At 44.0% G+C, this 121,538-nt stretch overlaps 4 protein-coding genes across 5 annotated transcripts; 3 read left to right on the forward strand and 1 right to left on the reverse strand.

Moving 5' to 3' along the window:
• Positions 1 to 24,678: 24,678 nt before the first annotated feature.
• On the reverse strand, positions 24,679 to 28,581 carry LOC119174919 (uncharacterized). The gene is made up of 8 exons (XM_037426051.2): positions 28,395 to 28,581; positions 27,712 to 27,809; positions 27,288 to 27,624; positions 26,897 to 27,033; positions 26,165 to 26,303; positions 26,013 to 26,087; positions 25,136 to 25,256; positions 24,679 to 24,789 (listed from the first exon to the last, which is right to left on the reverse strand). Exons 1-8 carry the CDS (start codon positions 28,579 to 28,581, stop codon positions 24,756 to 24,758), a joined length of 1,128 nt encoding a protein of 375 aa, XP_037281948.2. The 3' UTR covers positions 24,679 to 24,755.
• A 346-nt stretch (positions 28,582 to 28,927) lies between these two features.
• Positions 28,928 to 30,104, forward strand: LOC119174920 (uncharacterized). Its single transcript, XM_075879094.1, has 4 exons — positions 28,928 to 29,061; positions 29,356 to 29,526; positions 29,616 to 29,792; positions 29,866 to 30,104. The coding sequence occupies exons 1-3, from the start codon at positions 28,954 to 28,956 to the stop codon at positions 29,787 to 29,789; spliced, it is 453 nt and encodes a 150-aa protein (XP_075735209.1). The 5' UTR covers positions 28,928 to 28,953; the 3' UTR covers positions 29,790 to 29,792; positions 29,866 to 30,104.
• Positions 29,879 to 34,827, forward strand: LOC142761762 (uncharacterized). Its single transcript, XM_075879093.1, has 3 exons — positions 29,879 to 29,940; positions 30,241 to 30,312; positions 30,660 to 34,827. The coding sequence occupies exons 2-3, from the start codon at positions 30,310 to 30,312 to the stop codon at positions 32,844 to 32,846; spliced, it is 2,190 nt and encodes a 729-aa protein (XP_075735208.1). The 5' UTR covers positions 29,879 to 29,940; positions 30,241 to 30,309; the 3' UTR covers positions 32,847 to 34,827.
• A 5,018-nt stretch (positions 34,828 to 39,845) lies between these two features.
• Atf6 (bZIP_ATF6 domain-containing protein ATf6) lies at positions 39,846 to 113,855 on the forward strand. Of its 2 annotated transcripts, XM_037414045.2 has the most exons (14): positions 39,846 to 40,091; positions 53,827 to 53,873; positions 56,239 to 56,382; positions 57,046 to 57,298; positions 60,000 to 60,310; positions 65,307 to 65,384; positions 73,061 to 73,168; positions 75,417 to 75,511; positions 81,187 to 81,474; positions 87,800 to 87,928; positions 97,343 to 97,519; positions 97,926 to 98,004; positions 103,204 to 103,288; positions 113,197 to 113,855. In XM_037414045.2, exons 1-14 carry the CDS (start codon positions 39,980 to 39,982, stop codon positions 113,472 to 113,474), a joined length of 2,184 nt encoding a protein of 727 aa, XP_037269942.2. In that variant the 5' UTR covers positions 39,846 to 39,979; the 3' UTR covers positions 113,475 to 113,855. The 2 variants fall into 2 exon arrangements, with proteins under 2 accessions (XP_037269942.2, XP_037269943.2); XM_037414046.2 differs by lacking the exon at positions 87,800 to 87,928.
• Positions 113,856 to 121,538: the final 7,683 nt, after the last annotated feature.

Below are 121,538 nucleotides of genomic sequence, written 5' to 3' on the forward strand. Positions count from 1 at the left end.
CGACGTGATTGCCGTTGTACTTTGGTCCTGCATTTCACACATAATTAGGTGATCCCTACAACTCAAACTCACAAAAGGTAATATCCCTAATTCACACACAATCCAGCTTCTAATAAACTCACACAATTGAAGCCTGGAAAGTCAAAGCAAAGACCAAGCACTCACCACAGCACAGCACCACGTCGTGAAGTTCATCTCACCACTGCCAACCAGTTGTTAAGGTTGACGAAGGAGGAAGCAGGACGTTGGAGGATACGAGAAACAAAACACAGGGTTTATGACATTATTTACGCATATTTACAGAAAAGATGGGATGGTGGTTTCACAAACCACGAGCGTGGTGGTTGAACGTTACATAGTTCAGAGCAAGGTTCAGAGCGACGTCCAGCACTCTGCCGCGTCGTTTTATGCCCTGTCGGGCTCCTCCTCTCCGAGTGGAGCACCAATCACACACACACAGGTGAGGGGGGCGAGCATGCACGGTCCACGTGAACACTGCACTGTGGTGGCGCCAGCAGGGCTCTTCCTCGTCGTGTGTGTGCCGTTAGTCGAGAGTTCCCACGATCCTGGCCGCATACTTCAAAGGGTCCACTGCACAGCTCGCCCAATTAGCGGGGTGATCTGCGTGCGGTGTCCGTCGCGGTCTCTTTCAGGAAGACGCCGTCTTTGTTGGCCTCTCTCGAACGGCTAACGGCGTCTTGGCGACACGACGTCTCCTCCTGCGGCCAGCAGGGACAATGCCTGGCGGGCATAGGCTGTCGGCTGGTCGGCTTGGTGATTGGGGATCAAAAGGGAGCGCCGCTCCTCTGTCAGCTCCGGCGCCGGCCACGCCAGCCCTCCTGTCGCCCGACGAGTCGACGAGTCCATCAGTCACGCTGCTGCTCGAAGGGACGACCAAAGGGTCCGCACTTGAAGGACGGGACTCGCCTCTGCCCGCCGCCTGGTCTGGATAATCACTCAAATACTTGACAGCGTCCGTCAGACTGGGCGCCGAAGGGATTGAGAGACGAAACCCCAGGCCAAACCTAACAGCCGTCAGTTGGCGCGCTAAAATGAGATGTTCGCTGTGCGAAGTTGCCTTTTCGCGAATGAAGAAGCGGCCCCACAAAAGCGCCAGCGAGGTCCGAAGTATTGTTGTGTTTTGGGCTGCTGCAACAATGCAGAACACACCAAGGGACGCTCTCCACGTGTAAAGCTGTGGCCAAGTGGCTTTGAAAGAAGAAAAAGGAAGAAAAAAGCGCAGTCCCGTTACTGCCTCTCTTAAACGAGGGCACCTCCACAGTTAAGCGCAGGGAAGGGGGGTGGGAATGAAAGAGACAGAAGAGAAGAGGTAAGAGTAGAGTGGTGAAAAGCATTCGCACCGCATCACATTTGTGGGTCCGAAACCGCTGCGATGATCCGCAACTATCAGGAAAAGTCGCCGGGAAGGCCGGAGAAGTAATTCACCAAAAAAGAAGACAATGAGCCTAAGAGGCGCATAAAATGATGAGCGAGCACACTCGCGTGACCTCAAAGCGCAAGCACGAGAGAGGGGGGGGGGAAAAGGCCGAATGATTTCGGTTCAAATTAACGAGAAAAAAAAACAGTTAAACGCAATGATGGGAGAATGCGCGTGGGCACATAGCAAGGGTACGAAAGAGGGGAAAAAAGGAAACATTGTTCCAGTTTCAACAATAAGGAAGGGAGAAAAAAATAATTAGTGTCCTTTTGACCTTGCTGAAATAATCCAGTGGGGCACAGAACACTGCTTTAGTTGAAGTTTAGTTGAAGTTTATTTCAGGCAAAAGCAAAAAAAAAGAAGAAAGGTACAATTTGCCTAGGGGACCAGCGAAACGGCATAAAAGCCTGACAAAGTGCCTGCCCCCTGTAAACCCAAAACCCACCAAAATAACACAGTGCTCAGTGTAAAGTAAAGAGTCAATAATAAATTAAGCATAAATAAGTTTCTACATGCAAAACATGTACAGGAAAACATAAATGAGCGAAAATTTGCGCAGGCAATGAAATCAATAAAGCATATGCGTGTCCGACAAATGAAGCAAACTGTAGAGGACATAAACAAACACTAACGTAAGACATGTAAAATACCTGAAGAAACTCTAAATTTGAATACAAGGTTTCAACAATCAAAAGACAACAACATCAATAAGGAATATGTTTGTCCGATAAATGAAACACAGTTTGGGTAGCATAAGCAAACGTTAATGTGATTTACACAAGAAAATACTTCAGGGAATATGAAACAAAAATGGTGACGGTGATTACGTTTGTGTAAATAGGAAGTGTTCCTGTATCTCCTTTTTAAAAATTCCATATGAGACTGTATTGTCAATTAGAGAAGCTACAATCGGTTGTTCGTTCAGGAAATGCGAAATTTGATACAATAGTTTTTGTGTACCGTAATTTGTACGTGGTTTCTCATATGTATACACCCTGTGCCGTAGGTTTTGACTGTAATCTCTCGGGAGATGCCTCTGATAAAACCCTGAGCGATCAGTTCATACCTGTTTATAAATAAGCATTGCCAATTTTTGTTTCATGACGTTGGTTACCGTGAGTATTTTATGTTCCTTAAAGAGAAGTGCGGTATGATGCCTGAAAGACACCCCCGATATTAGTCGAATAGCTTTTTTTTGCAAGGTGTGATTTTTGTCAGTGTTTGCTTTAGTCGTATCTCCCATACAAGAAAACAATAATGGAGATGTGAGTGAACAATGGAATAATATAGTTGTTTTTTCAACCACAGAGGGAGGAGTTGTCGCAATTTGCAGATTATACCCGTGGATCTGGAAATCTTGGTACGAACGTGGTTGGTGCGTAAGGACCAGTCTAAGTGTTCTTGAAAAAGTATCCCAAGAAATTTATGCGCTGTGACACGTTCAATTTTCTGCCCTTCAAATATTATTGTAGGCTCGCTTGTGATAGCCTTATTGCGTGGGCGGAATAAAACATATTTTGTTTTTTTTTTGGTGTTTAATTCTAATCTATTACACTTAAGCCAGTCAGATAGATGTGTCAGCCACAGTTTTGCTTGTTGTTCAAGGTGATTGAGGGAATTACCGGCGAAGAATATATTGGTGTCGTCCGCGTAGAGAACAACATCGGGTGTTAGCGGTATGTTAGGTAGATCATTGATATGAATTAAGAATAGCAAAGGCCCTAAGACTGATCCTTGTGGAACGCCACAAATGATATTACCTACGTTTAATTTAGTGTCGCGGAGACTGGTGTACTGTTGCCGATTGCTTAGATAACTTTTTATAAGTTCTAGATCCTCTAATTCCATATGAAGGGAGTTTCCGTAATAAAATATGGTGCTTAACCGAATCGAACGCTTTTTTGAAATCGAGAAAAATCCCTATGGTAAGTATTTTATGTTCAAAGTTGTCAAGCATTTTTTCTTTAATATCCAGTAGTGCTGTTTCAGTAGATTTTTTTCTTTTGAAAGCCATACTGTTATTCTATTATCTTATTTTCTTGCAATAAGTAATTTGAAAGTCGTAGGTTGATAACTTGCTCAAATATTTTAGAGAATATAGGTAATAAAGAGATAGGCCTATAGTTATTAAGGTCATTTTTATTACCGCATTTAAAGATGACAGATACTTTCGCAATCTTTAGCTCATCAGGAAAAATACCTGAACTAAGAATTGTGTTAGCGATATGTGAAAGCGGCTTACTTATGGTATGAGTAACTGCTTGAATAGGCTGGGGTTTTAAGTCATCCACGCCACATGCACAATTATTTTTTAATTTTTGCAACAGTTTGTATATTTCGGATTCGGATGTGGGAAACAAGAAAACAGAGGATGAAATGTTGCTAGTTACATAAGTATGATTGCTTATCTCCCCAGCAGTAGTCCCACAATCGCCAACTCTAAGGAAGTGTTCATTGAACCTATCTGCAAGTGGCGGACCTGAGCATGATTCACCGTCTATCACGAGCTCCGATATAACCGATTTATCATCTTTGCACATAAGGTCATTGACCTTTTTCCAAACTTTCTCGAGTCATTCGACATACCAGCAAACATATTTTCGTATATACGCGAAACGCGCTTGTTTAATATCAGTGCCAAGTTCATTTCTAGTTTTTTTGTATGTAGCTAATGTGTCCAAGTTTTTTGTTCTGATAATTACACTAAACAGACTATCACGCACTTTTATTCTTTTTAAAAGGTGTGAATATATCCATGGTTTTCTAGACCTACGGGTTTTTCTAATCGTTGTCTTAGAAAATGCAATGTCATAGAGACCGTTGATAGTGTTTAGAAAGAGGCGGTATGAAGCAACGGGATCTTTGATCTCTGTCACAGAGTTCCAATCTGTACCTTCAACTAAGTGTTGAAAAATCGCAATCTTATCCGCAGATATTATTCTGCATTTAATGGTTGTATTCTGAATAGTTTGGTTATGTCTGGACAAGTATGACTTGAAGAAAATAAAGAAGGGCAAGTGGTCGCTTAAGTCTGCTATCAGTACACCTGCGTCGCATTCACATGGCTGATAGTTTGTAAAACATAAGTCGAGTAGCGTTTCAGATATGTCTGTAATTCTTGTTGGCATGTTAATTACATTTTGATACCCAAAAGAGCAGAAAATATCAACGAGGTTTTGCCTATTGGATGTTGTTGCCAATAAGTCGATATTAAAGTCACCACAAAAAATCGCAGGAAATCCAGATTGACAACAGTATTCTAGAACACTTTCAAGATAATTAAGAAACACAGTAACAAAACCAGAAGGGGGTCTGTACATGAGGACAACAATTGTGCCCATGCATTTGATCATTAAACACTCATAGTCAAGTTTAATATGGGAGTATTCCAAAGAATTTTCATATTGGAGGGAGTTTTTAATATAAATCGCTAGACCACCTCCTCTTCTGTTCTCTCGCGATATTTGAATACATTTGTATCCAGCGAAATGTACATCAGGGTTATCACCACAAAACCGGGTTTCTGTGAATGTCAAGATATCGAAATTATGTTCAAGTGTATCGAAAAAAAGGCTTACAGATTCTTGTTTGTGCCTTAGACTACGGGCATTTAGATTTAACAAGGATAGGTGTTTGACGTTTCGTGTAGCTTTTAATTGCCGAAAAGAAAAGGCATCATAATAATTCTGCGACTGTGTGAAAAAAGCCATGAATTAAGTCGGCCAGAAAAGGAACTTTCTAGTTTTTTTTTTTTTTTACCGCAGCCCTTCTAGATCTTCAGCAGTTCTTATGTTAACAATTTGATGACGTGGGCTTCGTCGCATGAACATTTTCCCATTTTTAACTAAAAAAAACTGATAATGCAGCTCACGGGCTTTACACCTCATCAGCCGGAACAGCTTTTTGTTCTGTGCAGTTGAGTTTTCATTGAAAAAGATCTTGGACTTTGATTTCCTTATTTCTTGTCGCTGTTTGAGCCAGATGTCTCGCGTCAGTCGAGATGTGAAGCGTCCCAATATAAGGGTGGGCTTATCAGCCTTGTCTTGCCCTGCTCTTTTCGGAAGCCTATGGGCGGCTTCTACATCCGATTCTGACAGCCTAGGCAGCTTCAAGTCATTTGCCAGTATGTTCAATTTTTCGAGAACATTTTCATTCATTTGTTGCGGAAGCCCGTGAATTTTAAGGTTTAGTCTTCTGCCGTATTGGTCTAGGTCGTTCATTTCTTGCTTGAGTTTGTCAATTTTCTGCTCTTCCGCGCGTTCATCAAGCTTTTTCACTCGTGTCTTTAGGCAGTATATATCTGCACCTTGTTTTTTCATTTGTGCTATTACTTCATCGTACTTATCGGACATTGTTTGTACGGACTTTTCAATGGTATCAACGGTGGCAATAATGCCTTCTAGTGCGACCACTTTCTCTTTGATTGTCAGTAGTATGTTCAGTTTACCGTGTATTTCAGCAATTTCATTAGCAAGGTCTATTTCACGGTCAATTTTTTTCTTTTGCATTACTCGGGCCGCCTCGAACATTCGAGGTTCTGCAAGTCGGACATTTCCAAGAAGTTCTGGCCTCAGACGATTTCTTTTTGTATGCGCTTTCGGTAACGCCTGAGCATGAACCGAGATGATACTCATAATTGCACTCTGAACATGATGAATACACAGAATCAGTTGGGATACACTTGTGACAGGCAACGCAGTTTTTTGCCATTTCATTCAGCAGCAGCGACAACCAGGTCTCTCGCTAACGTTTAAAACAGTGTAAACGAATAAGGTCGAGCACCAACCTGCAAGTTGGAATACGGTCACGTTAGGGATACCACGAATAGGCCTTTCGGTGCCACTGCTGCTGAGCGTGTGTGCTATTGCGCTCAATGTTCACTGCTTTTGAAGATGGTCCTTGATGACGTAGCCAGCACGTGGTCCTTTGGTCGTCGCGTGTTCATTCGTATCCTGCTCCAGTGAAGCTGCTGCGCGTCAATTCCTGCAAGTTGGAAGACGGTCACGTTAGGGATACCGCGAACAGGCCGTTCGGTGCCACTGCTGCTGAGCGTGTGTGCTATTGCGCTCAATGTTCACTCCTTTTGAAGATGGTCCTTGATGACGTAGCCAGCACGTGGTCCTTTGGTCGTCGCGTGTTCATTCGTATCCTGCTCCAGTGAAGCTGCTGCGCGTCAATTCCTGCAAGTTGGAAGACGGTCACGTTAGGGATACCGCGAACAGGCCTTTCGGTGCCACTGCTGCTGAGTGTGTGCCAAGGGCGGATAGCCCGAAGACGAGAGAGAAGGGAAAAAAAGGAGTTCAGTTCAGACAAAAGAAAGGAGGGGGAAAAAGAAGAAAAAGGAAATAATGTTTAGCCGAACACACAGGTGAGAGTTCCGAGGAACTCGATGTGTGAATCCCGTAGCTCTAGTTCGCCGGGACGATTGCCTCATGTGCAGCGATAGCCGCCACACACAGGCCACGAACCGGAGAATCAGGGGGCAGGAACACCATCACTGCGCGGATAGCTGCTACAAGTGCGGAGATCACCGCGTCCATCGGGTCCTCTCCGGAGTCGGGGCAATTCAGAGGAGGGGGCGAAGGGGCACTTGTGGTTGCAGCAGGCGCACTGGTAGGAGGGCGAGGAGCAGGCACCGACACCGATGGACGACCGGAGGCAACAGCATCCCGAAAGGAGCGGCCATGGACGACTTCTGCGCTGCCTCGCTTGTCGACGATGTTGACAGCGGTTCTGGCTTTTTCCAGCGCTTGGCGGCGCGTCACGGGGCCATCCGAGGAGGCGATGATGACGGCGGCCTTGCGCTGAATTCGCCAGGAAGGGCAGCGCGGTTCGTTAGCCGGATGCGTGCCACTGCAGTTAATGCAGCGACGGCGCTCCGCGGGACAAGGCGCGCTGGCGTGGCTTCCGCCGCAGCGGAGGCAGCGTTGGTCCCGCGAACAGGTCGCGGTAGCGTGGCTGAAACGGCCGCAGCGGGCGCACTGGAAGGGCCGCGGCAGGCGAGGGCGGACAGGCCGGCGGAGCTTGAAAAGGGCCACAACCGGCGGCACCGTGGTGCCCTGAAATGTTATCGTGAAGCACCTGCCTCGTCGGACGCAGGAGATGACCGGGACAGCTGAGTCGAGGCTGGCCACGATTTCCTCCAAGTCAAGGGTTGCGTCGACGCCATAGACGGTGCCGACGCAGCTGTTTACCGCGAGGAGCTTCCCCGTGACTTGGGTGTCGCAGATCTGGCTCACCTGGAGCAGGGGTGTGGGATCCGCGAGGGGCTGAATGTCCACAGCGACCACGTTTCGCCGAAAATTGACCCGGACGCGTCGAGTGGCCGAGAAGCCGGAGAGGAAGGCTCCGATGGCTTCGCGGGTCGTGGCGAGGTAGTTGGCCTTCTTGCCAACTGGGCGGTAAATGATGGTGCCGCCGTGGTCTCCCACTGCTGCAGGAAAGGCCGGGGGCTGTGTGACGGGCTCAGGAGCTGGGTCGGTGTCCAACTGAGCTGGGGGGCGAGTTGGTGAGCTTAAGCGGAAGCTGGGGGCGCCAGTTTCCTCCCATGTCGTGTCGTGACTATTTGGTGACGACGACGGTGGTGTTCGGTGTTCCCATGAAGAACTAGAGGCGGACGATTCGTCCGTCTCCGAGGGATTTGCCCGAGTCGGCGCGGCTTCGATGGAGCGCTATTCCTCGTGCGCGCCCGAAGGCGAGCTTCGCGATGTTGCTGCCGACGGCCATGGTCGTCGGTCGCGAAGCGTCGGTGTTGAAGACGCATCCTGAAGCTTTTGCTGCTTCGGGTAGAAGTCAGCCTTAAGGTTCTGGTTGGCCAGGGCCCGGTACCGAAGTACAGGCGGGCCCAGGACTAGGGGTAGCCCTAAGAAGGGCTGTGCGCCCGAAGGCGTGAAGCGGGCGTCGAAAATAACCCACGGGAGGAGCGAAAAATTGCGACCGTCCCGGAGAAAAACTCGCGAAAACCCGTAAAGCTGCGGCCGTATAACGAACTGCTATTCCGTGTTCCTTATTCCGTTTTCGCCCCCACTGGCACTCCCTGATTGGTCGTTCAACTTGCCAATCAAGTGACAATTCGGAAGCCCAAATCGTGGTGACGTCAAAATGACAAGTATGCGCTTATTATGGACGGAATCGGTTCCGCGCTACGGCGGAACAGCCAGCGAGTGGGCCCGTCGCAAACGGAATAAGAAAAATTGTGGTGCTGGCTGAGCCAGCGACCTTCGCTGTAACATTTGGTTACATGAACGTGGCCTACAACAAGCGCCGGAGGGATGTTGAGGTCACGTTTGACATGCCAGACGAACAGTTTGGGCGTCATTTTCGCCTGAGTAAAGCAACAGTGTTGTGATTGCGCGACAAAGGGCCTCGCGGGCTGCGCTCTCGGTGGAGCGGCAAAGGTGTGGGGTCCCGCGTTTCTTCGCCACAGCATCCTTGCAGTCGTCGGTGGAAGGCGAGTAGACTGTAGCGGGGACGCAGCCCGCGGTCAGCATCAGTGTGCGACGTGTCGCTCGAGCGATCGTCAACGCCGGGACCCGCAACAAGTGGGTCCACTTCCCGAGAACTGCGGAGGAGAAGGCAGCCGTGAAAGAGGAATTCCTTTGGTTTGGACCCCTACCCGGCGCGATCGGATGCGTTGACGGCAGCTTCGTCGCATTGAGGAGTGAGCAGAAGACGCCCTTCTGGCACCGCGAAGGTTATTTTGCCCTCAAGGTCATGTTCGTAAGTAGTGCGCTGGTACTATTTTCTCGTGCGTATTTTCTTGTTTGTTTGTTGCAGTGTAACGTGGTTCCCACTGCTCTTGGTTTTCCCAGATTTGCATCGCGGACATGTCGATCCTCACCGTGGACCCGCTCCGACCGGGATTGGGCGACGACAGCCACATCTGCGTGGGTCCACGAATCTGACTGGCGAGTACCTTCTCAGTGAGAACGTGGTGTCCCCATTGCGCAGAGGCTCGCGTGGAAGTTCGTGGTGATTGTGCGGAGTGGCTGTGATGTGATTTTTCAGTGGGTGCCTTCGCATATTGGACTACGTGGCAACGAGCCCGCGGAGGCCCTGGCCAAGGAGGCCCACCACCCGTCCACCCCCGTCACTACGTTAGTCCGCGCGGGTGGTGTAGCGCACTTTCGTATTGCGCGCTATGTGCGCACCTTACATCCCGAAGTGTGGCTGCTTGGGCTAGTTGGTATGGCATGACGTTAGTTATAGCACGAGAACAAAACGACGACACAGAGACAAGAAGGATCTTTCGTGTCCTTCTTGCCTCTGTGTCGTCGTTTTGTTCTCGCGCTATAACTATCGTCGTTACATCCCGACTCACGTGTGGCTTCGAAGTGTGGCAGCTTGGGTTAGTTGGTATGGCATGACGATAGTTATAGCGCGAGAATAAAACGATGACACAAAAACAAGAAGGACACGAGCGCTAGCGCTCGTGTCCTTCTTGATAAGAAGAAGACCACACGTAATAAGAAAGACACGAGCGCTAGCGCTCGTGTTCTTCTTATCACGTGTGGCCACGGGGAACCCCCCTCGACCGCCGCCGAGGAACGGCATCGGCAGGCGTGCTCGTGCCTTCCTTCTCTGTCTGCGCACGGACTGCAGCCGCACCGGTGAGCTGTAATTTCGCCGCACCAACAGCCCGAGCACGGCGTGTGCGTTATGCCCGGCGGATGAGACTATCGAGCATGTTCTGCTGCAGTGCCCCGGCTACGCAGACCAACGCTGGCGGCTCTTCGATGCATACGGCCGATTGGGACTGCCACACGTGAGTCTCGACCACCTACGGTTTCGCCGCGCGCGTCGTATAACGCTCCTTAGGGCCTTCGAGGCCATGCTGAACTTTTTCAACGATGTCGACCTTTTCACGCGCCTGTAAAGAGGCCCGTTACACACGTGTCGGGGTTTGTTGACATCGCGCCACGCCGCATTCCTCCTCGGAGTCCCGCGTGACTTTGTTTACGTTCGCCGCCCCGAGCTAGAGTGTACTAGAAGCGTTGAGTGGCGTGACCCCGTCTTACCGCCTGCTCCCTTCCGCGTTGCCCGCAGCGGCGGCGCTGCAGTCGAATAGTACTAAAAGAGCCGTGCGGCACGTGCAGAAACTGCTATGCGCTTCGGCTCCTCCGGCGTGCTTTCTTGATGAAGATCTCTTCATACCTGCCCATAATTGATGTCTAACACATGATGCCATAGCCCTTGAAGTATGACACGCCAATCTACTGAATTTGAGCTCCATAAAAGCCCTTGTGAGATATCGAAAATAATTTAGAAAGGGTGTGTCTCACACTGATTTCTTCTCTATATAATCTTTCTTCGTTAGTTAGGCGTCTACAATATTCAGAATAACTAAGCCGATTTATTGAAAGTTAGCTGTGCTCAGAAATCTGTGAGATTAAGAAACAAATACTGTGTCACACCCACGCAGAACCAGAAAGCCATTAGTAAACAGAGGAAAGAAACCGAATCTGAACCCCCTACACCACGAAATGTTTTCGTAGTTTAACTTTTCAGGGAAACTAAAATATTTACACGCATTCACAGCGACCACTAAGTGCCAAAATTAGGCGTGATGCTGCACACACAATCCCCCCCCCCCTCCCCCAGAAAAAAAAAGAAATCTGCCATGGATAACCCTGCGCCTATAGTTTACAGTTGGCGAAGCTGAATATAGCGTGTCTCTACAAATGGGCACTGCAGATTTCACCTCCTTTTGGACAGTATGAGGTTCGCAACAAAACTAGCTCAAGTCTAACGTAGTCGGACGAGAAATGCACCGCCTAAAATAGTAGTTGTGCACACTGTGCTCTGGATATCGTAGAGACTGCCGACAAAAAAGCGTATGATTTAATCACAATTTTGATACTTCTCTTTTTGTAGTTCGCCAGTAGCCACTTAATATGTAAGGCAGCTCAAATCGCTGATTGAGTAAGAAGCTAGGCGAATGCGTGCAAATTCAGATCGACTTTTTTGTGTGGGGGGGGGGGGGGGGAGGCTCTTTACACAGTGAATGTATCGACGGAATTTTGGCGCGCCTGCATATAACTCGTGAACCATGACGCGTAGCTGGTGTGTCCACTGATAAAGGCTCAAAAATGCAATAAATTCGCTAAAAACGAGAAAATACACGCTTTCGCAGGCTCGGGCGCGCGCACTCCCTATGCAGACGCTCCCGAGATCTTCAGTACCATGGGACTAGAGCGCCGCCGCTACTGTCACCCGCCGGAGAATCAGCCGAGATACGGCACAGCCACCTCGTTCACTCCGCTGCCCCCTTTTAATACACTGTACCCGAGCTGTCTGAGCGCGTTTTTTTTTTTTTACTCTTCCCCGCGTTGACGAAGAAGACTCTCTCTCTCCTCTCTTACAGGGAGAGTGCCCTAACCTTTTCTACTACTTTTCCAGTGTTTTTCTTTTTTTCTTTCTTTTGGCGGGCGCATTGCTGCACCTTCGGCTTCTCGGCGGTTTTTCGGTAGGTCGCGTGTGCTGCGTTTAGTTTCTTGCGCACGTGCGTGATGCGAGCGATCCAAAGCTGTTCACTTCTCTTACCCTTTTCTTCTGTCTATTCCCTATTCCCCCATTCCCTGCGCTAAACTGTGGAGGTGCCCTCATTGAGAGAGGCAATAACGGAAGTGCGCCTATTTCTTCATTTTGGCTCGTTTCAAAGTCGCTTCGAAGTAAATACACTCTTTTCAATTTACGTTTGATGCCAGTTTTTTGTACATCAAAAGATTACCTCGCGGTATTGATAAAACTTCAGCGCACTGACAAGTGGCATTATGGCGCATGCTACCAGTGCACAATCTATGAGCTGTTGCTCAACTGCTGCAGTATAGTTAAATGATGCACTATGTCGTGACAAACTCATCGTAGTAGCCATGTTTTGCATAATACGGGGTCAATGTCAGGCTAGGCAGGTACCACGGATTCAGTTGTTTGTATCCTAGGGTCAAGGAGCCTCAAGAGATCACGGTTAATTTAGCAGTATTTACAACACAATTCATATTTCTGCAGGCGACGATGGCTACCCCCTCGAGCCTTGGCTTGCGGTCCTGGTGAATGGTCGTCCTCCCATGGATAGTGCATAAATCAAGTACAACTCTGCACATGCTTCATTGCGTTCCATAGTGGAGCATTTTAATGGGTTACTGAAGAGCGTTTTCGCTGCATTCAGCGGCATTGTACTACCCCCCACTACTCACCTGAACGTTCTTCCAGTACTGTTGCTGCATGTGCAGTGTTACACAACCTTTGTTTCGAAGGTGACATAGGCTTTGACAGTCTCAGCGATGACAGCGGTGACGAGAACAGTGAGCACGGCAGCTCTCTCGATGATGACCTCCAACCTCGACTTAGACAGGGAAAGTCAGTCCACTGAGTGTACTTGCGTGGGCAAGCTCTCCACAACTGTGTTATTAGCTTGTTTGGAACGGCAAGGCAGCAACACCTGCAGTACCTAAGAAGAATGCCCCGGGGACTGCACCGCCTGAAGCAGCAACCACAGTGTTAAAATATTTGTGCTGTATTGCAAGAGTTTGACCATCCGTGGTTCTTTAACGTCCACCTAATATGGAGTAAACCAATGTTTCTGCATTTCCCCCTCAGGTGCTCTCACAACCACTGCTGTCAGCAGTAATGGGACAGATGTCCCCAAGTCTAGTAGTGTGACATTTTATGTGATCAGCTGCCATGGTGTTTCCAGAAACTTAGCAAGCAATTATGAAGCTGCAATAGAGCCTAGCCCACTCGCTGGGAAGGAATCATTTTGGTAAAGCTTTTTGTAATTAAAATGATTGCGTGGGTTCTATGAGCTAAAACAACAATATGATTACGAGGCACACTTCACTTCAGGTCTTTGGAAAAATCGAACACCTCAAGTTTTTTAATGTGCACGTAAATGCTATGCAGGCCTCTTGAATTCCACCTTCATCAAAGTACACCTCAGAAACTTTGATCATGCCCGTGTGATCCGGGTCCACCGTCAAGCACTGTAGCCACAGTGCACCAGTATCATTTTTGTCGCTGCTGCTGTCCCGCAGCTGCCAACAATTGTTACAGTGGTCTGCACCATGCCTGCACACTGTCTTCTCGCTTCCTGTCTAAACAACGCACACCAACTACACTCGGTGACCATCTGTGGCACATTCACAACACGGTTCCTTTGGATTGGGACAACCCATACTGAAACAGATAGTCTAGCTTTTCAAGTACATTTTTCTCATTTGTAAATGCTGAAATGCTGAAGTAGTGTGAAATAATAAGTACACAACCTTTTTTTTCAATTTGGAACTTTGTAAAAAAATTATTTTTTTCATGCTCATGTCAATGCTGATATGACATACACGTTTTGTAAATAAATGCACGTTGCGAAACCACGGTGTCGTTTTCAAAGCAAAGATTCATAACGTTGCACGCAATACAAGAAACATCATGCTGAATGAAACACTGCATCAAATGGGGTAATTATTACTGGAACACTATATATATACATAATGCCAGGCTTGTCTGATGAAACGAAGCCACGTGATGTCTGTTGTGTGCATCATTTCACAAGGCTGATGAGCACACCTAAAAGTAATGTGTGGAGATACCCTCCCATGACTGTGAAAAGGTGAATAATTGAACACTGTTATGCACCACACTTGTTGTATTGAGAAGCTCACTTGCACGTAAAACATTACTAAAGAAAGAAAAGTTAAAGTTGAAAAAACAATGATGCCCATGGTCGTTACTGTGGTAGTAACAGCAAAGGCTGAGGAGTTCCAGGCACAATGACAGCCAGGGTAGCCGAACGCGAGCCCCTCACTTCATTGACAAGCTTCAGATCATGTAGACGAATCTCGTAATGTATTGTAAACCCTGTAATGCAAAAAGATACAGGAAACACAAGTCTTGCTCCACCTGTTCGAGTTGGATGGGCAGCAAAACGTGGCATTCATCGATTGAATTGGAAAAGAACGTTAATTATCAAGGTAGAAAAAGCCAACCTTTTTTGCCTATTTATAACACAGCCCAACTACAAGAAGTCAAACAGAGTGGCTTCCCTTGGCTTCTTCCAAACCTTTGCACAAGCACCTAAATGTAGCATTGTTAAGTGTGACCTTGCACTTTAGCCTCATCTACAAAGTAGAAGGATTGCAGAACTTCTTAGATGTACATCATGAATCCATAAGCATGTTGTGAATCAATGCATCAATAGCAGCAGTAAACACGGCAAAGCTGTGGGGAGTATGTAACCCGTGTCGTTCGGACGTTGCACCAATTTCAGCACACCAACGAGGTTTTTTTGTTTGTTCATTAGAAAGTATGCTCCACCTGTCAATGGCGGGCATTATTTCACTCAGCAGTCATCAAGAGCAGCCATAAATTCCTAATGGTTGTCCAGTAACCATGCAAAAGTTTTGTGCCTAGTAAATTTAGAGACACCACACAATAGTAAGTGTTTCAAATGCAGGCTGCAATGTGCGACATGCATTGCAATGACCACTGCAAATCTGATTTTTTTAATTCTGTGATCACCACTATTTTTATGCCAAAAACATTGCCCCTTTGCTTACACATTTAATATATATTGCTACCTAGAGTTGTGAGCCGGCAAGCCCTAGCGAGCCAAAAAGGGCAAAGAGAACGAAGAAGTGTGTGTCAGCGCTTTGTTTGAAGATACACGCTCGTGTCTTTCTGCCCCGTTGTTCCTGTCTTGTCTTTACGGGTCTTGGTGCGTGACAAACTGGTGGACGTGTTGGGTAATCTATGCACCGTACCCCTCCACATAGCAAGAACTGAAGCGTCGTACCGGTGGTCACTCCTCAGCACCGTGCAAGCAGAAGAATCCGAGAGCAATCCGCTGAGTTTGGACTGCTCGCAAACAACATGGCAGCTCCAACCAGCCTTACTGACACCAACCCAATCGGTACGAACGTCACAACGCCGCTTCACTGCACCTTACTCACACCGCGAACGCCAAATCCCTTTCATGAAACTGCACTTGAGCATGTCGAAGATTGGCTTGTTCGTTACGAGTTTGTTGCCGTGCACAACCAGTGGGCCGACGCAGACAAACTGCGGCACGTCTATTTCATTCTTTTGGACGGTGCACTTGTATGGTATGAGAATTGGGGAGGTATTCTTACATCATGGGAAGACTTCAAATGCCGAATTCTTGGGACATATGCCAGCCCTGACCGTTGGGAGAAAGCTGAGCGCAATCTGCAGTCCTGCATACAACTGCCGAACTAAGGGGTCGCGATGTATGTCGACGACATGACGTGTCTTTTCCACCGAGCCGACCGCGGCATGCCAGAAGAAAAGAAGGTACGGAACCTCATGCGCGAGTGAAAGAGCAGCTTTTCAGTGAGCTCGAGAGCAGTCCGCCCAAGACTGTGTCAGAATTTCTCACAGAAACCGTCACCATCGAAAGCACTCTTAGGCACCGGGCCTCGTCATACGAACGGTACGTACAGCTTCAACTACGGACTACTCGGGAGCTTTCGGTGGCCAAATGGATTTCTTCCGAGACCTCATACGTTCAGTTTTCCGCGAAGAACTCCAGAATTAAGCTGTCAGTGCCCTCGCAGCCTACTATCTCTTCGTTGTCCAGTGTTGTCTGACATGAAGTCCAGCATGCCTTAAGAAACCGCCCTTTATGAGAATTATCAACCACCCAGTGACTTCCCCCACATGTCGTATCCTCAAGCTTTGCAGAAACCTGTTACACTTGCAATTCCGCATCCCACCGGCGCCCCAGCCATGCTGCAAACAGTCCAAGCGGCACCATATTACAGCGAACCTCGCCTGATCTCGCGGAAATCAGACGTATGGTGTGCGCCAGATTGACGTCCTCTCTGCTTCTTCTGTGGCGAGGTTGGGCATTTGTACCGACAGTGTGCTTACGGACAACTAGGACTACGCGGATTTTCGACGAACTCATCGCCACCCAGGTTCAGTCAGCGGCCCCCTGAAATTCAAGTGTATGTGGCTCAGCAGTGCGGAACTTTGTCATCCTTGCACCAGTCACGCTCCCTGTCACCGTGGCAATTTTCTCGTAATCGCCGTACCAATTCGAGCATGGTGCAGGGTCAGTCACCCAGTCCATGCCGGGAAAACTAACCACAGCGACCTTCGGGGGCGAGGCTGTTCATACTGGACAAGCTCAAGGCCACCTACCGACACTTCCGCAAACTGACGATTCCTCAACGACGACGACAGCAGCTGGTTCCGCAAAGACTTCATTAGACATTCCAGTGCTGCTTGACGGTCGCAAAGTCAGTGCTTTAGTTGACACGAGTGCGGATTTTTCTATAATAAGTGAAAAACAGGCTGCTCTCCTGAAGAAAGTGACGATGCCTTGGAACCTCAGGCCAATTCGTACTGCTGGTGGGCATATCGTCACGCCACTCGGTGTTCACACAGCACGAATACAAATTCGTGGTTCTACCTTCGTTATCAGCTTGAGTGTTCTCCGTCAGTGTTCTCGAGACCTGATCAATGGCATGGACTTCCTAAGGAAGCACGCTGCTATCATCGGCATTAGACAACGCCTCGTCACGTTACCAACAAAAAGCGCCACACCAGAGCATAATCCCAGCCACGATCGAGTATACCTGCGCGTAATTGACGATGCTGTGACAATACCACCGCGCTCAAGTGTTGTGGTTCAAGTTGCGTGTAACAAATCAGCACACGGTGAAATGATGGCGGAGAGCAATCGATTCCTTCTCTTTTCCCAAGGTGTCTGCATAGCACGAAGCCTTGTAAGCCTCCAGGCTGGCCACTGCGAGGTTCTTGTTACAAACTTTGGCTACGAGCCCCGACACCTTTTCCCTGGTACTGTCATCACCTGTGTCTACCCAGTAACCAATGTGACTGAGTGTTTTGCTTCCGAGCCAACTGATAATACCGAAGCACCTCTCCAGAGTGTCGACATAAATCCAACGCTTTCTGATGAAAACAAACGAAGGCTTAACGACCTGTTGATAGAATTCCACGCCTGTTTTACACGTTCATCGAGAATCCGTCAGACATTGATTACCTAACACCGTATTATGACCTATGGCGACGCGCACCCTATACGGCAACAGCCTTATCACGTTTCACCAATCAAACGACGCGCGATTCAAAAGCAAGTGAAGGAAATGCTTCAAGACGGTGCAATACAGCCATCAAGCAGCCCATGGTCATCACCAGTGGTCCTTGTAAAGAAGAAGGATGGTACACTTCGCTTTCGTGTCAATTATAGGAAGCTGAATAACGTCACAGAGAAAGACGTGTACCCGTTGCCTTGAGTGGACAATTTTCTTGACAGGCTGAGGCGAGCAAAGTACTTTTCCTCAATCGACCTCAAAAGTGGTTATTGGCATATTGAAGTCGATGAACGTGACCACGAAAAAACGGCTTTTGTAACTCCTGACGGTCTGTATGAATGAGTGCTCCCACTCGGCCTCTGTTCCGCTCCAGCCACATTCCAACAAATGATGGATACCATTCTCGCTGACCTCAAGTAGAAAAGTTGGTTCATCTATCTAGATGATGTTGTTATTTTTTCAAGAACGTTTGACGAGCATGTTCTTCACCTTCGGAGTGTTCTTGAAGCTATACGGTCCACTGACCTTACCCTCAAGCCTGAGAACTGCTATTTCGGCTACAAAGAACTGAAGTTCCTGGGTCACGTTGTGAGCGCTGCAGGCGTTCGGCCCGATCCCGAGAAGACTGCCGCTGTGACCGCTCTTCCAGCTCCGACAGACAAGAACAGTCTTCGACAATTTCTGGGGTTCTGCACATACTATCGCCGCTTTATAGAAAACTTCTCTAAGATTGCGGAGCTGCTCATCAGACTTACACGTGACGACACCCCATTTCTGTGGACTGACGAACAAGCGACTGCTTTTGCAGAACTGCAACATCGATTGTTTTTCCCTCCTGTACTTGGTCATTTCGATGAGGACGCTGACACAGAGGTGCACACTGATGCAAGCAACATTGGTCTCGGAGCTATCTTGGTGCAAACACAAGATGGGACCGAACGTGTGATCTTACGCGAGCCGCACTTTATCATGTGTCGAAACCAACTATTCAACGCCAGAGAAAGAATCTCTGGCGGCAATATGGGTGATTACAAACTTCAGGCCTTATCTCTATGGACGCCCATTTAAAGTTGTGACTGATCACCACGCTTTATGTTGGTTGGCTAGCCTTTGAGACCCCTCTGGGCGATTAGCACGATGGAGTCTGCGGCTTCAGGAGTTCGATGTCACCATTCTATACAAGTCGGGTAGAAAGCATGAAGACGCCGACACTCTATCACGAGCACCTCTGAAATCCGACCATACAGCTGTAGAAGACGACAGTGCCTTCCTGGGGACTCTCAGTGGGGCGGACCTCCTCAGTAAGCAACGAGCGGACCCCGAGTTAAGGCCCATCATCGATCATTTAGAAGGCAGCACCCTATCTGTTCCTCGTCCACTTTCCCGTGCGTTGCCGTCATTTTGCTTACGACACGGCATATTATACAAGAAAAACACCGGTGTCGGCAGCAGATCTTATCTTCTAGTTGTTCCTCAAGACCCTCGTGATGACATCCTATTAGCCTGCCACGATGAGCCGACATCCGGCCATCTGGAATACTCACGAACGCTCAACCGGGTACCACAGCTATATTTCTGGCCGAAACTCGCAGCTTGTGTCAAACACTACGTGAAAGGATGCCGCGAGTGTCAGTGTCACAAGTCACCATTTGTAAAGCCTGCAGGCCTCCTACAACCCATCAACCCACCGCGTACGCCGTTTAACCAAGTTGGGATAGACCTCCTTGGACCGTTTCCTATGTCTCGCTCCGGAAACAAGTGGATCATCGTCGCAACTGATTACTTGACGTGTTACGCTGAGATGAAGCCACTGCCACGCGGTACAGCATCTGAAGTCGCCCAGTTTTTCGTGCACCACATTGTGCTTTGTCACGGCGCCCCATCATTCATCATCACTGACCGAGGGACAGCATTACGACAAAACTGTTGGATGACATCTTCAAGCTCAGTTACACGAACCACCGTAAGACAACCACATACCACCCCAGAGTAACGGCTTGACAGAAAGGCTAAACAAAACGCTGGCGGACATGATTTCTATGTACGTGGATGTGCAGCATAGAACATGGGACGAGATCCTGCCGTACGTAACATTTGCGCACAACACCGCAACCCAGGGAACGACAAGGTTCACACCCTTCTGCCTCAATTACGGTCGAGACGTGCAAACCATGCTAGACGCCCTGATTCCTTGTGACGTTGAACAGCACGAGCTGCTAACTCCTGATGTCGAGGATTACATTCAGCGTGCAGAGGAAGCACGTCAACTAGCTCGTGTGCACATAAGATCGCAGCAATGTGAAGACACCCGAAGGTACAATATCCACCATCGACAAGTCACCTATCAACCTGGCGACCAAGTGTGGGTTTGGACTCCTGTTAGACGGCGAGGTCCCGGTGAGAAACTCCTGAGCAAGTACTTCGGACCCTACAAAGTATTACGGCGGTTGAACGAGGTCAACTATGAAGTTATTCCAGACGGAGGCTCGGTAACGATCCGGCACCACTCATCACGAACAGAGATGGTGCATGTCGTCCGCCTAAAACCTTATTTTACGCGGTGATACACGCCTTATTTTGATCGGGCAGCAAACATTTCCTTTTTTTATGTTGTCCGTTGGGTCTCTAACGAACTTTGAACTGTGTTAGTGTTTTTGTTTCTTATGACCACTCACAGACATTTTTTTTATTTTGCACATGCATATGCCCTATAAGTATCATTTCTTCTTTTTTTTTCCTTATGGGCCCTGCTGTCCTCTTGTGTATGAGAATTGTGTCGATGCTCTAATGGGAGGGGGAATAATGCCAGCTAGAGTTGTGAGCCGGCAAGCCCTAGCGAGCCAAAAAGGGCAAAGAGAACGAAGATGTGTGTGTTAGCACCTCGTTTGAAAATACACGCTCGTGTCTTTCTGCCCCGCTGTTCCTGTCTTGTCTTTATGGCTCTTGGAGCACGACGATAAGTAAGAAGCCGGGCTTTGACAATGTTCTACTCAGTATAGTAACAGTGGTCATTATTTGTTATCTGTTTTTACTTAGCATTAGTTTGCTGTCTGCCTGAAAATTATCTTTTCATGCTAATAATTTAAGCCAAATAGATAATCAAGTGATTTCTGAGGTATGCTAAGTAGGCACATCGTATACTTGTCTTTTCGATCGACCTCCTGGATAACCAAAGTGTACCAAGAATAGACCAACTAGCTAAGTAATGTCCACTTCAAAAACACAGTGCATCGAACATGATGACAACTCTACGTAGTGCTGCTTTGTCAACAGCACTCGTAACCTTGCCAACGCAGTCATAGCCCTTCTGCTCGATAAGCACAAAAAACAGGCCCGCCGCTGCTAGGAGACCCTACAAGGTGGTTTCTTAAATGCTTTCCCCTTTTTTCTTCCCAGTTCTTTCCGCAACGCGGTAAAAAAAAAAAAAAAACCATGGGAAGCATATATCATACAAATCATTTGCCGGCTAAAACAATTATGCTCATCAAATATGATTAGGTGATCGCAAATGAAACACCATGGTCTGCAGATAAACATAAATGTTTTACGCAACAACTTTCCTCTGCGAGAGTTCTATTAAGCAAATATGTACTTTCGTGAGCAATATGAGTTCGAACGCGCGAGAGCGTGGCCAAGAGCCTCAAAATACAGATAACGTGATACGAGGATGGCGCTGCCGAAACTGGAGAGAAAAAGAGGGCGCTCTTCCGCTGACTGTTTGCACTCGCATAACCATACCCGCATGATCGTTGCTGTGAAACTGCAGTTTATCGCGTGCCTTCAGCCGCTAGCAATGATAACATGAAAATAAAAAAATCACCGAAAGCAAGGATGCGTATCAAAATGCTGAGCGAATATCGTCTAGATGTAATAAAAGCGTGGCCTGTGCATCGCTGCCGGCTACGTCACAGCCGACGTTTTTGTAGCTTGATAGCCTGCTAGGTCAACTGGTTGTGGCAGTGCACGTTCATATGAATTCGTATGACAGACAGCAGCCACTAGCAGCTCACACGCTACAAGCCGAGTTTTGCAGCAACAATATCGAGGAGGGGGTGTCATCAGCTGGCATAAAAACGTTGCCTGTAAGAGCAAAAGCGAAGTAAATATATCGCGATCGCAGCATGTTGGCTTCGTTTACTCACCTTACGACAAGAATTTCACAATCTACCCTTGTTTTTCGCAGCTTGCCATATCCTTCAGAAACAAAAATACTACCCAGTAGTCGCAATCACATTGTTCTCGCAGACTTATATGCCACAGAACGCAAAATACGGCTCGCAGAGATAATCGGCTGCTTTTTTACACACAACGGCCATTATGTGACTTGGTTTGAATGCGAAAACAACTAACATGTGGCTCCAACTTTCAAAACACAAAAGTTTATCAATTACTTTTAGCAATATAACTCATTCATGTCAGCAATAGAAGCCTGTAAATCGAATTTCTTCTAATTTTTGGGGTTGTTTTTTGTTACATGCTTGCGAATAACGTAAATAGAATATATTACCCCTTTGCGGCTCTCAGCCAGAAAGTAGTTTTACTTTTAAAGAGCCATTCAACAGGTTCCGACTTTTTTTTTACACCCCTCATACAAGCTTGGCAATTTGTAGATTAGACCGCAGCGATCACGTTTTCTGAATATTACAACGCTGCCGAAGTGGGCAGAGTCACGACGATGGGCTACGCTTTTCCCTTTATGGAAGGAAGAAAGGGGGTCAGGCCGCGCAAAAATTTGAAACCAGCTTACACTGATGTTCTAACCCCTGTAAGTTCCTTAATATTGAACGTATTTGCAAAATTTTTGCGGCAGCATGTTGGCAAAAAAAAACTGCACATATATCTTCTTAAAAATTTTTGGACCTTAGGGCTGTTTACTGGCCCTTTAACAGGTTCAGAAGAACTTGGCCACAGAGCACACTATCTTAATACTTCTTTAATAGTCAATTAGCCTTAATAATGACATTTAAATTATAATCTAGAGATTTTTCTTTCAATCTGGTGATTTTTCGAGGGTCAATCTAGGGATAAAATGTCTCCATAGATTGGCATCACTGTCAGGCGGTGAGGCGCAGCCATGCCACTCAACGCTTCTAGTACACTCTAGCCGCGGCAAAAGGGTGGCCCGCCAAACGCCACAGATATCTGCTGATATCGGTAGTGAATATATGTCGATAGAAGCCACACAGGCGGTATTATGCAAGCAATAAGAAGATCCTCTCAATATGTTATACGATTATGAAGCTTGTCGCAATTAGGGACTGTGAATGAATTTTGAACACCTTGGATACACTGGCATTTTTGGCATTAATTCCAACCAGCCTCGCCATTCTGGCCTCTGATCATGCTTACATGGACATAAAAACAATATACATGTGTAGCGTGGAATGGGGAGGGGGGGGGGGGGGGCTTTTGTGGAGGGAGTAGTCTGTAACGTTATCATCATCGCCATATATAATCGCAATTTCACTATTAAATTCCATGAGAAATCATCCAGCGTTTTTCCATGTGAAATCATCCAGAAACATGCAAAAAGATTTGCATGTTTCTCGCTATGCGGTACTCGTCCTGCTCGTTTGTTTTCGTTTCTAAACATTTTCCTCCCTGTTGATGAGAGTCTGTAGTTTTCCCAGTCAAAAATATTCAATGGGTCCAACTGGAAAATTTCCATTTAAAATCAATGGGTGTTGGACCAGTAGGATTTTCGCCACCCATTGAACATTATCCCGTTCGAATCAATGGGTAAACCCTTATATTCCAAAGGGGGATCCAAGTGGCTCACCACTTCAATGCAACTGGTTCAACAGGGGACCCCATTGGCTACCAGTTAAGTGTGGCTGGTGCTGAGCAATTGCCAGTTAGTTGCAATGGTGCGCACCATTTGAAATTGGTTGGTGACAAACTGGTAGCCCCTTTGGCCTCACATGGCCAGCCCATGAAAACGAAATGGTACGCTGGTGGTTGTCCAATTGGTGTGAATTGGCTAACCCGTTGAATCTAACTGGTGGTCAATTAAATATCCCGTTGATTTCAAATGGTCAACCCATTAAGACTAAATGGTACGCAGGTGGTTGTCCACCTGGTGTGAATTGGCTGACCTGTTGAAGCTAACTGGTGGTCAATTGGAAACCCCATTGACCTCAAATGGTCAACCCATTAATACTAAATGGTATGCAGGTGGTTGTCCACCTGGTGTGAATTGGCTGACCTGTTGAAGCTAACTGGTGGTCAATAGGAAACCCCATTGACCTAAAATGGTCAACCCATTTATACTAAATGGTATACTGGTGGTTGTCCACTTGGTGTGAATAGGCTGACCTGTTGAAGCCAACTGGTGGTGAATAGAAAACCCGTTGACCTGAAATGGTCAACCCATTGAAAATTAATGGTAGGCACGTGGTTGCCCGGCAGGTCTCAGTAGACTAACCCGTTGAAGCTAACTGGTAATCCTGTGGTTCCAGATGTTTGGCCCACTGATCGTAACTGGCATTCCAAACAGCCCCCAATTCATTCTAGTTGGTAAGCAAATTCAATGTGGCTGGTAACCACATGACTTCCCACATTGTTGCAAATGGTCAGCACTTTGATGGTAATTGAGACTCCAATGATTCCATATGTTTCAATAAAAGGTTGAGTTGGGCTAGTTGATACATACTTGGATACATGCAGCGCGAACTTAGACAAAGAACACAGACAAGCGCTCGTCTGCGTTGTGACTCTCTGGTCTTCGACCAAGCTGCACTGCATGTATCCAGATGATTGGCCCAGTGACAAAAGCTGGTGTTTAGCCAGTCACCATTCTACCTGGTAAGCCAATTTAATATGGCTGGCCATTAGTTTCTGGTAAGCACTTGGTTGACGCTAAATTGCTAACTGCATTTCAGCCAGCCAGTGGTTGGTATACAGAGAGAGCCAACTGAAGCTAAGTAGTAGTGTAGTAATTGCAGTCTCTTGGCTGACCTATAAACATGATTATCACATTTCTGCGGATGCAAGTAGAAAATGACAATCCTGTAGAAGGCTGGCTGTCATCACACTGCACTTCATTAATTGCAATTTCACAACACAGTGGAAACAGCACAGGCTGGATTACCTAGTGTGAATGTGACATTAATGCACACTCAAATGCATGCACATACAAGATAAAAACAATGGTAGAGAAAAAAAAAATATGAAAGAATGAAAATTTATTCACACATTCCATAATATTTACACTATTTAGAAAATGCACCAATGGTCCTCCTCTGTTAAACTTCCGCAACGCCCTGGTTGTCCTTCGCCCTGCAAATGTTTTGCAGAATTTATACATTTAGTCAGCCACACAATGGCTTACATTCTTCCAAGTCTAGATGTGATTTAACATAAAAACATTAACATAAAAATAGCTATGCATGTTGAAGGGGTACAACAGCTGTGCCAATTACGCGAATTTGATACAATTCCCCGCTTTTGCGCCGAGCTGCCAAAACCATATTGCGCCACGCTGCGCCAAAATGCCAGACGAGCCTCCAAATTTTCTCAGTCTCTTTCTGTACATGCATGTTGCAAGCAGATGAATATGGCCAAGTTTCTCTTAAAAAAAGGGGGGGGGGGGAGTCCTTTGACACAAAGAACACACTTATCTTACCGCTTGGCAAGCTTCTCAATATCTGAAAGCTTCTCAACAATGAAGTGGTTCATCTGTTTGACTGCCAACGGCAGTACTCCTGCAGGCACGCCTTGATGCTCCAGACGTGCTCTGTAGCAGTCTGAAACAACAAAAATTATCAATAAATAGCCTTGAAGAAACCAGCTGCTTAAAGAACTAATAGCATCGATATTACTTTAAGAACACAAAAGTTCAAAATTGAACTTTTAGTCATATTTCTTGATGCAATGAAGTGTTATATGCTGAATGGCCTAGAATATGCCTTAGCAGCACAGGCTTGAACAATACAGAAAGCATTCTCCAGTTAGCAAAAGTGTTCCGTTCCAGCATTTATTAGAAAAAGGAAACTGCGAACTTAGCGTGCACATGCACAAAAATAATCTAAAAAAGTAACATTTCACAGCTCTCCACTCGCACCATGTAACTGTGTGGATTTATATAGTGCAGGAAGAAAGCAGAGAACACTATTTCTTTTTTTGTCATTTTTTATGAAAGAGATATAAGTTATGATGAAAAAAATGCTGGCAGTCTACACACTAGCTCTATTGTTGGCTTTTCTTTTTTTCGACTATCTTTTTGAACTACCAGTGCATTTAAGAGACTTAAGACTTTCACCTGCCTGCACTCCTGACTAAAACAAATGAATTTAATAGTAAGTAAGAGGCAAGGTGTTGGGTCACATTTTTACAACTACATAGTTTATGTAAAATTGTGTTCATAACTGAAGTCAAAGCAGACAGTAAAGTTTGTAGTGGCTTCAAAATAGACTCAATTGCAACCGAGCTTTGCTGTGATTTCATGTACTAAGAATAAGATTGGTTCAATATGCATTCCAAGAGACTGTCTGCACACTTACCACGCATTACGTCCAACTTCCACGGTGTTAGGGGAGCCTTGCGTGGACGGTTAGGGTACCGTGGACAATGTTTTCCTGCATAACAGATATCCACAACAACGAATTCCCCCGTTACCAACTGACACACACTATGCTTTTGTATTATAACCAACCATGCAGGGAGCGCTCCTTAAGGTTGTCTTTCGACCAGATGGTGACTAGCAGGTCCTTGACAAATAAGGAATCCTTATGATGGGACTGCACATGTTCCCATGCACCTTTCTTGACCATAAGCCCTCGTCCAATGTCCACCTGCACGGAACATATGCATTCTGAAGGCATCCATGTGCAGTGCAACCTGTATTGCATATCATAAACAACAAAGGTCTATTCATTTCACCAGCACTTTGTCAGCCAGTTTTGTGGTGCTGCACTCTAGCATTCTTTCTATGAACTGCACATGGTGGTGTCAGCACCACAGTATTCATTGAGAGAAAGTGCAGCCTTTGTGCAAGACCAGTTTACAAAGTGCCTGCACCTTCTCAGTGAGGTTGTGCTGAATCCGCGCAGCACGAGATGGCTAAAACAGCAGCAGACAAGGCCAAGTGTATTCCTTAATATTTCTGTCCAACAAGTACGTTAGTGAAGTTGTTTTAGTAAGTTGTGTTGCTGACAACGAAATTCATTTTTTTTGGTTGTTCATAAGTTCTGCTTAAAATTTACACATATCTATAATGATCACTGAACTCTTTTTGGAATGTCTTGCTCAGCTGTGCAGAGACAAACTTCTATGACAAGTAATCTATAATGCTCAATCTTGCTTTATATTATTTTAACATGCTTTCAAAAGAACAGTTGTTTGTAATTTGGACAGCTGCACATTATTGACATTCCAGATAGAATACCATTGTTTCACTGTCATTCGGTTGCGGATTGGATGAACCTGGGCGAAGGGCTCGCTCTGTCAAGGTGTCTTGTAGATCCTCAGACACGGAGGGGCTCGACTGGCTGCCATCCATGATCCTTTTCATAATTCTGCAGCCTGCATTTATACATGAGGTGCCGTGCTGTTTGCATTGCCCAGAGAGGAAAAAGAGCTGACAAAATATTTTCATTAAATTTCATCAAACAGCTGTAAACAATAGCCATTTGCAGTCTAAACTCGAAATATCTTCACTTAAAGACTGCCGAACGTTTTATGGTAACAAGCTGTACACACTGCTAAATGTCAGAAGAATGGCATTAATGCTTTCACAGCACAAAATCAGTACAATGAAGACATTTTCTGCTTCATACCTTTCATGTCTTCCAGTGCAGAAATAACCTTGTCCTGAAGCTCCATGTTCAGTCTTCTGAGTTGAGCCATCTCCCTGTCTTTTTCTTCATTTTGTTTTCGCAGTTGGCGAATGATGGTAGATTTTTTCTCTACCTGCTCTTCAAGGTTATCAATGGTTTCATGAGCCCCCTGAAGGCGCCCACTGTCCATTGCTTCTTTGTGGTGCTTTTTAGAATGTGGCCCATCTTGATTTTTCGCCTGCCTCTTCATATTTTCTTTCTTGCTTTTTAAAAGCTGAAGCAGGCGTGCCTCTGCACCACTTGTTGTTTTGTTTTTCGTTTTTTCTTTGATAGGGCTCTGGGCGAAAATAGAAAATAACTTGTTACACACTGTTTACACAAGTGTTGACAGGACCTTTTGTAGGAGGTTTAGATAATAATTTACCTCCGCTTCATTCTCGTAGTCCGAAGACGCCGGCGAATAAACCCTCTTCGGAATACGCGTTCTCTCTCTGGCCTCTGTCTCCGCGAAGTCCTCCGATTCTGGAAAACGTGAGGGCGGATTGCAACATTAACATTTACTGAGTTAGTGTCACATCATCCTCTGACGCGTGCACATTTCACGATCTCTAGCATGCACTTTTATTAGTTTTATTGCATTGTAAATTAACCATCGAACCTCGTGTGAATGCTTAAGTACCGTTGTAACACAACGTCATATGCCGCGAGCGAAATAGTAGCGTATAGACCTTGTCATTAGGTATAAAAGCTGCAGTGCCACAAACAAAGGCGCGTCCTACCGCAAAAGGGCCTTATATACTCCAGGCTGATATACCCGACGCTGTTGGTATCTCTCTGCGGCCAGGTAAATACCAGCGTCATCTCCGTAGAGTTTTCAGGTATATGCATAAATTAATAATGACACCATGGTGTCATTATTAATCGCAATCGCAAATAAGTATGCATACTTATTTGCGATTGCACGCGGTAAATTAACAAAATGAACTATGCTAGTGGAGATTATCGATAAAATACTTTGTAGTTACTAACGGTGAACAGTGCTTAGCAGTCAGCCAGGCCAAAGAGAATGCATTTCGCCGGCAACATATCAAACAAAAGCAGGCTTACCTCCCAGTGCCAGAATCCGGGCCCTATAGTAATCGCTGTCTCCACTGTCGTCCGTCCATTTGACTAAATAGAGGGATTTGGACTTGAAGTCTTGCTGGTGACGGGGGAAGAAATCTTTAACGTCTTCTATTGGCACCGTTCCAATTTTTTTATCATCTTCGTACCGGACTCGAACGTGGGTAATCATCTTGCAATGCTGAAGAAAACATCTACACACGTGCGCTACAGCTGGTCAAACGCTGGTCGCACACAGCAAGCAACAAGGGTCGACCGCAGCTGCGGATCTGATAGTTTGTCAATGAAAATGTTATTCTTCATTATAAGTAAACAAAAAATCAGAATAATTTTAAAAGTATTTTTTTACTTTTATAATGTTTGTTTAACGCTACGCTGTTTCAATCAATTCACATGCAGACTGCTGGCTGCAGGGTGTCTATGCAATATGGCAGCCGCTGTGGCCGCAGGCAGCCGGTGCACATTGTCCTATCGCTTACATCGCCGTTTCTGTACTTCGTGTCCCGGAGTGAAATAAGCCGTCTTGTTGCTTCAAGACCTCGCGATGGAGCGCGGTCCGAAGAAAAGAAAGAGAGGACCCTACAAGACTTATTTAAATCCCAAGTCTCAGTTCCAGCTACCAAGGAGCACCGCACGCGCTTGCCCGCCGACCGTAAGTTCTGATCATTTTCAACATGGATGGGCACTTTCGATCGGGGTTTTAGCTTGATCCGGGCCCTGCTGGTATCAGATCAGCGGTTGTCCACAACATTAATCTGCATGTTGCTCAACGACTTCGATCGTTGCGCCGTGTTTTACGGTCTTCCTTTTTACCACCCTTTATAGTTCTGCCCGCGAATGATCGAATGTGCTCGGCCGTGTTAAATTGCTATTTTTTATCAGTGCATTTTCTTTTTCATTAATTTAGCGCAGCAATTTAAGTCCAAATCTCATTATTTTCTTCTAGGGTGCCAGCCCTAGCATGCCTTCTTCGAGTGATGAGGCAGACAGCGACACTGAAAGGGCAGATCCACCAAGTCGAACAACATCACTGAAGAGCCGGAATAGTCACATAGCTAGTCCGGGCTCCGAACGTCCGGAAAGTGAAGAAGATTTCCCCGAGTCCGATAATGAGCCGGTAAATTGAGCTGGTAGTAGAATGCTACGAGAACTATTGTTTCTATACGATAAACCGTTTACTATATCGGCGCACTTGTTCTATCACAGGTAACGTCAAGTGGAGGCCGGTTAGGCTCGTCAGCTGGCAGTGCTATGGAAGCTCCTGCTGCAGCCCCTGAAGCACAAGAGCAGAGGAACAGCGCTGATCCGTCACAGAAATTTCCTGCACGCGAGCCTCACGCCCCAGCAGATGAAGTTATTTTACTAAGGCTTATCAGTTAATTAGTAAGCATACACATGCTATTTTATGCTTATGTATTACGATGGGAAATTATAAATTTTGGTTGGTTTTTTTTAGGACTCTCCACTTCAAGACGGCATTGCAAGCCTTTCTGACGCAGATGATTCGTCACTGTTTGATAAGGATGAAGAGGTAACTTTTACACACTAGTTGCACTCTACAAATATGTGCAGCTGGAAGATTCACATCCACTAGAATAGCCTTGAGCAAGTGCATTGGCACTGTGGTTTTCTCTTGCATAATCAGTTCAAGACGAGTTATCACTTGGGACAATAAACTCTGGGAACAACCTGCAACAGGTTTTCAGACCATGTTCTTAACACTGTCTGTTGTCATGTAATTTACGTGCTATGAGTGAACTAGCACAGCTAACTAGAATAGGCAGATTGGGTTACTGTGGCACTAAATGCTTCTTTTTTTTTTTCTTCACAGGAAGCTTTTTCAAGTGACCATGCTTCACAGCAAGGTTTCCCTGGAGATTTTCTCACATTAGATGATGACATGGTGTGTTTGTTTTCACTGGAAATAACTAGATTTATGGTCAGGTTTTAAGGGCACTACTTTCACAGGCTCTTTTATGTACTGGAAAATGTCTGTGTAAATTGGGCACTGTTAAGAGGGACACGTAGCGGTGATTTGGTGAATGATTCATTTCAAGATCACTGGCTCTTTCATTTTAAAGAATATCTCACCAGTTGGTCTGTAAAAAGTTATCAGCCTAGCAGGCATGATATTTTGTACTGATCAATAACAGAGTTGTTTGCTCATATTCATTGGGCTTATCACGGTTCACTATAACTGAATTCTGTGATAGCTTCATTGACGAAAGCTTTTTTTTTTTTTACTTTCAGCAGCCTGCTGCAGATCCAGTGACAGAGCCTGATCCATCTTGCAAGGCACGCTTTGGAGACCTTTTTACACAACTTGTCACTGAGAAAGTGGTTCTTTCGAAGGGAGATATTCTCCTAATGGCACTAAAGCATGCTGTGAAGAATAATTTGACTCTTTTGGGTTTAACTAGCTTAATAGATTTAATTAACAGAATTTTTGATAAACCTATATTACCTCACTCACAGTATCACCTACATAAACTTTTTAGCGAAACTGGCACCACTATGACTTTTTTCTTTTTTTGTCCGAGATGCTTTTCGCATATTGGCAGTCTTGAGACAAATTCTTACTTGAAATGCTCGAAGTGCAGTCACACAACTTTTGTGTCTTCCCTTTCGGATGCCCCCTTTTTTGTCACTCTCGATGTGGAGTCGCAACTTCAAAGGCTACTTAAGGACTGTGATCTTCTTGATTTAACAAAGCCCCTTCCGACGAATGGGACATTTTCAGACATCTGGGATGGTACAATGTATCGTACTTTTGTAGCCGAATCTCAACACTGTGGACCAAGAATCAGTTTCTCGTTGAATGCAGATGGGACCCCGCTTTTCAAATCAAGTGGGACATCAATTTGGCCCATCCAGCTAATTGTTAATGAGCTCCCTCCACAGCAAAGAATGTCCAAATTGGTCCTGGCCGCATTGTGGTTCTGGAAAGAAAAGCCAAACATGGCACTTTTCCAAGGTACTTTTGTTGAGAAAATGAACGAGCTGTGTGAGAATGGCGTTGAATTACAACGTCAAGGAAGGGTTGAAAAATATAAGGTCTATTGTATCTGTTCAAGTGTAGATTCTGTTGCTAGGGCACCGATGCAAGGTGTAACCCAATTTAATGGGTATTTTGGATGTAATTGGTGTCTCCAAAGAGGTGAGAGAGCTGGCGGGGCAACTAAATACCCAGTTGAGGAAGTTGAACCCACAGAAAGAAGTGAGCTCCAAATGCTAAATGACATGGAGATTGCTTTGAAAGGGGGGGTGCCTGTGCAAGGAGTCAAAACAGTGTCACCGTTGATAAACCTGCCCCATTTTAACATAGTGTGGAGCTTTGTGCCAGACTATATGCACTGTGTCTTGCTGGGGGTAGCGCGCCAGTTCCTAGAATTGTGGTTCAATTCTGATAGTGCCTGTTCAATAAGCCGACATCAGCACATAGTGGACCGCAGGCTTATGTCTATTAAGCCACCAATGGATGTGAAGCGATTGCCGAGGCCGACAAAAGAGCGGAAATGGTGGAAGGCCAAGGAACTTGAGAGCTGGCTACTTTGTTACAGTGTCCCTGTTTTGCATGGCATTCTTGAGAAGCCATACATGCAACACTGGGCTTGCCTAGTTGAAGCCTTGCACATAATGTTGCAGCGTGCAATCAGCCCAACTGAGCTCACCATTGCCGAGGGGCTATTGTTGGAGTTTCATGTGCGTGCAGAACTGCTGTTTGGCAAGTCAGTCATGACATTCAACATGCACCAACTGACTCATATAGCAAAGAGTGTGCGCCACTGGGGACCACTTTGGGCACACAGTGCGTTCCCATTTGAAGCTGGGAACGGCAGCCTAAAAAAAGCTGTAAAAGCAGCTAACGGAATTCCCCATCAAGTCTGCCGAGTCCTACAGATGGAAAGCATGGTAGTAGAACTTCAACGGCAGGCTATCAGTCCAAGTGTAGCAGAGTACTGCTCGTCTTTTGATGGCACAAAAACTCAAAAAAGCGTACTTAGTAGTGGTGGCTACCGTTTTTTCGGACACGGTTCCCGACGTGCATCAGCAGGTTTGCAGCCATCTTTACATGACACTACCCTTGAGTTCACCAAATACAGAAGAATGTTGGCGAAGGGATCAATTATCACTGATAGCATGTATGCATCTAACAAGAGGACCAATAGCTCTGTTGTTGAACTTCAAAATGGGCATTTTGTTATTGTTGAAGAAATATACCATGGCAGCGACAACAAAGCATATATATCTGCAAGGAAATTAAGCTGCAGTCCAGTGATGTACAACTTGGTGGCCATGTCACATGTGCTGAAAGTAAATCACAAGGCAGCGAATACATCACTGGTCGAATGCTCTGAAATCAGAAAGGTGGTTGTGTTTGTGGAACTCGAAAGAGCTTCCTATGTATGCTTCCCTCCAAGTTCCTTTACATTGTAATGTATTTGAAGTGAAGAACCTATGCTGTGTAAGTTTTAAAGGAACCCTGTTTAGTGCACACTATGCCTCAAAACATGAGCGTTTTTTTATGTGAGTGGCCCTTGAAATGCCTTGAGGCGATCGACGTGAAATCGCCACCCGTGACTAGTTAGCTCTTCTAGTAGGCAAGATGTTTGTCATGATGACTCATACCATTGAAACAATTCCGTTTGAGTATATATAATGTATATAGTTCATCAAAAAGTATATAGTGAATCCAAATGTAAATTAATAAACATTGAGTATGTTATGTATATATAACATTGCCACGTCTATATATGGTAATAGAAGATTTGTACGGAGGATTCGCGGGTGACCTGATCATCTCCAAGCAAGCTCACCTAACATCATTCACTTTCTGGATATGGTGATGATTTTTTGTTTCACGATTATGTTTCAATGCATGGTGACAACATGGTGTACCTCATAAAAATTGTTCTTTAGAGCAGTCATGCCTGTGTAGCTCATGAACATACCAAGAAAATGTTTTTAAATGTGCAGTGAAAATGGTTATGTGTGGGCCCGCACATGAGAGCCTCCCCGGCTGCATATTTGAGACCACTGATATAGAGGGATTTATCGTGCTGTGCAGATTAAATTGATTGACCACATGGCTGTGACAAATTGTGAAATATCTGTCTGTAAGCCAGCTTGCTCTCTAGGTTTGATTGTTTTTGGAAATATTTTTTTTTCGTTAAAGTCTAGTGTTTTGCATATTGTATTAGGTATCTGAATATTACCGAAAAGAGATCGGTGGGTCTGAATTTCTTTAAATTTATTATGTCTCTTTTTGTGTGTATTAATGTTTTATATTTGCATTGTGTACTGAATGTTTTCCTATATTTATTCAGTGGGTGCTGTATTTTTTTTATTCTTACTGCTATTGTATTCTTTATTTTAGTGTGTGTGTCGGGGTACTGCAATATTACATGACGCTTTTTATTCTTTTTCATACAAGTTCAGTCTTGTACACTATGCATAGAATGTGTGCTTGTCATTCATACATAATTCATTGTGCCACTGTGAGCATCCTTAAAGGCCAACTCCAGCGATTTTTCGACCATGTCAAGGTAATGGTGTTTCTGTGTTCCTGAGACACTCTTGTCACGAGCCCAATAGCTGAAATGCTCAGGAAATTCGAAAACAATTTTTAATAAGCAAAAAGGTGCAAAACCGAAACCCGACCGGGCGCCCGGTCTGCATATGATGTACTATTTGTTAAGAACTGGAGGCCGTATACTGGTTCTGCCGGCACGTAGTATGAAAACTGTGAAAGCCAGACCAGCGAAGCACCGGCAAAACACCACAGAGGAAGGAAGAAAGCTCTCCCGTGCTATGGTCGTGCCAAACACCACCGCTGTCGTCTTGGGGCCAGCACAATAAACAATGTAGGGGCCAAAGTAGCGATGCCATCGCCTGCGTCACTTTCGTTGACATGACAAACTTGACATCGCACTGACAGTGTTGCCAATAATTCTGGCAAGCGAGGCGAGTTTTTCGAGGCAATCTTTAAAATTCATTTGCAAATAATCTGCGCATCTCTCAAGCCTGTAATTGGCATAAATGACAGGAATGTGCGTAAGAGTGTACCCAGCGAATTTGATTGAGATTCGTTGACCTCGAAAAACCACCGGAGTTGACCTTTAAGCATCCTTAAATAAGTAAAGACATGCTGTTCACGTGTAAACTGTTAACCTGTATGAAACCTGTTTCTCAGTGCTTTACTGAAATGCCAGTTGTATGGCAATGCCTTTTTCCTCCTTTGGAACTAAAATTCCTTTTATTGTGATTCAATTTACTGTTATAAGTATTTGTAATATTTGAAGTATCTTGTACGCCTTGTGTTGCAGCACTGGCCAAGAAATTTTTTTACACCAAAATATGTTCTGTGCTATTTAAATCCTGTTTGCCTTGAAATAAAATTCTTTTTTTTTCAATGTTATTGTTGCCTTTCATACCTTCTTTCGGATATCTTGTTAGTGAGAACATCTAATTGTTTTCTCTTAGTTGCATAACCTTTTCTATCGTATGAATATTAAAAAAATTCAGTCATATCCTGCAGCAGCATTATATGCAGTGACAGGTAGCCCATAAACACGTGACATCAGGTGCTCACTGGTAGTTAGCCATATTCCCTAGTTTGGGAATAAGACATCGTTGGTACATTGTGATGCTGCAAACAGTAGAAGGTGCGGTTCCAATGTGTACTAGTACTTTAACTGCTGCATTTTCATGATGCATATATGGAAAGCTTAATCAGATGCCCTGATACAGTGGTTGTTTGTAAACCAGGCAAGTGTTGTAAACAAGCTTAATTTAATCCAAGGTTTAAGTAAGTGACCGAGCTCAGGGATTCCAAGCTGAAGCACTAGCTCGAATTCTGTTTGGGTAACACACATAAATGAATTGCTTTATATGGAGGGTTGGATGCATCACCGTAGATTTCCATTTATGACTTTCAATACTGCTCAGGTAGAGAATTGTAAAAAATAAACTTCAAAGTTATGCATGTACTGCAATTGGGGTGTCCTATTGGACTCTCCCATTGCAGCTTGGGTCCCATTGACGTCCATTTGAGTCCCATTGCAACCAACTGGAACCACCTATCATGACAGCAGGTCATCCTGTTAGAACTTCAAATATGCAGAGTTGGTTAAAATGTTAGAAGCCACTACATGGGAAGTCCAATTGGACAGTCCCATTGCAGCATGCACTTCCAATTGGGCACCAGTTAGACACCATTTGAACCCCACTTAGCCCCCTTTGCCACCCATTGCTCCTAACTGGAACATCCAGTTGGACCCATTAACTATTTTTGACTGGGTTGCGCCAACTGAGCTAGAGGGCGTCAAACAATTTTTTCTTCAAAAGACGTTTTTAGAATGCACTAAATAAAACGATATTTGTAGCAAGCCAACGAAGTGATCTAACAGAAAAAATATAATGACCTATGTATATGAATTCTCTCGGGGCTTTTCCCAAGAGCAATATTGAATAAAGTAGCCAAATTTAACATTTTTTTTTTCGGGTACATGGCAAGCTCAAAGACACAAATATGTGCTGGTGGCCGGTTTGACAGGCTACAAATTGAATATAATTTGGGTACTGAAGATATATAGAAGATAGACTAAAAAAACGCGAATTTCACTTTTTTGAGGAAAAGTTTTGTATTCAGCGTTAAAAAAATCGCCTTGGTGGTCCGACTGAAAATATGCACAATATATCATTTGATAGCCCCAAGTATCATCTAAAGATACGTGAAGTTACTGGACGGTATTATGCTTTAAATTTGAGAAACATTTTTTCTGAACTTATGCGTTTCCACCAGGTTTTCGCCTACGTAACTCAAGCGGCATGATGCACTCGCACGGTAATCTTCAGCAGAAGTTTACTGACCTGGGATGCAGACAGCAAACTTGGTGCTCTTTACAGAGCAATCGAGATGGGAATGAGGTTATCATCCACGTTCCGTACTCCACAAAAGTGCACTATAAACAAGGAATAGGGTCATTGTGGTGACGTCCAAATGGGCCAGGCAGCCTTAGAGATTTAAAGTCAGAAATTATACTTCCCTGGGGAGTTTTGCGAATGCCGAAGCTGTGTTTATACGCTTTATAAAATATTTAATAATATTCAGAACATAAATCTTATAGCATGCTAGTAGCACTGACGCAGTACGTACACTGATAAACGCTATCGCAATTCGAATGTTTTATGTTTTTTTCGGCTTTCGGGAGATAACTCACGTCCCCGAGGCCCAAAGCCTGTCATATGACTACACAAGTGAAAAACAACAAAAAAGACTGCAGTGGTAGCCGAGCCGACAGTCTCGTTTATGTTGTGCGCGTAATACATTATTGTTAGCGCTGTAATTTTTAACGGCTTGATAACTCATCTGGGAGTCATCACTAGCTATAGCGGCGTATCCAAGAAGGGAAGACGAGCTGCGTAACCCCCCCCCCCCCTCCTGACCACAGTCCAGATATTTTTCAGATGTGCATGTGCATACATACGCTAACGCATACAAACAGACGTGCGAACGTACATAAAAGTATGATCGAAATCACCTCCCCACCTCATACATTACCCCCATCCGAAAAATATTTGTTTGCTATGCTACTGGACTCCAAACTCTGGCCACATTCATTGTAGTGCACCTCTGTTGGCAATAGAATGCAGATGATAACCCAATTCCCGTTTCTATTGGTCAGTAGAGGGCACCATGTGTCTGTATCCCAGGTCAGTAGCCTTGGGCTGAATATTGTTCTTGTGAGTACGTCATGCCGCTTGATTTACGTAAACGAAAAGCTGGTGGAAATGCATAATTAAAATATTTCTAAAAAATTAATACCTTCGAGTAACTTCACGTATATTTAGCTGATACACGGGGCTTTTAAAGGAGATATTGTGCATATTTTCAGTCCGACCACCAAGGCGAGTTTTTTGACGCAGAATAAACAGCTTTCCACATAAAGTGAAGTTCGCAGTTTTTTTTTTTCAGTATATCTGCTATATTTTCAGCGTCTAAATTACTTTTAATTTTAGCGTGTCAAACAGGTCACCAGCACATATTTTATGTGTGTCTTTTGAGCTTGGCATGTACCCGGAAAAAATGCCAAAATCGTAAACTTTATTCAATATTGCTCGTGGGAAAAGCCCTCGAGGAATCGATTTACATAAGTCATTATTTTTACTATTTGATCACTTTGTTACCTTGCCGCAAATACCATTTTATTGAGTGCATTCCAAAAACGTCTCTTGAAAAAAAAAATGCTTGATGCCCTTTGGCTTAGTCGGTGCAAAACCACATATATTCTCATAAATAAGATGGAAGATTTTCTGCAACGGCAATAGACCAGCAGGACGAGTTTCACACATGGAGAAACATGTGGAAATTTTTTCAGCCATATATTCGTGATGGCCGGAAAAACGCTGGATGATTTTGCACGCGCCGCACGTCTCGCGCACTTCATGCTTGAGCTCGAGGCGCGAGCAGAAAAAGAACGAGCCCACGCTCCTGGCGAACTGAACGCCGGCAGCCGAATCGACACGGGCACGTCGGCCACCTTTCCGTCTCTAACGTTCCTCGCCACATGTGCATATGTTCAAGCCCGGTACGTCTCAGTTGCATGAACTGATTGTTGCCCACGCGCAATACAAGCCGAAACAAACTTGCGTTTTTAACGCATAGTATATATTCGAATATCTATATAAAACAAAGTTGTACAGAAGACCCCCCCCCCCCCCAACCCACACACACATCACACACACGCGCGCGAAGCTGCTGCTTTGACTTATAGGCATCAGAGACCCCTCACAATTAGCGCTCCGCATGATTGAAAGGTGGAGCGGAGACCATCAGCTTATATATTTGAAGAACAGCTCCTTGGTGTATACGATTCAGCCTATACAATGTCAGACAAAAACGAAAAATAATTTGAAGAATATTGCAACACAGATATAACACCTGCAGCTGAAGCGAATTTCATTATTATTCACAAATGCAGATCTTCAGATTTGTTTGAATACGAAGAATGAATGGGTGGTGGTTAGCGTAGCAGCTCACGGGCGTTTATGGTAAAACACTTGTGACCACTTATCAATTTTCGCTTGAAGTCAACGGTCTAACTAAGCCTACACAACACCATCGCATGGGCATGTTACAGCAACCAACGTTACTAGATAGAATGCAAGCATTTTTATTTACAAATCAACTCCACATCTTTTTTGCTTACGGTGAATATGGCTACAAAATACGAAATCATGTTGACAGAAAAAAAGTAATGAATAGATACATGTATGCAAGTTTTTTTTTTTTTTTCATTTACAACAAACTCTACAACTTTGCCAGCGTGCTTACAGCAGCTTAGCGCGTTTGCGCGCCGACTTGACCTGCACATTCAAGGCACGCTCTCGCTGAAGGAATCTGGAATAGAAATGCATGCGTGTCACCAAAAAAAAAAAAAAAAAAAAAGCTCATTATCCGGTGAAAGCTCCTTATCCGCACGCGGGATGGCCTTATTCCAAAGCGAGCGAAGCGTCGCATCTTTGGAAGCCGAGAAGAAGTGCCTGTCCGTGTTGTTCTTGTTGCTGCTGTAGCCACTAGTACACCCGGGAACGAAGCAGGTCGGCATTGTCGGCCTCAGCCTCACATGCAGAGGCCCACAGCAATGAAATACAGTCGCTGGAAAATCACTAAATGTGCCACTCGAACGGCATCGCTCATTCAGCACTTCTGAAAACGACCGCGCGAACAAGAAACGCCGGAGACCGGGGCACCGAATGCGCCGGCTACTGCGGCGCATAAGCGAAACCGCCTGCGAGCGCCCCGGCAACCGAGCCGGTTGCGACTGCAGCGCCACAGAGAGAAATATCGGTGGCGGTTCCGGGCAGCGCCGGCCAGTTTTACAACTGAAAATAATCTAGTAACGTTGACAGCAACTGCGAAGCTGGTACGCCGTGTCAAATATAAAATACCACCAAATGGCGTTGCAGGTGAGCACAACGCAAGTGGCCCACCCTACCCACGCCTTGTCGTCTGCTGCGATGGCCATCATTCTCAGCACTGCGAGCGTTTCTCGCCGTTGCCAGGGTGGCTAGAAATGGCCTACCGTTGCGCTAGAGGGTTGCTAGTGCTGCTAGCTAACACATCCTCTTTGAGTCGCACAACGTCGTCTGTACTCACTGTTGATTAGCACTGAAAGCTCAGTTTTAAGCATACTTTGAGTGATAAAATCAAATTCGCTCTAAACGTTGTGATGATGATGATACGTGTTAGAAGTAAAGTGTTTATATTAATGCTTTCAATTACAATTTCAAGTTGCTGATAATAATAATAATATTAATAATAAAGTATTCTAAAAGGTACGTTTTATTTTTTGAAACATCTGAAGTTTATTGATCATAGTTTTAGCGACTTGCGATTTTAGCGTCATTGGGCGCGGTGCTCTCATGCGAAAAACATTGTAGCAGAACTTCAGAACAGCGTCGTGTTCTGTGGCGTCGTCCTTGTTACGAACGTTTTGCTGTTTATGCCTACCGGTGTTCATACGTCGGTAGCATAATCTATGAATGATCGATCTGACTGAAGATTAATGATGGACTCTGAACTGGTAGCCTTAACGGGCAATTTGGGGGAACTGAAACAGGAGCTAGACCGAGGTTTCCTCGCGGACAACATGCTTTCTCAAGAGGACTACAATTATAGTAAGTCACACCCACTGTGTTTTTGTTCCCCGAACTTCCTCCGTGGTTTTTTTGAAATAAGCTTTCGGGAGCCGAAACAATTCATCCCATAGCTACAGCCTTTATTTCAACTTCGTGCCAAACGATGAGCCGTTCTAACCGGCGTCTCGTTCGTCACGCCGCCGCTGTTACCCACCACGTTGCTAAGATACGCGCACCTTTCTTGCTGGCGTAGTGGGTTTTGGTTTTTGTGTTTCCCCTTCTGAAAAGCAGCACCACGCTTTTTTGTGAAGGTTTGAACGATAAAACGTGCCCCGCAGACCGGCTTGCCGAGTGACGTCGAATGTGTAGCTCTCCTCTTACTTTCGCTGTCTGCTGCTACTTTCGGCCAGTAAGTGAAAAAAACAGAAAATCGTTCGGCTGGTTAGTGTCTCGCCGAGGTGCAACGATTCTTCCTTTTATCGTCGCGCTTTGATTTCCGAAGGCCGTTCAGCGTGTGCGTGGTCGGCGGCGTGCCGATGCGCACCGAACGTGCAGCTGTCGCTGGTTTTATAGCCCAGAAGAAAAATATGAATACAAAGTAAGCAGAAGGGCGCGTTCTCGCTAGAAATGCTAAAAGTGAGCAGAAGGTGCGTTTCCGTTTCACTAGGCTATTTGTTTCTCTCTTTTTGCGTTTTCTGCCAAGAGGTCGCGGCTGTTTATGCGTGGCTTTCTCTCGAGGGCCGCAGTTTTGTAATCGAACCCATAGAGGAGGCTATGTCGAACCTCTTGCACCTGTGATCGCCGCAGCTGTAGGTTTGCACTTTCACCGCGGCAATTTCTAGCGTCATTGCTGTACACGTTGCATACTTTTCTGCTTCTTAATTTTGTGCTAGCTGTACGATGCTGCAAATTATAATAATTGACCAATAAATGACCGTTGTTTTCATTATGTCGCCTGGTTTTGACTAGCCTGCTGTATTTCGGTAGAACAACCCGGCTCTTGGCCAATCCCCCAGCGTGGGTGTGTGCCACAGAGCCCAGTCTGTTTGTTTGTTTGTATCCTCTAATCCATGGCTCATACCCACTCTGGGGGATTGGCCAAGAGAACATATAGTCTCATATGTACGATAACTGCATTATTGCTTACAACAAAAAAAAAAGGCGGAAGAGTTGTATAGTGAAGACAGTATGTTAAAAAAAGAAAGAAACCAAAGATTTAGATAGTGAGAAAAAAGAATCAACAACAAAGTAGACACTAATAGCTACAACTTGATTTTTGGAGCCGACCAGACAGCTGGTTTTGCCAAACACAATTAATTTGGTATGTCACGGATTTATCCAGAATTGAAAATTACTTTTCGACCCGTTTTTTTTTTTAGTATCTGTTAACGTGGGCTTTATGTTGAAAAACGTTTAGAGTCTTGAATAAAATTACACACCGCTTCGGATGCATCTCTGTGGCAATTTCCCAAAACAGAGGCACCAAAACTTAGAACATTTTCTGTGGTTAAATTTAAACCTAGCTTCGCAAATGGAATATCTAAAAGTCGTTTCCTAATTAATGCATAGTTACGACATGAGCCAAAATAATGTTCAATAGTTTCTGGTTCTTTGCAGAACGGACAAAGGGGGGAAAGTGTCAGACCAGCTCTGTGTAAACAAAAATTTAAGGGGGGGGACACGGCACCGGAATCTGGAGATTATAATTTCAAGTTTTTTTGACGGACTCCACTGGGCTTTTCATGGAAATTTGAGGTGCTGATAATCTGTCCATTGTGTGATATTTTCTAAATTATCTGTAAAAATAGCGAATTTCCTATATCTAACCCCTGATAAGTAGTATTCTAACTCGGGAAGTACTGAAATTACTGGTCCATCGAGTGATGCTCGTGCCAAAGCATCTGCCAATTCATTTAATTGTAATCAGCAGTGACCTGGGACCCACACTAATTTGAAGAGTTTTAAATGCGGCGGTGCTAATGTGTGGAACGCTGCTAGGGCACGAGATCGTTCAGAGGTTGTCAGAGCTGCACACACCGAAAGTGAGTCTGTTAGGATGATTGCACTGGTCTCGGCCGTAGGAATTTTACGAAAAGCTAAAATAATAGCTACTAGCTCGGCTTCAAATATAGGAGTGAAATCTGGAAGCCTTACTGAAAAAGACCAGCCGAGGAAATCAGACGCAATTCCTACGCCTGCCTTTCACATTAGAATAGAGTACGATTAAATCTTCCCCCCACAAGCCAAGTTGCAATCTCTTAGATTTTTGACCACTACATTAAACGATTACTTGGTACATGCAGAAACAAAAAATGTAATAGCTACAGATGCTTCTGTGAACAATGAGCTCAGTCTCTTCTTCTTCTTCTTCTGCTGCAGCTGCTGCTGCTGCTGCTGGGCAGGTAGTATCGCAGAAGTGGGCATGTTGCGCTGTGTCAACCAGCAATCGAGACAGTTGTGTGAATGGTCGTTTTTTTGCGATTTTTCATACCTTCTTTTTTTTTTTGCGTTTTGATCTATGAACAGGCGTGGCGGCAGCTGTAATAAATAGAATAACAAATATCTGCATAGCTAGTATAGTTGGAGGTACAAGTATTCTTCGTGATTGTTGTAATTACAGACAACTATATATCTTAGGTCAAGAAGTACAGCCAGTGTACTCCAGGTGCACTGCAGGTGTAGCTTGGCCAGCACTCACATGCTTCGTTTTACTTTTGGAGCACATGTTGATTGATTGATTGATTGATTTGTGGGGTTTAACGTCCCAAAACCACCATATGATTATGAGAGACGCCGTAGTGGAGGGCTCCGGAAATTTCGACCACCTGGGGTTCTTTAACATGCACCCAAATCTGAGTACACGGGCCTACAACATTTCCGCCTCCATCGGAAATGCAGCCGCCACAGCCGGGATTTGATCCCGCGACCTGCGGGTCAGCAGCTGAGTACCTTAGCCACTAGACCACTGTGGCGGGGCTGGAGCACATGTACATGAATACCTGGGAAATGTCAATGCAGATATCACAGCTGTTCTTATGTTCCACTTGGAAAGTAATTGATTGATATGTGGGGTTTAACGTCCCAAAACTACCATATGATTATGAGAGACGCCGTAGTGGAGGGCTCCGGAAATTTCGACCACCTGGGGTTCTTTAACGTGCACCCAAATCTGAGCACACGGGCCTACACCATTTCCGCCTTCATCAGAAATGCAGCCGCCGCAGCCGGGAATCCACATGGAAAGTAAAGTAATATCAATCAAGAAAGGGACAGGCATGATAATCTCTCTAGTAATATTCACTGCTACCGTATAAGACATGTTGAAGTTGGGAAGGAGACTAGAACCAAGAATCAACAGCAGATGCCTCGGCTACATATGGTTTGCAAAAGGTTGACCTTTTAGGTTAGGTCATTTCCATAATGACTTGAAACATGAATCGGGAGCTCAGCTGACATAATTTAAAAGCAGGGCTGAAGTACTAAGAGCCTGACAAAAAAGTCGAACTTTTTTTATGATAGGCAGTCAGCACCTGGAATCTGTTCAAGAAGAGTGTAGGACTTGGTCTGCTGGTACATTGTGCTTAAGATTTAGTGACAGCAAGAGAACACCAGAGGACACAGAAGAGAATACATGTGAATTAATAGAATCAAAGGTGAACATTTTGCAGAAGTTTGTCTAGTTGGGACAGAAACTGGAGAAATGAGAAAACTCCAACCAAAAGTTATTTTAGGAAAACTTGTTTCAAAGCCGGACCGGTTTCGAAACGTCGGGTTCTCTTAAAATAATTATTGGTGGCAGTTTTGTCATTTCTCCAAAATTATTGAAGCAGAAAAAAACTTTGTTTCAAGGATTATTGCATTTGTACTCCCTCTATTGCTCTTGCCGATAAGGGAAAGTACCTCAGGCTTGCACCATTTTGATTTTCTGTGTGGTATTGCTGTTTTCTAAACATAGCTGTTGTGGTTCTCGCTGACACTATAAATACCTTTTTGAAAAGAAATAAACTGTTGAAGTTAGCATTTTGTTCTCTTTTCTGTCCCCTCTGCTGTGCAAAAGAACATTTGTCCAAACAATGTTTGAAGACCCTGATTGCAAGGAGAAAATGTAAAGAATGAAAATTTGTTAGAGCACATATACATATTGGAATTACAGGATTAATGGCAGTTATTGTTGAAAAAAAAAAGATCATTATATTGTACTAATTCTATCAGATGTAGCACAAAGCAAGGCTTCAGTGAAACAGTGCCTGTTGCACAAAGGTGACGACGATGGCTTATTTGTAGACCTGTGCAAGTCCACAATAAGTATGTGACAGTTACATTGTGGATTGGTTCATTGCAAAATAAGCACGATGTACCATATGTGGTACTTATGTGCCCTAAGGGTGGTTAAGGTAAGCACAACCCCAACACGAAGCCTCCGCAACGTAACCTCCTTTCGGCGGGTTAAACCACCAATGTAGTTTGCTGACTGAACTGTAGTGGCATAATTCATCAACAGTGTTCAACTCCTGTTCTATACTGTCAGTGGAGTAAGTCCTTGTATGTTATAGCTGCCAACAAAGAACAGTTTGCACTGTACATGATTCACTTAGTAAAGTAACTAGGAATGCTTGCTGTACAGTATTTATGGAGCAAAAGGTATCAAGTCGAATAGAGTGAAATCGAGTAACGTAATATTTCAAGAGAATGAACCTTGAAGGTGTGTTAAAGAATATTGGGAAAACTAAGACTGACTGCCTGGAAATTTTTAGCATTGAGATACAATAAGACGGTAGCCCACTTTGAACAATAACTTGCAAGGCATCTACATGAAAGAAATGTGCCGCCATTTACCTTTAGAACAAGCTAAACTTCTTTGAATTAAACCTTTCCTTGTGAAATGTCCTGAAAATACGTTTCATGTTATAAATTATCACTGCAGGGGCCTGAGGGCATCTTCTGAAGACATATAGTACCTTGATTATTTCTTGTTTCAGTCCATTTACTAGTTGAGTATTGATGGATTCAGTTTTGTTTGGTTTAATACCGCTGCAGGTACTGCGGTGGACGGCTTTCTAGAGCGAAACATTTTTTAGCCTGAACACTGCCTTTATTCAGAAAGACAATAGCTCATAGGGCTTGCGTAGGATTCTACTCAGCACCTGTTATTACAGTAGCCTTTATTGAGCATATTGTCGCGAGAGGAAACGATAGGCAGGAACTCGAAGTAGAGGACTGTTTACTGAGCCACAGCTGCCATTCACTTCTTCGCTCTCGTCTTCTGCCACCAACACAGCGTGGCATTGCCCTCTCCCCAATGAAAAAAAAAAGAAGAAGAAGCATCGAATGAATGCCATGGCTCCGAAAAACAACGAAAGGTAGTAAGAAATGTCTGTGTTCATTGAAAAGAAAAAGGACGAGATGAAAAATAAAAAGGCAAAAGTAATGTGCAATTGTCTTGAAGGATATTGCCACATCACAAAGTTCTTGTCTTGCAGTCAACGAGAATAGTACGGCTTCATCCTGGAGACGTGAACCACATCCGAGGAGCGGGGTCTGCGAGAACGGTGTGACGTGTCTGCTGGGACAACTTCGTAGTTCACTTCGCCGAGGCGATGAAGAACTCGGTAGGGTCCGAAGTACCGACATAACAATTTTTCTGAGCGTCCAAGTTGACGTATAGGAGTCCAAACCCAGACTAGGTCACCGGGTTCGTATATTACTGCTCTGTGGTGGGTGCTGTACCGGCGAGCATCTTGATTTTGCTGCGATAAAATGCGAAAGCGCGCCAGCTGCCGGGCGTCTTCGGCACGCTGAACAAATACATCTGCGTCCAGGGTGATCGTGTCCGGCAGAGTTGGTTGCAGCATGGTGTCAAGCATTGTGGTGACGTCGCGGCCGCAAACCAGACGAAAAGGAGCAATGCCGGTGGTTTCCTGCAAAGCCGTATTGTAGGCAAATGTTATATACGGGAGGATTTCATCCCAATTCTTCTGATCCTTGGTGACATACATCGAAAGCATATCTGCAATCGTTTTGTTAATTTCGATGGAGGCGGAAATGTTGTAGGCCCGTGTACTCAGATTCGGGTGCACGTTAAAGAACCCCAGGTGGTCAAAATTTCCGCAGCCCTCCACTACGGCGTCTCTCATAATCAAATGGTGGTTTTGGGACGTTAAACCCCACAAATCAATCGTTTTGTTAAGACGTTCGGTTAACCCGTTAGTCTGTGGGTGGTACGCAGTTGCTGTTCGGTGCGTCGTGCCACTCAGCAACAGGATCGGTCGGAGCAACTGTGCCATAAAAGCAGTACCACGATCTGTGATGACGACAGCGGGAGCACCGTGGCGGAGAACGATGTTCTTGATGAAGAAGTCAGCCACCTCGGAAGCAGTTGCTCGCTGGGCGGCTTGTGTTTCGCAGTATCTGGTCAAGTAATCGGTGGCAACCACAATCCAGCGGTTACCAGCCGTGGACTTCGGAAATGGGCCGAGTAAATCCATCCCGACCTTTTCAAAAGGTTCGTGAGGGGGTCGCAAAAGCTGAAGCAGACCGGCTGGTTTCGTCGTTGGAGTTTTGCAGCGCTGACAGGCTGTGCATGTCTTGACGTACTGCCGGACGGTTTTCGTAAGTTTCTGCCAGTAGTATTTGTCCTTGATCCGCGCCAGAGTACGCGCGAAGCCAAGATGCCCTGACGATGGCTCGTCGTGACTAGCACGCAAAACATCATCGCGGAGAGCAGCAGGAACGACGAGGAGGTAAAGAGTTTTCGTTGAATGAAAGTTGCGCTTGTAGAGGATGCCTTGGCGTAAACAGAAAGATGACAAATCACGCGTGAACTGATGTGGGGGTTGTGGGCGACATCCCTCAAGGTATTCGATCAGTGGTTGCAATTCTAAGTCTTCGCGTTGCTGCTCAGCCACGTTTAATGATGCGAGAATAGCAAGGCAGCTGAAGTCTTCATCATTGCCTTCTTCAGCGACCTCGACGGGTGCGCGGGAAAGAAAGTCAGCGTCGGTGTGTTTCTGGCCAGACTTGTAAACCATCGTTATATCAAACTCTTGTAACCGAAGGCTCCATCTTGCGAGACGGCCCGAAAGATCTTTCAGATTCGCTAGCCAGCAGAGAGAGTGGTGGTCACTTACGATTCGGAAGGGGTGTCCGTACAAGTAGGGCCTGAATTTCGTTATGGCCCATACAACCGCCAGACATTCTTTCTCAGTCGTCGAGCAGTTCTTCTCCGCAGATGACAACGTGCGGCTAGCGTAGGCGATGACGCGTTCCACGCCATCTTGATATTGCACGAGAATAGCTCTGAGGCCAAGGTTGCTCGCGTCAGTGCGGACTTCTGTGTTTGCTTCGGTGTCGAAGTGACCTAGGATCCGTGGGGTTTGTAGGCGTTGTTGAAGGTCGCGGAAAGCGCTGGATTGTTTGGGACCCCAGACGAAGGCGACGTCATCCTTGACGAGTTGTTGTAGAGGGTCGGCGATTTTCGAAAAGTTTGGCACGAAGCGGCGGTAATAAGCACAAAGTCCCAGAAAGCGGCGTACATCATGCTTTGTTTTCGGTATCTGGAACAAAGCAACTGCCATAGCCTTGTCAGGATCGGGGCGAACACCGGTGCTGCTGACAATGTGGCCAAGAAATTTCAGTTCCTCATCCAAAATGACACTTTTCCGGTTTCAGAGAGAGGCCGGCAGTGCGAATAGCCAGAAGAATCGCCTCAAGCCGCTCAATGTGCTGTTCGAAAGTCGTAGAAAAAACGACTACGTCGTCTAAATACACTAAACAAGAGTACCACTTCAAGCCACATAAAACTGTGTCCATCATTCGTTGGAACGTGGCTGGAGCGCAGCACAGGCCAAAAGGGAGAACTTTAAATTCATAGAGACCGTCCGGTGTAATGAACGCTGTTTTTTCTCGGTCCCGTTCATCTACTTCAATCTGCCAATATCCGCTACGGAGATCCATGGAAGAGAAGTAACGGGCGTGTCGCAGGCGATCCAAGGAGTCATCAATACGAGGAAGAGGATATACGTCTTTTTTCGTTATCTTGTTCAGTTTGCGGTAGTCGACGCAGAATCGTAATGAACCATCTTTCTTTTTAACCAGAACAACTGGTGACACCCAAGGACTAGTCGATGGTTGAATTACATCATCGTCGAGCATTTGTTTCACCTGGTGACGGATAGCATCTTGCTCCTTCTGCGACACGCGGTAAGCATGTTGGCGCACGGGTTGCACGTTGGTCTCAGTGATAATTCTGTGCTTCATTAGAGGAGTCTGTCGGACTTTCGAAGTAGTGGCAAAGCAGTCACTAAAGGATGAGAGGAGACTGAGGAGCTTTGCCCTCTTAGGTTCTTCTAGCTGGCGATTGACGTTGAGGCGACTAGTCACGTCAGTATCGCTGCTGTTCTCAGTCGAGATCGTCGTAATCAAAGGGAAAGCGTCCAAATCATCCACTGCCTCTAAGTAAGCTATGGTTGTGCGTTTCGCAAAATGCCTGTGTTCGCCACCGAAGTTCGTAACTAAAACCGTAGTCTGGCCATTTTGGAGTTGAACGACACTTCGAGCAATGGCCACTTCCCGATCAAGCAATAACGTCAGGTTACTTTCGGCGATGCCCGTAATCGACTGCTCCTGTGGACACTCAACAAGCACGAAGATACTACTGTGAGGTGGCAACGTGACGCAATCATCGACTACGCGTAAGGCCACGCCACGATGTTTGTTCTCGAGGTCGGAATCTGGAGAAACACAGTTAACAAAACTGATGAACAAATCGCGCAGATTAATTATCGCTCCATACTCTTGCAGAAAATCCATGCCCAAAATGACCGGCCGAGAACAATTGGGCAGTACAAGGAATGATGCTACAAAAGCCGACGCACAAATCTCAAGCCTGGCGGTGCACCTTCCTATAGGGGATACGAGGTGTCCTTCAGCGATGATTAGTTGAAGGCCGTCCCACGTTGTCAGCACCTTGTGTAGACGGGTGGCCAATGAAGCACTCATCACCAAGTAATCAGCTCCCGTGTCGACAAGCGCAGTCACCGGATAACAGTCGACGGAAACGGTAATGGCAGCGGACGTTCTGTTGGCGGTTTCACAAACAGGCTTTAACGGCACGTCGTAAGGCAGCGGCGGAGGGTATTTGTCGGTTCGCGTGACAGCAGCCTCACCTCCGGAGGTCGCCGTTTTCAGTTTCCCCGGCGTGCACTTGCGCCACTGACACCAGAGGACCCAAAGGTGGGTCGGGCGCGGTGCGTTGATGTGGACGGACGGGGTGATGGTGACCGTGACTGTCGTCGCGGCGGGACAGGAGCGCGATGACTACCTTCCAAGTAATCCGCAATTTCTTGTGGGCGTTCACCATAGCGTGGGCAACGTGCATCTGGGTGGAATCCGCGTAGGCCTATTCGTCGGTAGTAACAGTCGCGGTACATGTGTCCAACTTCACCACAATGGTAGCACAAAGGACGATTGTCAGGTGCACGCCAGATGGTGGACTTCCGCGGGCCAGGACGAAAATCGGCCTGAGAAGGCAGGCGATGGGCTGGACTTGGAAAGCGTCTGGGAGTCCCAGCTGGTGGATGAGCAAAATGTGCCGTCGACGGCGTAGAGACGCGTAGGGCATCCGCGTAGGAAAGCATGGGAGCTTCGACTTGCGATGGTGATGAGGAGTGAACGAACTGCCTGATTTCGTTACGAACGACGTCCGTAAGAGCAGCACTACTGCCAGGAGACGCTGCATGAAATTTCCGAAGTTCTTCGCGTACAACTCTTCGCGTATATCTTAACAGGCTGAGTGCATTGAAGAGACTACTGTTTTTAAAAATTTTTGGTACTTTGATGTCTTGGTCTGTCTTGACTGCTCATTGAAATGCTTTGAGTTATTGGGCTCTGGTTTTTAAAAAATGTACTGAACTGCCTCGCTCCACTTCAACTTACCTCTGAATGGCTTGTTGGGAGAAGCATATTATTCATGAACATCAATTTCACTTTGTGTCCCACAAGCTGGTCAGCTTGCATCAGCTGGTCAGTGAAATAAATACCAGTGGAGCATTCTTAGCTTTATTCTAAAGCTAATGAGGCTCTACTGGTATTTTATTGTTTCATTCTAAACTAATTAAAATGAAGTTTACACTATCCATGTAAGTATGAAAAAATTTCACAACATATCCACGGAGTGAATGATGATGAGTGGGGTGAAGTGTCCGCCAGTCCGACCGCCTGTTCGTCCGTCCGCTCCTATCACACTAGAGCACGCATCGGAGAGATGCTTGTCCCAACTCATCATCATTCACTTCGTGGATATGCTGTGAATTTCTTATTTTAAGAAAACCACTGACGCCATCTAGTGATCACATTTCCAAGGACATCTACACAATGCCATATAATCAGCAATTCTGAAAACTAATTAGAAGTGGCTACTACAACATACAACTACGAGGGAATGACCCACTCCCTAAGGAGCTTCGCCCCTAAAACAGCAAAGCTGAGTGATCTCAGTATCTTAATGTGGCTTTTTGGCTTATGCTTGGTCTTTCTTTGGCGTAGCCAAAGTAGAGTTGAACCACAGCCTGTCACAGGCTGTATAAAAATGTCCGAGCTCCAGTACTAGATTTAACCTGCGAAGCTGACTGTGGCAACTCGGGCAGAAGCGCGGGCCTTTTGTCTCTTATACTCGTCTCACATGGTGTGCAAACTCGGCATGGCAGTTGCGTGAACTGTCTCTATCGGTGGGTGCGGCTGATAAGCAATGGTAGAGAGGTTTTTATTCAGTCACCCGACATTTCACCTCGATCTTTATAAGTGAAGCTCTTAAAATAGGAGTTCTACCAGTGTCTAATGAATGCAAGCTTCAGGCTGGGAGCTACGTGTCTTTACGAGGCTGACTGTCCAAGTGGTGTCCTAGCGTCAGTTGCAGGCCTGTTAAGACAGGCACAACTGAGAGAAGACATGTCTTAAATTTTCAAGAAGATTGTGCAGGAAGCCACATAGGTCCGATAGGCACATGCCTATGCAATATAGTGCACAAATTTATAACAGTGTGAAAAAGACATCGTCAAATGCTTTTTTGTCTTGCCAAGAGTACAAGTGCAATGCATTTATTAAGGTACAAGTCTCCTAGGTAGAAAACATTGAGAGTCAACTTGGCCTGATTGTAGATGCAGAATCAATTGCTTCGGCAGGTTGTATTAGCAAGCACTCTCAAATAAACAATGAAAATTTCTTTGCATTAACTGAAAGAATCTTAGTGTCACAAGTTTCTTTCTTGTTATATAAATTATTAATGCTTATATATACACTTGACTTTCTTTAAACAAAACCCGAAGGGACCAAGAAAGTGTGTCTCGTTTAACCCTCTATTGCATGGCATCCCATATTTTTACCATTTACCATTTTTTTTCTGCAAATGTGGGCTGTTTACTTGAAAATGTGATACCACTGGAGTAATTCTCGTAGTTATGCACTTTTATGGTGGGCAAGTGATTCCTTATTTCTTGAATGATGAGCAAAACAAGGGCAAGTGCATTTTGAGATGCGACGTGCAACTCGGTGAGGGAAACACAGGAAATTGGTATTTTTTTTTTCTATGAACGTTTTCACCTCGCATATAAAAATTATTTTGGCATGCTTTATAATCTCATATATTCAAGCCCATTATTAGTTCTCTGAATTTCCTCTGCAACTACACCAGAGAACCTGATATCGGTGTGTGCAAAATTTGGCACAGTATTTGGCACAGCTTCAGCGTGCCAAGAAAACAACTGTCAAAAGCTTTAGATAGAATAGACAATCGCCAATTGTCGGAAGAAAGGGTATTAGGACACTGGCCGAGACCGTCCTCTGCACGCAAGGCATTGAGAGCGTTGTTGCGCTTTCTGCGGGCAAGTGGTCTTAGAGACAGACTGTAAACAGCGTCGTGGATCGTCTGATGACCTTCTCTCCTTTTTTTTTTTTACGTCTCTTTTCTCTCATTCTTTATCCCCCTTACCCCCTTCCCCAGTACAGGGTAGCCAGCCGGTATGAGAACTGGCTAACCTCCCTGTCCTTCCTCATTTATTCCTCCTCCTCCTCCTTGGCACAGTATGAACTTGAAAGACAAAATTGGTATCGTGGTGCCATCTGTCCAGTTAAATGCAAAACAAATATAAGTAATGCACAGCCTTCGAGCTTTGATTATTCAACTTTCTCCGAACCTGGGGATGAGCACCGCAAACTAGCATGTGCCAAGCTGCAGATAGTAGGAAGTTGCGCAGGAAGGAATATAGGTGTTATGTGGTAAAGGTGTAGCATGGCAGCGCAACGAATGCGTCTATGTCATCACAGGTCACTCTTTCAAAGATGGGATTTTGTCACTCGGTATGGTGCAGGCTAATCGTCTACCGAACTCCTACTGAAAAGCGAAAAGGTACTAAAATGTGAAGGACGTGGTGCTTCAGAGCAACTCACAACCACGGTAGGTGATATGGAGTTACCATGTGTGCATTGATACGATAACCGCGCCATATCATTCCTGTCGAGCTTTGATAGGAAAGATCCAGTTCAAAAGACTAAGCACTGGTTTACCTTAGCCAAGAAGTTTCGTTAGAATGATTGCTTCAGTGTAGTAAATGTCTACAACCGACATCAGCGGAGCCGACCTGCTGGACTCACTGCTTGGACTTTACCACATGCATATCAGGTCAAAGAAGTGGCACTTTCGAGTTTTTAGGCATATCTTAGACTTGTCGGTAGTAGCAGCATGGCTACTGTACGGGAGGGTGCAGGAGCAGCGTGGGAAGAAAAAAAGTACTACCGCTGCCTCAACTGAAAACTGAAATTGCTGAATAAGCCTTACCTCTCACTATAAATGTCTACCCGAAAGCGACCAGGACGACCTTCTAGAGAAGACATGGAATTCTAGGTTCAAGCCAAAAAAGAACGGAGACGGCTGCAACAATGCCCCCCAAAGACGTCAGATTTGACGAAGTTGGCCACTGGCCAGAATTTGATGAGAAGAGACAAAGATGTAAATGGCCATCTTGCACAAAGAGGTCTGCAGTAAGATGCAGGAGGAGCAACAATGCTGCCTAAATGCAGCAAACAACTGTTTCAAACACGATGCTATGTTTTTTGCCTATGGGAGCAAGTCCGCTCCGTCATCTTCATAGTGTGCCATATTTGGCACAAAGCTGTGTCTTTGTTAATACTGCCATTAAAACTCTGAAAATTTTCCTACATGCTTAGGCTCATTCAAGCAATAATAAAAGCTGAAGAAATAATTTTTAAAATGACTTTTTCATTATTCATGCAATAGAGGGTTAACACGAGTTCTATTTACTAAGAGAACAGGGTTGTAAAGTCCAAATACGAAACAAATCATATTAGAAGCAGTTGTTTCATTTAAGAGATCTGTCATGAAGAGTGTATTATATATATATTATTCTGCAAGAAAGTCAGACATAGCTTTTCCCCCCCCCCCCACCCCCTGTTTGGTTTGCTGGGGGCCGGCTGTTCTTTACCTCACTTTGTTCTCTCGCTCTCCATGCTAGTTGAACGCGTGCCTTAGCGTTCCAACCACATTACTATAGATGTGTGTGCGTGCGTGTGCACTTCTATAGAGTAGACACAATTAAGTATACTTACCTGGCTGCTGTTTCTGGTGTTTTTTTGTGAGCTGTTTTTGGTGTGTTTTTGTTTGTGTTTGGAATGTTTCTTTTTGTATTGGAAGGCAGAATTGGTGCATCGTTATGTTTATAAATAACAAATCCTCATTAAATTTTTGTTTTTTTTTCAATTACAGTCTTCAAAGATACCAGTGGTGATGATGATTATGATCGCATTCTCAATGTAAGTATTATTAAAGTGCACTCTAATTAGCAGGCCACTTCTTTTCTTCTGATTGTTGAACTTTCACTGGTGACACATCTTAGACAAATGCACAAATGTGGAACTCTTGAATTATTAGCTATACATTTTTTGTTTGAGCTAAAGTTTGTATCATAACTCTTGCTACATAATATGCATGTGTAAATTTGAATTTACGATCCATGGACACGAAGTTTCATGCCTTGTTCATTTGGACCATTTCTAGAACCACTTATGGTTAACGTGGTAAATGCAAAGGCTCTGCAATTGGGAAAACATGACATACGAGCTGGAAATGCCACTTTGTAACTGTGCTACGTGCTCCAAGACATGTGGTGTTAATTTTTTAATTAGTAAATTGTAGTTAGTAACTAGTTATGAAAGGTTACATTGTTTTGACATCAGTTCTAAACTCTATTAATTACAGTTTTTGTCACTGTTTATCACTAAAAATGATACTTTGTGAATGGGTAAGTTCATAAAATGAAGGTGCAGTTATTGCTGTGGAAGAGCCCAATGTCTCCTTGACCCAAAAAAAGGCTAGGCATGTCCACAGCTTGACACAGCTCATGCTTATTATGGTTTGTGGCCACAATGCATCGTGCATCAGACATGTGTCCCAAGTGTCTTGAACATGACCTGGGAGTTCAACAGCTGATTTCAAGTGCTTTTGAAGGGGCCTTTCAAAAAGGATGGGCTGATCTGGGGCACACGAGGAGCTGAACAAGGGGCCAAGACACTTTGTGCGCTTGCTCATCAATCTACACGCGTGATTTTGTGCACAGAAACAACATGCTATGTACCTTGCTCATTGGATTTTCCTCGTGCTTATTTCACTTGCTTCTTGAAGTTACAAATCCAGTCCCAGGTCAGCATTGTGACACTATTGACTTATTCAGGCTCAGTTTGCGAAAGGGTGCATGACTTCTTATAAAGAAGTGTTTCAGAGCATGTTTGCATTACGGCAATGAGGTCCTGTACAACAAAGTAACTGTAATAGCTTGCACATTTCCTTTGCTTCTTGGAGATTTATCTTTAAAGTAGCTGCTTCTCTAAAAGCACACCTGAGAAAGAACTAGTTGCAAAGAATGAACTTACTTGTCACTAGCATTGTCATTCTGTTAATCATGTTCAGTAATTTAGTGTGCCAAAGATGCTGTGAAGTAAGAATGTAGTTAAAAGGGTTGTGACACTGAATGTGTAGGCTATAAGAAACCTCCTCTGTATGCAAGGACACTCAGCATGAAGTGTTTGGCACAACAAACGTTTACAATATATTTGAATTTGCTTCCAAAATGTGCCTAAGAGACCCATCATTTTGCTATAGAGACCCATCACTAGCATGTCTGACACAAACGTCGCAGGTTACGAAGTGTAATGCAAGTTTTGGTGGCCTCAGACCATATTAGAGAGACTAGCAATGAGCGGCGACCTACAGTGTTGAACAGGGCAAGCTAAGAGTGTATCGGCTGGGAACCTACACTCATTTCTTATCAGCGTGTTGCTGAAGTAGCCAAACTTGCTCACATTTTGCAAAGTGCTTCGCATCGTCGAGGAAACTGCAAAGGTGACTTTAAATAATTTGAGTTTGTTCGGACATTTCTTTGCTTTAGCTAGTGTAGCTGTAAATGTTAGACCGGATAGCTGGGGGCAGCTGGTGGCGCTAAGAACTAGGCAAGCACAAATTTCTTGTTGCAGAAATTTGTTGTATTCTACTTCTCTGGCAGTGTGAATTCTCGGCAGCGACATAGTTCTGATTGCATTGCCTTTTTAAAATATTTTATCACCGTGGCCGCTCAGCAAAAACCAACTCTCCTATAATTGCAATAGCACGAAGCATCGCAAGATGTTGATACCATCGTCCAGTGACCCAGTACTTTGCAAAGATCGCTGCGTATACTGGAATTTTGTGTGCACTAATATTCTCGTTTAGAGAACTTTAACGAGTTTGGAAAGCATCGAGATGGTTGCTTACTTGTGTGTACAAGCGCAGGCAATGCACCACTGCGTGTGTCACAGCTTTATGAGCTCACATGTTCAAGCTTCCTACACTGTGACATCACTGTCCGATTCGGCTCCCAGAAACCAAAACAAAAGTCGTTCATATAAGCAAGGCAATCTCGAATTGTTTAGCAAGAATACATGAATAATAGAGTGTCTATTATGCTTTTTGGAGCACCCAGAAATGTTTCCAGCTAAGAATGCGCAAGCCAAAAATTTGATGTCATCATCCCTTCAATATACCTGTGCGTAAATGTGTCCTAAATAGTATGTTGATATGAAGATTTCCATGAAATAACCGTTTTTATTTTTTGTTTTTTTTTCCGCTTTGTTTCTGTTGTTACAGTCTTCTACAGCTGAGTATGGCAGTTCACAAAGTGAGAACTTCAGATTTAATGAATTGAACTGGTCGCCAACTGACACAGAAATGGAGCCCTTCTCTCAGGATTCCAATTACAGCTATCCAGACCCAGACACATTTCTTAATACTGTAAGTTCTCATTTATTGTAACATTGTTTGAAATTTTTCTGAATGTGCTTAGGGAAGAACATTTAATCGGGAATAATTTATGAAATAAGGCATATATGGGTAAATATTGGGGCTTGCTATGCAAGTCTATTTGGAATGCTTGGTACAGCCATCATTTTTATGAAAAGGAACATGTCAACGCTGAACACATGAACATCGGATGGTCAAAATTTCCAGAGTCCTTCACTACATTGCTCCTTATAATCATATTAGGGTTTTGCGATATCAAACCCCAGACATCCTTCTTGTGGCACCATCAGTCTAATGTTACCACGAAAAAGCTTAACTATTATAGCAAAATAGTATGCATGGAAATAGTGGCCTTATTATGGCCTATATTGAATGTTTAAACAGCAAGCAGCTAAGATATGTAGATAGTGTTGCTCTACCATTCAAGCAAGATTAAATTCTTGGGAATGCTGCAGTGCTTAATTTATTTTACTTGGGAAAAGTAAAAGAGCACATATTAGTCACTGAAGTTCACATGGTTTTTCATTTACTGTAATGCACAGTTCTATTAGAGGGAAAAAAAAAAAGCTACATGTTCTATGCTGGGAAATATGGTATTCGTTTTTTGTGTGTGTTGTGTTATGTACTGAATTTCCAGATGTGTTGCTCTTTCAGGTCCTTAAATCTGACCCAACCTTAGCACCAAACCCAACCTCTGTTCCTGACACACCCCCTGACACCCCACCTACGGAGAGTGGCTCCAGCACTCCTCCACATTCACTGGATTCCTCAAGGAGCTTGCTAACTGTATCGGCTTCTTCTGTTGCATCAAAGCCAATGTCAGCACAGGTTCCTCCGGTGACACCAGCTAAGGTGGCACCTTCTGTTGTCATGGTATCCTCGCAACCAAGGTCAGGCCTGGAAAGAGGTGAATGGTTCAGACACATCTGTTGATGTTTACTTATAGAGTGTAATAATCCTTTCAAGGTGAATAGCTTTCTTTGGCAACTACTGTGTAGAACGGAAGTTCTGCTTGGTGCTGTTGCCGCTGTTGTTAAAGTAACCTGCCAAAACAGGTGTGCATGGCAACAAAGGGGCTGGAATCATCCCCACGACTTCAGGGTGTGTCACATCATTGAGTACCTCGTTGTAACTGCGCGTGCGCACACATGCCAGCATTCACGCACGTGTGTACACACATGTGCGTGCACACACACACACACACACACACACACACACACACACACAGAGAGAGAGAGAGAGAGACAGACAGACAGAGGAAAAATATCATGAATTAAATGATATTGAAAACGACTTTCAGATACTAGGGAACCACTAGGCATAATTCTAATAACCTGCCACGAAGTGCCTACCTTCGAAGCTATTTGAAGGTTTTACCATTTATGAGAGCTGCCTCAATTAGACCCATTTTGACCCTTTCAATTTTGTTTGCAAAGTTTAGAGAAGAGGTTTTAAATATGGGTCCTAAATTGAGATTGACTGAGAAGCCCTTCTTCAATTGATATTCCACTTCATTGTGTAGCTAAAGCCACGTAACTTTCTCGCAAGTTTCTGTCATCCTTATTCTTGTTTCCAAAGTTCAAAGCTGCTCCTATGTTATATTGGGGTATGCCAGGACAGCTTGCGTTGCTGAATAAGGTTTTTAATGGTACAATGCTCAGGAGTGTGTGGAAAAGTGTTGGCAATAAATCCTCCTCGCCACTTGAACGGGCAGTGCACGTGCAGTTTTAGCTTCTTTAGTGGCTTCTGGTGGCAGCATCCTCTACTACGCCAGTGTCCCCGATTTCTGGCCATGCTTGCTGCTATGTTGCCATCACTGTGGTTGGAAAAAATCTGCTAAAGTGGGAGAGGGTAGTACCAGGAAAAAAAGTGGTGAATTTGTCGCCTCTAAGACAAGTAACTCCATGTTATAGAAATTTCACCTTCTGCTTTGCCAGCTTTTATGGTTTATAATGTGCAAAAAAATAATAAAGCACGTAAAAAAAATTTATCCCACATGCATTCTCACTGACAGTAGGTTTCATAACGGGTGATGAAATGGAGCAGAGCAAATACATCAGTTCCACACTGTGAAGTACAGTGCTGAACACAAATGTCACCTCCGATAGATGTTCAATGCCAGAGAGCCAGTGCAGCCGTAATATCTAAAGAAAGAAGAGGGATATGCTCAGAAGCAACTTGCTACAGTAGCTATTGGCTAATGTGGTATGTTGCTCAGCTCAAGGATAAGGGCTCGATTCCTGGCCATGGCAGCAGCATTTTTGTATATGCAAAAACCCCTGTGTACTGAGGTTTAGGTGTATTTTAAGGTACTCTAGGTGGTCAAATTAATCAGGAGTCCTGCCTACAGCAGGCCTGATATCAACATTGTGGTTTTGGCATGTAAAACCCCAGCAATTTTTTAAAATTTTTACAGGACATGAGATGGAGGTCTTCAAATCTCCAATCACCGAAGAAACCTATTTGCTTTTTTGATAATAATTTTTTCATGATTTTGATTGATGACTACCTTATATTGAACTTAAAGGTGCTTAATGTAGGAATTTTTATGCTGACCAAAAGCAACTGCATTTAACTATTGTGATAACTGTGCCATTCATAGCACAATATAATGACTGAGTGATACTTCAGTATTATGACATGTGCCAATATAGTATGATGACTTTTATATATACTGCAGCTTCTCATAGGCGTACTTGTACCTTTTCAGGGTCAATGAGGTGCATATAGTACATCCCTCGCAGACTCCTTCTAAATGTTTTTTTTTATGTTTTACTACAACAGTGCAATGTCTATTGCTTGTGCATCCAGTCACATGTGGGAACGTGGTGGCTAGCTATTGTTTCACCTTGTGTTACATATGGTTAAAAAATTCAACACTCGCAGGGCTGTGTAAAATTATGTCATAGAATTTCAAGTATACCTCAGACCAAACTATTGAATTTATTAACCAGTCGTCCTCATTCTTACTGCAAGTTCAGTCCTAGGCATGTCGTAGGGTTGAGCAAAACAGTCAAAACCGGCAAAATCCTGATAGCCATTGCTGGCTTGCCTTTATTTCAGCTATTGTAAGCAGGTAGTAGCTGTAGTTTTAATGCACTGAATAGCTATTTGAAACCACATGAGTTGTCAGTCAAGACATTGAAGGGAAGGGTGTCATGTATGCACAGAAAAAAAAAAAAGTGATGCTCATGGGTAAAGCTTGCAATATGGCTATGCACTTTTTAGTATCAGCTAAATGTGGCTGTGAGTTGGAGTGGTATTTCGGTTTATAGAAAGGACGGAAGTATGTGCATCCCGAGTGTGGTGAAGGTGGTTCCTTGGAAAGTAATCGGCCTGTTCAAACTCGACCTATAAAAAAACAATGCTCGCAAACATGTACACAATAGAGAAGAGATCAGAAGTGCGGTGTCTTGGCTTTTCTCTTGTGTCTTGTGCTTGCACATCCGACCAACTCAGCTCTGCGTTGTTCTAAGCAACCAATAGTCTAGTTTTACGCATGTGGGGAACTCACTGTTTGTGGAAAGATGCGTAATAACAAGGTAGAAGTGGCTGGCTCAATAACTGCCATCTGCCTGACTGTTATGCCTATTATGACGCTTTGACAGCACAAAAAACGCTGCTGCTCTCTCGGGGAGAATTCAATCAGCTGGCATCACAACGAGTGATCACCATTAAGACACCGACAACTGGCACTGGCAGTGTGAAGAAAGCAGCTGTGGTGCCCAAGATCGTAACTTCTCAGCCAATTGCAAAAGTGGTCAAGATGACTATTCCTACCATCAGCAAAGTGACTTCTACGACTAGCGGCAACAATACTACGCCTGCGACTTTGCCCAGTGTCAAGACAGAACCCATCATGGTCTCCACTCCCACTGGAATCTATGGAGTCTCAACCACGCTTCAACAGCTTAATGATGTGAGTGTTATTATAAGTTCAGTGATAAATACCTTTGTGTTAGTATATTATATTGCTGTTTATGATATGCATGCTTTGGGAAGGAATTGTTGATCTGTGTGGCTGTTTGCACTGTTCATATATATATAGATGCTGAAGGGAACAAAAAAAAAAAGAAAATTTTAATTGGTCACATGACATATCTCGAAGTCAGATCCACATATCTTTATGGTGTTGCTATTTTGTAGCATTTCTTTTTACAGTTGCTCTGTAATTGCCTGTCGCTTGCTTACAATATGCTTTTGTTTGCAATACAGCTGGCTTCCGTTTATTTGACCCTCAAGAGATTGACAAGAGACAAAATTGGTCAAATCATCTAGTGGCTTCAGATAAGCAAGAAGCAGAAAACAACAACTAAACACATCACTGACTTGTTAGGTGGTAGTTGCCCCATTTGTTACTCATCCCGAACTCGAACTGGGGCTAAGCCTCATACGCACGCGCTTAGATTATGGGGTGATTGTTTATAAGTCTGCCACACCAAGCGCTTTGAGAATGCTCGACTCTGTCCATCATTTAGGCATACGGCTCTCCACGGGTGCTTTTCGCACTTGTCCTGTAGAGAGCCTGTACATAAAATCGAACGAGTGGTCGTTGCAACTACAAAGATCTTACATGTCCTTGCTATATCATTTTAAAGTGAATGCAGATAAAGAACACCCTACACATTCGACTATTAATGATATGTTGAGTTCTGCACTGTTTTGCAATCGGCCTTCGCTGCGACAACCCTACTCCATTTGTGTGAGGTGCCTGTGAGGAAACTGGTGTGCCATTTGACCACCTTTTGAGTGCTCCTGCAGCACACTCGCCACCGTGGCAGTGGCAGTCAATAAACTGCGATGTGTCTTTCTTAAAGGTTACAAAGCATGCACATCCACACATACATTATGGAACTGCAACATAAATACACTTGTCCTGAATTTTTACTGATGCCTCAAAGTCTTATGCTTCTGTTTCGTACGCAGTGTTCGGTCCATCCTTTTTGGATGCCGGTGCTCTGCATCCTTACACAAGCATCTTCACCGCAGAAGCTTTTGCGTTACTTGTGGCCGTTAAGCAGATTAAAGATTTGAAGCTAGAAAAGGCAGTAATCTACACAGATTCCTTAAGCATTGTAAAAGCTCTAAAAACTTTTAAAAAACACAAAAACCCAGTCCTTTTCTCACTTTATTCACTACTATGCACAGTGTACAAGTCTAAACAGCATGTTGTAGTGTGCTGGGTGCCAGGATACCGCGAGATCCAAGGTAACGTTATGGCGGACCAGCTAGCTGCATCTGTCCATGACAGTGCTGCTAATACATCCGCAGCTATCCCTGCTCTTGACCTAAAACAATATCTTAAATGAAAGCTTAGAGCTTATTGGCAGAGCACATGGGATAGTCAGAGAAAATAAATTACACGTCATCAAGCCGTTCCTTGGTAATTGGCCGCTAGCATCAAAATCATGCCACACAGAAGTTACACTTACAAGGCTACGAACAGGACATACGCACAGCACACACTCACACCTTTTGTGTGGTGGCGATCCACCCTTGTGTGATAGATGTGAGAAATCACTTACTCTCAACCACATCCTCATCCAATGCATCGAACTAGACAATATTAGAAAAAAGCATTTTTCCTTAGCTTACCATGAACACATTCCACTTCATCCTGGGATGTTCATTGGCAAAGAACCACTTTTTAAGTATCAGTCATTATTTGCATTTTTAGATGAAATTCAAAGCTTCAGCATCATATACAAAGGAAATCCGTAGCATAACCTCTCCGCAGAAGTTGTTGCTGTGGTAGCTACTCTGAGAAGCACCTGCCTCTCACCTTTTGGTTTTCAAAGGGGTCGAGGAGGCAGTCGGGCTATTTCACAATCGCTCACTTGTTGATACCATGATCACTTGTGATTCATTCCACCTCGTACATCAAATTGCGTATCGCTTTCATAATTTTAAACTTTATACACATATTTTATACTTTTATACAGCACGTGATTTTAGGCCTCTATACAGCCGTAATACACCTTGTCATCGTAATCATTAGTCATCAATTTTATCGCATCAAAAACATGGCGCTCTTTGGCCACCCATGGCCATTGCGCCACAAAACTCCACTAATCATCATCATCATCGAACAGGGGCTCACGTTTAATCACTTCAATGTAGAAAATTGCCATAAGAATGAATTGGAGCACACAAACTTCGTAGAAGTCAAATGTGCACCCAATTTTACAGGGAAAAAAGAAAAAAGGAAACATAGTGTAGCTCAGGTTCCTGCAATTATGAAAAGTGGCAACCAGCAAAGTATGTCATCACATGATGAAACTTAAACTAAGGCCCTTCATCATCACTCTAGGCAGCACTTTGTTGCTATAAAGAACCCAATATGTTGTTCCGCTTGTAGTCACAGGCAAGTTAGTCGCCTTGCACTTATAAAATTGCTCCAACACATGAAAGTTGGATAATTGCCTACGCCAGGCTAACCACTTTGCTAGTACATTTTGCCACATGTGCAGTTCTCTGGAATGCTGATTGACGACACATGGTGCAACTTGTTGCCACTAGCTGAACATGTAAAATAATTTAATGTTGAAAGTGCTCTCATAATCAAACTGCAGGTGACATGTCTTCATTATGGTGTGCAAACTTGCCATCCATGGCCACCATTTTCTGAAGGCACTGGGGATGACATTGGCCAAACAGGCTGTAACTAGTTCGTTGTGAATGCGTTTTTTTTTGGTTTTGCATCAGACAGCATCGCTAGAGGAATTTTCGGGTGAACTATCTAGAAAAAAGTTTTTTGATCCACTGTGATAGAATATAAGTGCTGTATTAATTCATTAGGAGCTACAGCAATTGAATTGATTTATGTGTTCCTTATTTCTTTTTGCTTATTTATTGCACTCTTGTGTTTCTTTTTTATACTTTGCATTGTCTACGCATTTTACAAAATGTATCAGTTCATGTTTTCCTAATTTTTTTATTGTGTATGCATTGAACTACTCTATTGTTCCTTTTGCCTCTACAGTTATTGCTTGCCAGTATTTTAATGCCGTTACGAAGTTATGTCTATACTTTTAGCCAATTCATCTTGTATAATAACAGGTATTCACTGTAATGATTTAATTTTTTGTGATGTGCCCCTGACCCAGTGCCTCTAAGGAGGCCTGTAAAGACTTTTTAAATAAATAAAAAAACTGTTTTCACAATAATGTCTTCCTGAAACAAGTTGAAAATAGGTCATTTCAACTGGGGATGTCACTTGTTTAATGCATTTACTACGCCCTAAGCACTGTGAAGTGTGAGGCTGTTTTTGTGTAATCAGGACCGCTGCAGTCACCATTTTACATGTGCCAGACACATGTAAAATCACCAGCCAAGATAAAATCATTTGGTGTAGGTTATTTCAGAGTTCAAGCAGTAAAAGCTTGCTTCCACTGAAATGCATGGGTTAGTGGTGAGAGAATCAGTTGAGAAATCTTATTCACTCAAACCATATTAATGGAAGTCTACTGTATTAAATTGCTTCGAATGTACCATTGAAGGGCTACTCTCTCTACAAGTACAGTCATTTGGAGTTGAGGTTTGTGTTGGTCTTGTGCTTATCTCAATTTTCTTGTTTGAAGCAAATAAGTAGAGAATAGTATTAAATAATCTTGAAGCAAATAGAATGAACTTAAGGAAAAGGAAGGTAAAAGGAAAGAAAATCATGCATAGTAGCGGTCACTGCTGGAAAATTGGCCTTCGGATGTGATGATAGGCTTTTGATTTTACTTTAAACACTCGGTCTTCATTGACCAAGGCTAGTTTCTACTGTATTAGGCGCTCATAGTTAATAAACATACAGTAAAATCTCATTAATTCTAAATCACAGGGACTGTGAGAAATCTTCAAATTATGCAGGTTTTTTAAAGAATAGAACATATAAAAAGTTTGATGCGAGAAAGTTGAAATTGTTCAAAGTAGTCGGAGCTGGTCGCTTTCTGTGTCGGCTAGTTTGCGGCTCCAAAAGTTGTTTCCAGCAATACCAGATCACTATTTTGCCGCAAACAAAAGGGAACTCTGGGCATCGCTTCTGCCACACACAAAAAAAAAAAAATCGTGATCAACTGAAATGTGTACCTGCAAAAAACATGACATTCTCACTGCAATACAGTAATGACATGCATGCAGCATGTCACTTGCTTCTCGCTGCATCAGCATGTCATAATGCGACTATTCTTTCTAGTGAAATGGAGAAGTTAATAATCTACAATGTGACGAAGTTCGCGATGTGTTTTGACTGGAAAACATGATCATTGAAGCTTTCGAACTTGAAGTAGGCATTACAGGCAAGTATTCTGCCAGCAGTGCAAGTGCGCAAATTGCTGTCCACCAAAATGTCGTTTATTAATTTCTTTATATTCCCAGAAAAAAATTGGTGAATCACGATGTGCTGGCGTTTCAAGAAGCATGCGACATGCTGCTCCCACTGTGTTGCACCACTGTGTTGCAGGGAAGCATGTCTTGTTTTCTGCAGGTGCACATTTCAGCTGATCACAACACCGATTTTTTTTTTTTGGATTGAAAGCATCAAGGCTGGGGTACTTCAGCTGCCACTTATTAGTATCGCTACAGTATATTGTCTAGTGGCCGTTAACGGCGGTCGTTTTCGCTGTTTTGTGGCGAAATCGGGATCGACAATTAGCACACTGCAACCAAAGTTTTCTAATTAACCGGACAGATGCTGACTGCTGCTTCAAATTATCTGCTCAAACTTGCATTCCAAAATACAAGACCATGGAAATACTTAAAATTAAATGGGATTTTGAAATAACCGAGTACGAATTGAGGAGAGTTTTACTGTACTACGCAATAAGAGTGCCATACCCGTAGTATCCTACATCGTTCTTGCTCATGTAATAACATTGCATAATTGTGAAAAGTAAGTTTTTATGGTGCTCTGTTTTTTATAATTGTAGAGCAAGGCATTTAAAAGGCAACAGAGAATGATCAAAAACAGGGAGTCTGCCTGCCTGTCACGAAAAAAGAGAAGAGAGGTGAGTTTCTGTATCCTTATTTTTGAGGTTCAAGTACATCCACATACCAGTGCAATAATTAGTAGTTGAACCCGTTTATAATGAACTGAAAAGTGCCGTGATAAGTGGTTCAGTGCCGTGATCAGTAGTTCCTTGTATATGGACTCGCCCTTACAGAGACACTAAATAGCAAAACGATTTTTTCGTATTAGCAGAGTCCTTCAATGCTTTTCTGGTCATAAAACTCCATCTTTAGTTTCATACAGGGACAGAAGCTGCCGCTAGGGTTCCTGCAGTCAATGCGGGGGCATCCGTGCGAGTGTGCTGCTCTAGGTTGAATTGTGTGCCAATTCAAGCCAATGCTTTATCTAGCACCAAACCGCCATAACTCAACTACCACTCATACTTCATCTGACTTACAATGTGGCTGTTGCATAAGCGTATCAAAAACTTCCTTTCGCATATTTTTTTAGATATCAAGACGATGGATCCAGTTGTCTTGGACACAGTATTCGTTGCATATGTAGTTCCAGCATGGTTTCTTGCCTCACGCAGCGAAGTGCGGGAGTATTTACTCAGGCACACAATATTTAGTTGGACTTCTGACACTGCACAAACCTTATAAAACCACCATGCAACTCGCAAAATAGTCTCACAGCAAGAGTTGAGCCAGCACTTATCGCGCTATTTACAGTCGGACTACCTAGGTTGCGGTACATGGTAGCATTACAAAAAAAGAGCTACATTCCAGTGTTTACAGTTAATAAAAGGCAAGTTTACTACGCTGCCACCTGACACACATAGGTTTGGTAACACTTGAAATCGGGAATGACGAAGCTTTTGCAAGGTTACATTCGTGTGCAGCGTCCATACAAACTGATCTCTATAGCCTAGCCTTAACTCTGCACTTGCAACCACGAGCTGTTTATTTCCGACGTGTAACTTTCACAACTACATGTAACTTGTTCAATATTGCGCAAGCGAAGGTGTGGCGTACTTTACATTGTGCAGCGTCACAAGGAGAGGATAAACAACAAGAGGGAAGGCAGGGAGGTTAACCAGGCACATGCCCGGTTTGCTACCCTACGCTGGGGGAATGGAAGGGGGCATAAAGATGAGAGAGAGAGAGGAAAGAGAAGAGAATGAGAGAGAGAAAGAAAAAAAGAGGATTGTCAATTAATCGGCTGGCGCGTATGCAGTGGTGGCACTACACAAAAGTTAATTAAAGGTGGTCACGTAGGCCTGTAGTCCTCAAAAAGCACAAGACAGCTTTGACTGCCTTTTGAGCTGACGAAAGGCGATGACGGTGTTCCAGTAGCATCTGCACAGAGAGTGGCCGATCGTCCAATTGTCGCAATGCGTCCGAAAGCTTCTGTCTTTCAGAGGCAAATCGAGGGCAATGGCATATCAGATGGTCGATGTCTTCTTTGGTGCAGCAGACGTCGCATTCCGCAGCGTCACAAGGGCTCTCAAGAACGGGGGCATCAAAAACGGGGGCATCTTCACAATTCTTGTTCGTTACGTTACTTTCACTGCTTAGATGTACTACATTTGTGCCACATGATGCAACAAATTTCTTGATGAATACTGCTCACTGGCTAGATTTGATTAAAATAAATGAACCATTGTTTCTCTAATCTAAAGGAAATAAGCACATGCTCTCACACGCAGAGCTCTGTCACGCTTTTTATTTATTCAAAACATGCAAACCACAACGTGGGCATTTGTTTAAGAACACAGTGTCAAACCACTAATTTATAGTAAACAAAGCAAGAATGCTATGATTGAAGGAGAAAAAATACTGGAAAATTACCTCGGAAAACAAAGAACTATGCATGACACAGCAAGAGTTTAACAACAGGGGATCAACTGCTACCATAGTGCTTCATAAAGAAAGCAACATAATACCAATCAAGAAGGGCGTAAGGCAGGGGGATACAATCTCCCCAATGCTATTTACAGCGTGCTTACAGGAGGTTTTCAGAGGCCTAGAATGGGAACAGTTAGGGATAAAAGTTAATGGAGAGTACCTTAGTAACCTGCGCTTCGCTGATGACATTGCATTGCTGAGTAACTCAGGGGACGAATTGCAACTCATGATTACGGAGTTAGACAAGGAGGTCAGAAAGGTGGGTGTTAAAATTAATCTGCAGAAAACGAAAGTAATGCACAACAACCTCGGAAGAGAGCAGCGTTTCGAGCTAGGTAATAGTTGTAAAAGATTATGTCTACTTAGGGCAGGTAATAACTGCGGAGCTGAACCACGAGATTGAAGTAACTAGAAGAATAAGAATGGGGTGGAGCACATTTGGCAAGCACCCTCAAATAATTACTGGTGGATTGCCACTATTCCTCAAGAGGAAGATATATAACACCTGTATCTTGCCGGTACTTAGCTACGGAGCAGAAACCTGGAGACTTGCAAAGAGGGTTCAGCTTAAATTGAGGATGACACAACGAGCAATGGAAATAAAAATGGTAGGCGCAACCTTAAGAGACAAAAAGAGAGCAGAGTGGATTAGGTGAACAAACCGGGGTTAGGGATATCATAGTTGAACTCAAGAAGAGGAAATGGACATGGGCTGGGCATGTAGCGCATAGACAGGATAACCGCTAGTCATTAAGGGTAACCAAAAAAGCATTGAAGTACTCAGTTCATAGTAAAGTGCAATTTCACAATCACAAAAACACCATCCTTACTGCGACACGGTGCTTAATAAGTAAGAAAACACTTGAAAAGAAAATGCGGGTGGGGACGCCACCTTGAGATTCTTGCATCAAACACCGTGACGTAAGAAATTTCGAAGGTGTCTACTGGGTTCTGCCTAGCTTCCAATCGATAAAATTGAAGTACATTGTAATCTGTGTGTGCCATAAACTTAGCATACTAATTTTCCGAAAATTTCATCCAGCGAATGCCACGAACATGCCGAAAATACGTTTTGAAGTTTCTTACGTCACATGCAGTGACTTTGGCGTGAAATTTAAAAACAAAACTTCACCCTTGGTTTCCTCAGCCAACTTATGATAGTGAAATGTTCTCAGACAGGAGATTGTCAATCTGAGCCAAGTCATTGTTCCTCATAAGCGCCCCTTTGAACGGTGCTTAGCAACCGAACAGTATTTTTTGCTGTGTATTTTTATTATTATGTGCTAATACCCCCCTCCCCTTCCCCTGGAGACAAGTTCGGCCTTTTCGCATGTTAAGTTATGCCCGTTGTGTGTTCACGAATGAATGAAACTACATTCGCAATGAACTCGCCCAGTTCCACAGAGGTGTGGTACGGCCATGTGGAACCAATAATTTCTGGCTAGTTGTGTGCAGCACATCTCTTACTCAGCTCTTGCTGTTGCGTACCAGGCCGTTTGCAGTCTAATATATGTGTGTTTTTGTGTGTTCTTTGTGCATGCTTCATTCCGGATCGTGCTCGAGTGTGGCAAGTAGCCTGTTCGTTCAACATGACAAAGACATGCGTTTTGCAAGCAATGTGAAAGCGGCTTTGCGCGGTGCGGTGGTGGCGAACTTGTGAATGGTAGTATGACGTGCATGTCATACTACCATGACCGCACGGTTTAAACTTGCGCAGCTGAGCAGATGTCTGCACACAACTGTGATGAGGTTGGGTTGTCAGTGATGAGTCAAAATGGCTTGTTCATCACCACTGGTCACCACGTCTTCACCCTTTTATGATGCCATCGCAACCGTGCGGAAGTATTATCATTGATCGACCAGTCCCTGCTGTTACTGCAAGGCGAAATACCTTTTGTAACACATTGTGGCTTCGGCGAGTTGAGCATCGCAGTGAACTTTCATGCGACAAAGTTATCGCTTCTTGCATTTGTAGCTTGTGTTTGAAGGCATTATTTGGTGAATTGTCAGTGGCTGTAGATGCAGAGAACGGCGTAATGTTTGCTGTGCAAAAGCTGCGTGTAAGTCTTTGTGCTGCATCCTATTTCTTATTTTTTTCTCTCTGCCATTCTGCTAGTGAAGAAAGGCCTAGTAACTGAGCGACCTCGCTCACATCGTTCAGAATCTGCGTGCCATGCTTGATATTTTCATTGCGAGTAAATGGCAGCTGTCCACATGCGATTGCACGCTTCTCACATGCTCTTATACCTGCTTTACCTTTTTTTCCCGCTTCGCGTGCACCATATTTTTACCGCTACCATGTCAGAAGAGTTGGTTGTAAATCTGGGAGGCTTTTAAAAATGTTCACTATATGCGGATGCAGTTTCAATTAGTAGCATAGTCAAATAATAACTGTACCAAATTATGGTAATTAAAACCAAAAGATTGTTACATCTGGGATCATTATAAGCTGGTTTGACGTCGTTATGGTAAATTAATGTAATAAATAGGAACTGATGTGAGATCAATTTCTGAACTTTTATTGCACCTGAATCCTCAAGGCATACTGGAACACAAACTGTGCTGATCTAATGTTTGAGTTTTGTTGTAAAAAAAAAAAAAAAAGACTACGGGAATGATTGTTGTTGCAGTTGTCTTATGAATGAATTTAACGTATTGTGGTGCTTCCACCTGTCCGACTTTTATTACGGCTTGATTTAAGCTAGGAACATGTCTAAGTTTACTGTTGGGTGCTCTGATGCTTACTTTGGTTTTATAGGAATTCTGTGCAAAATATATATTTCCGAGAAAAATGCGTAGTGCCCGAATCAGGAGGACACTATTGTGCATGTACGGGCACTGACCTATGTGCCGAGGTGCTCTTTTAAAGACGATAGTCTTTCTTGGGGACCTTCGACGCAAAAATTTTGGTCTGTCTGTATGTCTCTACATTTGTCTGTTTGTCCGTCTTTAACGTTGTTCTAAACGGCAACGGACAATATCCCAAACAGCTGACTCCATTCACAGCACCCACCAATATTGCTCAAGCTTCAGTGTTCATACTTGTGCAATTTTCAATTAAAAAGCAATTATTGCATATATCTGAGGCACCATAACAACATGTATATATTCTGCATGTTCGTCTCTTACTAGAAAAGGCATACATAAGTAATTCTAAGGACCATAGCGTTTATCACAATGCGCTGACCATGCAATGATCTCCCGAAAAGGCAAGTGTTTCCAACGCTTCGATAAGACGACACGGTGGTGGCACCTACCCGTCGCATGGCGTTCTACGCCTTATCACCTCCGAGACGGGGGCACGCCCCGCGCTTCGTTTTTCAAGATAACTGCCAGATAGCACTCATGTCTCACATGTGACGTGACTTGATGCGCTCGTTCGCCTCCGCTGCACGCACGAGGCACTCTAACGCAGCGCCACCAGAATACCATTCACCGATTTTCTAGCGCAGAACATCAAATAAACGTTTTGTTCACTCGCTCCAGATACAAAAATATTCTCTTTCGACGACATTTGCAGTGTAGCATGCAGATACGGGGCCATTTTTTTAGTGTTGCTTGTTCACCCTAATTATGTATTCTTATTATTTGCCTGATTAGTAAAGCTTATCCTATTAGTTTCTGAAGTTAGTCATCGATTGGATAACAACTACTGTAGAATACCCTCAGAATGATTGGGCAAAAAACTTCTGTGAGATTGCTTGTTTTAGCCTACAAACAAAGGCGTTCACCATTCAAGCAAAAAAATGCCGTGGTTATGTAGTGTGACTGAGCAGTTTCAGTGATGCCTGAAACCACCATAATCTCTTTTCTTGGCTGTGGTAAATATGCATGACCCTCTCCTCTCCTCTCCCCGAAAAATGCAGCAGCGCCGTCAGCATGCGTGAGCCTTTGTACTCCCATGCCTCAATCCAGAAAGGAGTTGCTTGCCCACTCCATTGAAAAGGTTTATACATATTGTTGTGCAGGCTCCCGGCGATGGTTAGAATCGGTAAACTCTTTTTTTTCATATGCCAGGCTATGAATCATTGCCCAGCATAATCATTTTAAACTCTACTTTTGTACCGTCTTCGTTTGTGTCCTGTGTAGTTTTTTTGCAGCTGGTGAGCATCGTTACAGAAGAGCTTTATGTCATCTTATTATTGACCCTATTTGAGGGACATATTTGAGGGAAAGAAAAGCTTTGACATCTATAATAGTTCAAAGATATAGATGATGCCAGGTGAACTGAAAAGTGTAAACTATGGTAATCTCTTCTTGTAACTTATACCCCACTCGGGACACTTTTTATTGTCACCGAGCGTAATCTGGGCCAGATTTTACAATCACAAATGGCTTGCAGTGGGGGGAAACCTCTGGCCATTGCGCCAACCTGCGCCAACCTGCGCCAACTGGAAACCCCTCCTCTATACTGCTCGAAAAGAGTCTTTTTTGTCTAATTTGTGCCATTGCTGCGCCACAAGGTGGCTTTGGAACTGAAAGTAATGTTGACAGCTTACATTGTGAGCGGCTATTATGTGATGGTCGCCATCTTGTACTTGCTCTGCCGCAAAAGCACGGAATCAGCCAATCAATTATTCCGACTTCCTGGGGAGTGCCTTTTCGGTAACCATTGGCAAAGAATGAAAGCAATATGGCGACTACTGAAAAGCACGCCAGTATGACTTATCGTCAACAAAAAGCGTACGTGTGAGGCGTAGCGCCGCTGTGAGCCTACTGCACGCTTTTAATAGCCGGCGACTGCCTGAGAGTGCTGAGTAGCCGATCGCTGCCGCCTCAGTCAATGTGCAAGACTGTTCGGCATGCACGGCTTTGCAGAAATGAAAGTAGCTCGCTGTTGCGGAGTTGAGCATTGTGGATTGTGGGGACCGAGACAGCAAGCACAGCACGTCTTCATGAAGCAACATGTTGCCCAAACGTGCCTCCGTCTGCTGCCGGGACAACAGGAGCATCCCTTACAGAAAGCTTGCATCGTCACGTTAATTCAACAAGCTTCTTCTCACCACATCTGTGCACGATCTGAAGTGAAGTGGGCATAAACGGCTTGGCACGGTGTGTACGTCAAGTAGGCGAAGCCTCTAAGTTAGCCCCATACATTGACATGTATGGGGGGACGCTGCGACGAACCTTTGCCCCCCCCCCCCCCCCCCTATGAAGGGAACCCTGCGCACGCTTATAAGCTTGATGGTTAATGCATACTACGTTTAGTGTACAGTTAGCCGCATTCCCAGCAGATTCTCGGCATGTATGTATGTATTAACAATGTTTCACTTTAACAAGCTTTGAATGTGTGTGTATGTATGTGTGTGTTTAGGTGTACACGGCTATGAACTTCATACTGCAGCTAGCTTGTTGGTGGAATATCGTTCACTGTCTTTTGTCACCTTTTCTGTACATAATCCTACCTTTGTTTATTTTGTGGGCTTGCTGCTTCTGTTGAAATGAATATATGAACTGAGGGAACATTAAGCTAAATTAAAGCTTAAATTTTTCTCCTCTGTGTGCGTCACGGAAATCTTGCGGTGAGCGCTCCAAACACAGAGTTTGCGGCTCCAAAGCAATTTTTGCGTGCTCCAAAATGCTGGAAAGTATTCCCACCACTGGGCTTGTTTTCTTAGCCTGGAAAAGAAATCGAATCGTTATGAAGTTGATAAATACTGTTTAATTGGTCTCCATCAGTTTATAAATGTGCCCTGCATGGTGCTGATCTAGGGCAGGAGCAAAGTGTCGGTGATACACCTCAATCTTTATCGTGTATTGTTTCTACTGTTAAAAAAAAAAACTGGGTATAACAGGTCCCCTTCATATTTTCTGTGCCACCATGCAGTATCTTCAGCAGCTGGAGATGAATGTACGGGAGTTATCCGCCGAGAATTCCAGGCTGAAAGAAGAACTTACTCACCTTCGTCACAGAGTAGCCCAGCTAGAATCTGAGGTGGGTTTGGGTTTTTATCTGGCTCTTTACTGCTCTATTGAAAAGGCACATTCTAGAGCCACTAACGAAAACCCAGAACGAGCAAACTTAGACATATTAAAAATATCCTAAATATATATAGCAGGTGGCAGAGCCACCGGGCAGCTTGCCAACTTTGTGTTACAGTGTACATCTTGATGAAGAGAGGGAACAATGCAGAGGTATCTCAGTCACATGGCAAGATAGGCTCAAAGCAGCATACAGGTGCATCACTGGTACTAAATGCTTTGATGGACACATATGAGAAGTATTGATTTGCCCTTTATTTGTAAATTATCCTTCCACAGTTTTGAAAACAACACTCTTGTTAAAAGAAGACCGTAAAGCCAGAGAAGTTGCTAAAAATAAATACAGGTGTGATGCCCCCTAGAAATTTTTGCAGCAGTTTGCCATGATGTCAAAGATTTTAGTGAGGACCGAGGTGCTTTAGATGGGCTGTGGCTGCATTGCGTAATAAAGGGGCCTAAGTCTGTACATGACAGATGTTCAGAACCTTCACAGATTCAATGTGGTCTAAGTACAAAAAAGTACTGTGAAATCTATAATGCCACTCTGATGTAATAGTGTTGGTGTTATAATGCCACTCTGATGTAATAGTGTTGGCGTTAAAGGGCCACTCACCAGGCCCCATACCGAATTTTAGTTAGACAGTGGAAGTTGTTGGGTGTCCGATGAGGAACGTTTTGCCACAAAAATTTTTCCAATCGGTTCATTTCCAGCGAAGAAAACGGGTTTTTTGAAGCGGTGCAAAACAAGGGTGAGAGGAAATGAGCTCGAAACTCTTGCCGCTCCTCCGCGTAGCCTTCGCAAGCAAAACCTCTTCCCCACCCTCTCTGGCATCCGACCAAGAGGTGACATTCGCATGACATGCCCGAACAAGCCCAGCCTCCGTGCACGCGAGCAGCGTTGATTTGTTGACCAGCGTTATTTTGTGGTCTTCTGCCTGTTTCCGCGGGATTGTTAGGAAACGCTGGCTTAGACGCGGTAGAGTAGATGAGCACAATGAGTGTGCGAACGCGTAGGAGCGTTCCATGGCAGTCGTCTGCTCAATGCGCTGACCGCGGGAACCCGAACGCATGTGAAACGTTGGCACATTAGCCGCGCATCTCGTAGCATTTCACGGGAAAAAAATGTAAGAAAAACGTGCACAATTTTTTATTGTGTCTCATTATTTATTTCAAGTTTTTTTCATCTCTAATAGCAACAAATACATGAACTACGCATGTTTTGTTAAGTAATTTTTGCCATGTCACGTGGTATACTGTTGACAACGTCAGAGCAGAGCCATCTACGTAGAGGACCAACGTGACCGCAGTGCTGTGTACGTAGGGCCATTTCTACGCCCACGTCATGCCCTCATTCTCTACGCGTGCATTGGTGGAGGAGAGGGCGAGCAGCTTTCATCTTGAAATTTGACCCATTTCCGCGGCGTGCAGCGTTGCAAATTTTTGCAGACGTGATCATGAACGTCTCGTCTACGCATTGCGCTTGTCAGCTCAAAATTTACAAACCTGGTGAGTGGCCCTTTAAGGCATAAAATTGAGAAAATGTAACAGTGACCTTTAATGACCTCTTAATAGCACAAAGTTTTTGGCAATAGATTCAATATCTTCAGTTCGAGCTGATTAATGGTTTCTCACTTGTGTTCTTTTATTGCTTTTAAATTGCATGGAAAGACGGTGACGAAAGAAAGGGCAATAAACACAAAAGGACGCGCGATCATTTGCTGTGATTGTCTTTCCACACAATATTAAAGTAGCGGATTCAAACCAACTTGTCCGACTTTCAATTGTGCTAAGTGTTCCTTTAGTCATAACAAATAGTCTACCTAAAAAGATGAATCTAGGCTACTGGCTGAAAGTAAATTAAGAAGTACCGTTCATCAGTAAAAATGCATGGCACAGCATAAGTAATATTACTATCATGGCACATGGCAGTGTTACTACGAGAGCAGTGTTGGCTACCTCAATCTTATAGAATTCTCACTGCCTCATGGTAGCAGCACATGATTTTACTTTGGTGTGATTGTGTGTTGCCATGCATAGTGTAGCAAACAGACCATTGATCATTTTAAAAGCTGCTTCTAAAAACTGCAAAAATGTCACAGATAAGCATAAAGATAGGGACTTCGCTCTTCTAGCACTTCTTTTTTCCCTCTTGCAAAATAAAAGTGTGCTGAGTGCAAGATTTTCTAACTGTTCATTTTCAGGCAAAAATAAAACAGCCGTCATTCTCCAATATTAAGAGGACAACTGCTTTCATGGCCGTCATGTTTTTGCTGACATTTAACCTAGTTCCATTCAGGTAAGGTTCAGATCACTCTGTGAATATTTCAAATCTTGCTATTGGGACATGTGTCGCAGTAAGAGCTTGATGTAACTAGGTAACTAATAGGTATAACTCAGTAAATAAAGTTCTCATGATAGTGTATCATATACATATATTGGATGTCATAAAGCTTTTTTTTTTTTTCCGAATAAATTTATTCTATACAGTCAAACTCCTTCATAAGAGACACTGATATAAGAGACAAATGGGTCTAAGAGACACCAGTGCGCACACATTGAAATAGGGGTTCGTAAGAAAAGGCATACATGGTATCCTTCTTATGAGAGACACCTCATATAAAAGACAAGAATTGCTGTACGGAACATGTCTCTTTTAAAGGGGTATAACTGTAATAAGCTTTGACCATTTTACTCACGGGTGTTCATTTTCATTTCACTGACCTTGGACCACCAGCATTACTGCTAGACTTGTGGCGGAGCAAACTATAGTTGTACTAACAGAAAATAGGAGCAACATTTTGCAATAAATACCATCATGTGTAAAAAATACTTGCCTGCAGTTTGAATGAAATGCGCTTTTCCTTTATTTATATCCAGCTGAAGCTATTTGCTGGTACAACAGGTTAGATGATCTAGTTTTTGAAGCTTGCATTCGGTCTAATAGAAACATCATTTTTGCACAGCACTACACAAAACAGAGTTAGCACTTCTTGTTTATGTTGCATTTTTGTGTCAGTTAGTTCCTTTAAAATACTGTATCGCTGTTAACATTGTTCTAATAAAAAGAAATGGGAATTTATTGTCATAATTTTATCGTGCAGTAACTGTTTTTTGCAACATGTCATGTATACGTCATGTGGCTTGAATGGTGTTCAGAGTGCTGCATTGAGGCAAAAGACTGTGCTTGAAAGAATTTCTCAATTTTCACTAATGATGTCATAGGTTTATAGTGCTGTCTCAAATGGTTGTTTAAACAATGCTCAGCGTCATTTCAAGGACACTGTGCTGGACATTCCATTATTTTTTCTGGGTTCTACTCACTAGTGAGGAAATTAAGCATTGTTAAAGTGCGAGCAATGTGTGTTGTGAAAATTTCAAAGTGCGCAGTGCAATTTTCATTAACTTTGCAGTGTTTTAGTTCCAGAAATTTTACTCTAATGAGAGTAACTGTATATTGCAACAGCCGTAATTTTTTGTGCACATTGCAACAAGTGTAGGGAAATTGCGTTTAGGTGGTTTATTCTTCGATCTTTCTCATTTTAGGCAGCTGACGTGCACCCAAGCATATTTAACCTCCTAACTGCTTTGGACGAGCAGAGCTCGTCCTGCCGAAATTGTCACGAAACTGCTTTAAATGAGTAGAACTCGTCCTAGCAGAATAAGCATCCCCTCTAGCGTTCCAAAACTGCTTTAGACTAGTAGAACTCGTCCTAGCAGAATAAGTACTCCCCTCTAGGATTCAGGCGAAGAAGCGCGCATTCACGGGTTGCATCGCGTGTCATCCACTAGATGGCAGCATTTTCTCGAGTATTTAGTTTTCTCCTGCGGCAGGAGCGCGGTTTTTGTATGGAAAGACAGCGTGTGGTGGCGGCGATCTATTCATAGCTGACCCATAAAGGCAAAACACAAGCTATACTTGTTTTCGTCATCTTGTTTGAGTGATTATGATTCGAGTATAGATATTTATTTTGTGTCCGGAAGTGAAGACAGCGATGATGGTGAATGTGTAGCTCCTCCAGTGATGATGAAGACAGCTTGCATGCGAACATTGCGAGAGCCTGCCAGTGAAGCTGCCTTGCATTATTCTGCATTGCGAAATTTTCCGCAATGCCCCGAAGCTTTCCGAGTGAAATACTCCAAGGGTGCTTAATCTACACAAGTGAAGAAAGATGTGGTGTTGGTAACTGTTTTGTTTGTAAGGTTTTTAATCTTATTAGTAGTTTGTAGCTCGTTTCCTATGTATTGTTCAGAATTAAACATTATTCCGTTGATTTCACTAAGAATGTGGTGAAAATAATTTTTCAACATCGACTGGCTACTTTTGGTACAACCAGAATTTAAATCGGCAATAAAAAGTTTGCCCCTTTCTGACCGGAAATTTTTGAAAAAAATGAACAATTAAGGGGTTAATCTGTTTTAATAGGACTAGTCCATTAGACTTGGCAGTTTATACTTAACATATGAATGATCAAATGTTCTATTTATAGATTCAGAAGCTAACAGGAACAGACTATCAATGTGTGGCTGTGTCTTTAGTAGTTGTATTTTTATAGATTAAAAAACTTTTGAAAATATCTTTGTTATATATTTAGTAGAATTTCTTCAAATAAAAAAAAAGACTTAAGTAGCGCACGAGAAAGGCCACGAAAAGACACCCACAGCGCTACTTGATTCTCTCTTCATCTACGTCTTCTCGTTGCCGTCCTTGTGTCCTGTTTCTTTGCACTACCATAGTTACCAAAAATATGCCATGCAAACAAGCCTGCTTCGCAACATTGAAGGGACACTAAAGGCAAATATTAAGTCGATGTTAATGGCTGAAATAGCGGTCCAGAAACCTTAAAGTGCTACTTTTATGCCAAGAAAGTGCTTATTTTGAAATAAAGTCACGTTTTAGTAGTCTTCGTCGCGTTAGTACGCTTCAAATAACCTGCCTCAAGTGGAACCTTTCACGTCACTGTTGCCGTGCACAACGTTGCTTGGCTTTACTGGGCGGTGGCCGACACTACTAGCAGTAGAACAAAAGTAGTGGGAGCCACAGCAGCAACAACAGCCATTGAACATTTTCCTGCCATGGCCTTTGAGATGGCAGGCGTGATTGATTCAACTGGCCCCGCTAGATTGCACGACGCGTCCAGTTTAACCAGGCGAAAATTGAACTTTTGAACCATTCGCGCCTTTCCCCATAGTAACATCCGGCGGTTCTTTTTCCCACGAATCAAACAGAAATGAACAAGCAGCATTTTATTTCATCTATTAATGCATGTAAGGTTCTTTATTTAGTGGAGCTAGTTCGATTACAAGTGAATAATTGGAGGCAGTAAGTCTGACGTCATCAAGATTTTGCAAATGTCCTGCTCGTGGTGCATGTGTTCACGTGCATTTAGATTAATTTCTCGGTAAGTAGGACACTACTGTTGATAATATTGGCATTTTAGAAGTTGTCATACATTCAGCTTTCACTCTGACTTAAATTGTTAATTTACTTTAGTGTCTCTTTAATCGACGTCAAAATGTTGCACAATGTAAAAGCCAATATTTGTAGAAAATGTGCAGAATCAAAACCAAGTGGTAGTTTTTTGGAAACCTTGTTTGCCTTTTTTAATTTTTTGAGGAATTATGAATGCATGCAGGAAGTAATCGTAGAATGCAGTTGCAGCATGAAGGAAAATGAACATGTAAACATGAAATACACAGGGAAACACTGGTCCTGTTTATGCTCTACAGGCTTTGTTTGTGCTGTAAATATATTTTGTAATGCCAATAACCACTTACCTCGGCTTTCAGTAGTAGCAGCAAGAAATCATTTTAAAAAATCTCAACATGGAAAAAAAATTGAGGCTTTATAATGTTACTTCATTAGTGGTTGTGAGGCAATACTAATGTATCTTGGGTAATTGGGTAACGTAATTAGTAATTAGGTTGTCTTCATCTACCATGCAAGGCTCAGAGCAAAAGCTGATGTACTTGCAGTATAATTCACGAGTGAGTCCCTTCCCTCATTTGCGTTGTATAGAAAAGTAATTCAATGTATATGTGGTCTGTGGTGGTTTAGTGGTTACAGTTCTTGGTTGAGGTTTCGGAGTTTATGGGCAAGATCTTAGCCGCGGCGGTCTTATTTCGATGTAGGTGAATTGGCTGAGGCTCGTGTACTGTGCGATGTCGCTGCATGTTAAAAAACACTATTAGATGGTCAAAATTTCCGGAGCCCTCCACTACGGTGTCCCTCATAATCATGCTGTGGTTTTTTCATGTAAACCCCACAAGTTATTATCATTATTATTTCAATTTACTTCATAATTTGTACACTACAGTTAAAGTTCTCTATGCTTTCCCTGGCCTAGCTGTCTTCTAAGTTCATTTGGTTGTGTAACACTTAAACGAGCTCCTTGGAAAAAATTTGTTTTCGTTTGTGCAGTTGTAGCAGGGGCCGCGCCACAGCAGACTTGATGCTTTTGGTTAGCTTGCTTGGGTTCATTGATTCACTGTTGCCTTATTTAAAAATCATGTGCCACGTGACGCCCTCCGGCAATAAACAGCATTGGATACACGCCACGTTGGTTATGAGTGGTACTATATAACACTCCCAAAGATTACATGCACAGAAATTTCGAACAAAATGGACAGGAAAGAGCTTTCTGTTATAGCTCAACTGGTGGAACATTGGACATGTAATTGGATGGTTGTGGTTTGGATGTTATTGATAGAAAAGGTGATTTTTTGTTCACTTCATTTCATTTCATTTATACATCATAATTACTGTGTTGCAGGTAAAGTCCCCCATGCTTTTCCTGGCCTATGTCGATTAGATTCATTTTGCTGTGTCTAACAAAAAAAAAAACAAGTCCCTCGAAAAAATTTTCCGTTCTTGTTCTAGAAGTAATCTTAGTACACACAAGCAAATGGCTGAGAAAGTTGGTAAAGCAAATTAATAGTTCCTGTAGCTCATATTAAAGGAGTCCTGCAACACTTCTTTATGTAACCTACGAATGACTTCATTGAAGGAGTTGCTTTCCTCACGAATCAACCACCTCAAAAATTTTCACAATCCATCAAGTATAATCAAAGGTACGATTTGTCATGCAGTGTAATTGCTTTCTCTCTTCTGTTGTCGTGACGAGTGCTATGGAAGCTCAGCAGGGAGGGATGGCGCGAGAAAAAAGAAGTTACGCCACGCACACATGATGACCTTGAGTACTTTTTCCTGTTTTTCTTTTTCTTCTTTGAATGTGCAGCTTGCTTTTAGTGTGATCAAGAGTGTGCGGGCGGGCACATGGCGGCAATTTGCGGCGACCATGGTAACTATGCAGCTCACAATGCTTAAATTAACCAGGGCATTAATTTTGGTACATGGTGCAGTCTTTTGGGTATATAAAATCATTTTTTAGAAAGAAGAGGAAGCGATTTCTAGCTGACTGAGAATTATTCATAATTTATAGACTGCGTGCTGTACTATAATGTTTGGCGCATTTGTTATTCAGGACTTCGACTTCTGATTGGCAACATTTTCCAACCATGCTTGAAAAGTGTTTGAAGGCTTCAATAAGCATGCTATGTGGATAACCCAGTGGTAGCAGACCCAGTATAGTCGAACCCCTTTATAAGAGACACTGATATACGAGACAAATTGGTATAAGAGACACCAGTGTGCGTACAGTAAAATAAGAGGCCATAAGAAAATGCATACAAGGTACCCTGCTTATAAGAGACATCTCATATAAAAGACAAGAATTGCTACCCAGAGCTTGCCTCTTATAAATGGTTTAACTGTACTAGCAAGTTATTTTTGTATCTTTTGTTTGCATTTTCCTTATTTATTGCACACAGGTTATTTCTCTTATGTTTTCCTTAGCCTCAATTTTTTTTTGTTGCAAATGGTTCTTGTTACTAAAAAGAAAAAAAAAAAAGCCTCTTAATTTGTTTCACTCATGTTGCTTACAGGTTGCTGTTTATTGTGTTTTACTTTTGCAGTGGCCTGTTTCGCGACTCGGTACAAAATGGGAGTGATAGGCTAGTGCTCCGCTCAGGGCAAAGCTCAGGGTGGGGCCGGCACCTGCTTTGGTCTCAGTCGGACCTGTCTGCCGAAGATACCAACTTCGTTCCAGAGTTGCAACCATCGGTTTCTGATACTGGGGAGCCGCCTACCAGCAATGGTGGTGACCAGTCAGCAGAATTCTTGGGTGCCCTGGATGCTCACAGTAACTCACACAATGGGTCGTTTAAGTGTCCTTCATCCATCAACCAGACCGAGTCTCTCAGGTGATTTTTCTATAAGATTTTTTTATGAGATGCCTGACACCATTCAGGCAGAGTCCCTTTTACTTTTCTTATGTATCACAGAACTGTAAAATTCGTTAGTATCTTAGAACCTTGTTCATATGATCCCATTTTATAGTTACCTGTTACCATCATTCATGATCACATTTAGGTTGGAACTCACTAAATGTACTTTCATATTATTGCTAATTAAAATGCATTCCATGCTGACAGTGTGAATTGCTGGGCGCTATCTGGTAGGTAGAAGATCAAATCAATTTGATTGTTCTTTTTGTCGCCTCATGCGTAGCATCATTGATAGAAATAGTGGATATTAATTAATGCCAACACATTGTGATTACTTTGCCCTCATCATGAGATGAGATTAAGTGAAGGCTGATTTTATTGCTCATTTCCTTCGTTAGTGGAAGCAGAAGAAGTAGCCATACCTAGTTTGGATTGAAGGTGGCAGCCTGGTGGCTGCCATGCTGCATGCAAATGCACTGTCACTGGTAAAAATTCCACGCCTGCCCCTCCTTCTCTTGGCCAGATTTTGCTAATACACTTAACTCCTGACATAACCAATTCGTATATAACAAATTATTGTTTATACCAAAGTAAGTCAAGAATAACTGTCTAATAGATACAGTATCACAAATAATTAATCTATAACAAATTTAATTTCTGGATATAAAAAAGTATTCTTGCCGCAGATGTGACTTTGTTATAATGAGGTTTGAGTGTACTTCTACTTCAAAGGCTGAGTGGTTAGGAGCACACTGGTTCAGAGACTACTGCCATGGTGGTCAAGTACTTCGAGCATCTACCTCTAATGTGGGTGGTGTTCAGTGCAATTCCCAGTGCCACTGGGCACCAAGTGGTCCCTACGCTGGAGTTTTGGTTATTGTACTCGGCTGCTGACCCAAAGGTCACAGGTTTGATTCCGGCCACGATGATCACATTTCGACAAAGTCGTAGAGGAACATGTTCTGTGCGACGCTAGTGCACGGTAAAAAACATCAGATGGTTGAAATTTCTGGAGCCCTCCACTACAACGTCCCTGATATTCATATAATGGTTTTATGACGTTAAACTTCACGTTATACGTATTATTATTGGGCACCCACTGGTTTCTTGCAGCTTGAACTGGTAAGAGCTTCTAACAGCAGATTTTGGGAGTGCAGCTGTCTGCTGCCACCATCAGTGTCCAAAGCAAGTTCCTTCCCTTTTACAGCTGTGCCAGTGCTTGCATCTTTTTCGGAAAAAGACCTTATGCAAGCATCATGTATGGGGAGGAAATGCATTAACAGTTGTGATATTTCGTGGCAGAAAAGTAGCATCCCACCAGGCTTTGCACCAAGTCAGCTGCGTAATGAGCAGGTGGTTTAAAGCTTCCCCCTCGTTACCCATTTTGTCTGCTACCAGTTAGCTGGAGCTTGCACCCCCTGTTTCTTTTTTTTTTTTTTCCACAATGTAAATTTGACATCATGGAGCATTGAGAATAGTTTGAGAATAGCTTCCCAGGTGCACATATTCCCTTAGGAACATGTAGTGGGCGCTTCGCTACCTCGTTAAATGTGATGGTTTACTGTATAATAGGTACTTCACAACTGCACTTGCTGGTACGCTAAGAGAGTTTACACTTGGCTCTATGAAGGTTGCTCCACGAACTTACACTGTGACTGTACTGCATATTCCGCTCAGGCCTAGTGTTTTTTTTTTTTTTTTTTTTTTTGTTGTTATGGAGAGATAGGTGCACTGTCCAGATGCTTGGTGTACTCATCTCTCAAGAAGATGAGATCTCCTTTCCAGTATTTTCTTTCACCCCCTTTCTTCTCCCTCTACTGATACTGCGCTGTGTTCCCTTATGGTTTGCACTAATAAGCATCTATGCTTTCCTCAAGCCACTATTGAGTCCTAGGCTAGTGCTTTGAAATAACCATCCAAAAACAGTTCAAACACATAGACCATTTATACATGGCGCCAATTTTCAGAGTGCTTGAAAACGACCATCTGAATTCATCAATAAGTTACAGAAGAGCAGGCAAAGGGAGAACAGTATTTTTTTATGCTCATAATGTGTTTATGGATCGATGCAAATATTATTCTGGATCTGTATGACCATGGCATATGTGATTAAAGAATTTAATTCACTATTCAACATTGGCAAAGAATCATCCTGTTCAAATGCTGGAGTAAGGGACAGTAGCAGTTGTTGCAGCCTACGCGAATAAAGCCTGATGCAAAGGGATATTTTGCTGAATACTTCATTGATATGTGGGGTTCAACGTCTCAAGACCACCATATTTTTATGAGAGACATCGTAGTGGAGGGCTCCGGAAATTTTGACCACCTGGGGCTCTTTAATGTGCACCCAAATCTGAGCACATGGGCCTACAGCATTTTTGCCTCTATCGAAAATGCAGCCGCCGCAGCCGGGATGCGATACCACGACCTGCGGGTCAGCAGCCGAGTACCTTAGCCAGTAGATCGCCCCTGCGGGGCTCTCCTGAATAATTCTGCTGCAGCAGTAATACTTGCTGCTTAGACCAGTTCCTTAGTGAATGCACAAAGATCACTCCTGCCCTATATCTTAGTAAAATTCTCTGTCAAAATAATTTTTTTTTTTTCATTTAAACATGCATCTTAACTTGCGAGGTTTGATTGACAGGGGGAGACTTCTTATGCATCACTTCACTCACGCTCACTTGTTAGTCACTCATAATGAGCCGAACTAGCTTTTCTTCTAAAATGAAGGACCTGAAGTACCATATAAACCGGAATATAAGTCCAGATATTTTGAATAAAACGAGCTAAAGGCGCCCCCCGTCTTATAGAGCAGTGTCTAGCCGACAGTGCACCGCTGTCTGGCAACATGTGGCTTGCATGTGCATGAGAAGCTGGATACGGCCATATTCGCATTCAAATAAAATAGCAGGTTGTTTTTTTTTTTTTCTCTCTTGTCTGTTTTTTCGTGTTCGTGATTTGCTTCCTATCTGTTCTAAGTTCTCACTACACTTGACATTGTGTTTCATTTTTAGTGGTCTTTTTTTCGTTCACTGAATATGAGTAGCGGTACAAGAAGGCAGTACTCAGCTGCGTTTAAACTAGCGGTTGTTGAGTTCACAGAAGTGAATGGGAATATGGCTGCTCAGCGCCGCTTTGGTGTATCAGAAAAAAATGTGCGCTATTGGAGAGTGCAGAAAGGAAACTACAGATGTGCAATCCTCGAAAAATGTCATTTTGTGGGCGAAGTGCTGTTCATCCACAGCTGGAGAATATGCTAGGGAACTTTGTGTGGGGAGTTCATGCGTGCTCGCTTCCAGTGACCGTGGATTCCATTCCCAAGAAAGCTGTGGAACTCGCTCAAGAAGGTGGGCTCACGAGAGAAGAGTTTCGTACACCAAACTTTGGGTGCGTCGATTCATGAGATGCAAAGAATTTTTCTTCCTGTGGCGCACATCCATCTGTCAGAAGTTTCCAGACGAGTTCGAGGACAAGCTTATAAACTTTCAGGGCTTCGTGAACTGGCTTCGGGAGCAAAACAACTACATGATGGGGCAGATTGACAATGCCGATGAGACCCCCGTGTGGTTTGACATGCCTTCATCGACCATGATCATGCAGCGTGGCGCCAAGGATATGAAGCTGTTGTCCACTGGCAACGAGCAGTCGCACTTCACCGTAATGGTGGCATGCATGGCAGGTGGTAGAAAGCTTCTGTCCTTCATCATTTTCAAACATAAGACAATGCCGAAGAAAGTGTTCCCACCCGGTGTTGTCGTTCGCGTCAACAAAAAGGGATACATGGGTGAGGCCATGATGCTAGAATGGATACGAGTAGTCTGGAACCGTCAGCCAGGTGTACTGCTGCGTCTTTGCAGCATGCTGGTGTTAGATGCGTTTTTTGGTCACTTAAACAACGCTGTGAAGCGCGCACTGGGTGATGGAAAAACGGATCTCGCCGTGATACCAGGTGGTATGACGTCCACCGTCCAAACGATTGACATTGTGCTAAACAAGCCATTCAAGGACCGAGTGCGGCTGAAGTACCAAAAGTGGATGTCCGGCGACAACCCAAAGACACCGACAGACCGCCTACAGAGACCTTTGCTTGCGACTGTTGGTGGCTGGGTGCTTTCCACCTGGCGTTCCTTGCCAGATTCCATGGTGGAAAATGCTTTTAAGAAATGTTCCTTCAGCAACTCGTTGTATGGCACAGAAGACAACGCACTGTGGGAGGGGGCCAGCGACAAACTCTCGTCTTCAGAAGACAGTGGTGCTTCGCCTGACGAATAGGAACAGTTGCAATGGTGGTCGAGGGGAGCTCCGACGATCGGGGTGCGGTGCGCCCAATTCACAAGTAAATGCCGTTTGGCAATTTCGAGTCGTTTTCTTTTTTTTTTTTTTTTCGGTAACCTGAATATGGGGGGTTCGACCTATATTTCCACTCGACCTATAGTCCGGTTTATACAGTATTCCAGTTATAGCGACACAAAACCACCAACTTGACCACTTTAGGAGTTGTCTAAAGAGTAGAGCTGTGCAAATAGTAAAATTTTGGGTGCGAAGTAAATTCGAATATTGAAGTATGAGTGCGAATTGAATATTCTTTAAATATTTTTTTAATAGTTCGAAGCGAAATTGCGGAAAAAAGGAAGTTGGAGAAGATTCCTAAACATATTCCTATGAGATATAGCAATATGTAAGTGTTTCTTTTTGCTAGGTTGATAAAGCCCTGGTGGCGTGGTATTACATAGTTGTCTTAACAGGAATGAAGCAATGAAGAGGCCAAGTTGTATTAATAGTACACGATTTAGTGCAACCAAAGTGTTGCCAACAACACTTAACATGTCAAAGGCAAAGGTGCTTGTATTTCCTCAGCCTCTCCTCCTTTCTCAACTTCTGTGGCAGCCCAACTTATGGGGCAGACAAAGTTTTGCTCCCTTAGAGTTAGGAGTTCTAAATCTGCCTCGTAGACATCAACATACAAAAACATTTGAAATTTTGTATTCCTAAAATCTTTGGGGCCCAATTTTTGGACTTCCTGCCCAAATTTCAGGTCCAAAACAGTATTAATTGAGCCTCTACCTCTGCCACATCTATCATCTCCATGTTGGAACCAGTGTTTTCCCGTTTCAATACATTTACGACTATAGTCTAGTCTAAAAGGCAGCTTGCCGCAGTACAGGAATATGTTGAGGTGAAGCGTTTGAAAATTTGAAGTGGCCGTTTTAAGATGACTGCATTTGTCTTAAAATGTTCGACTGTAGCAGAGCCTGAAAGGGAGCTTTGCTGCAATACAAGAATGTGATGAAGTGAAGCATAAAAGGCCTAAAGGGGTCACTTTCAATTAGATGTTGACTGCATTTGTCTTAGGGAAGTTTGAATTGTTCGAATAGTAAAAATTTCAGTGTGAATTGAATAGAATAGCAAACGCTATTTGAAAAATATTCAAAATTTCGAATCATCGCACTCTCCTACCAAAGAGTAAAGAGACCAAACTGAGCTAAGTTGTTTTTGCTCCGCCCACTGCTGCCACACCACCCCTACTTTGAAGATGAATCAGTCGCATTGCACTTGTCTGAGCTGCTCTTATGAAAAGACTCACCTGACCTTTACCTGTCCGCCATTGACTCCGACGCGATGCTCATTTCATACTAGCAGTTAAAAGGTAGTTAGAAGACATGAACAATCACTGCATGAAGAGACATCTTGTGCAGCCATGCTGAAACTACAAGTGCATGCTTGTGTTGTTGCAAAACAAAACTTTGGTTTCCATTTTGGACTGTAATTGAAGGGGATACCACAAGGCAAATGCAATGAAATGAGATTAACATATCTGAACTTCCGTTGCATTGGGTTGTATTCAAAACAAGCTGAGTAGTGAGAGCAGCAGCCCCAAAAAACTATAGTAATACCTCGGCCTGTGCCTTGAAGATAGCAGAAGGTGTGCGACATAGCATGCACAACCTTTTCCCCTCAATAATCAATTGTTGCACGGTTGCTTATTGAAAAGAGCTAAAAAAGACCTTGACAGAGAAAGAAAGTAATGTGACAGGAGGTGTAACATTTACCAGTTGTTTCAGAATGTGCACAAATCTCAGACATAATTCCTACATTGTACAGTAAAAGCTCGTTAACTCGGATCTCACGGGACTGGAAAAAATGTCCGAGTTATCCGAATTCCGAATTATTGAATGGATCATGAGAACAAAAGGAAAACATACACGGTACAGACAAACCTTTATTTCTTAAAAAAGTGCATTATTTTTGCCTGCCTCACCGTCGGAATTTCTGACAGAACGATCTTATTTAATCCCATCAGGTGGTGGTGCACATGTTCACTGCCGGGAGAACAAATGCAGAACTCCTCGGGGACAGCGAGAGCTTTGGCAGCCTCCTGCACGGTGCAGCGACGTCGCGTCGGCTCATCCTGGCCGTCATCATCAAAACAGTGATTTTGGTCCTCTTCAAGCACTTTCAATAATATATCATCATCAGTCAGCGGACCAGCAATGGCAACATGATAGTCTATAGCGACGTAGTCTAAAATCTGGATGCAACTGGGAAGGAGAGAGTCAAAACGCGTGTTATTCACCTCGTCGTCCATATTTCCAGTGGGCTCGCGGGTGTCCTCTGGAGTGGCCTCTGGAGGAATATCCGAGTCATCAGGGCGGACAAAGCCGCTGTGCCAGAAAGAATTTGCAATAACCACGAGCGGCGTTTCGCTCCAGACATGAGCCAAAATGTGAATTGCTGTCGGGAGAGTCACGTCATATTCTCGCCCTGCTTCCTTGCCCAGCAGGATCCGTTCCACCACATGCTTTCTGTACCTGCTTTTTACGTGCTGAATTATCCCTTGATCCAGCAGTTGCAGAGCACCCGTCGTGTTTGCAGGTAGAAATACAAGTTCGATGCACTCCAGCCCTGTCACTCTGGTATGAGCTCTGCAATTGTCCACTAAAAGTAAAACCGCGCTTGTTAGCGGAAAAGCGGCGGTCGAGTTGGCGCAGCCAAGCTTGGAAAATATCCAAAGTCATGCAGGCCTTTCTGTTGGCGCAATATTGCACAGGAAAGTGGTGAATGTTCTTAAAACACCTTGGGTTCGTGTCCTTCCCGATGACTAGCAGTCGCAGGCGCTCAGTGCCTGACATATTTGAAACGAGAAGCACAGTGATCCTTTGTTTGCTCCTCTTCCCTCAAACGCACGGGTCGCCCTTGAACGTGATCATTTTGTCTGGCAAGGCTTTAAGAAAGAGAGCCGTTTCATCGGTATTGAAGACGTTGGCAGGCTCATAACGAGCCAGGTACTGGGGAAGCTCAGTTGTCTTCCAGTCAGCAATACGCCATTCATCCACTGTTGCTTTTTCCCCGCACACGTTTAGAAAGACCAACCCGTGCCTTTCTCTAAAGCGGGCAAACCAGCCTTCAGACACACTGAAAGATTTGATGTTCATTCTCGGTGCATACCTTTCAGCTTGCTGACAGATCAACGGTCCCCTCAAGGGAAGCTGGCTGTTCCGCATGTCTCTTATCCACCGCAGCAGTGCGTCTTCCAGGTTCAGGTGTGCTGCCGTCCTTAGTCGTTGTCATTTGCCGGTGAATTTGTCGCTGTCAAACGCCTCGAAAATTATTTCTTTGTTCTTCACGTAGTCTCTTAAGGTGCTTCTCTTAACATCGTACTTTTTCATTATCTCCTGTCGAGAAACACCTGCGTTCACTTCTTTCAATATCATAACCTTTCGTTCAAGATCGTTTGCTGGCTGCTGTGGCCGCTTAACTCCTGTGACGGTCGCCATAAAGCGCGACCACGGCGGCAACTCGCACAAACACAGCCGCAACACGCGAAGTCACAACACAAAGAACCAAGACACAAAGGACACCAGTAGGCATAGCATGGCCGTAGCGAGCAGCTGTTAGTATACACTGGATGCGCCGGTGGCCCAAGCGCTTCCGCCGGGTGGTGACTAGCGCCATTTAGCCACTTCCCCCTCATTCACTATCATCATGGTCATATTCTGCTGTTCGCTTGGTTTCGGTTTCTCCAAAACTCCGGTTCTGCCGTCGGTCAGTGGGTCGGTTACGGCAAGCGGTGCTTGAGCCTCCAAGCCGCTGAGATCGCGCGACTCTAGAGTGCCGATAGCCCTCTCCGGAGTTGTCCGAGATAACCGGTGCGTGGCTAAATCCCTCCAAATCACTGAGCATTTGACCTCATTGAAATATACACAGTTTTGCCGGGACCGTGCCGCGAGTCCGAGTTAACCGAATTTCCGAGTTAACAAGGTCCGGATAAGCGAGCTTTTACTGTACGTGTACCACAGGAACTATATGAGACAAACCAGCAGCGCTGTTGTTCACTCATGGCAAAGTTATAATATGGTTAACTTCATTATAAGCGAATTTTAGTGCTTTAATTACGAGATGTAGTATAAGCCTGCTTATTATAACTGGGCTTGAATGTGTCCTGTTCTTTTTTTTCACGCTACAAATGCTTGAACTGCTCTTATCTTGAAACACACTGCAGACGTTGCCCATAGTTACAACGTGCACAATTCATGATATGTTGGGCAATAAAAATATGTGAAGAAAGTGTGTTATCAAGGTGTATCACTGTGAAACACAAGGTGTATATAGTCTATCTCACAAGCTGCTTGCAGCACTGTGGAAGCTGCGAAGCTGTTTAGCCAATAGGAAGGTGAACATTTGTCATGATGTACCCATCTGCTCCATGTCGTCTGCTCAACATCCTCGTAGAGTCGGCGCTCACATGTTAGGCGAATAGAGTGAGCACTCGGTAGCATACAGTGCTTTCAGTGTTGGGAGGCAGTGGCTGTGCCAGAAAACAAAAACTGGCTTGGGTGAGTAATGTGTCACATGGCAGCAACTAATACTGTTACAGTCAACTGCCGATTTTTCGGACATGCCGGATGATTCGGACATCTTCACGGCACTGCCACGAGCCCCATAGAATAAAAGTATAAGGAAGCCTGAAATTTCGAACGCTCGAATCCCCCGGAGTCCAATTTTCCGGACTTTTTGACGCGACGGAAGGTGGGAAACCACTACTGACCTCCAGTGGAAACTACCACAACTGCGTCACATGCGATTACGATTGCATAAATGAGCGCGCCGGTCTACTGTGGCGGCATCTGTTGCTTAGACTCGTTGATCGTTAGGGGAGAAACACACACGGCCTCCCAGATTCCTAACACTGGCCGTGTTTATCGTGCAAGGGTGCTTCGCTGACAATCGATACTATCCACCTGGAAATTTTTTGGCGCCAATAAAGTTCCTTTCGCTTTAGCGCTTGTGCTCGTGCGTGCTACTCTAGCTTCCCGCGCAGCGCTTTCGCGAAGCGTTTCACGACTTCGAACTAGATTTAACCGTCAAACACCGATTTGGTCTGGCCACGCTGGCTATCTTGAATGTTTACCAGCGCCACCTCCGGAGTACCCGAGGCACCGTCGCCTGCCGTCGCACCGTTTTGTTTACGCAACCCACATGGTGTTTGGCTAGCCTAGTGCATGGTTGTGCGATCGTGTGAAGTGTGCTCTACAACGCTAAGCCTAGGTGCTTCGACGCTCGTCAGCAAACTCCTTTGTTCACATCGTCTGCTGTCGGAATGCTTGCGGACGCATGGAAGGCAGTAACGCAAGACATGCTTCGCAACTGCTTTCGCTACGCGGGCTTCGTACTCAACACAGAGGCAGCAGACTTGCCTAAAGAAAGCGACAGCGTGACTGACTTGTGCCCTCTCATGGACGATATTATCAACGACCTCCGCTCTGCTGGTGCTTCTATGCCCACGGAAATAACCTTTGAGTGGTTCGTCGACCCTGACAACGAGCGCGACTTCTGCGCAGAGCTAACCAACGTCGAAATAGTCAGTCAAGTTATGGCGGATTCAGACAACTCCGATGTCGAAAAAGAGGAACGAACATCTGCGCCACCTACGACTGCCGAATTGATGCGAGCGTTGATGGCGCTGTCATCGGTGTACAGTGATGACATGACCCTTGCTCAGATCGAGGCAAATGTGATCACATGCAAGCGGAACGCTGTTCAAACAAGGATCAACAAGTTTTTCAAGCCACTGCAGCTCTAACACCGGCTGCCCTGACGGCACCCGCTGTCGGCTGCATGCATTTTTTTTTCAAACGGCTTTTTTCATAGCCACCCCTCTGATGCTTTGGCAGAGTTCCAGAAGTCTGGTACTTCGACCTTGACCCTCTTGATCCGAGAAATATCACATAGACAAGCAGGCATGCTTGTCTATCACATAGACAAGCAGGCAATAGACAAGCAGGCATGGCTGAACAAACAACTGGTCTTAATAATCGGGACACAATATACCTGACACTTTGACCTCAGCGTGAGAGGACACTAAGCGATAGCTGATTCCACTTGTTACACATGGGAGTCCACACTGAACGTCATTGCCTCTGCAAAGGCAACCTGTGTCAAGGCCAGCGAGCGAGCCTGTCTGACACCATCAACTCAACGACGTCACCAAGCGGCAGCGCCGGTTTGTCTTGCGCAATGCACAGTGAGCTCCCTCAGCCCACGGACCCGATAGCAGCCCGATGATGCAAGCGGTGCCACCCAGTCTGCCGAGTCTTACGCAATGTGTGGCAACATCACTCGTCCTTGGGTGTAACCCAGTGCAGCGGCTCCGGATTTGAGGATCATGACGCAACCCAGCGGCGAGTCCCCGTTGGAAAATTCTGATGCGACCCGGTGGCAGTTCTTATTGGACGTTGATGACATAAAGGATCACCTGGGGCCTATAAAGAACCACGCGGCAGTTCGTCAAGCAGCTGACCTATGCGTCAGAGAGAAGACATCTCGGCTCTTCGAGTCCTTAAGCTGTCGGCCCCAGTGCCGAATGTGTAACGCCTCTATTTCTATGCTGTACATAAACTTTGCCTTAACTCACTGTCTTCTTGTCCGCTCATCTATCAGCTCTGCGCAGAAGCAGTTGCGAGCTGAGAAACACACGCTACCAAACAGCCAGTGACCTTGGCAGCGGCGAGTTTCGTAGCAGTGGCGCCTTCGGGACCGTGTTGGCGTCGTGCTTCGTAACAGTGAATGGCAGCTGCGGGATCGGCCGGCGTCAGCGACATCGATGCAATGAGTGCCTAATATTTTCCCCTCAGTTCGCCAGACTACTCTAGCACAGGTTATAGTAGTTTAGATAAGGGCTGTGTGAAGCATTAGAGTGAGCTTTGATAGTTTCAAGCCAAGTCGAAGCGCTTTGAAACCAAAGTTAATGCGGAGGGTGTAAACACGGCAGTGTTAAAAATTGCTTGCGCGTCTTGCTAGTCAACTTATAGTGGGTACGACAAGTATATTCTTAACAGGCACAAACAGCAAGAGGCTAGTGTGAACGATGGAGAACCTTAAAGTGAAGGAACTCATCGAAATTTGTGAGAAACTTGGCCTTACTTTGGGTCGTGCGAAACGAAAGCAAGCAATCCTTAAGATCATGAAAGATAAAGGAGTGATGATTGAGGAAGTCTATGAGGCCTGGGTGGATATCAAAGCACGTCACGATGAGGCTGAAAGGCATCGCGAGCGCGAAGAAGCTAAAAGGCAAGAACGTCGTGAGGAGGCCGAGAGACAGGAGCGTTTCGAGTTGAGACTAATAGAATTGGCAATCCTACCGTGTTCGCAGGCGCTTAGCGTAGCTTCTGCGACAGTCCAGGTCAGCGGTCAGAGAATTCGGGACCAACTGCCATCATTCGTAGTAGGCGAGGACATAGCGAAGTATCTCGTCAAGTTCGAACACGTCTGTGAGCGAAATGCCTTGGAGCAGTCTCTTTGGTCGGAGAACCTGCTAACTCTTCTTCCCGTCGAAGTGTCCGACATGATAATGTGCTTGTCGAAAGAAGCGTTTAAGAGCTATGACATGGTTAAGGAAGTGCTCTTGAGACATAAGTTGTCAACCGAAGCTTTCCGGCAAAGGTTCCGGTACGCAAAAAAGGGCAATGAGTTACCCTTGACTTCCCATCTCGTCTTAAAGCCGACATAATTGAATGGCTCAAGGGCGAAGGTCTTTATGATGATCGCAATTAGTGGTAGAATGCATTACATTGGAGGAATTCTACCACTGCATCGAGGATGATGTCAAGCTTTGGCTGCAGAACAAACTTGGCGAAGTGCGGCTCAACAAGGCAGCAGAGTTAGCTGAGGAGTATTATACTCGCTGAAAGTTGCATAGCAGGGCAGTGCGCATTGAAAAGGATGAAATGAGAGCTTTTCAAAGAAACCTGATCAACGGAAACCCACTCTGCACCGTAATTTCAGGAAGGACCCGTCTCTTACGAAGGACACTGCAGGGGAAGGGCAAACGGAGCGGAGAAATCGAGTGAGGTTCCTAAACAACACATTGATACTACATGGGTGTTTGTGAATCACTGAAGCCGTCAATCTGCTACAACTGCAAAAAGGAAGGGCCCGTTGAGGTAAACTGTAAACAAAGGTTTGCTTTCACAATAATCGGAGAATCAAAAAATAACACGCGTTTGTTAGAGCCGTATCTCCAGGAAATTAGCGTGAATGGGAAAACATGTCGAGCACTTCGAGACTCAGTGGCAACTATGGACTTTGTTCATCCTTCGATGGTGTCTGCAGACGACTTTACAGAAGAATACGCGTGGATCAGGCAAGTCGGCGAGGAGTTGAGTGCTTGCTTATCAATCACTACGGTTGTCGTTGAAGACCCGTTCGGTAAGCTTCGCAACGAAGCGGCTGTGTCTGCCGCGCTTCCCGATCGTTTTTTTTTTATCTTTTTTCTAATAACTCTGAGCAGCTTCTCAAAGAGCAGGGTAAATCGTTCTTCTCCAACTTAGCATACATGGCCCTCATGCGATCGTAAGCGCGGAAGTTTTCGCAGGAACTTGATCTCGTTCAGTGTAGTGAAACACCACCTGCTAAAGAGGCTGATCTGTGTAACCTTGGCGGCGAAGCGCTGGTGCCTCGGACAGGAAATTCTCTGGATGAGTCACTCGAGCTGCCCGTCGCGGAAGCAGTCTCTGTCGGCAGAAGAGACAACATGACGCCATTGAGTGAAAGTGAGAAGGGTGGTAGGCTCTCGCCTGTAGCGGAAAGTTGAAGTGAGCTGTCGAGGGTTGATCGAGAAACGCTCATTTGAGAGCAGCGTGAGGACCTCTCGATTGAAGCGCTAATGGAAAGCGTAAAGTTGGGAACAAAGAACAAAAATGGTTTTTTTTTGTTTTGTTTTTTTTTTATGGCAGGGCTTTTGTATCGGAGCTACACAAATGTGCAAGGTCGCAAGTATGAGCAGCTCTTGGTGCCACTAAAGTATCGTCGCCAACTATTGGAACTGGCACATTAAAACGCGTGGGCAGGACATCTCGGCATAAAGAAGACTGAGGCTAGAATTTCCCTTAAGATTTATTGGCCAAATTGCTGGAAGGATATCGAAAACTTTGTACACTCATGCGACCCTTGTCAGCGAGCGGGGAAATCCACGGAGAAGTGGAAGGCACCCATGAAGTTTGTGCCAATTATCACAGAACCTTTTCAGCGCCTAGTAATTAATATCGTCGGGCCATTCCCAGAGCCTACATCCTGACGGCCCTCTGTGTAACCACAAAATCTGATATAAGGTCATTCTTGGGCCTACCTCGATACTGTCAGCATTACGTGCAAAACTACTATAGCATGGCCACCCCTCTAACTGATGCACTTCAAAAGTCTGAGCCGATTAAAGTGGTATGGGACTCGGAAAAAGAGAATCCGTTCTGCAAGCTGAAACGGGCCCCAAGCGAAAAGCCCGTTCTCATGGCACCCGATTTCTCTAAGGGATTTGTCATTCAATACAATGCGAGTGATCGCGGTATGGGAGCTATATTGTGCCAGGAAAATAGTGCTGGTAACGAAAAGCCAGTTTTGTATTTAAGTCGAAAACTGAGCTGCAGGGAAGAGGCATACAATACCTCTGAAAAGGAATGCGCTTGCCTCTTGTGGGCTGTTCAAAAGCTAGCCTGTTATGTCTCCGGTTCGAGGTTTGTGGTCGCAACGGACCACTGTCCTCTAACCTGGTTAAATAACATGTTGCCTAAAAGCGGCCGGTTACTGAGGTGAAGCATGATACTACAGCGGCACAACTTGACGTTCGCTACAAGAAAGGAAAGCTAAACGCTAATGCAGACGCATTGAGCCGTGCGTTTTAGTTGGTACTCTCTCCACCTTTCGATCTTTCGCTGGCGAGTTGAGGCAAAATTTTGTCCTCATCACGGTCTTAGCTGAGCGCACTTGTCGAGAGTGATCTCAAGGGGCCAACTTTATGTTGTATTCTATTTCATTATGTTGTTGTACGCGTAAAAATTTGAGTTCTCATTTTAAGAGTCTTGTGTCCCACATGTGCCTCTTGATGTAGAGGGAACGAAATTTCGATAGACATGTAGCAAGGTGTATGTTGTACTATATTTTGTCTGATGTTCCATAGGGTAATCGAGGGCACTTGCTTGTCGTGTGTTGTCTGTTGTCAAACCGTTCTTTACAAGTTGCAGAACCATCTATAAGTACTGAGACCAAAAATTGTCAGAAGAGTCGAGCAAAGCTAGTCGACAAGTATTGGCAACAAGGCAGTGTAGCTGGGATCCGCCCTCAAGAATGGGATGTGTTCACAGAACTGATCCTGGAGCCGCATCCTTTCCCTGGTCCTGGAGGCGAACCTGGAGGGACCTGTGAACGAGCGCATCTGACACCTAAGCCACGTGAAAGCAGCTCGTCTTTCCGGTGCATTGTCTGGCGGCTGGGGTGCTGTTACACCGAACGTTATTGTCTCTGCAAAGGCATTCTCTGTCAAGGCCAGTGAGCGAGCCCGCCTGACACCATCAACTCAACGACGTCATCAAGCGGCGGCGGCGTTTTGTCTTAAGCAACGCGCGGCGAGCTCCCTGAGCCTACGGGCCCGATAGCAGCCCGATAATGCAAGCAGCGCCAAGTCTGGCGACTCTTGCGCAATGCGTGGCAACATCACTCATCCTTGGGTGCAACCCAGCGTAGCGATTTCAGATTTGAGGATCATGATGCAACCCAGCGGCAGGTCCCCATTGGAAAAATCTGACGCCACCTGGCGACAGTTCCTATTGAATGTTGATGACATAAAGAATCACCTGGGGCCTATAAAGAACCACGCGGTGCTTCGCCAAGCAGCTGACCTATGCGTCAGAGAGAAAACATCTCGGCTCTTCGAGTCCCTAAGCTGTCAGCCCCAGTGCCGAATGTGTCACGGTTCTATTGCTATGCTGTACATAAACCTTGCTTTAACTCACTGTCGTCTTGTCCGCTCGTCTATCAGCTCTGCGCAGAAGCAGTCGCGAGCTGAGAAACACTCGCTACCAAAGAGCCAGTGACCTTGGTAGCGGCGAGTTTCGCAGCAGCGGCGTCTTCGGGACCGTGTTGGCGTCGCGCTTCATAACACACTATTCATTTATGGCTGTCAGGATGGTGGGCCACTAGCAAGAATGAGTTTGGATTGAAAAGGATGTTTGCCTCTTCAAGGGTGCTGCAGTATTGCTTCACCATCACAGTTAGTAGCTATCAATACTGCAATTAAATACTTACGATGTGCATGGGAATCATGATAAGTTTATCATGTATTGCTGTGATGTAATACATGCCAAACAAATGCAGTTCTAACATTCTCCAGTTATAATGCACATACAAATAGAACTATGTTTTAGTGCACAAGCATGTAGCTTGCTTAGACCTTGTAGCTTCCACTCTACTGCAGCCAGCTTGTGAGATAAGAGAGCAGATGGCAGCTAGCTTCCCGAAGGCTCTTGTTAGAAGCATTGATAAAAGAAGTGCTTGTGGGCTGCATATTCTATTCCAGATTGCAGAGCCAGCTGCGTGGCTTGGCTAACCATGTGGAGAACATGAACCTGAGACTGACAGAGCAACGCAAGAAGCCCTCCCTCCCAAGGCAGCCACTGGTTCGAAAGCCTCTCCTGCAGACCTGGATTAGTACCCGTCATGCCAGTGGTAGCAGTGGAGTCTATGGTGAAAACTGGTGTGCTCTTCTTCTGCACTTCTCAGGGGCTCAGTAGTCTATTGCAAGTTTGTGGCATAGTCTGTAGGAGCACCGTAAAGTGGCAAAAGCATTTTTTTAGCTGAATCAGACACATATTTGATTTTGTGCCATATATAGCAGCGATTGTTAACCTTGCATATTTCCTGAATGGTTATCACAGTCGCACTACACTGTAATTGATACGTATTCAGTTCAATGATGTGCATAGGTACCACACATTGCCAAAATTGGAAATTGTTCCCATTCTGCCTGGCATAACATGATGGGGCCTTAAAGTACGCATGTCTGCCCAGTTCAGCCCTGTGAAGTGTTGCTTTATCCTATATAAGCCTATTAGTCTGATAGGCTTATATTTGTCTTTACATTGGTCTATTTGCTTCGGTAGGAAAGCCAAAAGAAATGAAGAACTCTATGAGGCAATCCAAAGGAAGGACGATACATTCTACTTTGTCTCATTCTCTGGGGTAAGTAGCATTTGGTCTGTATGTATCCTCAAACTGTTGTACTGTAATGTTCACTGCGGTGGTGTTCAATTGCGGTGCTCGGTTGTTGACCCAAAGACCACATGTTCAATTCAGGCCAATGTTGATGGGGGTGAAATGTTAAAGGCTCGTGTACTGTTAAAGGCTCGTGTACTGTGTAATGTCAGTGCACATTTGCGAAGACCAGATGGTTGGCATTTTCAGCGCACTTAGCTACAGCATCTGTCATAATCATTCCATAGTTTGGGACTTTAAAACTCCATATCATACCTGCCAAGGTATAATCACACCTGATCCATACCTGACACCGGGATTTCGACTATTTGTTACGTTTGTACGGTTGGCTGGAAACTTCCCGGAAATCAAAATTTCTGTGTGTGATCTGGCCGCAACAACAAAAATTCACTCCAACCCTATTGAGGCTTTTTGCAAAACTGTTGGACTATCGCATTATAATTTAAACAAATTGGGAGGTGTTGTAAACGTAAGTAGAATCTCAGTGGTACGAATTCGCGAAACTCCCCAGCGGAATTCCACTGTGTTCAGCGAACGAAAATTCATTTGTTCCAAACACTTTGGCGCGTCGCACCGGGAGGTACGAGCTACGGTACCAAACCATCAAGCAATGGCGAAGAGCAACGTGCTCGAAGCTTCGGAAAGACGCGCGCGGCCAACCAAACTCCCGTCACTCTTGATGCGATCATACTGTATGGTGACGGCAAATTGTGAAACCTCCGTAAGTGCACGCGTGTCCAATGCTTGCCCAGTCAAAGTGACGCTCCTTTCCGCAAACGCTGACAACAAAACTGCGACACGTGTAATCATTGATAACAAAAAGCAACATAGTTTCGAAGGCACGTGACGGCCAGCACACGCGGATTATTAACGGAACTACCGTTTGCCGCAACCACCGGGAGCGAAACCACGGTCGCTTCGATGCAACTATTGATAGGGACTACGAGCTTCGAAAATACGAGGCAAATGCTGCGATAGATTAAAGGTGATAAAGGCTTTAAAAAAAAGATCCCTTTATCTAGGAATCAGTATAACACGAAGTGAAACGTGTCTTCACAGGGGTATTTGTGCATTTATTGTACATTGTTTCAGCAACAGCAACAAATTGCAAAGTCACGTCAAGAATATCAAGCAGCACAAAGCATGCAAGAAATTAGCATACACAGGATTAGCGCAGACTAACAACTGTCAGAGCTGGACACTTGAAGCGCACTGTTTAAACAGAATAAAAAATACATAAAACGAGTGCACTAGTATATACAGGACAAGCGCGAACTGTCACAATTCTCACTTCGTCACGTGTCAGCAGAGCACTCCTTTCGTAAACGCGGCTGTGGCAGCGAGCAATGGCCTTCATCCTCCCCCAAATCACGAGTCTGATAAGCGCGTGTGCAGGAGAGACCACGCTCTGTGAAGGCAACCACATTTAGAGCGAGCCCAACGCAAACCCGTTGCGCCATCTTTCTAATGATTACGAAACCGCGCTAAAGTTTCGGAGCTCTGAACACCATTAAACCATGTATGGTGTATATAAATAGCTTGCTGTTTGCATCCTCAACAACGTACACTTTGTGACATCTGTGCGTTGCGAATCGAGAGGTTGCTGGTTTAACGCCACGTGATGGAATCTTTCCTTCTCGTTTTTTTCTCTGCAATCTCTTAGTGCAGTAAACTCTCGTTAAGACGAACTCTGTTAAGCCGAATTCTTGCTTAAGGTGAACAACACGGGAATGTTTGTTGGGTTTCCCATAGACTCAATGCAAAAAAAAATTTGCTCAAGACAAACCGCATAACAGGCCTCTTCTGTTACGACTTAACTCTCACAGTGACCATTCATGATGGGGATTCTGCCCGAGGAACAGGAGAAAGCAAAATTAGAAGAAAAAAGTTTCCAGGTGCAAAGACTAAAAGCAAATTGAAAGCGAATTGTGACATGGAGGGAGAAAGCGAGAGAAGTTGAAAAGAAAGGTCAGCGCATAAAGCTGGTATCTCTCCCATCGTTATCCTGTTGGTGGAGAAAGAGCTGGCTTATCAGCAAAGAAAGCAACAAAAAGCGTTCGTTTCGTATTCTTCTTGTGTTCTTCAGTTCCCATACTCAAGGACAGTGAAGAACAGAAGAACACAAGAGCTTGGCTAGAGGCAAAAATGCAAGGGAAGGGGCAATAAAAAGCCAAATGAAAGTGAAAACGGGAACAAAGATTCTCTGTGCATTATAATCACATGATACAGAAACTACATATGCGGCGCAAGCACCCCCATCAGAAAAGTCAGATGCATTGTCATCGCAGTCATACAATGGCGCCCGAGCACATGTTGTAGTCAGTTTGCATTGTTTTGCATAGGGCCTGTGCACGTCATATCTTTCACCTATGAAATGATGAAGCATTTTTATTTTGAAAGTGCACAATAAAGGAAGGTCATTTTGCACACTAAATATAGCTGCGTCGTGTCTTTTTTTTGTGTGCCTGAGGCTTGTGATTGTGAGTAGCGTAAACGTAGATCTTCAGCTGCGTGTCGTTAAGGAAGATTTGCTGTGGGCGCAATATTTTAAAAAATATCCGAACCACAAAGAAAAGCTTGCAGACTTTTATAAGCAACTTGGCGTATATTGGCTTTGCTAAGGTAGCGGTATGCTATGGAGACGTGTTCAAAAGTGATAGCGAATTCAGGAATACAACCTCTCAGAAGTTGAACAGCCAGAAGAATAAATTTTGCATTCTTTGAAGGAAAATTGTGCTTGTCTCACCCTTTTTATCTTTTTTTAATTGTCAAAATAGGGTCGTGCTTTATTGCTAAAATGTTGTGGGAGTTTATTCGTGAGCATATTATGAATTCACGAAATCGAGTACTCGTTTGATTAGTCTGATTACTCTACTCGGAAGCATAGTTTTTATCTAGCCAAGCCAAATAAATTGTTTTTCTTGTTCCTTTCCTCCCCGTTATAAATAAATTTCATTCAGCATTTTCAAGCAGCACATTTAGGCGTACTTGGCATGTTAGCATTCGGTTTTTGGGGGCACTTTTAATAAGACGAACTCCTGATAAGACAAACAAATGATTGTGGTCCATTGGAGTTCGTCTTAAAGAGAGTCTACTGTATATATTTTACGTCATATCCATGATGGAAATATATCAGCGGAGCTGTGGTGGACTCCGGGCAGAAAACACTTTCGTTTTAAGAAAAAAAGGCAGGAAGCGTTTTGATGTTCATGTCAATCTTCGCTGTGACTATGGCGGAGCGGATTTTAAGCTTTGATGTGCACTTTCGTGGCAGCCAGCTGCGCCGTTCTTTATACATAGATATCCATTTGCGCATGTTCCAGAGGGCAAGTTTTTTTGATGGAAAGAAATTTTTTATGCATATATCATGGCTTGAAGTCTAATTTTGCTTCTTTTTTATTTGTATACTCAAAGTTTCGGGCGATAAAGATATTTTCGATTCCACTTGAGGTTTGTACGTAACACTGAGATTCTACTATAGTAGGGACACCCCACCTGCATTGTTTATAAGTGATCATAAGACCGCAATGCAAATGTTTACATTTGTAGGACTGTTCGCATCCCTCCCCCTTTCCACTATATTTTTTGTATGTGTGTGTGTGTGAAAAGGAGCAGGGGGGGTAGGCAAAGCAAAACAGCGAGTGACTGTGAGTTGGTACTAATTCATTAGGACGTAAATGTAGCGCAAAAAAGATGAGGAGAAAAAAGGGAACACCACTAGCACTTACTCACAACTGAAAGCTTTATTGCTAGAACCGAAAATATATAACATCTAAACTTTACGCTCGACTAAATCCTGCACCTGTGCATCGTGGGTGAAGCATCATGGGTGAAGGGAAGTTTTGGAAGATTTAGTCTGGCGTTAAGTTTAGATGTTATATATTTTCGGTTCAAACAATAAAACTTTCAGTTGTGAGTAAGCGCTTGTGGTGTCCCCTTTCTTGTCCTCTTTTTTTTTTTCTTTTTGTGCTACATTTACCCTGTAACATGCCTCCCCCTCCCCCGTTGCGGTTATCTCCCCGATTCGGAATGGTTAAACTTGGCAGGTATGCCAGATATTGGTATTATTATGTGTCTCTATAGTTTGTCTTGCTTGAATGTTGTTCCTCTATGATGTTGCCTGTGCACTAACACACCGTTAGGCCTACACTGTGTGCAGTTGTGTAGGGAGTGCTTAAGGTTAACTCTCTCGTGTATGAGTGAAAAATCTGACAAAATGAAGTTGTGACCTGTGCAACTTTAAGCAAGGCAGCTGTCCACGTAGGCACCATAAACAGCTGCCATTATGACTCAATTTCTTCTATTTCGTGTGCTGTGGCACACCATAGTGAGGAGTTGGAGGTGTATCCTAGTTTTGTTTTCTGTACTATAGACAAGGGCCTTACACAAAGTCATCGTGAGGCATAGATGCAGTCAGTGCTAAGTACAACAGAAACAGCTGTGTGCTATAAAGCAGAAGTTTGTTATGTACTCATATCATATTATTATGTATTTATAGTCTGCACTTGAGAATAGCACCTACCTACACCAATAAGCCAATGAGAGCACATGAGGCAAAACCCCATGTGCTTAAAACCAAGGATGCGTTAAACAATGTTCAAAAGCTCAAAATAGTCTAAATCAATATGAAATTTTCTCACGGTGGCATGCCTCATAATCGTAATATGGTTTTGGCATGGGAAACCCGAAAATTTGATTTCTAATGACCACAGGAGGCATTTGATGACTGTGCTAATAGTTGCTCATAAACAGTAATGCTGTAACACGTTGTGATATGAGAGAGTGCTCTTGGCAAGGAATTATTGTGAGGGTTGAGATTATTTCACATTTGTCATTCATGCCGCAACAAAAAATTACTTTTTATTTTTCATCCTAGCACTTTCCAGTACAGTGCATGCTTAAGTGCACCTTGATGCATAAGGTCTTAAGTGGGAATGGGTAGTGTTATTCAATACTGAATTATGGTTCCTATATGTATTTCATTATCAAAACAAAGTAAGGCTTGATAGCTGTGGTGGGTCTCCTTTTATGTGATGTCTGGCAAAGTCTGCGCTCATATTTTAACCTCCATTTTCTCCTCTGTTATCTTGTTTTATTTCACTGCCTATACACATTCTTCCCTCGTGAGTTCATGCCTCATATCCTTTTGGCTTCTCTGTACTTCAGGACTATCTTCTATTATCGGCAAACTCTGAAAATAGTACCGCAATGCCAAGAATGTCACTTGTCATGCCCGCAGGAACATTTCATGGTGAGTCTCTTTATTTCATGATGCTTTGTTATTTTGTGCTGACTCCCGCTGTTTAATTTGGGATGCATAAAGAAACTCTTATAAATATTCAAATTACTTCTTTTGTTTAAGGTGTAAAATCCAGCCAATTTCCTTTTTTTTTTTGTACAGAAGGGTCTGCAAAATACATCTTAATATGAAATGTTACACTCCAATAAAACTAATCTCAATAGCAAGAAAATAAAGTACTGTATTTAGTCATGTAATGAACACGCTTTTTTTCTCGAAAAATCGGAGCAAAGTTGTGGGTGCGTTTATTATGTGAAGTAAATTTTATGAACACTTTTTTGGAATAAGCGAAAAATGCGGTAATGCAAAAAAAAGTTTGCCTTTCGCAATTGGCATATGTGTACACTGTTCAGAAACAGCTTCTTTGTTGCATTTCACTCATCTTCAGTGGTTGATGGCACTATCGTCTGCAAGCTGCCCCTGTGCTGCCCGAGCATGCCATAAAAGCATTTCACAGCTATCTTTTCTCGCAATCTTTTAACTGCTACAGTGGTATCTGCTGTGATCTTGAGGGGTGCCTAGAAGCGTGTTCTGCGATGCCTTTGCCAACTTTGCGGCAACCTCGCACGACGACTGCGACGACGCCATTGAAATTTTATCAAGTAACCAACGTTGCAATAAGCTACCATCGAAGCATTTAAACAAACTCTCAATAACAAGATTAACGACAAAATACGGCCGCCGCCTCGACTCCACATGAGATGTTACTGTACAAAAGTTAGCCTATATCTTGTGTTCCTTGAAGTACGCGTGGAAGTAAGCGTGAAAAGCAAATTGCAACCGAAGCATGTATCGGGGGTACTACCATGTTGCAAAAATAATCGCGATCTTTTCTGGGCGACAAGCGATATTTTTTACGGTTTTCCAGAAACATGCGACGCGATGGCGACGAATGGCCCTTTGCGATCGCCATAGTATTAGCAAATCCTGTCATCGTCACTCGAAAACTGCATTAATGTGGTTGGGCCTTCAAGTTTCGTATTTGCAAGAGGCGACCGTCGGTTGGCACGGGCAGTTTCGTGACCTTGGCTCGCTGTCTGCTTATCAGCTGCGATGTCTCCACACTTGCACCGTTAGTGATCCCCGCTGTGGCACATACACAATTAAAAAAGACTGGGGACGTGCTGCGCTCAGATGGAAAGGAAAACAATACAGCACGCAGCAGCAAGCAAAGGGGAGGGGGAAGCGAGCCGAGGGGGGTCGGCATAATAATGAAAAACTGAAAGATCCATCAGGCAAAAAGGCGCCATGTGTCAGTTAGCGGGACTGTAGCGGATAAATGTAGGGGGTGCGCCCCGCCGCGGTGGTCTAGTGGCTAAGGTACTCGGCTGATGATCCGCAGGTCGCGGGACCAAATCCTGGCTACAGCGGCTGCATTTCCGTTGGAGGCGCGAATGCTGTAGGCCCGTGTGCTCAGATTTGGGTGCATGTTAAAGAATCCCAGGTGGTAAAAATTTCCAGAGCCCTCCGCTACGGCATCTCTCATAATCATATGGTGGTTTTGGGACGTTAAACACCAGATATCAATCAATCAATGTAGAGGGTGCGTTTATTACACAGAAGAAAAATCCAAATTTTGACATCTTAAGTTGGGGGTGCACTTATTATGCGAGTGCGTTCATTACACGAGTAAACACGGTTGTAAATTTTATAGAACTTGAAAGCTTGCAGCTACACTTACGTTTTGTGTATGGAAGCTGTCCAAAAAATGTTCAGATAGGCAATAGGGCAGTCGAATTTCAATAACATGAAAAAAATCAATTTTGCATACAGTGTAGTGACTATGACTAAATGGCTTTCTGGCGAATTCCTGTTCACAGGAGTCATACATCACTTGTAGAGCTGAAAGAAACTCTGGTGTGACGCAGTATTGAGTTGAAACTGGGGTGACTTAAAGGAACACTAAAGATAAACAATATCTTGGTTTTGATTGATAAACTGCTCTCTGAGAACTCAAATGCAGTAAGTTTCTTTATTACAAAGTTCATTATTAGCAGATAAAATTAATGTTGAAGTTTCATTTTTAAATTTCATGCCGAAATCACTGCGCATAATGTAAGAAATTTCATAATGTACTTTCGGTATGTTCGTGTCATTGGCTAGATGAACTTTTATGAAAATTCGTATACTAAGTCTATGGCACCCACAGATTGCAAAGTACTTCATGATTGGAAGCTAGGTAGAACCCAATAGACGCCTTCAAAATTTCTTACGTCACAGTGATTGGTACAGGAATCTCAAGGTGGCGTTTTCTTCCGCATTTTCTTTTCGCGTGTTTCTCGCTTACCGAGTGTCGTCTCATGGTAAGGGTGGTGTTTCCGGGTTTGTGTAATTGTACTTTGCTAATACACAAAAAATTGTTTTTCTCTTTAGTGTCCCTTTAATTAAAGCTATCGCACCCATTAAGCCTCTGGGGCTTGCCATTTAGTGTGAGCCTCAGGTGCTGCCCAGAGTGACAGTGCTTATTAGTTCTGATTGCCTTAGCATGCGCTTATGAGATCTTTCAGTGACATTCTGAATACCCTTAGCACTTGGAATTTATCCTATTTATTAGAAAGCCTGGAATAACTTTTATCACTTGGAAATTATGGCGAGTAAGTTCTATGGTATTCTGAAACCAGCAGCAATGTGCTTCTTTTCAATTGAGATCACATACAAGATACTAGCCTTGTTGGTGACATCCATTATTTAGATGACTAAGATTGCTTGCAAGATGAGTGAGAGCAAGTTGCATTTACTACAGTCAAATCTCGATCATTCGAACTCGAAGGAGCCTGAAAATTTGTTGGAAATAAAAAAATTCAAATTAATGAAAGCTAAATGAACGGAGGGCTCACCATGCAGTGGCACATGTGCATTGAGCTAACACATGAGGGGGAAGTTTCAGAGGACTTAAATTTATTCACAAATCACAGGACATCCGTCTATAATTGAAGTAATCAGTGATGCGCATATGTGAACGTTTGCCTTGCAGCGAGTCAATCAATTTTGCGGGCAGCTTGCTAAGCATTTCTACTTCCGCTTGAGCATTCTCCTGGCAAGAGAAGGTGCGCGTGGCAATGTCCAGCGCCAACACTCCCTAAAGATGACGACAATAACTGCATCTCTGCTGCTACGCTCTGTGCGGCAGCCGCATCGTGGCCAGCACGTGACGAGAAAGGAGGAGCGAGCGTCTCCACGCGTAGAAAAGCAGATCGACATTTGATAGAGAACCAGCACTTCATGGCAGCTTTCTTTTTTCTTCGCACGCTGCGTTGAAAGAAGGTTCTCTACGTGGCAGGGACAAGAAAGAGGGAAGTGTGGCACCGGCGCGAGAGAGAGCCAACACTCTGTGACAGCTTTCTTTTTTTTTTTTCCTCTCTCTCATCGCGCACAGTGTTGAAAGTAGAAGGGTCTCTACGTGGCAGGGACGGAAAAGGGAAAATCATGGCACAGGCGTGTCGCAGATCGGCATTTGAAAAAGAGCAAGCATTCCGCCGCAGCCTTTTCTTTCCTTTTCTTCTTTTCCTTCGCGTGCAGCGTTGAGGGGTCGGAGGTGTCGCCGCGAGATTGAGGGTGGTGCTGAGCGGAGCGCGTTATGTTGGAATTAACCGTCGCAAGTGCTTGCGCGTTCAAATTACAGGGCGTTCTCGCCCATTGGAATACACATAGCGTTGATGGGGCCACTGCGTCAGTTCTAATGAAACGGAAGTTCAAATTAGGCGTGCTCTAATTAATAAGATTCGACTGTGCTAGCTACCGCATCTATATGGCCACTCACATGCTGTGCACTAGACGCATGGCTGTAACGAAAGCACCAGATCAGGAACTAATATAAGGTGGGGGTCGTCCTTGTCCTGCAACCTCTGTCAGATAATGAAAAGAGCTCCAATTGAGTGGAGCTGTTTCATGGTCCATCTGTTTTGATTGTCTATTTTCATTATCGGTCATGAGCGTAAGTGTGAAATACGGCTGCATGGTGCAAGATTTGCTTTGAAACTATACTTCTTTACTGTAGACTTCGTCACTTCAATGACTGTAGACTTCATGATAGCTGTGTAAAGGAGAAGCTGTCAATGAGGCAAAACATGTGTTATCCTTTGAAATGAAGGTGAAAAATGTCACACCGCTTCTGATGGAGCAGTATCCAATAACAGTGGTACAAAAGGACTGGCATGGGCAAGGAATTTCAGTAATAAAGAGAGAAGTTATTACATCATGTAGCTGCCAAGTGGGGTAAAAACAAGGCATAAAAACTGTAAATGCAAAGTTTCCATGTGCAATATTTTTTGCTTATTTTTCCCACAATTTTGCTGACAAAATTATATCTGTGGTGCAAAACGCATAGTGCCTTTTTAACAAGAATACATCTGCTTCTATAGAAAAAAAATAAGGTTGAGACGGGGCAACTTGGATTCAGGATTGAACAAACCTAATTTTGGCATTGTTATGAAGGTGGGAAACATATGGGCCAACTTGCAGGAGAAAAGCTTAATTAGCCAATGAACGTGCGCAGGTTAGTGCATCAGTGAGAGCTTTCTGCTAATCACCAAGCAGCACAGCCCCACGTTGAGGGAGAAATTTTTCTCATGGGTGTATTAACTGCAAGCACATGTTATAGCTGATTGCCATTTACCATTTGTAAGTTTCACAATCCAAGCTGCACGCACCTCCTGCTTACCCTGAGGACATATCCTTCATGCTGGATTAACTGTTAAGATGCTGAATTGCTGACCCGACGGTTGGGAATTCGATTCTGGCTGTAGTAGTCGCATTTCGGTGAAGATGAAGTGCTGGAGGCCTGTGTTCCGTGCGATGTGAGCGCATGTTGGAGAACACTAGATGGTCAAAACTTCTGGAGTCCTCCACTGGGGTATTGTTTATAATCATATGGTGGGTTTGAGACATTAAAGCTCAAGTGTTATGACCCGGAGGACACATTTCAGGGCTGACACAGGGCTTTATTGTGTATGCTCTGCACTAAGGTACTGAGTGCTGGCCTACCATATAAGACTCTTTTAATGACAGTGACTGCATATTACAGTACTTCAAAGTATTGTCAAGTGCTCAGTCAAAGCAGGAAAGCATCCCCATTTATTCAGAATAACAGAGGAAGGGGCCTTGTAAAATTTCTTCTCAATGCGTGTCAATGCTCCTGGTGCGGCAGCTGATTGTGCCAAAAATGTCAAGTTGACAGTGGCACCAGCTTTTCCAGTGTTGGGCATTGTGCCCAATACATAGTGACAGTAGAAAGGATTGTGGTTTTCGTATGCAGCATGCATTTCTACTAATCAGCTCTTTACATACTTATACAAGTTTACTTGCATATAGAGAATGAAAGCTGATGTGTTGGCATGTGAATTAGAAACCAGGGATTACGTAGTGTGTGGCTATTGTGTTGTAATATCCCTAGCTGCATAGAGCTGAATTTGTTTTAAAATGCGCATATTAATGGCATTTTTTTTTTCAAATACATAGAAACCTTTGTAGCTTGGAAGATTAGGTTACTCATACCGTTTGTCTGGTCTCCTGGCATTAGATACTTAAATGTCATAATAAATTCAACTAGAAAGTTGTCAGTTTTTCTCTTAACTGAGCATTCCATGGTGTCTGAAGTATGTGCATGAACTAAAGTGGTCACTCTAATGATGACAGTATATTTTTTGCACACTATGCTTTTATAGCGTTGGTATATAAAGTAGACTGTAGACTAGAACGTTTGTACCATAAATGCTTATGATGGAATAGCTTGAGGCTGCCTGGTTGCTTGGTCTCCAGTCACGCAGCACATATCAAGTGTCTTACTTCCCCATCTTAGTGTATGTATACTTACGTTTGTATACGTGGCGTATATATTCAAAGAAGCTGCTCGGTTGTGGCAATTTCTTGCATTCTTGAGTGTTTTGGTCGTGTAATGACAGTATGAGCACATGTCCTATGTATCACACGTACAATGTGTTGGACATGCATCTCCCTTTCAACACAAAGTATATTGTTTGTAGGTTGAGACATGTACTCACAAATTTAAACATGACATCAAATTTCTTTGGATGTGAAGCAGCTTATGGCAGAGTTCAATCCGGTGTGTGTGACTACCCTTAGTGTGCATGCGCAACAGCTGGCTCAAGCACTGCCGTAACGTGCTCACGTGCTAGCACGTTCCGGCCTTTGTAAGGTAGTACTGGGTAAGAGGTTGTGGCCTCTCCCCCTTACACTCTCTCAGCAATTGTGTCAAGGCATTGGGGGAGCGAGATTCTGCAGACGCGCGATGAACCAGTGAGTTGTATCCTAGTCAGAATGCGCTGGCACGAGCTGGCACGTTCAGGTTTGCGTAAGTGGCGTCGGGGAACGAGATTCTGCAGACGCGCGATGAACCCACTTGTTCCCGCGTGGCGTGCCGATGAACCCGCATGGCGTGCTCCAACAAGAGTTCGGGACGAGTAACAGCAACAGAAACTACAGTGAATCCATGGTGTGCTCTACTTGAAAAGACATGTAAACGTCGAGCAAGGTGCCCTTGTTGAACGGAACTTTAAGTCGACCCATGGGCTGCTTCGCATGCTACTCATAGTTACCTTTAGTGGGAGATAGTGCAGCTTTAGTGTATTGACTGGCACGCACACTTGCACGGGTTAACTAGGTCCTGTCACGATGAATCTGATCTCTAAAGATAATGTTGGCTCTGATCTAAGCATTCGTGGTAAAATTATGCTGATATGACCCAAACTGAAAACTCTGGAAGTGAAACTATGTGAGTTATGTAGCTCTAAATTGTCCTGTTTCAATCCATGAGTACTGCACATACAGAAAAGGATGTGTTGACATTACATACTATCCAGGTGCAGTGTACCAGACATACTTCTCTCTCTCCACACATTTCCTGTACTAAGGAAGTATTATGTAGAGAAAAGTAGTTATATTCATTTTGAGAGTTTGTATGTTAGCTTTATGAGATCTTTCAGTGACATTCTGAATTTCCCTTGCTATTTACATGGCAAACTGAGCTGGTGCGCATCCTAATTGTGTTTTTAAATTTTGCCATTATTTTTTTCATTTAGACGTTCTGTCAATAGTACTACAACTTGCATAGTCTTGCATAATGGCCATGTGCCTTAATTCTGACTTAAATATTTTGAAAACAAATTGTTGATACTGTAGCCTCCCTTTAAGATGAACTCCAAGGGACCACGATCATTTGTTTGTCTTATCAGGAGTCCTTTCTTATTAAAAGTGCCCCCAAAAACCAAATGCTAACATGTCAAGTACACCGAGATACGTTGCTTGAAAACACTGAATGAAGTATACTTACGAGGAGGAAAGGAACAAAAAAAAAGCATTTATTTGGCTCAGCTTGATGAAAAGTATGCTCTCAAGTAGAGTATTTAGACTAATCTAACGAGTACTCGATTTTGCAAGTTCATAATAAATACACTCAGGAATAAATTGCTTCCAGATTTTCAAATAAAACTGTAGCACAATCCTATCTTGATAATTAGAAAAGGATAAAAAGGGAGAGACAAGCTCAATTTTCCTTCAAAGAATGAAAAATTTATTCTCCTGGCTATTCACATTTTGAGTTGTTGTTTTGCTGACTGCTATCACTTTTCGATACGCCTCCATTGCATACCTTCACAAAGCCAATATACACCAAGTAGTTTATGAAAGTATTCAAGTTTTTCTCTGAAGTTTGGATAGTTTTTTTAATTTTCATTCGCAGCAACTCTTCCTTAAACGACATGCAGCTGAAGGTTTACATTTACACTAGATTACGAGAAGGCGTTTGATTCAGTAGAAATATCAGCCGTCATGCAGACACTGCGGAATCAGGGCGTAGATGAAGTATATATAAACATTCTGGAAGAAATCTACAGGGGATCAACTGCTACCATAGTGCTTCATAAAGAAAGCAAGAGAATACCAATCAAGAAGGGTGTAAGGCAGGGGGACACTATCTTCCCAATGCTATTTACCGCGTGCTTACAGGAGGTTTTCAGAAGCCTAGAATGGGAGCAGTTAGGGATAAGAGTTAATGGAGAATACCTTAGTAACCTGCGCTTCGCCGATGACATTGCATTGCTGAGTAACTCGGGGGACGAATTGCAACTCATGATTACGGAGTTGAACAGGGAAAGCAGAAAGGTGGGTCTTAAAATTAATCTGCAGAAAACGAAAGTAATGTACAACAACCTCGGAAAGGAGCAGCACTTCGAGATAGGTAATAGTGCACTTGAAGTTGTAAAAGACTATGTCTACTTAGGGCAGGTAATAACCGCGGAGCCGAACCACGAGATTGAAGTAACTAGAAGAATAAGAATGGGGTGGAGCACATTTGGCAAGCACTCTCAAATTATGACAGGTAGATTGCCACTATCCCTCAAGAGGAAGGTATATAACAGCTGTATCTTGCCAGTACTTAGCTACGGAGCAGAAACCTGGAGACTTACAAAGAGGATTCAGCTTAAATTGAGGACGACGCAGCGAGCAATGGAAAGAAAAATGGTAGGTGTAACCTTAAAAGACAAGAAGAGAGCAGAGTGGATTAGGGGACAAACGGGGGTTAAGGATATTATAGTTGAAATAAAGAAGAGGAAATGGACGTGGGCCGGGCATGTAGCGCGTAGACAAGATAACCGCTGGTCATTAAGGGTAACTAACTGGATTCCCAGAGAAGGGAAGCGGGTTAGGGGGAGACAGAAGGTTAGGTGGGCAGATGAGATTAAGAAGTTTGCGGGTATAAATTGGCAGCAGCAAGCACAGGACCGGGTTAACTGGCGGAACATGGGAGAGGCCTTTGTCCTGCAGTGGACGTAGTCAGGCTGATGATGATGATGATGCTGACTCACGATCACAAGCCTTGAGCACACAAAAAAAGACACGATGCAGCTATAATTAGTGTGCTGAATGACCTTCCTTTGTCTGGCACTTTCTTAATGAATATACTGCATCAAAATTTGCTGCATTTCGCTGGGAACAAATATGACATGCACAGGCCCTATGCAAAACAACGGGAACTGACCACACCATGTGCTCGGGCGCCATTGTGTGGCGGTGATGACAATGCATCCGACTTTTCTGATGGGAGTGCTTGCGCCGCATATATATTTTTCGTATCATGAGATTATAAAGCACAGACAATCTTTGTTCTCGTTCTCACTTTCATTTGGCTTTTTATTGCCCCCCTTTGCTTTCATTTTTCCTTCTAGCCAAGCTGTTGTGTTCTTCTGTTCTCCATTGTACTTGAGTTTGGGAACTTAAGAACACAAGGAGAATACAAAATGATGAACGCTTTTTGTTGCTTTCTTTGCTGATAAAACCGGCCCTTTCTCCACCTACAGGCTAGGAGTGAGGGAGATACCAGCTTTATGTGTTGACCTTTCTTTTTCACTTATCGCACTTCCTTCCTCCACGCTTCAATTTCCTTTCAATTCGCTTTGAGTCTTTTTGTCAGGAAGTTTTTTTTCTTCTCATTTTGCTTTTGTTTGTTTGCCTGAATGCCCCCATCAAGACATAATATCTGTTGCGCAGAATATTCGTCATTGTCAGTCGTTGCGATAGTTAATAGAAGAGGCCTGTTACGCGGTTCATCTTAAGCAGATTTTTTTTGCATTCAGTCTATAGGAAACCAAGCAAACACTCCCTTGTTCGTCTTAAGCAAGAATTCGTCTTAACAGAGTTCATCTTAACAGGAGTTTACTGTGTTAAGGGTCATACCTTGTCAGCTGCTGCCATACAGCAGTGCCTGTGGGTGTATCTACTGTAAAGTTGTTTTGTGGCTAGCTCATTGACGTCATTGTTTGCATGATATTTCATCCAGTAGTTCTTGCATAATTTTTGCCACATGTTGATAATTGCTTCTCTCTTTGTTCTTGTACATTTTTCAGAATCTACGCACATGGTAAAGGAACATGTACCAATGGTGCAAATTGACTGTGAGGTCATGAGTACAAAGATAATTCATGTCAAGGAATCGGTCATTCCACCCCACTTGAGGCAACAGTATCCCCGCAATTCTGCTCAGCCAAACACTGCTGGAACTAACGTGAATGTCGCTGCAGCGAATCTGACGAAGCGTGAACAGAGTTCGTACTCACAAAACATGTCCAACCACTCGAGGCAGCTGCGTCTTCCACTACGAAACCATACCCAGCGGAATGGCTAGTAGTACCATCAGACCACTGTGAATTGGCATTTGGCACCTAAACTTATTCAAATAGCTCATCGAATGCAACTGCGCCAGGCTGAGACACTGTTCTCGCTTGGTGCTTGCCCCGTGTTCTTTCCCTTCAGCCTGGGAAGCGAAGAAACATAGCGAAGAAAATTCAGTGTGCACACATATGTGCGTGATTGAAAAGGTGGGCTGCTGGGCAGTGTGGTAGTGAACTGGGGCACTGTGATTTGAGACTCTAATGGCATTGAGGTTTCATGTCTTGTGTAGCTTGCCTACGGGGTTTCTGCTTTGTCTCTCTCTTTTTTTTTGCTTTTTTTTATAAGGTGGAAAGCACTGATGGCTGTGGTTTGTGTTGTGTCACTTCTATTACTTTATTTATTATTTGGCTCACCCTCTCAATCTGCAGAATTTTGAAATCTTCGACATGTGTAACCATCATAAAAATATAAAACAGTGCTTTTATACACAGGATGAAGGAAAAAAGAGACGCACGTGTGATTGTCTGTTTTTTTTTTCTTCATCCCCTGAGTAAAAGCACTGTTTTATATTTTTATGATGGAACCTCACCGACTTGCCCAATTTACCTGTCTTCTTCATGTGTAACCAATTGCAGGTATCGGATTTGGCTGGCAGACATGTTACAGTGCTCACATACTGGTTTGTTTTTGTTCTTGCCATTTATGTATTCTTGCCATTTATGTATTTCAATAAATTATTTTGAACTCTGTTACTTTTTACAAAGCATGCCTGGTGCAATGGCTCGACATATAACAGAATGGTGCTACATGAGCCGACCAACAGCTTGCATTGCTGGCTAAAATTTGTAAGCTGCGCATTCTATCGTGGAATGTCATTTTATTTGAAAGAAAGATTGTTTGCATTTGAGGACTACACGCCAATATTTTCGTGCAATTTGTCTACATGGCAAAGACTGCCTAATCTGCTACAATCGCCATTTTGAAAAGCCGGTTGCTCAAGTGGCCAACTTGCATTTCTGTACCCATTTCACGGTTGGTTCTGTTTGTATTAATGCTTGATTCAGGCCTTGCTATCGCTGATCATTTGGACGAGGCCTTGTATAGCATAAAAAGCCTTACTTGCTTAGCTAGATACACGTACACAGCATCATTGCGGTTTGACGCTGTATAAAACCTGATCCTCACTTTATCCGTGTGTGCAATAATGGTCAGTTTCCGTATTTAATGTTGTGCTATTATTATCTTTAAAAAGTAGATGAGGAAATCTGCTGCTGAAAGATAAGTAATTTGTCTGCTTGTGCCTTTGGACGGGCAAGCAGCTATGTACAGAGAAGTGGACTGTTGTTCTGTTACCGGTGCTGAAATGTGACATGACAAAAAGCATTTTCTAGCTTGAATGGCATGAAATTTAGTTGCACTACTAACGTGCAGCATTTTGTGCATGTTGCGAGCTGCGAGTGACGTGATTTATAGTCTGTGTTGTGTGTAACCGATGCATACCTTGAACACATTCCAGGATACATGTCTGCCTTGTTGAAGGGTTTGCTATTTCTTAGCAATATATGGTATGGATAATTTCAAAACCTTGCCATCCAGTGCTCTAAGTTTGTGCTGCTTGGCAACTTGGGTACTTTGTGTGCATACAAAAATCAGCCAATTGTTATGCCACGTTATTGTGCCGTTGTCAATAACTGGAACTCCTCTTTTGTCCCTTATCACTCTTTTTCATGCCATATTTACACCTGGTGGTAACACTGATGCCTCCCAGAAAGGCAGAAATCTCGTAAAGCAAATTATGTACATATGTAGATACTTATACTCACACTGTCATTAGACGTTATTTTTTTGCCGGTTTGGTGTAATATGTTACTGTAAACTCGTTCTGTCCTCACTCGATTTATAGACGTGCAGCAGAATTTGCAAAATGTTGCCGAAAGATCTTCACCATAGAGACCAAAAGTACGTTTACATTTGGCATTTCGACACTGTGCATTGGTCCATATGCAATGTTTTTTTAATAGAATATATAGATAGATATACATACGCACACAGTTATATATGTATACATCAAGGTGTTTGTATACAAGACACTCTTTTCTGTTATGTGGAAAATATCTTCGAGGTTTCCGTGAAACCAAGAGGGGTAGCAAAAAAAAAAAAAATGAAACTTGGCCATCGCGTTTCCTAAATCCTGGCTTCTGTGAAGCTTTAAGTACAACAGTAATTTAATAATAGTAGATATAGGAAAATTTTTATTAGTAGTGAAGGTGAAATTGTGTGCTGGATTTATCACTTGTGTGCCCGTATGTATGCGTGTGTGTGTGTGTGCGTGTGTGTGTGTGTGTGTGTGTTCATTTCGTAGGTTTTGTTACAACTTAGACAGTACATCAGGGAAATATTCATTGGCATTTATGTAATGCATATGCAAACAGTTTGACTGTTTTAAGGCCTTTTCGCCTTACATTAATCCTACTGCACATCAATTATTCAAACGTAACAGTGTGCTTATGTCACTCATAATGGTGACAAATTAGCTGAATGCCAACTCAGCTTTGCAGTAAATATAAGATTAATAAAAGTTACATTGTTAGATTCTTCTGCAATTCTTGTGTATTATATAGGAGATAGCTTTGCCCTAGCTCAGGCACACTTATTCATTCATTGTAAATTAATTTCATAAAATTTGCCCTGAGTTGTGCTGCAATTGCTTAAAAGCTGTGCATCACGGGTGAAAGTGACAACAGTGTGCGCACTGAGTATTTGTTTGACCACTGATGTGATTGCAGCCATGGGCGTCGGCCAGGGGTTGTAAAAGGGGCACTTGCCCCCCTCAGGCCTCACCAGCACTTGCCCTCCACCCAAGCACACCAGTGCTCTCCCCTCCCCTGCAAGAGTCATTTGCACCCCCCCCCCCCCCTAAAGAAAACCCTGCCGACGACCATGATTGCAGCTGACAGTAAGGGCTGTTATTGGGGCATCCACACGCGCTCCAAGATGGACACCTGTGCATTGAGATTGCGCTAAACTTTGAACATGGACTTGGCATTAGTTTTTTTTTGCTGTTGATATTTTGTCATACTCTGCCATGTATGTACTTGAGTTGCACTGTGGTATTTATTCTTTGGCACTTTATTTTCATGTGTGTGTGTGTGTGTGTGTATGCATGTGCAATGACTTTTCCTAGTCCTGTGTTGTATGAAACCTTTTCTACACACAAAATAAAGTTGCGTATCTTAGTACGGGTAGCTTGTCACTCATTTTTGTACACCTGCAAAAGAAATGATTGTTCTTGTTTAAAAAGCTGCATAGCAATGGAATAAGAATAAAATAGTATGCGTTTAATGGAGAAACACTTTTGTCATTTGTGGTCCAAAAAGGCAGCTTATGGGAGAAAGAAGCTTGAAGATATAACAAATTCATGAACACGGGGTGTTGCTGAAGTCAGCATTTTGACAAGCGGTCTTGTTTTCTTCAAGGCTGTAACCTTGAAGGAGTTGCAGCCTTGAGTAAGACAAGTCCGCTTGTCGAAACGTTGGCTCCAGCGACATTTTGTGTTAACATTACAGTTGCAGTTTTGATGTCATGTGAACTTTTCCCATGCATCTAAATTCAGCAGATTCTATGCCTTGGAATCAATTTCATGCGAAGCATTTGGTAAGTATTTGTCTATGCCGCATCTTTTGGCATTGAGCCAAGCATTGCAAGGGGGATAGGGGTGTTTTTCAAAGTACAGTAGTGTGCACATCATGGGCTCATAAGGAATGCTGACTGCTCTGGCATTTGAAAGATAACATATGGTGTGACGTAATATCAGCGTTCACGATTGAGAAAATTCGTTTGTTTAGTGAAACAGAGTGCACCATGAAGTGTAGTAATGTGAATGTTGTATGTAACTATCGTTGGCATATTCCTTTATGGTTGAGCAAGGCTTTGATATGGCTTGCTTAATCATAAGAATATATTATTGTAATGTTTGTCAGACTGCTATAGAAGCAGAGCGAGCACTAGAACTACAATTATTGTTTACCTGACATGATGCTGATGTCACAGGAGTACATATGTAATTTTATTGCCATGTTTTTAAAATTAGATAGCCAGTACTACAACCACAATTGTCATTGCATCAACACTATGCATGCACGAGGTCATTTTTCGAAGCAGTTTTAAAGGGCCCGTAAACAACCAACAGACGCTTGTGCTCTGCTCTCCATGTGTTTCCTCTATTGAGAACAGTTGGCATGACGTCAACTGACACTGCTTACAATACAAACGATGCTGCGTACCAAAGACGCTGTCATTGGGTGAAAGTCTGTTTTCTGCTAGCACATGCACACGCCAGTTACGTTTCCACCTTGAACGCTGAGACAGGGCACTAGGAGAGGTGGTGAAACGAGCCGACGAGCGCAGCCTAGCGAAGGAAAGAGCGAAATGAGAAAACGCGTAGAATTCCAACAGCATTCACTGCAGACTCTTTGTATACTGCAATGCCACATCTACATTTCTGCCTCTGGGTAGTTTACAGAGCCTTGAAGACCTGGCTTGGCTCTGTGTTAGAATACCCGACTTCCACGGAGAATGCGTGGGTACACTTCCTGCTGGCGTCCTCGTTTTTATTTGTATTTGTCGGGTCAATGCTGCTGATGTCGGCCTTTTCTTATAGGGACACTAAATATAAGTAGTGACTTGGTTTAGATTGATAAACTGCACTCTGAGAACTCTAATGCCGTAAGTTTCACTGTCATAAGTTCATTATTAGTGGAGAAAATTAGGGTTGAAGTTTCATTATTGAATTTTGCACCGAAATCTCTGAGCGTGACGTAAGAAATTGCAAAATGTATTTTTCTTATCTTCTTGACATTGGCTCGATGTAATTTTCTGAAACATTGTATGCTAGGTCTAGAGCATCCACAGAAATTAATGTACTTCATTTTTATTGAGTAGAATCTATGCGAGACCCAGTAGACGCCTTCAAAATTTACTATGTTGTGGGGCTTGTTGCGGGAATCTCGCAGTGGCGTCTCCACCCGAATTTTTTTTTTTTTTCGCACGTTTTCTTGCTCGCCAAGCGTTATGTTGTGATAAGAGTGGTATTTTCAGGATTGAGAAATTTTGCTTTACTAAAATTCAAAAAATCATTTTGCTCTTTAGTGGCACTCTTGGCACTCTTGCATTTAAATTAGCAATGTCTGTTGTCACCGTTTCTGGTGTAGATATAAACTGCATACCCGCATACTGCGGCCCATGGTATACAGGTATGTAGCTCACATGTCTGAAGGAAAAGGCCTGTGAACATGCGCAACAGGATATTCACGTAATTCACGTCATGACCAAATAGCCCTATTTGTGAAAACCTCTTACCCTCCCATATAAATTTTAGTCTACAGCAGGCGAAGGAGGCAATCAGGAGAGCACTCAGACATAGGTGGCTAGATAAATACATAAATAGAAACGCCCAAAGTGCCTTAGGTTTGCTAAGAAATGTTTCACATTCAAAAGAACCAATATGGGGGTTACGTGAACACATTGCTAATTTCCAAGGTTTTATTTTTTGAAGCAGTACATGTATATAGAAAGCAGACAGCAGCACATGTAGGCATATTTGTACAGTTTTGAAACATTCAAAATAGCCATCACACATGTGTATATTGAAATTTAAATGTCAAAGATAGCAAAAACTATAGCATAAAGAAAATTAGCTGCACTATAAAAGTTAACATGGATTATCAACATGCCCAGGGGTAGATGCAGGATTTTCTCTGGATATGCCACTGAACATGCCCAAGCTTATGCTTCTGAAGTCATTTTACTGAGTGTTGCACTTAATACTTGACTGTTTAGCAGAAGACCGGCACCCCTTGTGGGTGTGCGTTCCCCATCATTTCTCCTGAACTGATTATATTGAGGTTAAGAAGCAGGGTTCTAAAATCTGCGATAGTATGGGACAGGTTGTTGACCTGAAGAGTATGACTTCTGTTTTTAATCAGTACATTTCATTTCGTTCAAGTTCATAGAAGTAAGTTCAATGTCTCCTGAACTGGTTCGGCTAATAAACTTTTGATCTTCATGTTGCACAATGCTATAGATTTAAGTGTGCCAAGATAAAACACTACAGCTAGCGCTCCCCGAGCGACTGCTCGTATGGCAAATTTACCGAAACTTCCGTTTTGTAATAGTCCATTTAATTGCCTTCTTGTTTTAAAACGTGTTGTGTCCAGTACATGGCACATCTGGAAGTTTTGTTAAAAGGGAAAGAAGGCAAATTAGCAGGTTATGTTAGGTTCGGCTCTTGGGCTGCGAAGGGGATCGGAATTCTGTGTACTGCGAACAATGTCGCCGAAGGGCTTCTAGCCTGCGGGAAGCCGTTCCAGACCGGGCGTTGTCATTCCAAGCCTGAAAGTAAAGCGCCCTGCAGTCTGGCGTCGAATGGGTTTTGGTCGCGGCAACTTTCCTCGAAGGAACAGCGGCGTCGCTGCGGTCTTTTTGATGCGTCGGCACGAGCCTGAAACCCATCACCACAACGACCTCTCACGCCAGCGAGGGGACACCGTGGTGCCCACAGTAGAAATGTGGTGACTCCGCCCCAGTCAAGGGCGCTGACGGGGGCGAGTGGTGGTGGTAGTGATTAGAATGAAGAGGAAAAAGGCACCTAATTTCTGTCTGCCTTCAGGCGACACGGCGCAGTGCCTTATAGGGGTGGGGGGAAGGAGGGATAAAAGAATAGAAGGAAAGTAGAAGCAGAAGAAGACAGCCAACGAGAGAAAAAAGAAGGAGATAGGAAAGTGGGGATCCGGTCGAAGCAGTCCAAGGGCGGGGTGCCACAATGCGAGAGCTACACGGCGTCAGGAGACCGCGGAGGGCGAACCAGTCGGCGGGAGCTACGCTGAAGTCGGAGATCGCGAGGGCACAACCGTCCAGCTTGAAATCCTGCGAGCGAATCTCGGGCGGTCCTGTCGAAAGTAGTGTATCTCTTGGGATTGGACAGTGTAATTTGGTGCCCTTTCTCTCATCCACGTATCTGAGGAAACGGGACTGTTCATAATCAGCCCTCGTGGGCTGCTTAGAGCTTTTTTTGATGTAGAGCTTTTTTTCGACCCGAGTTTGTAAAGATGTAACTCTCCTCTTTGTAATCTACATAAATGAACCTTTGTTAATGGCTCCCTAAGAAGGCGCCTTCCTTCCTGCAAGATGAGCTAAACCGCGGGTCTGGTTGCGGAGGCCAGCTACCTACGATCGTAGGTAGCTGGCTTTCGTAACCGGACTTCGCGGCTTTGGCCTCGTCGACGAGACCCGCCGGACCCGAGCCGCAACTACGGCACTAGTGGTGGTATGGCGTCAAAACCACGTTCCTAACAGCTGAAAACGGTAATCCATTTTTTGCATAAAAATCTATAAAATTTAGTGAAAATAGTATCAAACATGCTCATAAATGCGACCATCTTTGAGCAACATGTTGTATGACAAGCTAGCATTGACCAATTGCTTTGTTCAGAACCAGTACGAGATATTTTGTATTCAGGTTCAGTTTGAGCAGACAGTTTCCGAGAATGCAGCCCCGCCGCGGTGGTCTAGTGGCCTGGGTATTCGGCTGCTGACCCGTAGGTCGCGGGATCTAATCTCGGCTGCGGTGGCTGCATTTTCGCCTCCATCGAGAATGCTGTAGGCCAAGATGCTCAGATTTGGGTGCACGTTAAAGAACCCCAGGTGGTCGAAGTTTCTGGAGTCCTCCACTACGGCGTCTTTCATAATCATATGGTGGTTTTGGGACGTTAAACCCCACATATCAATCAATCATGTTCCGAGAATTCAGGTTACGGTTCAGTCGTCTCCACAATTCCAGTCCTGGAACAACCTCCACTTAGTATACTTAGACACCATGGGTAGAAAGGTGAGATTCAGGTATAATGCTGAAATGGAGGTCAGAGTACATTAGGTATGGCCTTGATCGTTGTCTGCTGAGGTGTGGACATTGTTGCATAAGAATGATTGAGAAAATGGCTTGAGAAAAGAAGCGAAGCTCTTCGCGTACTGCTTAATTGCACAATGTCTAAGCTCGCACACCTTCATTCATAAAGGCAGG

The sequence above is a fragment of the Rhipicephalus microplus genome, chromosome X (assembly GCF_043290135.1).
Source record: "Rhipicephalus microplus isolate Deutch F79 chromosome X, USDA_Rmic, whole genome shotgun sequence".
NCBI lineage: Eukaryota > Metazoa > Arthropoda > Arachnida > Ixodida > Ixodidae > Rhipicephalus > Rhipicephalus microplus.

Excerpts from the sequence above, each read along its gene's own strand:
- LOC119174919 (XM_037426051.2), bottom strand. The coding sequence starts at position 28,581 with ATGATTACCCACGTTCGAGTCCGGTACGAAGATGATAAAAAAATTGGA. Across the intron at positions 27,625-27,711 it reads ACTACGAGAATGAAGCGGAG|AGCCCTATCAAAGAAAAAAC; the intron begins GTAAATTATTAT and ends ATTTTCGCCCAG. Across the intron at positions 24,790-25,135 it reads ATTGAGAAGCTTGCCAAGCG|GGCGAAGGACAACCAGGGCG; the intron begins GTAAGATAAGTG and ends AAACATTTGCAG.
- LOC119174920 (XM_075879094.1), top strand. The coding sequence starts at position 28,954 with ATGGAGCGCGGTCCGAAGAAAAGAAAGAGAGGACCCTACAAGACTTAT. Across the intron at positions 29,062-29,355 it reads CACGCGCTTGCCCGCCGACC|GGTGCCAGCCCTAGCATGCC; the intron begins GTAAGTTCTGAT and ends ATTTTCTTCTAG. Across the intron at positions 29,527-29,615 it reads CCGAGTCCGATAATGAGCCG|GTAACGTCAAGTGGAGGCCG; the intron begins GTAAATTGAGCT and ends GTTCTATCACAG.
- Atf6 (XM_037414045.2), top strand. The coding sequence starts at position 39,980 with ATGATGGACTCTGAACTGGTAGCCTTAACGGGCAATTTGGGGGAACTG. Across the intron at positions 53,874-56,238 it reads ATTATGATCGCATTCTCAAT|TCTTCTACAGCTGAGTATGG; the intron begins GTAAGTATTATT and ends CTGTTGTTACAG. Across the intron at positions 81,475-87,799 it reads AACCAGACCGAGTCTCTCAG|GTGGTGGTGCACATGTTCAC; the intron begins GTGATTTTTCTA and ends TAATCCCATCAG.